The sequence below is a fragment of the Dipodomys spectabilis genome, unplaced genomic scaffold (genome assembly GCF_019054845.1).
Source record: "Dipodomys spectabilis isolate Male_0828 unplaced genomic scaffold, ASM1905484v1 ptg000098l, whole genome shotgun sequence".
Taxonomy (NCBI): Eukaryota; Metazoa; Chordata; class Mammalia; order Rodentia; family Heteromyidae; genus Dipodomys; species Dipodomys spectabilis.
Genome location: NW_024870775.1, coordinates 4,686,314 through 4,830,492, shown reverse-complemented (window position 1 = coordinate 4,830,492; position 144,179 = coordinate 4,686,314). Strand labels below are relative to the sequence as shown.

At 39.4% G+C, this 144,179-nt stretch overlaps 3 protein-coding genes and 2 non-coding genes across 8 annotated transcripts; 2 read left to right on the top strand and 3 right to left on the bottom strand.

Annotated features, from left to right (window-relative positions):
• Positions 1-8,535: 8,535 nt before the first annotated feature.
• LOC122113655 (nuclear pore-associated protein 1-like) lies at positions 8,536-11,331 on the top strand. Its single transcript, XM_042686715.1, has one exon. It carries the CDS (start codon positions 8,536-8,538, stop codon positions 11,329-11,331), a length of 2,796 nt encoding a protein of 931 aa, XP_042542649.1.
• Positions 11,332-42,521: 31,190 nt separating this feature from the next.
• Isca1 (iron-sulfur cluster assembly 1) lies at positions 42,522-56,306 on the bottom strand. The gene is made up of 4 exons (XM_042686952.1): positions 56,121-56,306; positions 48,548-48,601; positions 46,279-46,384; positions 42,522-42,988 (listed from the first exon to the last, which is right to left on the bottom strand). The coding sequence occupies exons 1-4, from the start codon at positions 56,199-56,201 to the stop codon at positions 42,840-42,842; spliced, it is 390 nt and encodes a 129-aa protein (XP_042542886.1). The 5' UTR covers positions 56,202-56,306; the 3' UTR covers positions 42,522-42,839.
• A 3,387-nt stretch (positions 56,307-59,693) lies between these two features.
• On the bottom strand, positions 59,694-131,433 carry Tut7 (terminal uridylyl transferase 7). Of its 4 annotated transcripts, none has more exons than XM_042687035.1 (29): positions 131,240-131,433; positions 129,484-130,034; positions 122,083-122,264; positions 121,304-121,420; positions 120,655-120,832; positions 117,536-117,624; positions 112,974-113,025; positions 111,412-111,481; positions 110,912-111,038; positions 108,905-109,024; positions 104,495-104,647; positions 101,218-101,398; positions 98,794-99,872; positions 97,928-98,078; positions 94,272-94,358; positions 93,434-93,534; positions 91,016-91,073; positions 85,883-85,986; positions 83,879-83,968; positions 83,384-83,497; positions 83,132-83,209; positions 82,274-82,451; positions 77,607-77,654; positions 77,431-77,522; positions 74,797-74,912; positions 69,923-70,248; positions 66,054-66,127; positions 65,710-65,773; positions 59,694-60,729 (listed from the first exon to the last, which is right to left on the bottom strand). In XM_042687035.1, exons 2-29 carry the CDS (start codon positions 130,001-130,003, stop codon positions 60,662-60,664), a joined length of 4,617 nt encoding a protein of 1,538 aa, XP_042542969.1. In that variant the 5' UTR covers positions 130,004-130,034; positions 131,240-131,433; the 3' UTR covers positions 59,694-60,661. The 4 variants fall into 4 exon arrangements, with proteins under 4 accessions (XP_042542969.1, XP_042542970.1, XP_042542972.1 ...); XM_042687036.1 differs by lacking the exon at positions 131,240-131,433 and adding an exon at positions 130,434-130,527; XM_042687038.1 differs by lacking the exon at positions 66,054-66,127.
• On the bottom strand, positions 79,323-79,429 carry LOC122113907. The gene has a single exon (XR_006148475.1). It is a non-coding gene; the product is annotated as a U6 spliceosomal RNA (small nuclear RNA).
• On the top strand, positions 117,110-117,211 carry LOC122113917. The gene has a single exon (XR_006148482.1). It is a non-coding gene; the product is annotated as a U6 spliceosomal RNA (small nuclear RNA).
• Positions 131,434-144,179: the final 12,746 nt, after the last annotated feature.

Sequence of the window (144,179 nt, the reverse complement as noted above, 5' to 3'; positions counted from 1 at the left end):
TTGACTTACGTATGTTAAACCATCCCTGTGTCTCTGGGATGAAGCCTACCTGATCATAGTGTATTATTTTTTTTATGTGTTTCTGGATTCTGTTAGCTAGAATCTTGTTAAGGATCTTTGCATCTGTGTTCATCAAGGAGATTGGCCTGTAATTCTCCTTTTTGGTTGGGTCTTTGCCTGGTTTGGGGATGAGTGTGATATTGGCTTCGTAGAATGAGTTTGGGATAGCTCCCTCCTTCTCTGTTTCTCTGAAGAGCTTGAGGAGTATGGGTATTAGTTCTTCTTTAAAGGTCTTATAGAATTCTGCTGTGAATCCATCTGGTCCTGGGCTTTTTTTTGTTGGAAGACTTTTGATAGCTTCCTGTATCTCATTATAGGATATTGGCTTATTTAATTGGTTAACTTCTTCTTTGCTCAGTTTGGGTAACTTGTATTTCTCTAAAAATGCATCCATTTCCGCCAGATTTTCTTCCTTTAGAGAGTATAGCTTTTGAAAGTAGTCTGTTAGAATTGTTTGGATATCTTGGGTACGTGTTGTGATGTTTCCCGTGGCATCCCTAATCCTATTAATATGGGTTTCCTCTCTTCTTTTTTTAATTAATCTTGCCAACGGGCCATCAATTTTGTTTATTTTTTCAAAGAACCAGCTTTTTGTTTGGTTTATTTTGGTTATGGTTTTCTGATTTTCTAATTGGTTAATCTCTGCTCTCAATTTGGTTATCTGGCTTCGTCTAGTAGCTTTAGGTCCCATTTTTTCTTGTTTTTCTAGCTGTTTTAGTTGCAACATGAGATTATTTACTTGGTCTGTCTCCATTCTCTTGATGTGGGCACTGAGGGCAATAAATTTGCCCCTCAGGACTGCTTTTGCTGTGTCCCACAAGTTTCTTTGTGAGGTGTTTTCATTTTCATTGAGTTCTAGGAAATGCTTTATTTCTTCTCTGATCTCTTCTGTTACCCAGGCCTTGTTAAGGAGTGTGCTGTTCAATTTCCATGTATTAGAGAAATTTCTGCGGTATGCTTTGTTATTGAGAGCTAGCTTGATTCCACTGTGGTCAGATAGGATACAGGGGATTATGTCGATCCCTTTGTATTTGCTTAAGTTCCTTGAATGAACTATGATATGGTCTATTTTGGAGAAAGTTCCATGAGCTGCTGAGAAGAATGTGTACTGTGTTGTTTTAGGGTGAAATACTCGGTAGATGTCAGTTAATTCCGCTTGAAGTATGGCCTCACTTAATTCGGTAGCTTCTTTGCCAATCCTCTGGTTGGTAGACCTGTCCTTTGGTGAGAGTGGCGTGTTAAAGTCTCCTAGTATTATCGTATTGGGATCTATTTTATTCTGTAAGTTTGAGAGCATTTGTTTAACATATCTGGGTGCACCGATATTTGGGGCATATAAGTTGATGATGGTTATATCCTCCTCTTGGATTGTTCCCTTTATTAATATGTAATGTCCGTCCTTGTCTTTCTGTACTGATTTTAATGAAAAGTTTATTTTGTCAGATATCAGGATAGCTACACCTGCTTTCTTATTGGGGGAATTTGATTGGTAGATCCTTTTCCACCCCTTCACTCTGAGTTTGTTTGTATGTTTGGCTGAGAGGTGGGTCTCCTGAAGGCAACAGATGGATGGGTCTTGTTTTCTGATCCAGTCCTCAGTTCGTTTTCTTTTAATTGGCGAATTCAGCCCATTTATATTAAGAGAAAGTATAGAGAGATGCATTGTTGTCCCTGCCATTCCGTTTTCCTAAGTTTTTCTTCTTTCCTTTCCTCCTGTGCTTGCTCAGTTAGACTTTGAGTAATGCCTGTTTGGGGCAGGTCCCAGTTCCTGGTTGCTTTCTTCAGGTTGTGTCCCCCCTCTTAGAATTCTTTGTAATGCTGGCTTAATGTTTATGTATTCATTTAGTTTTTCTTTGCTATTAAAAGTTTTCAGTTCTCCATCGAATGTGAATGCTAGCTTTGCCGGGTATATCAGTCTGGGTTGGCAGTTATTGGCTCTCAGGGCTCGTATGGTGCTTTCCCAGGCTTTTCTTGCATTCATTGTTTGTGTGGAGAGATCTGCAGTGATTCTAATTTTTTTCCCGTTGTAGTATAGCTCCTTCTTCATTTTTGCTGCATGCAGGATTGTTTCCTTATTATTCAGATCCATCATTGTTACTATTATGTGCCTAGAAGTGTTTCTCCTGGGATCTTGCTTGTTGGGTGTTCGATAAGCTTTTGTGATGTAGTTAAGATGGTCGTTTTTGAGGTGGGGAAAATTTTCATTGACTATCTTGTTAAATAGGTGTTGCATTCCCTTGCTCTGGAATTCCTCACCTTCGTCCACTCCGATTATGCGAAGGTTAAATTTTTTAGCATTATCTGCTTGCTCTTGAATTTCCCTTTGGTTTAATTTGAGTGATTTTTCCATATCTGTCACTTTTTGGTCCAGTTGGTGTATTCTGTCTTCTGTATCTGACACTCTACCTTCCATTTCATTCACTCTGTTGACCGTGGCTTCTATTGTGGTTTGCATGATGGAAATGGATCCCTTTATGGATTCAATGTTGGTTCTCAGAGTACTGATCTCACCTCTCAATGAGGTGATATCAGTATGCATTACCTCTAATTTGGCGTTTATCTCACTTCTTACTGAGGTTTGTGCAGCTTCTATTTTTGCATCCAATTTTTGTTTGATATCCTGTATATCTTTTGATAGTTCATCCTTGTGCTCTTTCAATTTCTGATCCATTTCTCGCTTTATTTCTTGAGTCATTGCCTCCAGCAACCCTTGGATGTAGTTTTTGTCTTCCATTCCTGCTTTGCTCCCACTGGGGCTCTCCCCTGCGTGGCTGCTGGCTTTTGAGGTGAGCTTGCTGTCCTGGGTAGTGGTAAACCTTGTGATTTTTCTCTGTGATTTTCGCATGGGGGTTCAGGAGACTGCTCTTCAATCTTGTTTTGGTGTGTCTGTCTTTGCTTGGTTGCTGATTCTCTATTGGTAGAGAGAGTCTGTGTCTGATCTGGATTCTGTTGGGAGCCTATTTCCAGCTGCTATTCACTTAGGATTCTCAGCTCTCTGCTGTAGCAATTCCCGCCTTTGGAAGGGTTGAGCAGCCTAGACTGCTTGTGTTTGCTCCTGCGGGTGCTCTTGGGAAGATCAGATGCTCTGGATGCACTCTCCCAAATACTGGAGTCTGCTATGGGCTCCTGATGTGTTTTTGTTTGTTTTGGGCTGGTTGTGGGCTTGAACTCTAGGTTTGGGTGCTGTCCCTCAGCTCTTCAGCTCAGGGCTGGCACCCTACCATTTGAGCCACAGCCCCACTTCTGACCCTTTTTGCTTTGTTCAGGCGCCGGTCCCCTGGCCTGGTTCCGGCCCCAGCCTGGAGCGCGCTCGTTAGGCCTGTGCTAATGTGTATACCACCTTGGTTATGCAGCCTGGAGGACACAGTTCAAATTTCTTCTACTGTTGGTAGTCTTGACCCAGGGGCACTGTTCCTGGCTTGAGCATTTAAGCTCCCTTCCCGGGGCGCTCTTGCTCTGGCCTGGCCAGCAGAGTGTGCTCCACCGGCTGGTGGGGCTCTCGAACAGTTCCCAGTTTTAGTGGGTCCTGTGGTCCGGGTGTTGGGGTAGGGAGTCTAGGTCAGGGTCTGGGGATTCCCTCCAGCTCTGGTCTCCCTTGATGGATTCCCTGTCCCCTGATGGGTACTCACCCTGTAGGTCGTCAGTTGTTGTTGCAGTCCGTCAGTTGTTGTTGCAGTCCGAGTTCAGTTGGGGTGGTTGCGGGCTGGGTTGGGCGGCCCCCCGCCGGGTCGTTGCGATCGCGACAGGTCCCTTTGTGGCGCTGCTGGTGCCGGGCGGCTTTGGCGGGATGGAGCCTCTCCGCTCCGGTGGAGAGTGATGGGTGGGGTGGGATCCTCCTGGAGACTCCCGGCTGGTAGGTTTCTCTGTTCCTGGCGATCCGCTGTTCTGCAATCCGGTACCTGGTGATCTGCAAGCAGCCCCCTGTGTCTCTGTGGCTCCGGCAGCCCCTGCCGGGCCGGCTGGCCGGCGGCTTGGCGCACTGCCGCGCAGCCAGTAAAGGTTGGGGGAGGGGTCTTCGCTCTTCTCTGTTCTGAAATTCTTCTTTTCCTCTCTTTCTTTTTTTGTTATTTTCCACCTCTGGTTTTTCTCTGAGTGTTCGTCTTTTTGTTGTTGTCGGTCTCTTGGGGAGATTAAAGGTTGGAACTCGAACTCTCTTTTTGGTTGGAGAGAGCTGTGGCGTTTCCCTACTGCCCCGTCGCCATCTTGAGAACTCTTCCACACTGGTTATTTTTGTGACCAGGTCTCAATGTTTGCTTGGGCTCACCTGTAGCTGGACTTCATCTACCTAATTTATACTTCTTGTCATAGCAGGGATGAGGAGCTATGACATTTTTATTTTTATTTTATTTATTTATTTTTGGGTCCGGTCATGGGGCCTGAACTCTGGGCCTGGGCGCTGTCCCTCAGCTCTTCAGCTCAAGGCTAACACTCTACCTCTTGAGCCATAGCGCCACTTCCGGCTTTTTTCTTTTTGCTTATGTGGTGCTGAGGAATCGAACCCAGGGCCTCAGGCATGCAAGGCAAGCGCTCTACCACTGAGCCACATTCCCAGCCCGCAGGAGTTATGACATTAATAGACTAATTGCCAAGTGTGGTAGTGCATGTCTGTAATCCCATCAATGTGAGAGAAAGAACTAGGAGCATCACAGTGTGAGGTCAGAACTTATTTTAAAAATAAACTATAAAAACAAAAAAGGGCTGGGTACTGGTGGCTGTAATCCTAGTTACTCAAGAGGCTGAGATCTGAGGATAACAGTTCAAAGCCAGCTTGGTCAGGAAAATCTATGAGATTCTTACCTCCAATTAACTACCAGAAAACTAGAAGTGGTGCTATGGCTAAGTGGTAAAGTGTGTGCCTTGACTTGAAGAGCTGAGGGACTGTGCTCAGTCCCAGAGTTCAAGCCCCATGACTGACAAAAAAAAAAAAAGGTCCAGCGCCCAGGCTTACTCCTGTAATCCTACTTGGGAGGCAGCAGTCGTGGGGCTTGAACTCTGGGCCTGGGTGCTGTCCCTCAGCTCTTCAGCTCAAGGCTAGCGCTTTACCACTTGAGCCACAGTGCCACTTCTGGTTTTCTGGTGGTTTACTGGAGATAAGGGTTTCAGAGACTTTCCTGCCTGGGCTGGCTTTGAACCACTATCCTCAGATCTCAGCCTCCTGAGTAGCTAGGATTACAGGCGTGAACCACTGGTGCCGGGCTCCATGAAACTCTTATCTCCAATTAATCACAAAAAAGGCAAAGTGGTTCTGTAGTGCAAGTGGTAGCATGCTAGCCTTGAGCAAAGCAGAGCTCAGGGATAGTGCCCAAGCCAGAATTACAGCCTCAGGAACAGAAAAAAAAAAAAAATGCAAGGCACAAAGTGGCACATGCCTAATGTGCTAGCTACATGGGAGGCTGAGTATGGAAGGTTTCTATTCCAAGGCAGCCCAAGTGGGCATGAGAACACACACCTGTCATTCCAGCTATGACAGGAAGTATAAAATAGGTGGATGCAGTCCAGCTGCAGGCAAGCCTGGGCAAACACTGAGACCTCATCATAGTGGATGGTGTTTTGAGACAGTTGTATATGTGTGTTTTATTGACAATTTTTATTTATTTATTTTTATTTTTTGGGTCTGGTTGTGGGGCCTGAACTCTGGGCCTGGGCGCTGTCCCTCAGCTCTTCAGCTCAAGGCTAGCGCTCTACCACTTGAGCCACAGTGCCACTTCCGGCTTTTTTCTTTTTGCTTATGTGGTGCTCAGGAATCGAACCCAGGGCTTCATGTATGCAAGGCAAGCGCTCTGCCACTGAGCCAACTTCCCAGCCCTTGACAATTTTTATAACTATGTTCATCAAGGAAAATATTCTGTAATTTCCTTTTTCTGTGTGTCTATATAAATTTTGAGTATCAGGATATGTTCCTAGAATGTGTTCTTTGCATTTCACTGCATATGTGAGGGAGTCGTTTCAGGAATACCCATGTTATATTTTTTAAAGTCTATTAAAGTTTGTTGGTGAATATAACCTGTCTTGAAACTCTTCTTTGTTGGGAGACTATTACTGCTCAATCTCATTGCTTGCTATTGATCTATTTAAAGACATATCTTCTTATTTCAATTTTGATAGGTCAAATGAATTAAAAATGCATCATTTCCCACATATTCCCATTTATTAGTATGTAAGTTTAAAATATTTCCTAATGATACTTTGAATTTTATAGGTATTTATTGTGATACTTCATTTTTCGTATCTAATTTTATTGATTTAGATCTTTTCTTTTTTGCTGTTTCACTAGGAATTTACCATCTTCATTTCAAAAACTGACATTTTGTTTTATTCATTCTTTGTGTGTGTGTGTATATATGTATATATATATATATATATATATATGGGTTTTTGGTTTTTTTTTGGTCCGTCATTGGGCTTGAACACTGGGTCTGAGTGCTGTCCCTCAGCTCTTCAACTTAAGGCTAGTGCTCTACCACTTGAGCCATGGTGCACTTCTGGTTTTCTGAGTGTTTTATTGGAGAATAAGAATCTTACGCACTTCCCTGCTTTGGCTGGCTTTGAACTGAGATCCTCAGATCTCTGCCTCCTGAGTAGCTAGAATTACAAGCATGAGCCATCAGCCACCAGTATATTGTTAAGTATCCATTTAATTCATTTCTGTCCTAAATACTACTGCTTTCATCTATTACTTTTGGGGTTGCTGTGTATGTGTGAGTGTGTATCACATCAGTGGTAGTTTGTATGGCATCTGGGCTTTTCCATGACTTGGCTATGGTAAATTGTGTTAGGTGTTTTTCATCGTTCTGGCTGGTACCAGGCCATATTGGCTGGGAAAGACCTGGGAAAGAGTGTCTGGGCCTGGGTTAGGCCTTATCTAGGGAGAGAAAGGTGTGGCCACATCAAATTCAGATGTGACCTCAGTAGATGCATAGTCAGTCTGGTGAGTGAAGAAGAAGCGGTGTCCCAACTTCCCCCAGAGCCCTCTAGAGAGAAATGGCCAAGCCCCCAAAACCAAGTGTCTTGGCTTCAGAGGTGACCGGCCTTTCAGCTAAAGGCTGTAGGAGCTCACTGGTGTGGCGCCACATCTGGACAGACTGAGCAACAGAGAACCGTAGAGAGTAGTTTTACTCACCAGAGTAGAGAGGTGGTGTTGACATGGATGTGAAGGCCAGCAATGGTATCGATGCGCTGTGTCTGCAGCAGACAGGTGGGTTTGCCAAAGGACGAGGCCGTCAGAACTGTGGGTATTCCTCAGAGCAAAAAAGGGAAAAAAGAAAACAAAAAAACCAAAAAAAAAAAAAAAACGGAGAGGAATCCCACCTATCCTGACTTGAAGCCCTTCCCGGGTTTAGGCACCATTCAGGTTAGGTTTTTAAAAAGAGATGGCCGAATAAGAATCACACCATGCATGTGGTATCAGGTAAGAGGTAGGTTTATTCATGGTTCTGGCTGGCACCGGCCATCTTGGCCCTCCACGAGACTAGGAAAGGCCTGGAAAAGACCTGGAAAAGAGTGCATCTGGGCCTGGGCTAGGCCTTACCTAGGGTATGGTCGGAGAAAGGTCTGGCCACATCAAATTCAGATGTGACCTCAGCAGATGCAGATGTGACCTCTTCCAGGTGTGCCAGTTGCCTAGGTAACGCAGGTACTGGGTGGAGACTTTTCTGTGAGGAGGGTGGAGTCTGCTCGCCATCCAGGAGCGGACCTTACACATTGTGTTGCAATGAATATTAGTGTACATGTACGATTTTTATACTGACTTACATTCTTTTGGATAAATGTCCCAAAGAGGGGTTGTTGGATCATAGGGTTTTTTTTTTTTTTTTAATATTTTTGAGGAATCTCCATAATGGTTTCCATAGTGGTTGTACTAATTTACATTATTACCAACAGTGTATTAGAGCTTCTTTTCCCACTCTTTATTTTTGTTGTTGTTGTCGGTCGTGGGGCCTGAACTCTGGGCCCGGGCGCTGTCCCTCAGCTCTTCAGCTCAAGGCTAGCGCTCTACCACTTGAGCCACAGCACCACTTCCGGTTTTCTGGTGGTTCATTGGAGATAAGGGTCTGGCAGGGCTGGGCTCCCGTGGCTCCCGCCTGTAATCCTAACTCCTCAGGAGGCTGAGATCTGAGGACCGCGGTTCAAAGCCAGCCTGGGCAGGAAAGTCCTTAAAACTCTGATGTCCAATAAGCCACACAGAAAACCGGAAGTGGCGCTGTGGCTCAAGCGGTAGAGCGCTAGCCTTGAGCTGAAGAGCTGAGGGACAGTGTCCAGAGTTCAAACCGCGTGACCAAACAGTCTGGCTTTCCGCGTGTTGTGAATGAAGGCGTCACGCGGCCGCAGCCCGCATGCGCACTGCGGTGGCCCCTGCCGGGTGACGTCACAAAGGGCCCAGCCGGGCCGGGCGTCCTCAGCGACCAGAGGAGAAGGAAGCGGGCGGCCCTCGCGGTTTCTCCTCGCCTTTGCTGAGTATTCGCCGCATGCGCCATCATGCGACACTTCCGCGCTCGGCCTCGGGGCGGGCCTCGCTGCCCAGCCCTCGCCAGGCGGCTTTCGAGGGCAGGCCCTGAGCCTGCCGGCTGGCCGGGGCCTAGGACGGCCCAGCCCGACCTCAGGCTGCTGCTGTCTTCGGCGCGTCGCCGCCGGGCCCCGCAGCGGCGCGGCCCCGGGCCCGAGGCCGCAGACTGCACTCCGGGCAAAGGCCCTGCGGCGTCTCGGGAGGACTCCACCCCGAGAGCGGGGCCTGCGCTGCCAGGTGGACACTCGGGGGCGGGGACCGCCCGCAGGAGCGCGGGCACCCCGTCTTGTTGGCGGAGATCCTCGCTGCTCGTGTCTGCACCCAAGCCGCCTGCTCAGGCCGGGGAGCCGAAGACTCCAGCCCATCCGCATCGCCCTCACTGCCAGGACCCGGAAGCCTGGGGCCCAGAATGCCCCTACAGGAAGATCCGAATGCAGGGAGAGCCCACGGGACAGGCCAAAGAGCAGGGGGATCGCCCGAGCCTGGCAGACGACGCGCCAGACCCTCCTGTGAGGATCAGGAGAACCTTCGCTCTCCAGGGAAGCTGTTCTCGTCCCCAGCAGCGAGTTCTTCCCGAAGAGGACAGAGAGGCTTGTGCGCCTCCTACGAGCACCTCATGTCACGGCCGTGACATGCCCAGCTCGCAAAGCTCCGCCATGGACGGCGAGAGCCGCCTCCCCATCTGCTCAGACGCCCAGGAGCCAGGGAAGGAGGTGGAGGCTGACAAGCCCACAGCTAGTCCCCCAGCAAACCACGCTCCCCCAAAGACACCTGCTCGGACAGCCGCCAAGAGGAAAACATCCCTGACATCGGATCTTCCCCTGCCACTACCACTGCCCCGGCCTGTACCCTGGGGTCGAGGTGAGCTCCCCCCACCCGCAAAACTTCCTTGTATTGAAATGCAGAGAGACAGGGGCATTAGTGAGATCAGTCTGTCTCCTAAGAGAAAAAACTGTAAGGCAAAAGCCTTGGAGGGTAGACCAGAGGCAGTGACACATGGCAGTGCCACCGTGTCTGCCTCTTCTGTTTGCCCACCTGATGCGGGGACCGGTGTCCCCCGCTCCCTGCCTACTTGCACTGCAGACATTGCAGCTCTTCCCAGCACTGGGAATGCCACTGGGGCCCACAGCGTGAAAACAGACTCATCAAATCCTAAAGAGGGACTGACCCCTAAAATCCCCCGTGGCTGTTTATCTGCCCCTACTGACTCTGCTCCTCATAATACCCCTGCTGCTAATTTGGGGGTTCGAAAGGGTGAGAATGAACACCATCCTCTTGGATCAAAAGCTACAACCCCCTCTACTTCTGGCTTCCCCAAACCACCTCCCCCTGAATGTTTGCCTCTCTCTTCCCCTGTCCCTATGAGTGTGGATTCCCCTCTTCCCGTCTCTACCTACCCTCCCGTGGTCCCAAAATGTATGCCATGTTTGACCACTGAAACCACCACAGTTTTTGTCACACTTGCCCCCAGGGTATCTTCTCGTGTGGCCACTCGAATGGCTACACATGATGATATTGTTGACATGGATACAACACCACCTTCAGAGGCAGTAATTTTTACATCTCCTCTAGTTTCCAGCAACAACTCCTATCCATCTCCCCAGGCCCCCTGTAGCCGGCAGCAGGGGCACATTCTGAGTGGGCCAGTACCTACCATCCCACCTACACCCCACCCCTATCCATTCCCCCAGGTCCCCTACATCCTGTGCCAGGGGCATCTTCCAAATGGACCAGTCCCCACAAACCTCCCTCCACCCCAACCTTATCCTTTTCCTCCCATCCCGTGTAGCCTGGACCAGGGACAGCTGATGATGGGGCCAGTTCCCACTAACCCACCTCTGCCTATGGTCCCCTATCAACACTTTGTGCCTCAGAACTTCCCTTCGTCCACCAATGTCATCCCTAATGTGCCGCAGCACAGTGTGCCTATTCCCCTGTCTGCAGTTCCTTCTGTCCCTTCCAACATGGGCTCAGTCACTGTCCCTGTTTCTGGAGGCAATGCTTCCTCACCAGCTAAATCACCCACGGATGATGATAGTGCTATGGATACAACACCACCTTCACAGGCATCAATTTTTCAATCTCCTGTCTCAATGAACAACCATCCTGCATTGAACCAGATGCCTCCTGCTTCTAATAACCAGCCACATAGTGGCATAATTTCTACCATGCAAGGACCTGCTAATTCAAGTGTTCAGCCCCAACTTACGCAAGGACTAAACTACAATATTGGAAATCTTTCCAATATAAGAGCCATCCCTCAGCCCACATTGGGAGTCTCTAATGGACAATGTAACAATGGTTGTTTTCGGAGTGTCCCAGCACTCATAACACCAGCTAATGGCCTAACTGCTCCTCCAGTGCAACTACCCAGACATACCACCATGCAATCCATCACATCATCATCCTCTGCAGTGAACCCTACTGCTCTTCCAGTGCAACTACCCAGACATACTACCATGCAATCCATCACATCATCATCCTCTGCAGTGAACCCTGCAGTCATCACCCCACAAGCCTCTTCTACAAACTCTCAGAGTGCTGTGTACACTGCCACACCTACAACGGATAGCATGAAAATCCCCATGTTGACAGGTGGTGGTGACACGAATTCACCAATTCACCAGGCCCCCCCTGGCACAGCAGCTGTCATGGGCAATAGAGTTTCATCAAATCCAGGACACTCGCGGTTTGGCACATCCTCCAGCGGTTCACATTCGGATGCTAGAGATTCACATGTCAACCGCAGGCGTAGATTACAAATGTAGAGGCATCTGACTTTCCCACAGGACTCATTGGATTCCTTCTCTTCTCCTTACATGGACAAAACATGGCCTCATCTCTACACAGTGTGATGGACACATCAGGAGGTTCCACTGGACAGTATAAAAGGACTGTGTGTGACCCACCGGTGCCCCTGCCTGGCTTGTGGACCCTAACTTGAGCGATCAGCCAGTTTTCAGAAGCCATACAACTAGCAACAAGATAAATTTCTTTTTTCTATAGTTTATTTCAACATCCCTTATATTTCTCCAGTTAAATATAGAAAAACCCAAATGTTCATTTAAAAAGTAAAAGCTAAATGACTTTGATGTAATTGATTTGTCACTCTTCCTTTGGGGGATTATATCAGACATTAGCGCTTCCATACAAATGAAATGCATAGGTTTGAGTATGAGTCAGAATAGTGAAGCTTCCATATAATATAGAAGAGAAAGGAAATAGACATAGAATCAGAGCTATAAAGTGAATATAAAAGAGAATATTTAAAAAAAAGTTTGGATTCCTGAATTAGAGAGTTGCAAGGGAATTTGTTCCTTATACCTGTGAACATGCACATATATTCTTGCATGCTCCAGGAACTACCTTTTTTTGAGGGAGGAATTTGAACTCATGGAGACTCATGCTTGCTATGCTCAATTTGTTGGCTGGTGGTCTATCACTTGAGCCATGCTTCCAGTGTTCAGTAAAAAGCTCTACTTTTTACTTATTAATTAGAGTTGGAATATCTTTAACTGCCTCGCCTGGCTGTGAAGTATGATCCTTTGGATCCTGGCCTCTCAAATAGAGAGGATTACAAGCATGAGCCTCTTGTATCCAGCTTACAGGGATTTTTCAGTTACTCCCCATTGTCTTCACTTGTTTGGATGACATTAGTTTCAGATCTTAAAAAGACTCCGATGAACCGGGAGCTGGTGGCTCACGCCTGTAATCCTAGCTACTCAGGAGGCTGAGATCTGAGGATCGTGGTTCAAAGCCAGCCCGGGCAGGAAAGACTGTGAGACTCCTAGCTCCAATAAACCACCAGAAAACCGGAAGTGGCGCTGTAGCTCAAGTGGTAGAGCGCTCGCCTTGAGCTGAAGAGCTAAGGGATAGCGCCCAGGCCCAGAGTTCAAGCCCCATGACCGACCGAAAAAACAAAAACAAAAACAAAAAAACTCAGATGTTCCATTACCAGCACATGCACACAAAATATCGGATCCCAATTATCCCATCAGGAGTCTGTATCTGGAACCAAACCAGTGGATAGGCAACAATTAGGAAGGAAATCTTTGCAAATAGTTGGAGCAAATCCATCTCGTTAACTGCTATTAACACGGTTAAAATAGACACACTCCTTTGTAGCAGGCACAGTGATAGCAAAGAAAATGATACAAATTTTAAAGGAGGAGCAAATAATGCCAATATAATAATGCAGGTTTTAAAGATAAGTTGGGAAATAAGGAAACATGGCTGATTTAGGAGAGAGAGCTATTTAGGTTTCAAAATCAGTTTGGGGACAAGAGTGTATGTATGGCTGTATAGTTGTAAGAAAAATAGAAACATTTTGGCATTGAAAGAAAAAATGTTTTAACATATTGGGTGCTTACAAAATCTTTAGTGATTTCAGACACCTAAAGAGAAGGTTGTTACTGGGCTATGTCTTCCCCCTTGCTTTTGTGAGTAAAGGAGTTTGGAAAACATGGCATGCTCAGTAGTTCTCCTTCCTTTCCTCCACATTCCTTGAAGTACTTTGGTGGAATCCAATAAACCCCACTTTGCTGGCAGGTAGCTGTGAGCATCTGAGATACCTCAGGCTCCCAGGCCCTGTTATGTGAGGCTTGAGGCTGAGTTGCCTGCAGAAGACATCGCACAGTGACAGAATGCAAAGAGCTACATGGATTAGAAAATCTTGATTTTCTAGAACCATGTATACAGAGCAAAATCCATTGAAGGCCCAGAGGTGCAAGTAGGTTTTAAAATTCTGGAGGTTGAAGCTCAGAAGAGAGCCAGGCATGGTGGCTCAAGCCTTTAATACTAGCCATTTGGGAAGATGAGATTGAAGGATTCGGGTTCAAGGCCAGCGTGGGATTGTAAGTACAGAAGACTCCATCTTAACAATGGCTGGGTATGGTGGCGCATGCCTATTATCCCAAGTTACGGGGAAAGCACAATGTCTGGGCACAGTGGCATTTTCCAGTGACAAAAGGAAGCACAAATAGGAGGATCACAATCCAGTTCCGACATAAAGTGAGACCATATCTCAAAATTAACCAATTCAAACTAATAAGCTATTTAATAAAATAATGACCAGGAAGTAGAAACACTTGGAAGGTTGGGATGAGAAGGGAGTTAAATGAATGGAGGGAGAAAGGGAAATTTAAAAAATTTAGCTAGGCGCCAGTGGCTCATGCCTGTAATTCTAGCTACTCAGTAGGCTGAGATCTGAGGATCATGATTCAAAGCCAGCCTGGGCAGGAAAGTCTGTGAGACCCTTATCTCCAATAAACCACTAGAAAATCGGAAGTGGCTCAAGCGGTAGAGCGCTTGCCTTGAGCTGAAGAGCTGAGGGACAGCGCTCAAGCCCAGAGTTTAAGCCCCACGACCGGACCCCCCCCCCCAAAAAATTAAAAAATTTATAATTACTCCAAGAAGGTGCAGCAGGCATGATGTAAGTGGTACTTGTTCAGTAAGTGTGAGGTCTGAGTTGAATCTCCAATGCTAGAATTAAGAAAGAGAGAAAATCAGAGATGGAGACAGAGACAAAAACTGGAAACAAAAAGAAGCAGAAGCAGAAGAAAAAGAGAAAAGGAAATTAAAGGAAAGGAAGGAAAAGAAAACAGAAAACGGCCTTAAAAATGGGTTTAGGATAGATTAAACTTAAGGGTGTTTAGAATGAAAGGGAATCATTCAAAAATACCCATATTCCATGACAAATTTCTCCCAGAGCCTCATTTTCCCTTTTATTCTTCATTTTTTTCTAATATATTTTCATCATATTTGAATCCATAGTTGTAGCAGCAATGAATCTCTAAAATGGCTTGCAAAAGTACTTTTGGAGAAATTTTGGAAGGCCTGATTGAACCTCAGCATGATTCCACACTTGTTCTCTGTATTTCCTGTTGACCTATAGTTGAAATCACGTAGCCTAACCTAATGTACCTGCCCATGTCAGTTGCTCAGTCAACACAAACCCAGAGGCCTTCTCCCAGGAGCTGCAGAAGGGGGAGCAGTGGGGCTACACAGAAGGCAGACAGGCAGAGGGAGGGGACTAAGGCAAGTGACTGTTTTGCTTTAGTTTTTCACTGCCTTTGTCTAGTCTAGTAATTCTGAATATTAAAAACTAATATGCATAGAAACTTTGACTCTGTGTTGTTCCTCAGCAAGATATATCATGGAAACAAGAGAAGAGAGCAAAGGAGGAAGAGGAGGAAGGAACAGAGAGGCGAGTCAAAGAGGAAGAAGGAAAAGGAGGAGGAGAAAATGGAGGGTGAATGGAAGTAAGAAAGGGGAAGAAAAGAAGGAAGAAAAAAAGAGGGGGAGGAAGGAAGGAAAAAGTATCCCTTTTAAAAGCTGTAAGAAATAATGGAGCTTCAGATTTCATTGAATCCCTTCAATGAATACCATGAGACATGGCTAAAATAGACAGAAAATGTTGAACACATTTCAATATAAGAATTCTAGCCAGTTCTCTCTGATTAGCACAGTGATTTAGCTCAGCTAACATTTTGCTTTCTATGTGAAGAAAAATGAAAAAGTATTTTGTTTAACCACAGTGGGGACAAAGCTAGGGAGCAAAGAATAATTGATCACCTTTAAGTTTCTGAGACTCTCCAAAGACATTCCAAAAGCTGAAAACCTTCTCAGAAAGAAGCCAGTTTGGCATTGTGTCATAAGTGAAGCATTGTAAGGAGCACTTATTCTGTATACTGCAGCTATTTTGAATAAGGCAAAAGGATTCTGATAAAACATATTTTGCAGGGGCTGGGAAGGTGGCTCAGTGGTAGAGCGCTTGCCTTGCATGCATGAGGCCCTGGGTTTGATTCCTCAGCATCACATAAGCAAAAAGAAAAAAGCCAAAAGTGGCGCTGTGGCTCAAGTGGTAGAGTGCTAGCCTTGAGCTGAAGAGCTGAGGGACAGCGCCCAGGCCCAGAGTTCAGGCCCCATGACTTGGACCCAAAAAAATCCAAACAAACAAAACATATTTTGCTGTTTTATCTTGAGGGCCAAGAAGTGTTTCTCTGTACTACATCCTCTGAGAGTTTCTGAGAATCTGAAGATTTCATATAACAGGTTACTACACTCTGCTGGCATTTTTCTAGAAGAGAACCGAGCTGTTTATTTGTGAGACTATCAGAGGCATTGTAGGGATTTTGATGAGTGGAAGTTGTACAGTGTCAGCAGTCTATCGCTTTGAGCTTGTCCATGAAAATATTATCCAGCCAAACAGTGGTAAGAAAATCCAGAATGGAAGTCTAAGTCAGAACGCAGAACTGGGACAGTAGCAATCCTGTGAATTATGTGTAGAATCTCAAGCAATTTAAATTGTATCTTCACCTTTTTACATATTGAAAATTAGAAAATTTCTACCTCACCATCAACTCTAATTCTTTACAGACAGTTGTCATTTTTTACTGTCATTGAGAATTGGTTAGCGAATGCATCTGATATCTCTTAGCTTCACTTAGTCTACTGTCAGACTCAAGTCACCCTATTGGATTGAAATGTTATTGTAAACCTTCCCAAAGTGTGTTCTGTGTGGTCTCGTGAAGACTGAAGGTTGGAAATAACCATGGACAAGCAGTTGCACCACAAGTACATTTTGCATCTGTCTTGTAATGCCAGGGTTCCAACTCACTTTCTAACTCAGCTCATGGCTGGCCCTCTTAGTTGAGGCCCCTCCCACCCAAGTCTGGCTTTTTGCTGGTTAATTGGAAGTGGACTCTTGCAGACTTTTCTGCTGGGCTGGCTTTGAACTGTGAGGCTCCACAGCTAGTACTGTAGGAGCCACTGCTGCCTGGATTGTCCCGTATTTTCCTTTCCTCCATAGCCAACCCTGCAGGGACTTTGTGTCTGAAGCAACCATTTTCAGACTTGGATGTTGGTTCCTCAATGGTCTGTTATCTGCAAGAAGTATTTCCCATAACTAAGTGCTAGCAGAACCATTGTTTCTCTTTCCCAGAAACATTAAGAATATAAACCACATCAGTTATGTATTATCCTTAATTTGAAGTTTTTAAGATATATTTTGTCACTAATTTTTTTAAGTTATGCCTTTTGATACTAATTCTATGAAATAATGCTCCAAAGTTTTAGATAAAATTATTGTAGCTTTGTATTGTGTTTTCTCAGTCACATTTGAGACTATGACACTATCACAGAATGGTGGGCACAATATGGACAGAAAACACCGACCCCTGTGCTGATGGCTCATGCCTACAGTTCTAGCTAATCCGAAGGCTGAGATCTGAGGACGGTGGCAGGAAAGCTGATGAGACTTTTATCTCTAAATAGCTGCCAAAAAATAAATGAAACTGGAAATGGAGCTGTGGCTTAAGTAGTTAAGTGCTAACCTTAAGTGAAAAAGCTCAGGAACAGCTCCCAGGCCCTGAGTTCAAGCCCTAGGACTCTCTCTCTCTCCCTCTCTCACAAACACACACACACAAGAAAATTAAAAAAGACAACATTTAGATCTGATTCATTGTCCAGCCATTGGGAGGAATCTCTGGATTTTATTTTCTTGGGGTTTAAATCATGATGATGTAAATGTGACACGCTGTCAGTTTTCAGCCTTGAAAATATTGTAAGTTTGGGTTTGGAGGCATGGCTCAGCCAGTGAATGAAACTGTCAAGATACCAAGTTCATGTTCCAATCTCAAAAAAACAAAGGAAATATTATATGCAATGTAAAAAGTTAAGTATAAGTCACACAGGAAGTTTTATTAGACAACTACTTGCTTTCTAATATATATATATATATATATATATTTGTTTGTTTTGTTTTTTGTCGGTTGTGGGGCTTGAACTCTGGGCCTGGGCACTGTCCCTCAGCTCTTCAGCTCGAGGTGAGCGCTCTACCGCTTGAGCCACAGTGCCACTTCCGGTTTTCTGGTGGTTAATTGGAGATAAGAGTCTCAGGGACTTTCCTGACTGGGCTAGCTTTGAACCATAATCCTCGGATCTCAGCCTCCTGAGTAGCTAGAATGACAGGTGTGAGCCACTGGTGCCCAGTGCTTTCTAATATTTTATTATGTACTTTTAGGTACCTACTTTTATATTTTATTCTTAATTTTTTATAAAAAGTATTGTTGTTAGGGGTTAATATTTCATGTCAGGTGTGAGTACTATGCTTTTTGGTCAATGTCACCCCTTCCATTGTACTTCCCTATTTTCCCCCTCCCATTCCTACCCTCAAGTAACATAATTCATTTTTTATATAACATATATTTTGTATAATGACTACTTTGCTCACCTTTCCTCCCTCCATTCCTGGCCCCCCCTTTTTTTTTTCTGGGTCCGGTCGTGGGGCCTAAACTCTGGGCCTGGGCGCTGTCCCTCAGCTCTTCAGCTCAACACTAACGTTCTACCACTTGAGCCACAGCGCCACTTCCGGCTTTTTTCTTTTTGCTTATGTGGTGCTGAGGAATCAAACCCAGGGCCTCAGGCATGCAAGGCAGGCGCTCTACCTCTGAACCACCTTCCCAGCCCTCCTGGCCCCTTTTTACCCATCCTCAAAACATACTTCCACTTTCTGATATTCGTTTTGATAAATAGTACTTAAGTTGTTAACAGGAGTTATGCCTTTGGATTTCTCCCTTTAAGTATATTTTCCTTTAGTCAGTATGTGTGCAAATGCACTGAGCTCTACACAGGTTATCATGCATAGTTGTAATTTATTTTATTTTTATTTATTTTGCCAGTTGTGGGGCTTGAACTCAGGGCCTGGGCAACTGTTCCTGATCTTCTTTTGCTCAAGGCTAGCACTCTACCACTTGACCCACAACACCACTTCTGGATTTTTTTTTTTTTTTTGTCGGTTGTGGGGCTTGAACTCTGGGCCTGGGCGCTGTCCTTCAGCTCTTCAGCTCAAGGCGAGTGCTCTACTGCTGGAGCCATAGCGCCACTCCTTGTTTTCTAATGGTTTATTGGAAATAAGAGTCTCACTGACTTTCCTTGCCCGGGCTGGCTTTGAACCGTGATCCTCAGAGCTCAGCCTCCTGAGTAGCTAGGCGTGAGCCACCGGCGCCCAGCTCTGGATTTTTCTTTTTAGGTGGTACTGAAGAATGGAACCCAGGACTTCATACATGCTAGGCAAGCATTCTACCTTCCACATGTGAGAGAAATTTGATCCACTGTCTATGTATGGCTGGGGTTTGGGCAGGTTTCTCACCTTGGCCAGGCAGCTGTGGATGTCTTGCGTGAGGGGTAGGATTTTTGCCACTCAGGACTTTTTTTTCTCTGGTTGGCCATCCTTCGCTTGGGAACGACCTCACCTGCTCCAATACTGGATCAAACTTCAGATGTACAATGGGAGGAGTGGAAGTCAAGGTACAGAAAAATCTGTTGCATGGTTGATATCATTGAAAATATCCAAAAGACCCCACAGATAATGGTCCTTCTGTTAGGATTTTAAGCAGTAGAGAAGTTTGAGAAGTCAAGTTTTGGCAAGGCAGTAACCAAATGATACTCATTGTGAGCATCCCTGTTCTCTTTGCATTTGGCTTCCAGATGTACACAGCCATTCTGGTTATAATTTCTCTTAATTTTTTTTCCCAGCAGGTCCACTTAGTAAATGCAAGTTGAATTGTTTCCATTTTACTAACTGATTTAATAAATTTTTTTTTTTTTGGGTCTGGTCATGGGGCTTGAACTCTGGGCCTGGGCACTGTCCCTCAGCTCTTCAGCTCAAGGCTAGCACTCTACCACTTGAGCCACAGCGCCACTTCCAGCTTTTTTTTTCTTTTTGCTTATGTGGTGCTGAGGAATTGAACCGAGGGCCTCAGGCATGCAAGGCAAGCGCTCTACCACTGAGCCACCTTCCCAGCCCCTGATTTAATAAATTTTAAATGTTATTGTCATCTTCACACAAAATCTTGTATAAATGTCATATAAAACCTTCTATTAAAGAACTCCTGCAAAGCAATAAAAAGAGAATTTATAGGATGGCTTTGGTGGTGTACACCTGTAATTTTAATACTGAGGAAATTGAAGCAGGAGGATTGTAATCTGAGGTCAGTCTGGGTTGAAAAAGATGAGCTTTTCAAGAAATAAATAAATAGAAGGTTGATGTATATAAGGAATTGTTGATCCCTTGATCTTTGCTATATAGATGACATTCTTTTATTCCCTTCTAAGGATGTTGCTTGTAATTCTTGTGTGTGTGTGTATGTTTTAGTGCCACAAAAACTGGCAAACTCATTTCACTGAGTGTGCAGAACCTGTTAGATCGCTCTAGGGGTGCCTGGAAAGGAGAATGACCAACTTTTTAAGTAAATAAATACAAAAGAGTTGTCTTTTACATTTCTAGGCAAGCCTTTTACACAAAGATATATGACAATCTGTTTTTCTGCTGTGTTTAAACTTCAGTCTAAATCCCTGGCCTTGATAGCAATGGATACTATTTTTAAGTCTTTTAGAGAAGGGTAGGCAAGCAGAGCCTCTACCTCACATTCATTTTATTCTGCAGGCATTTATTCTGATCCATGTTGTGACTTTCAGAATCACATGGTCTTGATAGCTGGCTATGGATTTAATGGGGCAGAATAGGACAACAAGAAATACAGGCTGGTGGGCTGAGAAGGTGGCTCAGTGGTAGAGCGCTTGCCTTGCATGCCTGGGGCCCTGGGTTCATTCCTCAGCACCACATAAGCAAAAAGCCAGAAGTGGCACTGTGGCTCAAGTGGTAGAGCGCTAGCGTTGAGCTGAAGAGCTGAGGGATAGCACCCAGGCCCAGAGTTCAGGCCCCACGACCGGACCCTCCCCCCCCCCCCCCCAAAAAAAAAGAAAGAAATACAGGCTGGTCAAAAAAACAGGTAGAAATTGCCAAAAGCATTTATAATGGAAATTCAAAATAGATTTCTTGCTTGTAATCAGCACTTATATATACATCCTAGAAATATTTATCTTACTTAGCCTGAATATAGAACTCCTAAAGTGTGATTATAACATTAGATTATTAAGTGAAGTAAGCCAGACTCAAAGCAACATAGGCCCCATGATTTCCCTTATTTGCAATAATTAGTGTACATCTAGGATACTCTTAGCAGATGAGCAGAAAAGCTCAATGGCTATGTACATATGACCATATAAGATAATGCTAAGTGAAATGAACTCCAGGACATGGACACAAGAGGTTTTTCTTTGTTGTTGTTGTTTTCAATGTACTATGTGATTTCTTGTTTCTTTTGTATATTCTGCCCCCATCGTATATCCCCTGCTGTCACTGTACTTGATTTTGGTACCCTGGTATTGTATATATATTTATCTGAATTAGGGAAGACTGTGATACAAAGGACAAGGGGGAACCAAGGCTACTGCAATCTGTACAACTTGGGGGGGGGTGCTGGAGGAGAAGGGAAAGTAGGAGAAAAATGAGGGAAAGGGTAACAAGTTTGACAAGAAATGTACTTATCAGGGCTGGGAAGGTGGCTCAGTGGTAGAGCGCTTGCCTTGCATGCCTGAGGCCCTGGGTTTGATTCCTCAGCACCACATAAGCAGAAAGAAAAAGCCAGAAGTGGCGCTGTGGCTCAAGTGGTAGAGCGCTAGCGTTGAGCTGAAAAGCTGAGGAACAGCGCCCAGGCCCAGAGTTCAGGCCCCATGACCGGCAAAAAAAAAAAAGAAAAAAAGATGGAAGTGGTGCTGTGGCTCAAGTGGTAGAGCGTTCGCCTTGAGCTGAAGAGCTGAGGGACAGCGCCCAGGCCCAGAGTTCAAGCCCCATGACCGACCAAAAAAAAAAAAGAAATGTACTTATCACCTTACTTATGTAACTGTAACCCCTCTGTATACCACCTTGACAGTAAAAAAATTTGATTATGTTAAAGCTTTCTAGGGGCATTCATATAATATTTGTACAATTACATTTCAAATTCCAGAAAGGCTCTCACATGTAGCTGGGAAGACATCCTAGCTAATTTTCTGTCTTTGATTTTGCAGTTCTACGTACGGTTATTATTTGGGAGTCAGGCTATAAGTTAGGAGCAGATGTAGACAGATCCATTTATAGAGGATGAGTGGCACATCTGCCTCTCTCAATTCTTCCTGCTGAGTCTTGTGGCCTCTGGCACAGCCTTTGAATCAGGTGTTTCTCTTAATCCTATCATTGTGCTTGGTTCAGTGTATAAATGTAAAACTTGCTCTTTAGTGGAGTGAACACTAGGGCATGGATGGCTACATAAAGATTTCCTGCGACCAAAACAACTGTGTAATTGCCTTGATGGGCCTCAATCCCACTGTGAGCTGCTAGTGAGAGCGCGCGAAGGAGGGGCTTCCTCTTCACAGTGACCAGATCCTGCTATGCAGAGAAAGCCGTAGAATTGTTGAAATCTGAGTCGTGATGGGAATTATGTGACATTATACAAGGAATTTGGAGACTCTACATGAATACCACTGTATTATTGAGTCTGCTTAGTAATTTGTTATTTGACTAATAAAATTTAAATTACTAAAGTATGACATATTTCTATATTTTTAACTTCATACCCACAGTGTGTGTGTGTGTGTGTGTGTGTGTGTGTGTGTGTGTACACGAACACTTGAGCTTGCGCTTTGGTACTTTATTTATTTACTTTTTTATTTTTGGATGGTACTGAGTCTTAAACTCAGACCTGGATGCTGTCCCTTAGCTTTTTTTTGGGAGGGGGGGTACGGTCGTGGGGCCTGAACTCTGGGCCTGGGCGCTGTCCCTCAGCTCTTCAGCTCAAGGCTAGCGCTCTACCACTTGAGCCACAGTGCCACTTCCGGCTTTTTTCTTTTTGCTTATGTGGTGCTGAGGAACGAACCCAGGGCCTCATGCATGCAAGGCAAGCACTCTACCACTGAGCCACCTTCCCAGCCCCTCCCTTAGCTTTTTCACTCAAGGCTGGCTCTCTGTCATTTGAGCCACACCTCTGCTTCTGGCATTTCAGTGGTTAATTGGAGCTGAGTCATGCAGATTTTCCTGCCAGGGCTGGCTTTGAACTAGGGTCCTTAGATCTTAGTCTCCTGGGTAGTTATGCTTAGAAGCATGAGCCAACAGTGCTCAGACTACATCCCTACATTTTAAACACTTATCAGAGTTTTAAGTATGAATTACTGTTATGGAAGTCAATCTTCTCTAACTTAAGTTCACTGAAAGTTCACTGTTTTCTAAAAATACCATGACAGAAGTTTTCAGAATGTTTGAACACATCTGGGCACGATATCCCAGTCAAGTTGACAGCATAGTTAAGCATCCCATTAAAACACTGTATTCATCAACCGTGTGTGCACCTTCCTGGACTTGTTTTTGTTTTTTTTTGTTTTTTTTGTTTTTTTTTTTTATACTTCTTTACTGGTGTGTTTTTTTTTGTTTTTGTTTTTGTTTTTTATTGTAAAGCTACTATACAGAGGGTTACAGTTACATGAGTGAGGTTATGAGTACACTTCCTCTTGAACATTGTTACCCCCTCCATTGTTTTCCCCCTACCATCCCCTCCCTCCCTCCCTTCCCCGAGGTTCTTTTTTTTTTTTTTTTTTGATTGTGATTAAATGATTACATAATTTCAAAGTCACAAGTTCATTCTAACTTCCCTGGAGCAAATTGTCTACCACAGTCTGTAATATATAACAGTGTTCACATGTTATATACCATATTTGTGATCAGCAGCATGAGGATATTTAGTAGTGGTTCAACCAGATGAGCGGGAGTTCTTTGTTTCTTAAGTCCTGTTAGTTTTGTCGTATCACCTAACCTTTTGGATTTAGCATCCACTTATGAGGGAGACCATGTACCGTTTGTCTCTTCGTTCTTGGCTTACCTCGCTCAACATGATTCCTTCTAGCTCCATCCAGTTCCCTGCAAATGCCATTATTTTGTCATTTCTAATGCATAATATTCCATTGTGTATAGATACCACAATTTTTGGATCCATTCATCTGTGGTGGGGCACCTAGGTTGTTTCCATATCCTAGCTATTGCGAACAGTGCTGCAATAAACATGGAGGTGCACGTGTCCTTGTATATTGGTTCCTGTTGTTCAGGGTAGATGCCTAGAAGTGGTATGACTGGGTCGTAAGGGAGGTCAATCTTTAGCTTTCTAAGGACCCTCCAGACTGCTTTCCAAAGTGGTTGTATAAGTGTACATTCCCACCAGCAGTGTAATAGGGTTCCTCTTTCTCCACATCCCCTCCAGCATTTGTCGTTGGCTGATTTGTGGATGTGGGACATTCTGACTGGGGTAAGGTGGTATCTCAGGGTTGTCTTTATTTGCATTTCCTTCACCACCAGGGATGATGAACATTTCCTCATGTGTTTCTTTGCCATTTTTATTTCTTCATTTGAGAAGTCCCTCTTTAGTTCCCTTGCCCATTTAGTAATTGGTTTGTTAGGTTTGGGAGGGATTAGTTTCTTGAGTTCCCTGTATATACAGGATGTTAACCCCTTGTCTGATATATTGCTGGTAAATATTTTTTCCCAATTAGTTGGTTGTCTTTCTAGCTTAGTTGCGATAGATTTAGCTGTGCAGAAGCTTTTTATTTTAAGGTAGTCCCATTTGTCGAGTCTCTCTCCAACTTGTTGTGACCCTGGGACTCTGTTCAGGAAGTTCCTTCCTGTGCCTATTAGTTCAAGTGTCTCTCCTACTCTGTCCTGCAGTAGTTTCAGAGATTCAGGTTTAATGTTAAGGTCTTTAATCCATTTTGAGTTGATGTTGGTGCATGGTGATAGGCTGGGGTCCACTTTTAGTTTTCTGCATGTGGCTGCCCAGTTTTCCCAGCACCAGCGGTTGAAGAGGCTGTGTTTCTTCCATTGTATGTCTTTGGCTCCTTTGTCGAATATCAGCTGGCTGTAGGCCTGTGGATTTATATCTGGATCTTCTATTCTGTTCCATTGGTCTTCGGGTCTGTTTTTGTGCCAGTACCATGCTGTCTTTGTGATTATAGCTCTGTAGTAGAGTTTGAAGTTCGGCATGGATAGCCCTCCCATATTGTCTTTATCCCCTAGAATTGTTTTGGCTATTCTAGGTCTTTTGTTGTTCCATATAAATTTTTGGACTGTTTTCTGTATTTCAGTGATGTACGTCATTGGGATTTTAATAGGAATTGCATTGAATTTGTATATTAGTTTTGGAAGTATCACCATCTTTACTATATTAAGTCGGCCTATCCAGGAGCATGGGAGGTCTTTCCATTTCCTAGTGTCTTCTGCAATTTCTTTCTTTAACTTTTTATAGTTCTCATTAAATAGTTCTTTTACATCTTTGGTTAGGTTAATTCCTAAATATTTTATTTTTTGGGAGGTTATTGTGAATGGGGTTGCTCCCTTTATTTCCCTCTCTTCCTGTGCGTTATCAGTGTACAGGAAGGCAACTGATTTTTGTGGGTTTATTTTGTATCCTGCTATTTTGCCGAAGTGACTTATGATTTCTAAAAGTTTGGGGACGGAGTTTTTGGGATCGTGGAGGTATAGTATCATGTCGTCTGCAAAAAGGGATAGTTTCACTTCTTCTTTCCCTATGTGGATCCCTTTAATGTCTTTTTCTTGCCTTATTGCCCTGGCTAAGGGTTCTAGGACTATGTTGAAGAGGAGTGGAGACAGTGGACATCCTTGCCTTGTTCCTGTTTTTAGGAGGATTGGTTGTAGCTTTTCCCCATTAAGTATAATATTGGCTATTGGTCTGTCATAAATGGCTTTTATTGTTTTTAGAAATGTTCCTTCTATTCCTATTTTCTCCAGAGCTTTTAGCATGAATGAATGTTGAATTTTATCAAAGGCCTTTTCTGCATCTGTGGCGATAATCATGTGATTCTTGACCTTGGCTCTGTTGATATGCTGGATTACATTTATTGACTTACGTATGTTAAACCATCCCTGTGTCTCTGGGATGAAGCCTACCTGATCATAGTGTATTATTTTTTTTATGTGTTTCTGGATTCTGTTAGCTAGAATCTTGTTAAGGATCTTTGCATCTGTGTTCATCAAGGAGTTTGGCCTGTAATTCTCCTTTTTGGTTGGGTCTTTGCCTGGTTTGGGGATGAGTGTGATATTGGCTTCGTAGAATGAGTTTGGGATAGCTCCCTCCTTCTCTGTTTCTCTGAAGAGCTTGAGGAGTATGGGTATTAGTTCTTCTTTAAAGGTCTTATAGAATTCTGCTGTGAATCAATCTGGTCCTGGGCTTTTTTTTGTTGGAAGACTTTTGATAGCTTCCTGTATCTCATTATAGGATATTGGCTTATTTAATTGGTTAACTTCTTCTTTGCTCAGTTTGGGTAACTTGTATTTCTCTAAAAATGCATCCATTTCCGCCAGATTTTCTTCCTTTAGAGAGTATAGCTTTTGAAAGTAGTCTGTTAGAATTGTTTGGATATCTTGGGTACGTGTTGTGATGTTTCCCGTGGCATCCCTAATCCTACTAATATGGGTTTCCTCTCTTCTTTTTTTAATTAATCTTGCCAACGGGCCATCAATTTTGTTTATTTTTTCAAAGAACCAGCTTTTTGTTTGGTTTATTTTGGTTATGGTTTTCTGATTTTCTAATTGGTTAATCTCTGCTCTCAATTTGGTTATCTGGCTTCGTCTAGTAGCTTTAGGTCCCATTTTTTCTTGTTTTTCTAGCTGTTTTAGTTGCAACATGAGATTATTTACTTGGTCTGTCTCCATTCTCTTGATGTGGGCACTGAGGGCAATAAATTTGCCCCTCAGGACTGCTTTTGCTGTGTCCCACAAGTTTCTTTGTGAGGTGTTTTCATTTTCATTGAGTTGTAGGAAATGCTTTATTTCTTCTCTGATCTCTTCTGTTACCCAGGCCTTGTTAAGGAGTGTGCTGTTCAATTTCCATGTATTAGAGAAATTTCTGCGGTATGCTTTGTTATTGAGAGCTAGCTTGATTCCACTGTGGTCAGATAGGATACAGGGGATTATGTCGATCCCTTTGTATTTGCTTAAGTTCCTTGAATGAACTATGATATGGTCTATTTTGGAGAAAGTTCCATGAGCTGCTGAGAAGAATGTGTACTGTGTTGTTTTAGGGTGAAATACTCGGTAGATGTCAGTTAATTCCGCTTGAAGTATGGCCTCACTTAATTCGGTAGCTTCTTTGCCAATCCTGTGGTTGGTAGACCTGTCCTTTGGTGAGAGTGGCGTGTTAAAGTCTCCTAGTATTATCGTATTGGGATCTATTTTATTCTGTAAGTTTGAGAGCATTTGTTTAACATATCTGGGTGCACCGATATTTGGGGCATATAAGTTGATGATGGTTATATCCTCCTCTTGGATTGTTCCCTTTAGTAATATGTAGTGTCCGTCCTTGTCTTTCTGTACTGATTTTAATGAAAAGTTTATTTTGTCAGATATCAGGATAGCTACACCTGCTTTCTTATTGGGGGAATTTGATTGGTAGATCCTTTTCCACCCCTTCACTCTGAGTTTGTTTGTATGTTTGGCTGAGAGGTGGGTCTCCTGAAGGCAACAGATGGATGGGTCTTGTTTTCTGATCCAGTCCTCAGTTCGTTTTCTTTTAATTGGCGAATTCAGCCCATTTATATTCAGAGAAAGTATAGAGAGATGCATTGTTGTCCCTGCCATTCCGTTTTCCTAAGTTTTTCTTCTTTCCTTTCCTCCTGTGCTTGCTCAGTTAGACTTTGAGTAATGCCTGTTTGGGGCAGGTCCCAGTTCCTGGTTGCTTTCTTCAGGTTGTGTCCCCCCTCTTAGAATTCTTTGTAATGCTGGCTTAATGTTTATGTATTCATTTAGTTTTTCTTTGCTATTAAAAGTTTTCAGTTCTCCATCGAATGTGAATGCTAGCTTTGCCGGGTATATCAGTCTGGGTTGGCAGTTATTGGCTCTCAGGGCTCGTATGGTGCTTTCCCAGGCTTTTCTTGCATTCATTGTTTGTGTGGAGAGATCTGCACTGATTCTAATTTTTTTCCCGTTGTAGTATAGCTCCTTCTTCATTTTTGCTGCATGCAGGATTGTTTCCTTATTATTCAGATCCATCATTTTTACTATTATGTGCCTAGAAGTGTTTCTCTTGGGATCTTGCTTGTTGGGTGTTCGATAAGCTTTTGTGATGTAATTAAGATGGTCGTTTTTGAGGTGGGGAAAATTTTCATTGACTATCTTGTTAAATAGGTGTTGCATTCCCATGCTCTGGAATTCCTCACCTTCGTCCACTCCGATTATGCGAAGGTTAAATTTTTTAGCATTATCTGCTTGCTCTTGAATTTCCCTTTGGTTTAATTTGAGTGATTTTTCCATATCTGTCACTTTTTGGTCCAGTTGGTGTATTCTGTCTTCTGTATCTGACACTCTACCTTCCATTTCATTCACTCTGTTGACCGTGGCTTCTATTGTGGTTTGCATGGTGGAAATGGATCCCTTTATGGATTCAATGTTGGTTCTCAGAGTACTGATTACACCTCTCAATGAGGTGAGATCAGTATGCATTACCTCTAATTTGGCGTTTATCTCACTTCTTACTGAGGTTTGTGCAGCTTCTATTTTTGCATCCAACTTTTGTTTGATATCCTGTATATCTTTTGATAGTTCATCCTTGTGCTCTTTCAATTTCTGATCCATTTCTCGCTTTATTTCTTGAGTCATTGCCTCCAGCAACCCTTGGATGTAGTTTTTGTCTTCCATTCCTGCTTTGCTCCCACTGGGGCTCTCCCCTGCGTGGCTGCTGGCTTTTGAGGTGAGCTTGCTGTCCTGGGTAGTGGTAAACCTTGTGATTTTTCTCTGTGATTTTCGCATGGGGGTTCAGGAGACTGCTCTTCAATCTTGTTTTGGTGTGTCTGTCTTTGCTTGGTTGCTGATTCTGTATTGGTAGAGAGAGTCTGTGCCTGATCTGGATTCTGTTGGGAGCCTATTTCCAGCTGCTATTCTGACTTACTTAGGATTCTCAGCTCTCTGCTGTAGCAATTCCCGCCTTTGGAAGGGTTGAGCAGCCTAGACTGCTTGTGTTTGCTCCTGCGGGTGCTCTTGGGAAGATCAGATGCTCTGGATGCACTCTCCCAAATACTGGAGTCTGCTATGGGCTCCTGATGTGTTTTTGTTTGTTTGTTTTGGGCTGGTTGTGGGCTTGAACTCTAGGTTTGGGTGCTGTCCCTCAGCTCTTCAGCTCAGGGCTGGCACCCTACCATTTGAGCCACAGCCCCACTTCTGACCCTTTTTGCTTTCTTCAGGCGCCGGTCCCCTGGCCTGGTTCCGGCCCCAGCCTGGAGCGCGCTCGTTAGGCCTGTGCTAATGTGTATACCACCTAGGTTATGCAGCCTGGAGGACACAGTTCAAATTTCTTCTACTGTTGATAGTCTTGACCCAGGGGCGCTCTTGCTCTGGCCTGGCCAGCAGAGTGTGCTCCACCGGCTGGTGGAGCTCTCGAACAGTTCCCAGTTTTAGTGGGTCCTGTGGTCCGGGTGTTGGGGTAGGGAGTCTAGGTCAGGGTCTGGGGATTCCCTCCAGCTCTGGTCTCCCTTGATGGATTCCCTGTCCCCTGATGGGTACTCACCCTGTAGGTCGTCAGTTGTTGTTGCAGTCCGAGTTCAGTTGGGGTGGTTGCGGGCTGGGTTGGGCGGCCCCCCGCCGGGTCGTTGCGATTGCGATTGGGCAGGTGGTCTGCGGACAGGTCCCTTTGTGGCGCTGCTGGTGTCGGGCGGCTTTGGCGGGATGGAGCCTCTCCGCTCCGGTGGAGAGTGAGGGGTGGGGGTGGGATCCTCGTGGAGACTCCCGGCTGGTAGGTTTCTCTGTTCCCGCTGTTCTGCAATCCGGTACCTGGTGATCTGCAAGCAGCCCCCTGTGTCTCTGGGGCTCCGGCAGCCCCCGCGGGGCCGGCTGGCCGGCGGCTTGGCGCACTGCCGCGCGGCCAGTAAAGGTTGGGGGAGGGGTCTTCGCTCTTCTCTGTTCTGAAATTCTTCTTTTCCTCTCTTTCTTTTTTTGTTATTTTCCACCTCTGGTTTTTCTCTGAGTGTTCGTCTTTTTGTTGTTGTCGGTCTCTTGGGGAGATTAAACGTTGGAACTCGAACTCTCTTTTTGGTTGGAGAGAGCTGTGGCGTTTCCCTACTGCCCCGTCGCCATCTTGGTCCCTTGTTTTTGTTTTTTGCATGACAGATATAAATTGTTGCTCAGTTTCTGGAAGATTTGACCACAGGAAAATTGGCTGATTTAGTGTGAAAATGTCCAAAAGACACTGAAGTCACTTGATATGCCTCTCCTAAACATTAATTCTTTTCAGTATACTTACATTTATGGAGTGCAGAATGATTCTTTTTTTTTTTTTTTTTTTTGGGTCTGGTCATGGGGCCTGAACTCTGGGCCTGGGCACTGTCCCTCAGCTCTTCAGCTCAAGGCTAGCACTCTAACACTTGAGCCACAGTGCCACTTCCGGCTTTTTTTTTTTTTCTGCTTATGTGGTGCTGAGGAATCGAACCCAGGGCCTCATGCATGCAAGGCAAGCACTCTACCACTGAGCCACCTTCCCAGCCCCCAGAATGATTCTTATTTGAACATCATAAAAAGTTATTCAGCACACTGTCCATTTGCCAAGCAGTTTATTATAATTCAAAACTGTCAGGGAAACAAGCCAAGTCTCTTATGCTAATATCCCAGCTACCATACAAAGCAGAGATCTGGAGGATGATGGTCTGAGGCCAGTCCCAGCAAAAAAGTGTCCAAGACTCCATCTCAACCAGCACCTTGGTTCCCGGGCATGTGCGTGTCACTCTAGCTCTGCCAGAAGCACAAATAGAAGGATGGCAGTTCAAGCTAACCAGCTCATCAGTGAAAAACCCTGTTCCAAAAGTAACTGAAGGTATGACTCAAGTGGTAGAGTGACTGTCTAAGCATAAGGCCCTGAGTTCAAACCTCAGTACCATAAGAAAATCACTTATTTGAACAACAAAGTTGAAAACAATTGATAACCACCCATATGTTGCCATCCAAGATTCTATGGTTAGCATTTCAATAATTGTTTATCTCACATTTCTTCACTTATTTAACTTGCCTTTTTGGATTAAATTCCTATTTTGAAATAAGGATATTAAGAAGAACCAGGCACTGGTAGCTCATGCCTATAATCTTAGCTACTCAGAAGACTGGGATTTGGGGTTTGCAGTTAGAAGACAGCCCTAGGCTTGATTAACTACCAAAAAGCTCCTTTGGAGTAAGAAGCTACTTTGAAGACTACTTTGAAGTAGGAATTTCCAACATCAATACTTTTTCCTTAATGTGTGCATGCCAGTCATGGGGCTTGAACTCAGGGCCTATGGGCTGTCCTTGAGCTGTTTTGTTCAAGGATAGCATAGCACTCCATCACTTGAACTACAGCTCCACTCCCAGAACTCTCTTTCTGACTGTGATTCTCTCTGTTACTTTTGGATTTGGTTGGTTTCTGTATTTCTAGCGGCTTTAGTTGCACTATGGAATTTTTTTTTTTTAATCAGTCGTGGGGCCTGAACTCTGGGCCTGGGCACTGTCCCTCGGCTCTTCAGCTCAAGGCTAGCACTCTAACACTTGAGCCACAGCGCCACTTCTGTCTTTTTCTGCTTATGTGGTACTGAGGAACTGAACCTAGGGCCTCATGCATACAAAGCAAGCACTCTACCACTAAGCCACCTTCCCAGCCAAACCATGGAATTACTTGAGCTGTGTGTTTTCTTTATGTACTTGCTTAGAGCTATGTACTTTCCTCTCAATACTGTTTTTGTTGTACCTCAGAGGTTCTGGTATGATGTGTTCTCATTTTCATTGAATTGTAGGCTTTCTGAATTTAACTGTTACTTGTTCAGTGACCCACCTGTTATTCAGCAGTATGTTGTCCAGTCTTCATGTGTTTGAATGCTTTCTGCGGTGTCTTTTTCTGTTGAGATCCAGTTTAGTTGCATTGTGATCAGATGGATGCAGGGTGCTATCTCAATCCTTTTTATTTGCGTTGGCTTGTTGAGTGTTCTAGGATATAGAACTACCATGTTAGAGTCTATCAGTTTTTGTAAGTTTGAGTGTTTATTTAATGGGCACCATTGTTTGATACATATATACCGACATCTGTAATTTCTTCATTGATCTTTCTTTTTATTAATATGTAGTGATCTTCTTTGTCTCTTCTCACTGCTTTTAATGTGGGGTTTATTTTATCCAATAACAGGATGGCTTCCCTAGTAGTTTTGAATCTCTCATTTCCCTAAGCTTTGGCTGACAATTTATCAGCACATTATCCCACCTGGCTGAGGAAGTGTGTTGAACTTCTTTCTTCATGGACTGTGAACGTCTCTTCATCATGAGTTTTGTGTAGTTAGCTCATCAAATTTCCACCAAAATATCTAAATTGTTTTACAAAAGGGGAATATGCCTGAACTTAGCCAGGTCACATGGCTACAAAATGACAGAACTGTGGTTCAAAATTAGGTGTATCTGTATGTTTCCTTGCCTGCATCCTACACTACCACCAAGAGTTAGGTGTTTGTTGTGCTGACTCTAGATTTGAAACAGTTTCTAGTCTATGTCATGTCTGCCCTGAGGCTGAAATGAGTCATCAGAAGGAATAGTTCAGTTTAATATCAAAGGCTTTTGTTCTTCCCTTTCTCTCTGTCATCAGAACACGATAAGAGATTTGTTAGTATCTTGTTTTGCTTGTTGTTTGTATTTGTTTTGTGATTTGTTTTGTTTTGAAATGTTTCCTGACGAGTGAGTCCCCCAGCACTGAGAATGTTAGGGATCTCTGATGTGGTATGGGATTTTTCCCAGCCTTCTGACAACTATTTCCAATGTGAGAAAGAAATCATTCTTGCTAGTCCAGTGACTGGGAAATGCTCTGGAACAAGGAAGCACAGCAGGCTGGCCTTCTGAAATCTTTAAGGAGTAATAACCACATATTCATAACATCTTCGCATCCTGATAGGGAAGAGTGGCTCTGTACAAAACAAGAGAGCGGTTGAGTGAGGAGGCTCCTGCCACAGCCCATAACATACATGTCATGCTGATGATGCAAAATGACTACAAGCAAAGGCACCCAGTTTGTGAGTGCAGTTCCCATGAATATGAGGAAGGAGAAATGGAACTATGCTTGTTGTGGCCAAGTTTGCATAAGGCGTTTCTCTTATGCCTATAGAAAGAGCCATTTTGTCTAAAATGGTGAGCTGCTTTGTTCTAAATGAATATTAAAGCAGAAATTCAGTTACCATTGTGCAAGAAGGTAGAAGTATTACTTACCAAGTAAACATCCAGAGTCACAATATAGTAGTCTTATTGATAATTGGTGGCTTATGGAGTTCTGCTTAATTTTCTTCCACATTGATGTATTTCCCTTTGAGATTTTATCGTAATTCCTTCCTGGCCTCATCTTTCATAATACTTTACCTTGTACAAGTGTCAGGTTGACATTTCTCAGTGCAATCACTTATATTCTCCTTCTTCTTCTTCTTTTTTTTTTTTTGAAGAGGACAAGGTATTGCTATAGAGTTCAGGTTAGCCTGGAAATTGCAATCCTCTTGCCTCAGTCTCCTAAATGCCTGCATTACAAGCATATACTTCCCTGCCTTGATAAGGCCCTTAGCTCTTATAATGGTTATCTCACATACCTGAGTGTAATAGGATCATATACCTAAACATGTTCATAGGGTAATTTTAGCCTAATTAACACATTAATGAGTTTTCAGTTGTTGCAAATTTGTTTTGATTCCAAATAGACTTTTTTCTTTTCTTTTTTATGTCCCTCTCTATCTCACTGACCACAGGAGTGAGAAATTCAGAGCTGTAAGGATTACAACTCTGGCCACCAGCCAGCCCAAAATTATCCCTTGGCCCACGTATCTGAAAGCCCATACTCCTATGCTTTCCTTTAAAAACCTCTCCCCTTTATCCCTGATAAGATTGTAGCTTTTGAAATAGCGCATAGCAATTTTTCTTTTGCCTGGCAAAATGAATAAACCTTTACTTTTCTCCAAAACCCCTGCTCTTATTATTTGTGAACTGACCTTGAATTCAGATGACTTAACTTCTGGTATCAAACTGAGGGCCAATGTTGGGTTCAGGGGCTGACCTATACACTTAACCCCTGGACCCTGGGGAGATGGAGGTCTGTAGGAGTGTTCTGGGCCAAACTCTGTGATAGCCAGTTTGCAAGGAAAGGAGAACACTAGGGAACTAACTGTCCCAGCAACTGCAGGAGCCAGATTTGGCTTCAGGGATGCTTGATGTCCTGTGGATCACAGACATGGACTCTTACTGTTGTAATAACTTTGAGAAAAAAAAGAGGATCTCATTACACTTTGGCCAAGTTTAGGTGAGTTTCCTGATGTGTGCACCAAAATGCTGTCCATTTGGGGAGGTTTACTAGCCCTGTAGGGAATTCCTTTGAAATGGGAGCCACAGATTAAGCAAAACTTCAGAACCTGGAAGATTCATGTCACATTTATCATTTGTCAGAAGAGTCTCATTTGTTGGCGTTTGTTTTGGGGAACTCCCTTTTGTTTGACTACTTTGTGTTTTTATGTTATGCTTTTTATGGAAGGCATTGAAATGTCGATATCTATCTCATCTGAGGATGGGATGAATCTTGGAAGAGAGATGCACCTATAGTTATAAACCCATGGCAAAAAAATAAAAGATGAGATTTTATTGCAGCATAGGCTAGTGTGTGTGTATATTTTAGGAAATAAGGAGAAATGGTCTTCTAATGGAACTTCAAATTATTCCATAATTTTGTAGTTGTTGCCATTCTGTCAACAAGCTGGTAAATGGATGAAGCGCCATGTGTGTTTGCATTTATCTGTTGCACAACAAATAGCCTGAACTACCAGGAATTAAGTTGATGATATAAAGAATGTCAGAGCTACTGGTAAGTGATGCTAGCCATAGCTCAAAAGAAAAAGTCCAAGAAGATATAATGAATTTGAGTTATACTGAAGGCGCAACTACCCTGATCCTTTTATTGACTTCCCAGGAGGCTACTGCATGCCTTTTCCTGGGAAAATGAAGGGATAAAAGTATAACTGATCTTGGACTTTCATTATGAGTCCATGACAGGTCTGATCATTCTAAAAATGGAGAGAGTATATCATTGGTAAAGGTACCACTCTTATTGAAGGAGGGCAATTGTTTTAGACAGTGCCCCATAGGAGAAAGTATTCAAGGACAACCTACTGGTCCCAATAATCTCTTTTCAACCTGGACATTAAATTAAAAAAAATTATGTCCTACTTGCAAAATATGACTAATGAGACCCCACTGAGATTTTAGTAAATTCATAAGGCTTACAGGTCATACACAGACTGAGACTCAGAAGCCCATGAGAACCCACATGCTTCTGACATCAGAAGGATATTCCAAGGGGTACAGAGGGTGGGGGAAGATTGGTGTGAATCTTTTACAACTTGTTGACACTGTTTCTGTGGATGATACCGCTAAGGACCAAGTAGGATTAAATTAATGTCATTTCTATAGCCCTAGACAAGGGGCAACCATAAACTCCCAAAAGGAGAAAACATGGCAAGAAGCATGACCCAATTGGGGGGAATTCAATGTTCCTGCTCATAAAGAGAAAGAACATAAAGTTATAAAGAGAAACTTGCCAGAGAAATTTGAGAACAATTGATTTTCAGGAGGCTTCTATGGCCACAGACACAGATGGTGAATGATGAGCGACAAAGCTTGAGCATGAGGCTATAGAGCTGGCTACCATGAAAATATCCCTACAGGAGCCCCAGGAAAAATGGACAAAGTTAGCACTTTCTACTGGACACTGGGGCCATTTATTCAATTCTGAATTTGAAATTAATGTTATTGAGTAACACCACTGTTTCTAGGATAGGTAACAGGAAGGGCCTATGCTCTGGAATTCAAACTGTGTGAGTAATCAACTCATGACTTGTATATGTCTGACTAGTCCTTCCTGCTCCTAAGTCTACATGTGTTTATTAAATGTTCAAATCACCTTCCCATGGAAAGTAACTCTAATTACAAATACTTCCTAAAAATATTCTGTCTCTAATCAACTACTTGTGGGGCCAGGAGACTAAGATGGGTTGGATACCACTTGATGTCTACACAAAGGTCAAACTTACCTGAGTAACTCATTTCAAATCCAAATAGTAACTCATTTCAAATCCAAATTGGGACTTGTTTACTGATAGCAGCAACTTAAGGAATAATGGCAGATGACATGAAGTAGTACTTAGACCTGGTTGTAGAGATGACAGCTTTCCTGAGGAACTCTGGTCTAGAAAGCTGACCTGATTACTAGAACTAGAGCTCTACACATCTAATGGAAAAAAGTAAATATATACTGACTCAAAATATGATTTTATAGTGGCACATACCAATGAAGCTATACTGAAAGAGAGAGGACACTTTACAATGAGAACAAAAAAAAATCGAATATGCTCCTGAAATTCTGGTTCTTAATCAAGCTGTGGCTGAACCTAAGGTGGCAACTATGCATTACCCTGACTACCAATTATATATGTAATTATGTAATTATATAAAAATTATGTATTACATAATATATTAAAACATAAACACATTTATATAAGTATAAAATATATAATTATATTAAAATTTTATGATTATATGTTAAAGTATATACTATAATTATGTAATTACATAGCAATGTAATATAAATTGTATAATAAAGTTTATATATATATATATAGTTGCTCAATAGAATCAGGTTGCTGAAAAAGCAGCCAAGTGGGCTGTCAGATGTAAGTAGGTTCTTAGAGCCTTAGAACTCCTTATAGACTTAGATGTACACGAACCTCAGTATACTGAAGAATATGAAAAACAGGTCCAGGAATAGGGTTTCAATGAATGGGACAGCACTTCAAACGAGAGGGAAAGTTCTTATGAACTTATTCTTTTGCCCAAGGCACTAATTCTGCCATGAGTGAAACATGAGGGCATACATTATGGTAATGATGTATTGATTGAATTCATCTGACCTTATTTGCAGGAACTCCAGTTACAAGTGATATATCAGGTCCCTCCAAACTCTTGCTTCTATGCCCTGAATAACTCTAAGACAGAAAGAAAAGCCTCGAAAAGGGAACCTAATATATAAAAGAACATCCCTTTAAAGACTGGCAAATGAATTTCGATCAGATGCCAAAGACCACTGGAACTTTAAGTATCTGTCAGTATTATTTGCTACCTTTTCTGGGTGAGTTGAGGCTAACTATATCTGAACTGGGGAGTTATCAGAAGTGATAAAGATGTTGCTCCCACCATGAACTCAAAAGTGACACTTTTTTGTGGTAGAAGTTATCCATCAAGTAAGTAAAGTCTTAGGCATTAACTGAATGTTACATGTGTCATTGAAACCATAACCTACTGGAAAAACTGAAAACATGTTATACACTAAAAACTACAGCCCCAAATGCCCCTAGACCCCCCACTTCAATGTGACAGGGTATTGCTAATTGCTCTTCTTTGCATAGAAATAGGCTCAAATGAAATCCCTATTAAATAGTGTGAGATATCCTTTCTGGTCACCTCCACAATTGGAAACACCCCTCCAAACATTTAGGAAATGAGATGAGTACTTCTGAAAAGCTGGAAAGAATAAGGCCTTGAACAACAACTGGAAAAACATGGAAAAGCCCTTACAATGTGCTCCTGACAACTTACTCCTTTGAAGTTATCTGGAACAAGCTGTTGGTATATCACATGTGATGAAAGAATCAAGCGAGACAGAATCATTACAACTCTATTACATCAAAATACTAAAGGGAGAGCCACCATACATCAGAAACCCTAAAGACTCTTGTTCAGAAAAAGAGAATAATTATTTTTGTCTATTAATTTGCTAGTTTTTGTATCCATTGTGTAGGTTGGAAGGATAACTCACTAGTCCATAATATTCAAATTGAATTTTTCAAAGTGTTCCTTGAATACCGTACACAAGTAATGTTGAGTAATCGAATGGCTCTGAACTACATGCTGAGTAAGAAAGGGAATGTATGTTGTTATTGCTAATGTCTTATTACACCAATAGCAATACTTCTCAGGTAAAAGCTAATATAAATTAGTAGATAAGTCTACTTGGTTAAAAGAAATATAGAAATTACATCCATTTTGGATGGTCTAGATGCTGAACTAACTGGATTTCCTGGATTTCTTATGGTGTCAAATATGTATTTTCCATTTTGGTTTGACAATCATGTTGATTATAGTCTATCCTATAATCCTATGTAATTCCATTGGCTATATGCCAACTATTTCATTGAAAGATTTTCTGCACATCTTCCCTGTGCAAAACTTACTATTAAGACCTATTATCAAGATGACTGGCAAAATCTGATGGAGCCATGTGAGCTGATGCCTCACATCTGTAAATCTATGCCACTCAGGAGGCAGATGTCTAGAGAATCAAGGTTCAAATTAAGATTCAAGCCAGTCCAGGCAGGAAAGTCACTCATCTCCAATTAACCACAAAAAAGCCAGAAGTGGAACTGTGGCTCAAGTAGTAGAGTACTAGCCTTGAGCAAGAAAGCTTAGGGACAGACAGCACACTGGTCCTGAGTTCAAGTATCAGAACCAGCATGTGTGTGCATGTGCACACACACACATAATGCTAAGCAAGAGCTTGAGGTTCTGAGTTCAAGTCCCATTATTTCCCCTCCACCCCACAAATAAAGTAAAATAAAAGTTTTAAAGAGGTACATGCCTTCTATCAGGAAAAAAAAAAAACCAAAACCAAAACCCCAAACAATTCCATAATACCACTCATTTCTTCAGGAAGCAACCAGATGGTTAGAAGTGCTCATTTTTTCCAAGAAAAAGAAGCAAAACTAACACTGGAAAAATGTAATGGGAATAGACATCTAAATATGCTCACAATTTTTATCCAGTAATTTACTTTAGTAATTTACACAAGATTTTTTTGTTACTTTAAACACTTTTCTTTCTTTCCCTTTGTCCTTTTGCCATCATCATCCTTTTTGCCATCCAGGAGAACTCAAGAACGTTTTCATAGCTCCAGGCAAGGTAATCACACTCTTGTCCTCTCTTTGATCAGACCAGTGAAGGAAGAGCCAGACAGCAAAGAATACAAACACACTCTGAAGCTCAAAAGGTAATAATCAGCTCCAAAGCTACCATCCAGCCCAAAGTCACACCTCAGCTGGTAGATTTGGAAATTAGTTCAGTAATCTTAAGGCATTTTTGAGGTTGTGCACAACTGTTTGGCTGCATTTTCCTTAGTCATATACCTCTAAGTGTACTTACCCATTCCTCAATTCCTACTCCCTGGCAGCCAGGAACCTTTCTGGCCTTTTGATTTCACTACTCTGGAGTTTTCACATTGCTGACAGATTTGTTTGCCTGCACAGCAGGAAATGCCCGCATAACTTTCTTTTTCATTACAAATGGAAATCTCAGAAAAAAAAAAAACAAAAAAACATTTACATGTAGAGTGCTTTGCAGTCTATATTTTCACTCTCCTGAGGCAGGAAGTGCTTTTCTTTCTTTTTTTTTGGGTCTGGTTGTGGGGTCTGAACTCTAGGCCTGGGCGCTGTCCCTCAGCTCTTCAGCTCAAGGCTAGCGCTCTACCACTTGAGCCACAGCACCACTTCCGGCTTTTTTCTTTTTGCTTATGTGGTGCTGAGGAATCGAACCCAGGGCCTCAGGCATGCAAGGCAAGCGCTCTACCACTGAGCCACCTTCCCAGCCCCAGGAAGTGCTTTTCTGACAGTAGTATAAGAATCCACAAAGAAAATGGCCAAGTTCAGCTGCTGCCAAATCACAGGACTACACAGAAGGGGAGAAAGCCAAATTCTGCAGAACCACATCAGACAACGGTTGAGACAGCAGAGCACATAGATCCTCAGGAGTCTGTGTTATGGGACAGAAGACCATCTGAAATTCAAGAGATTAAACACAGATGGCCAGCAACTGTCAGATGACAACACAGAGATGTGCACATTCCTGTGATGACATTTGTCAGGACCAGACTGGTAGATTTTGAGGCTGCTGGTGAGAACGTTTGAGGCAGAAGCCCTGGCAATAACCTAGGTACATGATCATGGGCGTTTCTCTCTTATGAGAGCTATGTAGGGCATTTAGAACCCTTTCAAGTTTTAACTGTGCAGCAGTGCTAATATTAAGGATTTATCTCATAAAGAGTTGTGCAACTTTTCAGAATTTCTTGTAAGACTACTCATAGCACCGTGAAGTAGCAGGTGCAGGGACCCTCAGGAACATCCATGCAAAGGAACACTGTGGGGCTGCTGAGGTAGGTCTGTCCCTTGTCCACAGGGGAAAGAAGCAAGCAAACTGCTCCTGTGAAAAATGAACATGAATGGTTTGGTACCAGTAGCATATGCCTATAATCCTAGCTACTTAGGAGGCTGATATCTAATAATTGTGGTTTGAAGCTAGCTCAGTCAGACAAATATGTGCAATTCTTTATCTCGAATTAACCAACAAGAAGCCAGAATGGAGATGTGGCTCAAGTGGTAAGTAGAACACCAGCCATAAATGAAAAAAGGTAAGCAAATGCACAGCTCTGCTCCATAGTATTACCATTGATCCATTAAGCATTCTATACTGGGGATCAGATTTTTTGTGCATGTGCTGCTCCACAAGTCCTACCTCTGTTTTCAGGATTGGTGGCTATGTGGGAAGCACACAGGACATGTGTTTTTCATCACCTGTCTCTCTGGAGACATGGTTCAATCAATCCTCTGCCCCTTTTCATTGGCTACAATTTCTCAGTTCACTCAGCAATGCTGGTGGACCTTGACCTTTGATTTCACACTAGTATCATTGCGGAAAGGATCAGTGGCATCTTTTTTTTTTTTGGTCATGGGGCTTGAACTCTGGGCTTGGGCGCTGTCCCTCAGCTCTTCAGCTCAAGGCAAGTGCTCTACCTCTTGAGCCACAGTGCCACTTCTGGTTTTCTGGTGGTTTATTGGAGATAAGAGTCTCACAGACTTTCCTGCCCGGGCTGGCTTTGAACTGTGATCCTCAGATCTCAGCCTCCTGAGTAGCTAGGATTACAGGTGTGAGCCACCTGCGCCCAGCTTCAGTTGTATCTTTAAATCCAAAATTTTAAGACTTTCCAGATTATCATGTATGGACTTTCAAGGTGTAGACCAAGGTCTCCACAGCTCTGGTCTCTTAATGATGCCGGAGTCTTGAGGGAAGGCAGGGGTAGCAACAGTCCTGGGACTGGTAACTCCAGCCAGCATTGGTGATCCAATGGGGCCCAGGAGGGAATGAGAGGGGAAGGCTTCACTCAGAATTCTCTTGCTCTGTAATTGTTTCTCTGAAGTCCAGTCCTGAACCTTAAAAGAAAGTCTAGCCACTCTTCCCTGATGCTCTCCCTCCAAACATGCAGCTTCTCTTCCTCACTCAGAACTCCTTCAAAGGTTGCTAAGTGGGTCAGAGACCACCTTGAAAATGATGGAGCCAGGTGCAGTTTTTAGTTGCAAAAACAAGACTTTCTTGAGCTATGTGAAGAGTCCTTCAAAAAGTCTCATGAAAGGGCTGGGAAGGTGGCTCAGTGGTAGAGCGCTTGCCTTGCATGCATGAGGCCCTGGGTTTGATTCCTCAGCACCACATAAGCAAAAAGAAAAAAGCCGCAAGTGGTGCTGAGACTTAAGTGGTAGAGCGCTAGCCTTGAGCTGAATTGCTGAGGGACAGCGTCCAGGCCCAGAGTTCAGGCCCCACGATCGGACGCCCCCTCCCCCGCGCCCCCCCCCCCCAAAAAAAAAAAGTCTCATAAAAACGGCTACAAGTTCAGAGCACCCAACTTGAAGGAATAGCCCCTACCCACCTCCAGGTTGTTCCTGAACATGATCTCCCACCCCTACCTTTAATCTTTAAAATGTTAGGAAGTTTGAAAGAAGTTACAGAAAAGTGTATATTGGAAGAATCTATTTATATAAAATATTCAGAATACATCAACTGAAAGATGCAAGCTGGACGTGTTGACACACACCTGTAATCCCAGCTCTTAGGAAATTGAGGCTGGATGATTCACAGTTGGAAGATCAGCCTGCACTATGTAGTCAGATCTTGTAACAATGCCTTCAAGTCCCCAAAATTTAGCAACTGAAGTTAGAAATAGGAAAAAAAAATTATATGGAATTTTAAGAGAGATCTCCTTGTTCTGCTTCTCAAATTCTAGTACAATTCAAAAGTACTTCTGGGCTGCTATTTAAATAAGAACTATTGTTTCTAAGTTCTGAAACACCAAGATGGCAATTCACATAAAAGGGTTTTCCATAGTCAAATTACAAGCTCTCTCAAAATGTTGGTTACACGAGGAAGCCAAATCAGCATTTACATCACTAATTATTCAGAATGCAGAGCACATGTCATGTGTAAGGAAGAGATGGGAACAGAACTGTTATCCCCTAGCTTGTAGAGTAACTGGACAAAAGCCTAGTACACACAAAAGGCGTCAGGTTGAAAGCTTTAAAAGACCCCCAGTGACAATGATCAAAGTCAGCTTGAGATTCAGTCTGCATTAAAAATGGTTTCAAAAAGCTAGCTCCTGCCCCTAAGAGCCTCCTGAAGTTCAATCCCAGGTCTGGGGGAGGGAGGAGGGGAGGAGGATAAACCTGTGGGGACATGGATATGAAGTAGCAGGGTCACAATCAGAGAATCAGGCTTATGATCAAAATACTTTGGATATTGTCTCAAAAAAAATGGTTTCAAGAGTCTTCACCCTTGACACCATCACTTAAAAATATTTTGCTCTGTACTTTAAGGAAATCTTTGCCTGGTATCATTGCATGATATACAAATGAAGCAGCTCACAAGGAAATTTTCAATGAAAGGGCATATAAAGGTCACACCAAATTTGGGTATGAAAAGACATTATTATCAGCAGTCAATACTCCCTGATTCTGAATTTAAGAGCCACCAAATGGTTGGAAAAAAATGGCATGGCAAATGCACATTCAAGCCATTTAATAGGGATCTAAGGCAAGAACTGATGGCTCACACCTATAATATTAGCCTCCCAGGAGTTTGCGTTCCAGAGTGTTGGCTCCAAGCTGGTGTAGGTAGAAAAGTCCGTGAGATTCCATCTTCAAAATATTTAGCAAAATCAACTTTAATGAAACTAGTTTCAAACAAAGGATTTAAGAGAGTTGAGGCAGGGCAGGATATTTTACTATACAGAACAGAAAAACAATTCAGCAAGCACTGGTTTCTTAATTCTGTCCACTACAGAGGGTATAAATATCATATCTTCTGGATTCTAGCCAGTCAGCTTCATTTTGAAAATGCATCACTTTATTTCCCCAATAATGCAGCCACACATCATAGACCTGACACAGGACAGTCACATGATTTCTTCAGCAACTTTCAAGGTTTCCTGGAGTTTACAGCCAGAATCCTAATGTTTCAAATATTAAAACTTTCTCCACAGCCACAAGTTCCTTTGATGTTTGGGTTATTGAAGACAAACTCACTGGATAACTTGTCTTCAACATAGTCCATTTCTGTTCCTAAAAGTGTTAGTTGTGCTTTCTTTTCGATGAATACTCTGACTCCTTTGGAAAAGGAAAAGATGAGTCATAAAAAGCCTGAAGCCTCCGGAATTTGCCTATTCAAGGCATAAGTGAATTTACTAAATAATCAACAATTCAATCAAACAATTCAACTGAACGGGTTTCATCATTTGGGAGTAATTAGGCACCTAATTTTCTGTCAGCACCTTCTGTTCCTACAGTTGTCAAAATTGAGTATATTAATGCAGACAGTTTTACATAAGTAAATTCCCTAACAACTGTGCAAAACCACAATTTACCTTTCCCTCTTTCCCTATACTTCATTCATTTTTTTTTCAACTTGCAACATGAAGAAAATGTGTAGCTTCTCAATAATCGTTTTGTAAAGACAGAACCAGTAAGATTTATAGAAACTTTGTAGTGGACATTTTAATAAGACCATATAATAAACTATGGATACTACAGAATTATCCATACAATAATTTTAATAAGTTCCCATAAGTAGACTATATATCAGTAGACTATATATCATAGTTATAAGTTGAATAATAATATTATTATTATTTTATTTTTTGCTGGTAGTGGGGCTTGAACTATGGGCCTAGGTGCTGTCCCTCAGCTGAAGATCAGCTCAAGGCTAGCACTTTACCACTTGAGCCATGGTACCACTTCCAGTTTTCTTGGAGATAAGAGTCTCACGGATTTTCCTGCCCAGGCTGGCTTTGAACTGCGATCCTCAGATCTCAGCCTCCTCAGTAGCTAGGATTACAGGAGTGAGCCACTGATGCTGGGTGAATATATGATATTCTCTAGATAGTTTGACACCTGGGCAGATACAATCAAGTTTTTCTTCTAAGAAACTGGGCCTTAAATGGAGCATGTTCTCTCTGGTATGTGGTAGTTAGATCTAAAGCACAGTGGGATATGACAAATTATACAAAATTCTTGATACATACAGGGAAAGAGGAGAGAATCACAAAGGTGCAATACCCAAGTGCCTCTTCATATGTATATAAAATCATATACATACTGAAACAAACTCCAAAGATATGGAAACAAAGGATTTTTTTCTTTTTCTGAGGATTCTGTATTCTTTACCTTTTATACAGTATATTCACATGTGGGAGGGTAGTGGGAGGGCACAGAATCTGAGAAAAAAAGGGTGAATAAGTGCAGCAGTGAAGTGCACCGAACACTGATGAAAGTCAACTATACAACTTGTGGGTAGAGATGGGAGGGAAGGAATGGGAGAGAAAGGAACTGTACTTAATATTTGATGCATGTAAATGTAACCCCTCCCTTTTTTTTTTTTGGTCGGTTGTGGGGCTTGAACTCTGGGCCTGGGCACTGTACCTCAGCTCTTCAGCTCAAGGCTAATGCTCTACCACTTGAGCTATAGCGCCACTTCCGGTTTTCTGGTGGTTTATTGGAGCTAGAAGTCTTACGGTCTCTCCTGCCTGGGCTGGCTTTGAACTGCGATCCTCAGATCTCAGCCTCCTGAGTAGCTAGGATTACAGGCGTGAGCCACCAGTGCCCGGCTAATGTAACCCCTTTTTATACCACCTCTATAAGAACAATAAATTAAAGAAAAAAGAAATTGAGTCTTATGTAAATATAAACTATAAATAATTACAGGGTTTCTCTTTGGTAAGACAAAAAGGTCTATATTTTAAATTTGTCTTAAAAGTAACATGCTAAATATATTTTTGCATGTGTGTGTGTGTGTGAGTGTGAGTGTGTGTATCCATGAGCAAGCATGTGCCCCTATCCATCTTGGGGTTTGAACTCAGGGTATGGGAGCTATCCCTGAATCTTTTGCAAAAGGCTAGTGTTCTACCACTTGAGCCATAGCTCCACTTCCACATTTTTGGTAGTTAATTGAAGATACACGTTTCACAGACTTTCCTGCCTAGGCTGGCTTCGAACTAGGATCCTCAGATCTCAGCCTCCTGAGCAGCTAGGATTTCAGGCCTCAGCCACTGGTGCTGGCTGTTAAATATATCTTTACTTGTTAAGTCACTCTCATTCAACAATCTTACTTTAGAATTCATGACTTAATGTGAGTGTGCGTGGCTCATGCCTATTATTCTAGCTATTCAGGAGGCTGACATCTGAGGACCAAGGTTTGAAGCCAGCCCAGGCAGAAAAGTCCGTAAGACTCATCTCTAATTAACCAGCAAAACCCCAAAAGTAGAAATGTGGCTCAAGTGGTAGAGAAATAAATTCTTGTTACGTTTCTAGTGACAGTACTAGGGCTTAAACTCAGGGTTTTGTGCTCTTCACTTTTTCATTCAAGGCTAGCATTCTACCTCTGAAATTCAGAGGATGGTAGTTTCATAGCAGCCCAGATAAAAAAAAGTCTGTGAGACTCCAATTCCAAAATAACCAGCAAAAAGCTGGACTGGAGGCGTGTTGCTCAAGTGGTAAAACACCAGTCAAGCAAGCAAGCCTTGAGGCCCGGAGGCACACAAGAACTACCAAAACAAAAACAATCTAAATCCACTTTTTAGTTTCCCAGAGGAAGAATGCATGTATCCAAATGCACATGATTACTATGGAAAACACTAGTAACAACTAAGTTCTCCTCACACTGTAGCATTATTTAACTTGTCTTAAATCAGTATTACAAGATCACTGGGTACAGAGAGGGAAGTCAAACTCAATTTAGAAACAATGAATTAAGTAATTTAAAACAATTATTGTTTGTTGTCAAATAACTAAAAACTTTAGTAAAAATAAATTATTTAAATACATGAGTCGTTGGTATTGCCTATGTGATATATATGTAAAACTGCTGCTCCACACAAAATGGTTAGATTGTTTTTGAAATGTTATGATCATAAAACCTTTCTCAGATTGGGCACAGTGGTACCCACCTATAATCCCAGAAAGCTAAAACAGGAGAACTGCACATTGAGCTAGATAACAAGATCTTGCCACAAACCAACCAGCTTTTTAGACAAAATGATGACTTTTCAGAGTTGAAACAAATGAACAATTTATCTAATAACATCATTGTAGGAGAACAGCCACTTGAGAAAAGTGATTGCATTTGAGTTTTAAGGAGGCTCCTTCTCACTGTGTGACCTTGGGCAAACTATTTAACCTCTCCTTATCTCAGTTTATCAGAAAAAATGGATCACATGGTATCTACCCTCCCTTGATAGCTTCATATAAACCAGATAATATAGAAAAGTTCATTAAAAACCACCAGTCACATAGTAAGTACTATTGATGTAATTCCTACTTCTATTATCAGTCTCTCATTATGCACAAGGCTAAAATTTTCAGTAAAACTAAGTGCCCAGAACAAGTCTGTAAAAAACTCTCACCATCTTGAACAACCTCTTCATCAGAATCTCCTCTTGTCTTTGTATATTCTAGAGTATAAGAAAGGCCATTACAGCCTCTGGTTCGGACACCAACTTTCACACCTACCTGAAATAGAATTAAAAATATAAAGTTAGTAGTACAGATTAAACAGTTATACTAATAAAAACTTTGGTTATTTACCACTACTATTCATTCTCTTATAAGCTAAAAGAGAAACATTAAGACTTCCAGTTATAAATGTCCCTTTGGGAAGCATAAATGCAACAGGGAACAATCATCTTAAATATGTATGCAATCATTCACAAAGTGGCATCCAAAAAAACACAATGAAAATAATATGGAAACAATACAGAGGAAAAATCCTACATCATTAGTAGCTTCATAAAATAGCTTTATATTATTTTCCTTTTTTCCCCAATCCTAGTCACATAATCTAAATATTGTTTTTATTAAGACAAAAATATGCATCCTATACCTTTAATAATTATCACTTGCAAATAATGTCCATATCACACTCCACTGTATAATAATTACCTTTTTTCATGGCTTGAAAATAAAAACCAAGGCCTTGTACATAGTAGGCAAAGTGCTCTCCACTGAACTACAATCTCAACCATAACTTTCTTCATTATTAGATACCTACCAGTAAACACTTAAGTTGGAATTGACATGATTAGCATAAAAAACTTAAATTAAAAAAATCAAGCCTACCACCACCAGTGACCAAGATCTGAGGATACCAGTTTGAAGCTAGCTGAGGAGATAAAATCCAAGACTCATCTCCAATTATGAGCAAAAAGCTAAAAGTGGAGGTGTGGCTCAAGAGTACTGTGTAAGCCTTGGACAAAAAGAAAGGAAGAAAGGAAGGAAGGAAGGAAGGAAGGAAGGAAAGAAAGAAGGAAGGAAGAAAAAAAGAAAGAAAGAAAGAATCCAAGCAAGAGTGCAAGCCCCAGCATATGAAAAAACAAAAAAGAAAAGAAAAGCAATCACGTTTTTGTTACAGGAGTTTTCGGATACAAGGTTTCAATATTTAGATGTTACTGGCTTTGAAACCATGATCCTCCTGCTTCAGGCTCTCAAGTGCTAAGACTGCAAGTATGTGCCATCAGATCCAGCTACTTGCTTGAAAAGGAAAAGGTATCTGATAACAGAGGTATCTTTTGTAAATTTAGACTTCTCATTCTGTAAGATGTTATCTGGATAAATTCCTTAGGGTTCCCTAAGGTTCACACAGGTCTTCCTTGGCTTCTATGAAAAAGCTTTAATGCTAAGGCAGACTTATGTCATCAGTCAAAATCAAAGATAAAAAAGAATACAGATGTAAGATGTTTTAAAAGTGAACCTGGCATGTAGCTTAGCGGTAACTTGCTTAGTATATTTAAGGCCTGGGTTTAATTCCCAGCATCATAACCACCATCAGAATAAATGAATGAATGAATGAAGTCTTTTGATTTCATGCTTTAACTATTAATTACTTGAAGTGATTAAAAACATCCTAAGAACTACTAGCCATGCGCTATGATTAAGATAATACAAATACCCCTAACAACAGTTCCATATCCAGGAACAGATCTTGCATGAATACACTAAGTCATGTTTACGATCTGGCAAACAATGGGCATAGCACACCTACTCACTAAAGTAATAAGTTGTTGAATAATTGTGTCCCAGTAGTAAAGAAAAACAATCCAAACAAGTTCCAACCCAAGGAATGGTAAAAGGAATTAACCCATTCAATGGAATATACAAGTCTTCTTTATTTGGAATAAAATCAAAACGTAACTACAGCATATATGACAGATGTAAGAATAACAAATATCACTTAGACCAGTCTTTCCCACTCAGGGAGACATTTTTGGTTGTCACAATTTATGTATGTGCTATGGCCAGAAATGCTATGAAATATCCTATAGCTACCCAATGACACCAATCATGAGGAGGCTGAGAAATCCTGGGGTCACCATATCAAATGTACAGACTGTTCTCTGGAAGGACATTAGGAAGCTGTTTCTTAAAAGACAAATGACAACACAAAAAGTCTAAGGTTGAGAATAACTTTTTAAAAATTGAATACCCCTTTCTGTATTATTTGAATTTTTAAAAAATCTTGAGTTGGGGTAGGAGTATGCAAGCATAAGGCCTTGGGATCAATTCTAACACAACAAATGAAAGGAACCCTAATGAATGAAAATATAGTGTTAACCCAAAATAAACATATTGCCAAACAACTTTAAATATTTTTCTAACTATGAAATAGGCTTTACTTACATGTTCAGGCTTATCTTTAAGAAGCTGTTTTATCTTGTTTACTGCTGAAGGTGTCTGAAAAAGTAAATGTTTTCAGTTTAAAAACATGCAAGTGGCTCATACCTGAAATCCTATCTACTCAGGAGGCTGAGATCTGAGGATCATGGCTCAAAGCCAGCCTGGGCAGGAAAGTCTGAGAGACCCTTTTTTTTTTTTCTTTTTGTCGGTCGTAGTGCTTGGGCTTGGGTGCTGTCCCTGTGCTCTGCATGGCGAGCGCTCTACCGCTTGAGCCACAGTGCCACTTCCAGTTTTCTAGTGGTTTATTGGAGATAAGAGTCTCTCGGACTTTCCTGCCTGGGTTGGCTTTGAACCATGATCCTCAGATCTCAGCCTCCCGAGTAGCTAGGATTACAGGCGTGAGCCACCAGCGCCTGGCTGAGAGACTCTTATCTCCAATTAACCACCAGAAAACCAGAAGTGGTGCTGTGGCTAAAGTGGTAGAGCATTCACTTTTTGCTGAAGAACTCAGGAACAGTGCCCAGGCCCAGAGTTCAAGCCTCATGACCAACAAAAAAACAAAAAAACTTAAATTTTCAAAGCAACAGACTTATTAGTCTTTAAGATTATTCAAGGTTATTTTTAGGAAAATCATGTGACAAATTGGTTCCATTTTTGCCAGGGCAAACTAAGGGATTTTACACACAGATGAGTTCTATTTAATGAATAAAAACATTTCAATTTGTCAAAATATTTGCTACTGGCATCATTTTAATTGTGATGACCAGTCTAAGTTAGCTGTCTGTTACACTTTTTTTTTTTTTTTGTTAGTCCTGGGACTAGGGCTCTACCACTTGAGCCATACCTCTACTTCTCGGTTTTTGGTGGTTAATTTTGGAGAAGAGTCTCACTGATTTTGCTGCCTGGGCTGCCTTTGAACTGCAATCTTCAAACCTCAACCTCTTGAGTAGTCAGGATGACAAATGTGAGCCATTGATGCCCAAAGTTTTATTCTCTCATTGTATCATCACAAATTCATTTTTCCTGAGAATAAGCTATTTTATATATGTACTTATTGTGTGCTCAGTAACAAGCATACTGTCAGACATGGAAGGCTCACAAATAGATAATGAATGGATCAAGTATCTCAATGGAAAAGCCAACCTTCAGGTGTTTTTCCTGTTGTTTTCTAGATATAAACACGTATTTACTGTATTTTTCAATACCAGTCCCACTAAACCTTCAGATTCAGTGTGAATCAAACTAACATCTGTGAACAGAAGTCAATAAAACTAGTCAGTAACGGAAATAAAAGTGTTATTTCCTAGGAAGAATGCAGTTGAAAGGAGCCCAGTGCTCCTACCTGAGAGAAAAATGCCCCAGGATGTTCTGTAGAAGAAAACAGGCTGGGCCAGCCCTGGGTTATTCTATGATGTATAGAACTACAGCTTTAAGGATGTGCTGAGCTTTGACTGACTACTTTGTAAACCAATAATTTTAATCTAAGCCCCAAACAAGGAAATATCTGAGTAACTTTTGATGTAAACTCCCTCACCTGGTACACATGGACTAATCATCATACCATTTGGTAAGGATCAACATGTGACAAACTCAACTCTGTTACTAGGACTTCATACTCTGCTTGATGTGACCTATTCAAATTTCCATCTTGATCCAGAGTAAGCTCATATCTCTGTTCTGTAATTTCAATTGGCAGAATTTCAATTCATAATACATAGTGACTGTGTATTATGACACCATCTAGCTCTAACTGGTGAATTAACAGTTTTGAACTTGACAAAGCTTGTGAATTTGTTATTCAATAAATTCTGACATTAAAGACCAAGATAGTATATCCATTTATGTTTCTGCCATACCTCAAAAATGTGAGAAATAAGCATGTTCAAGAAACCTGTGTGTTCCTACCTCCTTGGGGAGCTTCTGGAAACAGGCTACTGGAGCCTTACTACAACACTTTCTAAGTATGCCCATAGGGCAATTACTTCAAGCAGCTTTTCTAATTCCTACTTCCTTACTGTGAAATAATGATAATCATCTTTCCCCCTCAGGATTCTTGTGAAGATTAAATACTCAAATTGAGGAAAAAGCATTTAGAATAGTGTCAGGCACTTCACTTAGCTATATCTCAAAGACAGAGTACATCAGAATGAAAAAAATGAACTTCCTAGTTTCTATTGACAATGCTGTGCTGGTCCTCCACTTTTTTGTATGAACATCACTGGCTTTTGAAATCCTGAAATTTGAATGTTATGACTTCTGATCTAGCAGTAAACTAGTCAGAACTTAGCCTGTTCTCAAGAAGCAGATCCCATAGCCCTAGAGTGTGTTCTCGCCTCTGTCTGGATAGAGGCTTGATGATCTTGACCAGATCATGTTTAAACACAGTGTGGACCCAACTTAGATGGGTCATAAAACTAACTGAATAGGTTAAAACAAGCATTAAAAAAAAAAAGGAAAATACTGCTGGGTGCCAGTGGCTCACATCTGTAATCATAGTTACACAGGTACAGTCTGCTGGGGAGTGTTTCATGAATAATCAATAACAACCAGGAATAAAGGTAGCAATCAAATGGAAGATAGCATTTTAATTTTTATTTGTAAATTTTCAGGGTATACTTTCTATGTGGATGCTGAAGAAATTAACCTACTGTCAAATAAAGATTTGACATGTTAAAAACGAAAAAGATACTCCCATAAAGAATACCACTGGAGGGCTGGGAAGGTGGCTCAGTGGTAGAGCGCTTGCCTTGCATGCCTGAGGCCCTGGGTTCGATTCCTCAGCACCACATAAGCAAAAAGAAAAAAGTCGGAAGTAGCACTGTGGCTCAAGTGGTAGAGCGCTAGCCTTGAGCTGAAGAGCTGAGGTACAGCGTCCAGACCCAGAGTTCCGGCCCCACGACCGGACCCAAAAAAAAAAAAAAAAAAAAAAAAAGAATACCACTGGAGGGCTGGGAAGGTGGCTCAGTGGTAGAGAGCTTGCCTTGCATGCCTGAGGCCCTGGGTTCGATTCCTCAGCACCACATAAGCAAAAAGAAAAAAAAGCCAGAAATGGCGCTGTGGCTCAAGTGGTAGAGAGCTACCCTTGAGCTGAAGAGCTGAGGTACAGCGCCCAGGCCCAGAGTTCAGGCCTCACGACCGGACCCTCCCCCCCCCCCCAAAAAAAAAATACCACTGGAATTAAAATCTGATGCATGTATAATCTTTGTTTAATGTGAGCAGGTCAAAAGAGTATGCTCTAAAGGAAACAAATGAGTTCTCTCCCTGTTTGGCCACATATTTTTATCTCCGAGCGATCTTTTAAATTACCCAGTTGGTTTTCCAAGATAATTTATTTTCTTCTTTGCTCAACTTCCAGTAGAAATCAAACAGCTAAGTGCCTGCAATTTCAACTACTTGAGAAAATGAGAAAGTTTAGCATGGCAACACAGTCACCATCTCAAATAAAATTTTGAGATGGAAACAGTTGAATACAGTAGATACAGGATACAAAGAAAGTTCCTTTATTCTCTCTCCCCAAAATCTCTCCAGAATTTGATGTACAATTAAAGATCCATCAACGTATGTGATTTAATCTAAGAATATAAGAATCTTAAATTTACTACATTATGACTTTTAATCTACTTGTAAGTCACCAAAACAGGTATAAAGTGAGAGAACATCCTTAAAACATCCTGACCTTTTTTTTTTTTTTTTTTTTTGGGGTCCGGTTGTGGGGCCTGAACTCTGGGCCTGGGCGCTGTCCCTGAGCTCTTCAGCTCAAGGCTAGTGCTCTACCACTTGAGCCACAGCGCCACTTCTGGCTTTTTTTCTTTTTGCTTATGTGGTGCTGAGGAATTGAACCCAGGGCCTCGGGGATGCAAGGCAAGCGCTCTACCACTGAGCCATCTTCCCAGCCCATATGAGAACTATTTTATAGTAACATATATTTACCCATTGCCAAGTGGTTTCTATTCCTTGTAGGATAAATTTTCATACTCAACATTACACTTCTTTAATTCTTCAATTCTATTTGTTGTTGTACAGGGAAAACAAACTTAAAATCCAAAGCTGATTCTATGACTTCTAAAATAACAAACATGTTTATATCTATGTATTTTGATTTAGTGATAAATTTGACATTTTAATGTTTAAGGATGGCAGGTAAATGCCAACGAATGAATAAGATATTGCTGGCATTATGGTGTCATAATGCTTTTGTATTTCCCTATTTCTATGTAAATATATATTAAATTTACATGTGTATATCTAAGTGTATATCTTACAACCTTTTTGTTTTTTTTGGTTGGTAGTGGGGCCTGAACTCTGGGACTGTCCCTGAGCTCGTCAGCTCAAGTCTATCACTCTACCACTTGAGCCACAGTACCACTTTTAACTTTTTCTGTTTATGTGGTACTGAAATTGAACCCAGGGCCTCATGCATGCAAGGCAATCACTCTACCAGTGAGCCACCTCCAGACCCTATATCGAACAACTTTTTAAGACTCCAATTAAAAGCCGGGCGCCAGTGGCTCATGCCTGTAATCCTAGCTACTCAGAAGGCAGAGATCTAGGGATCACGGTTCAAAGCCAGCCCGGGCAGGAAAAGTCTGTGAGACTCTTACCTCTAATAAACCACTCAGAAAACTGGAAGTGGCACTGTGCTCACGTGGTAGAACGTTAGCCTTGAGCTAAAGAGCTGAGGGAGAGCACCCAGGCCCAGAGTTCAAGCCCACGACCAACAAAAAAAGAAAAAAAAAGAAAAAGAAAAAAAAAGACTCCAATTAAAAAAAAACCTAAAACCTCATTTAATAATTTCTCATTTAATACATGACAATAAATATTTGCTATCTACAAGCTTCTAGGTGTCATTCTGATAACTCATAATTTAGGGATTAAAGATTAAATATTTGCACAGAATCAAAAGAATGAAAAGTTACCATTTACAATAAGTATACTTAAAATTTCACCAACAGGAAAAGCACTTAACCATTCTCTCTCAGGATACTATCCAAATTTTATTTTCTTGTGTTGAATCTAGCCTTGATCATATTAACCATGTTCCCAAAGTTTTGTGTAACAATTCCTAAACTCCCATTATGTAAAAATCTTAGTTCATTCCTATTACAAAGGACTTCTAGTCCTAGTCTAATTCAAAGTTCCTTATTAAACAGTTTTTTTTCTCAGCCTTTCTCAACCAGATTCTACTAGGAAATTAAACCTGAAGGAACTATTTCTATGGAATGAATCGTCTTCTCTCCAGGAGTCAAATGTCCACTGGTTGGGCACCATCCCTCCCTCACAGAACTTTGGTTGTGTTTTATGCAGTATGGGTAATCTCTAATCCTAAATTAGGCTTGAACCAATTCTATCTTGAAGAATGATGGACATAAAGGTGTCTTTCAGCTGAGCAGTATTTATTCTTCATGTTTTTAAACTGTATCTTACTCTGGGCAATACAAATTCAATTTGTCAGTTCCTGTATATTTGAGGAAATTGAGAGTGGCATCGTCCTCCTGATGCTTCTGGCAGGTGTCCAAGGGTACTCACATTGATGTAGTGGGTGGGAGCCTTGGAACATTCTATCAAGAAGCCATATCTTAAAGGTTTCATGGGCAGCCCATCAGTTGTCTAAACTGTTCCCCCAGTGGCAATTCAGAAAACTTCCTCAGATTATCTTAGGTTAAAACAAGATAATTTGGTGCTGACACCACCAAATTATGTTTTCATGTCTATATATCAAGTAGTATTTACCTTTTCTTATCAATTTTTATCTCTACTTTTGCTTGCTCATATCTGTCCTACTCATTAGGCCTATGATCAACCCACTGTTTGCATTTGATGAAACAAGTTGGGGTTAAAAAAATCTTTGCAGAACACTTGAGAACAAAGCACACAGTAATACTTGTCATGAGATGAGGGTACATGTCCTAAAATCAAGATGAATACTACCTTACCAACATAGACCACAGTGGAAAGTAGCACTTACATGCTTTTTCTCTCCCACTGGTGCCATGGAAAATCACAAGAAGAGTCTAGAGTCAGTCATAATACTAAGAAAGTTAATTCAGACAATAATCCCTTGCAGTGGAGCCGGGCAACATGGAACTTTTCTTGGAGGTGGACAATTGATTTTGTGATAATATGAAGCAGAAAGGAGTAAAGGCAAGAAGGACTATGTCTGAGAAAAAGAGGACGTGTTATTTATTCCTCCTAAGAGATGGCAACCTTTTTACTATAGTTATATCCTCCTGTAAGGTGAGAACCTTTTGAAACACAGAATGTCTGGTTTGAAAACTTTCTGTTGAAGTAGGAATAGAGAGGAACAGAATGACTCAAATTCTGAAAGCGCAGGTAATATGCCAAATAGAGATGGACACTAGAAAAGGGAACAAAACTGTCCCTGAACCCTTTGCTTTTTTTCTGAATCTATCATTGCCATTGGAGGAATTCTGAATCTTGAGTAATTTTTACTAAAACTAAAAATGCAACACAAAGTCTAAATTGTATTCGCTAGTTCTTAAGTTTTGGATACTTGTAGATTTCACGACATACCTTCCAGAGGTAATTATAGGCTTGCAAGCACAGTAAAGATATATGATATACAACAGAGATAACCTTGAGAGTCTAAATCATTGATCTATAAAAATGAATCTCTCACCTGACCATGACGTTCCTCTGTTTTGCTTCCACTAATGTTCTGGCAATTGATCTTCTTGTGATATTACATGGAAGAGGTGCCTTTATTTAACCATCAGATTCCCCAGTCTCTAGGCAAGTGCTTGCACAAAAACCATCGGATTCCTTAGTCTCTAAGCAAATGCTTAACTAAGAAAGGTGTGATCCTAAGCTTGCCTACTGTAGTGAAATGTAGTAGAACTACATAAAAGTGATCGAATTTATTGCTATTCAAGTGAATCCTCAGAAACGGGTAATTCTTTGATGTGAATTTCCCCTCGACTAATAAAAGATGACAGAGGACTAAGTATGCTCAAGAATTTTGTTTCTGGTCGGTTTGAGTTTGACCTTTCTCCCAGAAAACGCTGTGCCCTTGGCCTGAAGATCTTCATCCCCTGTCCTTTGCAAGACCCAGGTTGTACAAAGGGCACACATAGTGTTTTCAAAGGCCTGGACACTGAGGACACCGGAAGTAAGCCTGCGTGTGGCCTAGCGGGGTTCTCAGCTGGGAGAGGCTTCCAGAACGTTCACCCTCCCCACACAGCCCGGGGGTAGGACTTCTGGGGCATCGTCCTGCCATCCCCCCCAACCCTGCACCTCAGAACTCTGAGGAGACGTCAGGCCTCGGAGGCCTCGGCGCTGCCCTCCAGCTGACACCGCTTCCCCTCCCCCCGGGGGTGGGGTGCGCGGGGCCGCCGCGCAGGGCCTGTCGGGAATTGTAGTCCCGGGCGCCTGCTAGGCGGCTCCGCCCGGAGCTTGTTTACCAGTCGGAGAGGGACTGGGAAGTGGGGACGCGGCGGCTGCGGAACGAGCCCGTGTTTCCACGGGTTGGCGCCCCAGCCGCCGGTTCCCGGCCAGCGACCTATCCACAGTAGGGCAAGGGCCCATGTCACGGGCCCGGCCGCACTCCGTGTGCACTCACCAGAGTGAGGGCGGCTCGAGTGGGCTGCAGCTTCCTCTTGCTCACAGCACGAACAGTAGCCCGGACTAACGAGGCCGACATCTTCGCCGTCCCGCGGTCCCGGCGTCCCGGCACCTCGGGCCGAGCTCAGACCCTGCAGGCTCTCTCCATGGACACAGCAGGCGCACTGACGCCACAACCTCCTGCGCACGTACCCCATGCGCCGCCCCTTGCCGCCCATCCGCTGCCGCCATTGGGCGGGCCGCGTGAGTGACGCGCGGGCTCGGGCCTCCCTCCCAGCGGGGCGCGCAGTTGGCGGACCGTGCGCGGCGAGGCCCGTGGGTTCCGACCCCCGGCGGGCGCCGGAGCGGCGGAGGAAGCCGGGCCGTCACGGGCTGCCTCGCGGCCCGGAGGAAGACAGCTGAGGGCTAGCGATGGGCAACAAAACCCTGCCGGGCCGTCGTGCGGCCCCGTCGCCTGCTTCAGCGCTCCGATCAGCCAGCAGTGGCGGCCCATTGACTGGCATTCACTCCCGTTTGGGGTCCCGCTAGGGCGCTTCGGGGCGCGGCACCGCGAAGGGAGCTGCGGGATGGTGACTCGGAACGTCTCCGTTCCGGCAGCACTGCGAATCACCACATTTAATGAGTACGGACTGAGGTTGACACGGCCGTCACCTCGTCCTGGCTGCTCAGGGGCATAAGCTTTGCCTCTTAACATTCTTGAGCACCAGCGGGCTGTCTTCTATTAGAAATGCAGCCGTTAACACAGGGCAGGTGACATTCCTATGGAAAGGCTAGAAATGAAGGTTAAAATGGCAGAAAGGGCGCTGCAGAGCAGTGCTGAGTAGTATCTTTGCTCAGTGTTTTGTTATAGAATGAACTATTACGTAAAATAAAAGGCGGGGAGTGGGCTATAAGCATGTTTTAAATGAATGATACAGTGCTTGTGGCGGGAAATGTGAAGCCCTGGAGAGAAAAAGACAAAACAAAACCAAAAACACCAGAGACTGCTTTTTATTTAAACCCTTATACTTACATGTTACAACAGATGGCTGCCTAATTTTGGAAAATATATTATGCTGTTATGACGTTTAAACTCAGATCTCTTAGTTCACTGCAATAGATGCTATTTAAAAAAAAAATCTACTTTTAAATTCCCTGTGTCAGGATCCAATCTTTAATAGTCTTTCCTATGCTTAATTCACTTGGTTAGCTGTTTGGCCCATAAGCACTGAGTCACCATCTGTTAGCAAATCAGACTTAGGTACAGTCCTTTGAAAGTGACACAGGGCCTGTAAACAACTAGGTACTTGGGGGCAAGCTTTCATGTTTATCTCACCAGAACAGCTGTCCAGGGGTGCAGAAATGAGGTGGGTGTGGGAAACACTGAGCTTTGCAAGCTATAACCACTTTTAGGTCTCTACATACGTTCATTTAAAGTAAACAGTTAATGCCGTATCAAAAATGCTTCATAGTTCTGGAGGTTTCAAAACCTGCTTACTTAGGACAATCTCACTCCATCATTTTGACTCTGCAAGGGTACTGGTGATTTCCATTTGACAGGAAAATGGAACTGCCCAGTCAGGGGTCTTGCACTATAGCTGGCAAACTGGCATGGCCAGGCACTGCCAAAATATAGAGTCCTACTTTTGAAAAGTGTGCAGTGTTGTGGAATCACAGTTGACCAAACATGACTGACTTTGTTCAAAGAAACGGTTCTGAGCACTTTGAAGTTATATAGGTTGAGGAGCTGTGAAACTGTCTTTTCAACTTAACTGTAAATGTGTGTCTGTGTGTGAACCCCACTAACTGACTTGTTTAACCAGGATTTTATTGCACCTGGTAAACATGTGTTTTCTTTAAAATAGAAGCTACCTGTGAAGCAAAAATAGACTAGTTTTCTATAAAAGTATAAAAATTGTTTTTAAATTTTGACATTGCTGATACTGTCAATACTGGGCAAGAGATTTTGAAAGTGTAGAATATGTCTTAGAGACCGCTGTTTAAAATATGGACTTAATTTTGTAATTTTGTTTGTTCTTAACAGAACTGTGGTTGTGGGCACTTAATGGCACTTCTTAAGACAGCCTGCAGTATTTGTAAGATAGTTTCATTCACCCTGAGAACTGGAATCTGGAGGGAGTATATGCACCTGCACCCTAACTGCCCAGAGAAAGGCTGTGTCCAGGATCCCAGCAGACAAGGGCAACCTATTGTTTATGTCTGCTGGAAAACACTGCTTATTGTCTCACAGATCCTGTATGAGGAATCTGAAACCAGAAATCTGAAATTGTTGCATATACAGGTATGTGCAGAAGGCTAAGACAGGAGGATCACAAATTCAAGCTAAGCCAAAGCTACACATTGAGTTTTAGTCCAGCACAGGTTTCAAAGGTAGTCCCTACCTCAAAACAAAACAAAACAAAACAACCTACCAAACAAAAACAACCCTAAAACCACACTCACCAAACAAACAACCCCAATGCATTAAGCAAATCTACTACAGGAATCAGAAGAAAACGCAGATAACTGTAACATCCTAAAAAGGCAAGAAAGTACAGAAGATCCCCAATAAAGAAAATGTAGGTGTGTAAACTCAAAAGAATAAAAGCAAAAGGGTAAGTTTAAGAAAATTATTAATAAAATGACAACATTCACAAAAGAATTAGAAATACCAACACGATGGTGGCATTAAAAATCAAGCTAGTCATGTGCACATTAAATTTGTTTTTCTAGCACAATGAAAAGATGTGGGGTACTGAGGAAAAACAAAAATTATCACAAACTAAATCACACTTTCTTCAAATTTTAAAACAATGAGGAAGATTCACTTTTTTTTCATTTGCTAGACAGACATATTTCTAAATGGAGGCAATTTAGTTTCTTAGTTCTAGGGCTGAGTAAAAAATACAGAAACATTAAAACCTACAAAGGGGCTGGGAAGGTGGCTCAGTGGTAGAGTGCTTGCCTTGCATGCATGAGGCCCTGGTTTCAATTCCTCAGCACCACATAAGCAGAAAAAGCCAGAAGTGGCGCTGTGGCTCAAGTGGCAGCGTGCTTGCCTTGAGCAGAAGAGCTGAGGGACAGTGCCCAGGCCCAGAGTTCAAGCCCCATGACCAAACAAACAAACAAAAAAACCTACAAAGAAAAATCAGGCTTGTCTCCTAATTATCTTCTGCTACAATTCCAGAAGACAACAAAATAACTTTTCAAGGAAAGGGTGACCAGAATTATAAGTCTCATTACTTCCATGAGGGAGGCTCTGAAAAATGCCAGCAGCAGCTGAGGAAAGTCGCAGAGAATAGGGTCAGTCCATATTGTGCAATTCATGGTTTTGTGTTCAAACTGTGACAATCACTAATTTTATTTTTCAACATAACTTTCACAGGGAACACTTTGCATCCCTTCAATTGGTGTCTTTTCTACTTGCTTTCCTGGTGCCTGGCTGAGGCAGATTATAAAACAATATGGCTAATCACATGTCAAAGAGAACCTCCTATTAGACTAAGGATAAAATCTTCACTGTTCTAACCTTCTTCATTTATATTCCTAATAAAATTTAAGACTCTCATTACAAAGTAAATGTAGATAAAACTACTGGTTGAAAGTTTGATTTTATTTCAAAATGATAAATAAACCGAGGCATAGTTCTGATCATGTAGTATTTCAGAAAAGCTTGTGGAAGTTAAGAGAAACAGTTCCAAGAGGGCTCTAGTTAAGACCCAGAATGATACCAACCTAGTTATGATTGGCAGAGATGGCCTCTATTTTCATCAGAAGTTTTGAAAAGCTCTCCACCTTAATTTCTGAATATTATAAAAAGTAAAAAGCACTTTTTTATTCTATCATTTTTCTCTTGAAAATGCTTTTTACTGGCAAACAGGACTACTTATTTTCCTGACTTCATTTTTTTATGAGTATAGTAGAGTTCTATGTCAATTGACTTACAATTAGCAAGAGAAACATCCAGAGATGTCTCTGTGGCAGTGGGCCCCACTTAGGGTGCACAGAGATACACATTTGTGTTGCCACCATTTCTACAAAGAGAATAAAATCATTTACAGATCTTAAGTACAGCAGTAGCAGTTCACATATAGTTCATATGTTTCCATACAAGGATTCAGTAAACAACAATAAATATAACTTCCCCTCTTCAAAACAAAACAACAAAAAAAGGGATTCATAGGGGAAATAAAAGGTTGATTTACTTGGAATTTATCAGCACACCCTTTTTAGTATGCTTTGAAAAAATTTAAAACATTGTGAAGCTGTATTCATTGAATACTAGCCTGTAGTTACATTTTTTCTTTTAACTTGGCATAAGTACATACATCTTGGCTTTCTATTAAAATCTGTAAATCTCTGGGGATTGATGGTAGGTGAGATTATATTAAAATTTTTTTCCTCATTAACAATTTCATTAAATTAAAAAAAAATCCAACATTTCCCTTGAATGTTAAGTTGAAGCCTGATCTACGCTGCTAAGTCCTGTGAAATGAACCTAATTTTCCATGTGGATAGGGATGCCTGAGTGGCCATTTAGAGTGCTGCATTTTCCTTCCCTCATGATTCCTGCTGGGTCCTCTTCGCGGAGGCTTTTCCCTGAGTCATGTATTTACTGGAAAGGCTACCTAGAGGAGAAAATGAAACAAAACAAAACCCAATGTAAATGAAACAAGCCTTAGTCTATCAAAACAACCACAAAATTCCTTTATAATTATTTATAGAAACTTGCCACTCTAAAAATAGTCACTTGTTCTAAATAAAGTAGGAAGATTTTAAAAAGCACATTGTATATGATTAAACTATGCTTACTCATGCCTCTTTTTTTTTTTTTCTTTTTCTCTTTGTCGGTTGTGGGGCTTGAACTCTGGGCCTGGGCGCTGTCCCTCAGCTTTTCACCTTAAGGCGAGCGCTCTACTGCTTGAGCCACAGCGCCACTTCCGTTTTTTTGGTGGTTTATTGGAGATAAGAGTCTCACGGACTTTTCCTGCCCGGGCTGGCTATGAACCTCGATCCTCAGATCTTAGCCTCCTGAGTAGCTAGGATTACAGGCGTGAGCCACCAGTGTGCAGCTCTTACTTATGCCTTTCTAAATTCAGACAAGTTGCTAGAGTGATATTGTTCTAAATATATCTAAATGTTCACTATTACTACGTTGATGTGGAGGACTGAGGAACCTAACTTTGTTAAACCCTTCTTTGTATAGATCAGTGTCCTTATTTGCAACCTAGCAGACAGAATAAATTACAGAGAGCTCATGGCCAAGAATAAGTATTACCCATCATTATTATGCAGTTATGAAGCTTTAAATGGTAAAAGTATAGAACTTATCGGTATAAAGGAAAAAAAAATTATTATACTTACAAGTAAAGGACAGGAATGAGGATTACTAATTAAACCATATCACAGGGTAGTTACAATTACAGAGTGTGAATAAATTGTTCAACAACACAGAAGTTATATAGTGAAAGTTAAATTACATTTCAAACCAATGGAGGGGGCTACTCAATAACTAGTGTTATGTTAAATATTAAATTTGTGATGGGGAGAAAGTTCTTTCTTCAAACCATACCATACCTTACTTATTTTCAAGTAATTTTCTGGTTAAATGTTAAGTATAAACATTCAAAATGTAAGCAGTAGTAATTATCTATAAAATTGTGATAATTATTTCCTAAGCACATAACTAAAGGACTCCTAATCAACAGATAACTAAGAAAAACATAAACAATATAGGAGAGAGGAAAAATGGCATGAATGTATGTAAAATGTACTTAGCATTACCAGAGTTAAGAAAAAGCAAATGAGACCAACACTAAAATATTTCCAGTCATTGGAGTTGTGAAAATTAAAAATTTTTCAAGTTAAGGAGTTCTAAGGATATATGGCAATAACTCACATAAATGCTGGTGAGAGCTACAATTGTGCAGGCCAGTAACAGGGCAATTTGATAGTATCTTACCCACATGTCCACATGTTATCACCAATAAAATCTCACATGTGTTCAGTACAAGAGGAGTCTCTCCCTTCAGTACAAGAAGAGGCCTTATAACAGAAAATAACCAGACAAAACTTAAATGCTCATGTATTGGTTAGTGGAAATATAAAATACCTTGTATTCTGATGGCAGAATACTGTAAAAATAATTTATAGGTAAAACATACATACAAACTTAAAATTTTTGGTAATTAGAAATGAAAAAGGTTGTAGAATATTATATTCAATAACATGCCATAAAATCTAGCATACGTATTTACATATGTATATAACATATACATATACACACAGAGAACATGCTTCTGAGTACTCTGAGGGATTCAGGGGAGAAAGCAAAAGAAAGATGCAACTATGCATGAAGATGGCATTAAGTATCTCAAAGAAAGCTACTGGTCAATAGGAGGTTATGGGGAGAGACAAAGAAAGCAGTAGAGACTGCTATTCTTTTTAAAATACAATATATACACTATGAAATACCATAGTTAAACCCTTTGGTGCAACTGATACCCACTAAATAAAGAATGACAGGAAAGTAAAACAGGCTGTTATGGGAGTAAATACTAAAGGGAAGGGGTAGGACTAATGAAACTGATGCAGAAGGATGAATAAGATGGAAGTAGTTTATTTGAATGTACAAAAATACAACAAACCAGTAGAAATTGTTCTAAGAAGGGAGAGGAGAAATGAGGAAAAGAAATAAGAGAGTTTGAATTTGATTGGGATGTATTATATACATGTTTGGAAATGTCACAATAAACTCTTCCTTGAGTATAATTAATGTATTCTAATCTACAACATACTTGAAGAGATTAATTTATTGCAAAGGGTAAAATTTTGCCAATTACAAATCTTTTGCTTTGGTATAAAGTAGCATATATTATAATTAGTTTTTGCCTGTAGTAAATTAGTGATGCTTTATGGTAGAGTTCTACTTTCAAGACCAATGCTGGTACCTTACAGATTTGACAATACTCAGAAATAATGTTAAGTGCAATCACTGCCCCCGTGAGCCTTTTTTTTTGTCATTAGTGGGGCTTGAACTCGGCCTGGGAGCTGTCCCTCAGCTCTTCAGCTCAAGGCAAACTCACTACCACTTGAGACACAGCGCCACTTCTGGTTTTCTCGTGGTTTATTGGAGATAAGAGTCTCATGGTCTTTCTTGCCCTGGCTGGCTTTGAACCATGATCCTCAGATCTCAGCCTCCTGAGTAGCTAGGATTACAGGCGTGAGCCACTGGCGCCCAGTTCGAGCCTTTCTTTTTTTTTGGAGTTTGGTCGTGGGGCCTGAACTCTGGGCCTGGGAGCTGTCCCTCAGTTCTTCAGCTCAAGGCTAGCGCTCTACCACTTGAGCCACAGCGCCACTTCCGGCTTTTTTCTTTTTGCTTATGTGGTGCTGAGGAATCGAACCCAGGGCCTCTGGCATGCAAGACAAGCGTTTTACCACTGAGTCACCTTCCCAGCCCTTGGTGCTTATCTTTGAAGTACTGTTCCAAGTGCCTTTCATAAATTTTCTAATATTCATACCCGTTACGTATTACCCTCTTTTTATAGTTGAGGAAATGAAATGAAGACAGGTGCCTGGTAAAGAGGTTTCTCAACATCCCAAAGCCAGAACTCACACTCCTATAATTTGATTATAGCACTGATGTTCTTAAACACTGATCCCTTTATGTGCTATCCAATGAAAATATTTGGCAATATTTGCTCAGGGCCAAATATGTAAAAACATTGTTTTTGGTATCTCTTTTGATTTTCAAAGTCTCAGAGGATCTATGGGAAAAAAATCTTTCACTAGTGATATCTGTTTCCTTTCCTCCGGTAAAGTCACTCCTACACTTTACTGGATTGTGAGTTAGCTTCCATTTCTTCTCCTAATCAATCAACCTTCCTCTAGGTAGGCTCTACCACCTAAAGGATCCTGGATCTGGGGGGGTCACTCAGCAGAACTCTTACTAACTTTATGTAGCCCACTGAGAACTATTAAAAACATTCCTAACAAATACTTGCCCTGATGTTTTAAGGTGAGGGAACCACTTAGGATTGGGGTTAGGGTTAAGACTTCAATTACTCCTTTCTTATCTTTCATGTACATCATTTTCCTTTTGAGTCTGACCTACACACCAATCTCAACCCTCATGTCTTTCAATTTTGAACTGCAAAGAAATTCTGTGTTATTTTAATATTTCCTTAGTCATTAAAACAAAAGAACACCATATTTTAAATGCCTAGCTCCATTTAGATCATGACATATACTTGAGAAAATTAAGCTTGGTATTGACAAATCTAAATCTGAAGAAATTCAAAGTAGAGATAAAGTAGAGATAAGAGCTCTGAAGCATTCTGAGTCTCCCAAGGTGCAATAACATGAATCCATGGGCTAGAAAAATATTCAACATCCCTAGTGGGTAACTAACAGCTATCTTAAACCTGTGATTGTAAAACTGACTTCAAATTCTTCCCACAAATCTTCTGTCTTCCTCACTAACACAGACCTTTGTTCTTTCAAATACCATAGTGTCATCCAACTCATTTCATCTCATACTTTAACCCAATTCATCAGCAGATCTTGTTGGTGCTACCTTCAGAATACACAGAACCTAATATTACCAATTCTCACCACCTCTATCATCTCTACCCAAGTCTAAATTACTTTTTCTTGAAGTGATGTGGCAGTCTCTTATAGTTTCTTAATCTCCACCCTAGTCTTCATACAGCAGCCATAGCTTATCTTTTAAAACAGATGTCACTTATCACTCCTAGGCTCAAGGCGCTCAGCTTTTCATCTCATTTAGAGAAAAATATTCCAATCCCTCAACTGCTGAAAGGAGCTTCAGAATCCAGATCCATCCACTCTGTGATACAGACTCCTAACTCTCCCTCCCCGTCTCACAACATTCTTGCCAGAGGGCCTTAGTAATGTGGGGGAACAAGAACGGTTTTTCAGTCTGCACATAATGGTCTAACTCCTATTTCCTCATGGTCTATCTGTTTCTTTTGATTGTTTGCTTCTCCTTCCCAATCCCTGCTTTCTATTGTTTTAGTCATCTTCTGCCACACGACTGCTCCTTTTTAATACTTGTTTATGATTTATCTTTATTGTATAATAAAAATAATAAATGAGAGAAGGGGCTTTGCCAATTCACTGCAATTTATCCAGTGCTGAGGCTAGTCAAAAAGGGGAGGGGCGATCAATATATACAGTGAAAGATTAATACATGAAATAGCTGAGAGGTAAAGAATGGAGTTCAGACTCTTTCCTTACTTTAGAGCATGGCAAACAATCTCCAGGCAAGCACATTGCTTGCAAGACAGCAGAAATTTCAAAGCAAAAACCAAAAGTATACGACAGATGTACAGAGATAAGGATATAGTTCTTACTCAGGATCACGTGGGACACCTGAAAACAGCATAGGCCTGGGCTTATGTACTGAAGAGTCAGACTTAGGAAATGAAGATGGAGTAGGGGATTGTTTTTTTTAAAGGTCCCCAGATGTCCCATTTCTGTTTAAATGATTTGTCAAAGAAAAAGTCTCAAAGGCATGTGGTAAATTTTGCAGAAATAGAGTAACACATATTTGGTTTTGGTTCTCATTGTTTTTAAAAACCACATACCTGACTGGGGACTCAAAAATATAGATGTTTTTTGTTTCGTTTTGTCTTCATGTAAAAGCACTACCTAAAAAATGAAACAAGACTAGTTTACAAAATCAAAAGAAAGAGCATTCATTGGAAACAGCCTCAAAATGGAAACCAAAGAGAGGTGAAAGAAGGCACATGAGCAGCAAGATTTTCAATTAGTTGGAAAGACACCAAGGCCCAGCAAGCCTCACCACACAGTACAATCCAAGGCACTGCAGGAGGGACAAGTGAGAGTTAGAAGGAAGGAGCATTCTAGGAATGCTGGTTGAATAATCAGAACAGACAGACTACCTTCTTAATTTTTAAGCTTTGTTTACCTGACCAAATGTACCAGGTGATGTCAAAGGGGTAGACGAAGGGGGTCCAAACACACAATCTGACTTAGACACACCTAAGAAAGAAAGCAGCACTTTTTGTTTCTACTTTAAAAAGAAAGAATGGCTTTGTCTTCAAACTTTCTCAGAAAGATTTTCTGGAGATGTGACAGAACCCCCACTCAGTATACTGTGTGGATGAAACAACACATTTGAAAAAATGAGAAGGAATGCCATAAACGTTTGAACAGGAAGAAGCTGGATATTTTTCACTGCTATCAAAGGGAACTCTCTTCTCTCTTCTTGTCTCACTTTTATGACGTGATGACTTTATTATTACAATATAGAAGAAACAAGGTTTCTAGCTGAGGGCTTTCCCTCAGGTTTGTTAATCCTTCTGCTTCAAGGATGGTCCATTTCATTTCTGTGCCTAGTTAGGCTGAGAATAATTGCCCTGCATTCATAAACACCTTAAAACTTGCTCCTACAAAGAAGAAATACATCAAAGTTGAAAAAACCTCACTGTTTGGTTATACTGAGGAATACTTGGATCGATGACTACCTCTTATTTTACAGATCTCAACTTCTGATAAACAGTAGGCTACAAAAAATAATTTTGGTAAAATTATCTAAAATCTTATCTAAAACTGTTTATTTTCCTCTCTTATAAACTGAGAATATTAACACCACTAGATTTAATGGGCCTATTAAATGACATTATACATTTAATGGAGTGAAAATAGTGCTTGATACGTAATAAATGTTCAGTGAATGTTAATGCTTCATTATTTTAATTTCCTTATGTTTTCCTCTTACAAAAGAAAAGAATTTATCTTAGTGTGAGCAAAGTTTTGAATTCCTTATGGATGGGCAATAATTTAGCCTATTTGAGGTAATCAAAGCTATACCATTCATACTCATTTCAGCTCAATTTAAAAACTAATGGTCTAAATATTTTTTTAATCCAGTAGTATTTATTTAATAAAATATCTTAGACAAATAACATTCATAAAATTCTGACATCCTTTACTTGAACTCCCCAGAATAAATGTTATTTTATAATTGAATTTTCCCTCAGAACTTTGAAAAATATTTAGTTTTGTTTTTTTTCTAACTTAAATTTTATTGTAAAGTGATATACAGAGGGGTTAGTTACATAAATCAGGTAATGAGCACATTTCTCTTTCAACAGAAAGATTTTCTTCCACTTTTCCTCTCCTGGCTCCCTACCCCCTCAAGTTGTAAGGATCATTTCCAACATAGTGTCTAGTGAGTGTCAGTAATGAATTGGTTCACCCTTTGTTCCATCATTTCTGATTCTCCTTCTCCTCCCCAAATTAATAAACATATATAAGACAAAGGGTACAGAAATAAAAAACAGTGACATCAGGGAATAAACCAAGGGGGGAAAAAAGAAAGAAAAAAGAAGTAACAGAAACAGTACAAAAAATTTTAAATAATCACTTTCATAAAACCCTTTAAAAAATAAATATAGGAGATCTGAAACTCTGTCTTAAAATTTAAGATACACTGTATTACTGAATATGATAGAATAAAGTGGAAGAGCAGTACAGTGATCCCTCACCTGCTGTGGGAGTACCTTCCGGAGTACCCTGCCGTAGTGAAAATCTGTGAAGTAGCAGTGTTACATAGTTGTCCCTTGCTATATCATGGTTCACTTATTGAGATGTTGCGGATTTTCACCTATTGGGGGGCAGGGGATTGGGGGTCCTCTGGAATGTAACTGCCATACTAGGTGAGGGATCACTATTTACATATTGTTAAAAAAAAAACTCACGATATAGTGAAGCTGCAATAGGTGAACTGCAATATAGTAAGGGATAATTATATTACTGTTCCAAAGACTAGGACCTAGCATATTTAAAAAATTTACTATTAGTGACCTGGCACCAGTGGCTCACACTTCTAATCCTAGGTTGAGATTTGAGGACAGTGGTGTGAAGCTAGCCCAGGCTGAAAAGTCCTTGTGAAACTCTTATCTCCAATTAAAATACTCAAAAATCAGAAGTAGAACTGTGACTCAAAACGGTAGAGCACAAGCCTTGAGCAAAAATTGCTTAAGAATACTGCCCAGGCCCTGAGTTCTGAATTCAAGCCCTGTAACCAACTCAAAAATATATATTATTTTTTAGTTTATAAAGGTATTAAAGTATTTTAAAAGTATAAAGCAGTCTTGTTCTAATTCTGCAGATAAACATACACAATTAAGAATAAAAACAATCAAATTTTATCCACTAGCACAGGTTTCCCCTGAATTGCAAAGTGAGAGTATATATAAATTGCTTTAAAATCATTATTTATTATACACGCTCAAGGTATACTTTCAAGGCTAGCGCTCTACCACTTGAGCCACAGCGCCACTTCCGGCTTTTTTCTTTTTGCTTATGTGGTGCTGAGGAATCGAACCCAGGGCCTCAGGCATGCAAGGCAAGCGCTCTACCACTGAGCCACCTTCCCAGCCCCGCTTATTGTTTTTTTAAATTATTATTATTATTTGTCAGTCATGGGGCTTGAACTCTGGGCCTGGGTGCTGTCCCTCAGGTCTTCAGCTGAAGGCTAGCATTCTACCACTTGAGCCACAGTACCACTTCTGGCTTTTTTCTGCTTATGTGGTGCTGAGGAATCGAACCCAGGGCCTCATGTATGCAAGGCAAGCACTCTACCACTGAGCCACCTTCCAAGCCCCAGGTATACTTATTTTTAAGAGTCTGGAGAGAGCTGGATGTGGTGGTACACTTCTGTAATCCCAGCCCTTGGGAGACAGACTTGGTAGGACTGTTACTAGAGGCCATCCTGGGAAAAACATTATTGAGGCCTTAACTAAAACATAAACTACAAGTGAACAGACTGGTAGCACAGTTCAACTGACAGCAACTTGTCTAGCAAAGGAAAGATTGTAAGTTTAATTCCCAGCACTCCCCACAAATAAGGTATATACATGGAAATGGACACACAATGAATTCAGCCACCAACTCAAAGGGGCAAGATTTATGGGTGATCTGTTTTTTTATGTGAGAAGATTTCATTATGTTGCCCAGGTTGGTCTCAAATTCTAGGGTTTAAATGTTCTTCCTGTATCAGCCTCCCAAATAAGTGCATACCATTACACCTATCACAGATACGTGCATGATTGTAAATGGATGACTACTACTTTTATTTCCTCCTAAAGATGGCCATGTTAACTTGTAAGCGCTAAAGATAAAATCCTCCATAATTCTCCTCTACAAGTATAACCTTAACAGTGAAGCATATTTCCTTCTATTCCTTTTTCAATGCATGTACCTAAAGACATATAAACAAAATAATGTGTGGCTAACCTATATACAGTATGGTGTCTTGAGATAATTTTGGCTACTGCCTCAGGAAACCTCTAACCTGAGCTTGTTTTATAAATTCTGGGGATGACCAAACTTTCACTTAATATCTTAGAAAAACCCATCACATTACTTTATTAAGACTAAATCTTAGGAACATGTATTTAAGATCTGAAGAAGAAGAAAAAAAAAGACCTGAAGAAGATAAAAAAGGTCATTAGTACACTAATGTCTGGCAGTCTGTGCCTCTAGTTATGCTTTTTGCTAGTTAAGTAAAAATATCCATGTTGGCTCTGAACCTTGATCCTAAGATCTCAGCTTCTTAAGTAGCTAGGGTCATATAGGGTTACAGATAGGAGTGTGCTACTGGTACCCAGTGAAATTTTGCTTTCTTAAAACACAACTTATTTCTTAAAAAAATTATACACGTGTGTGTATACAAATATGTGTGTGTGTGTATATATATATATAAATAAAATGGAAAGAATTCTAAAAATAATTTTTTTCCCTTGACATCTTAGTATAAGCATCACTTACCTGAAGAGCCTTTAAACTGTGGGCATTCCTTTTTAATGTGCCCTTCTCTTCCACAAATAAAACAACGTTTTTCTCTTAAGTCTTTATCATCTTGTCTCTTCCATTTTTCCACTGATGGCCTGACAATCTTCTCCCTCCCAAGGTCAACAGCTGCCCTCATAGGCTTGGCTTTCTGAGCTGTGCACTGCATGAGTTTATCTTCTTTTGTTGATACCTCCCTTTCTGTGTACTTGTTTTGAATTTCTTTGTCTTCTTTGCTTCTTTTTTCTTTGTTGTCAGGGTGTCTTTGGTTTAGGGCATCTTCCTGATCACGTCGTCGTCTCACTCTATAGAAGATGTAACAATACTTGTATTAAGAAAAGTCTAAACAAAAAATATCAAGATAGCACCAGCATGTGGAGATAACCAGGAAAAGAGAGTAAACAAGGAAATAAAGGAATAAATGCTACGTTTTCCCCATTAAGAATTTATAGTCAGCCCTCAATATCCATAGGGGCTTGGTTTCAGAACCCTTTTTGGAAACCAAAATCAATGAATGATTAAGTTCTTTATATAAAAAAAGAGTATGATGTTTCCATAACCTGATACATTCTGGATTAACTACAATACTATGAAATGTAGGTAATACCTATATAAACAAGTCTGCATTGTTCAGTATACAGGTAGTATTTACTTTTCAAAATAATTTTGATTTGCAGTTGGTTCAATCCATTGATATGGAATCTGTGGATATGGAGTAACAAATGTCCCTCTGGAGTTCAAGATGTAGTTTTTGTTGTTTTCATTTTCCAAGTTACTCTAGTGCTACAAACACAGTTTCACAATTAGTATTGCTCTGGTTAAATTTCTTTTTTTATCTGATGCAATGAAACTCAAATCATCTTTGTAAGGATTTCTGGAACTGTCTTTCTGGCACATTGGCATTTCTTACTATGCAGTGGAAACTAAAGTAGGAAACTTTAAATTCATAAGGAATAATGATCAAGGGGAGATTTTATCTTCTTAAAATGTTAAAATCATTTTTACCTTACTCAATATGATTACTATTATTTGAATTAAAAAAAAACTACTAAGAAAGAACTCAATCCCTGATACCACCTGATTTTCAGTATGTTTTTAAATTGAGAATATTATTGTCCAAAAAAAATCCCATAAGTACCACCTGAAATCACACTGTATCTCTATCAAAAAATAAAACTCATTCCCTTGCCTCTGACAAACACTACCAGGAAAAAGCGAAACGCTCAAATTATATTTCTTTTTTCTTTTTTTTTTTGTTGATCATGGAAGCTTGAACTCTAGGCTTGGGCACTGCCCCTCAGCTTTCAGCTCAAGGCAAATGCTCTACCACTTGAACCACAGCAATTTCTGGTTTTCTGAGTGGTTTATTAGAGATAAGAGTCTCATGGAGTTTCCTGCCTGAGCTGGCTTTGAACCACAATCCTCAGATCTCAGCCTCCTGAGTAGCTAGGATTACAGGTGTGAGCCACCTGTGCCTGGCTATTTCTTTTTTGAAAGGTTTTTTTTTTTTTTTTAAAGAGTTAAGTCTTGTGCAAATGAAGAGTCCTATATTACAATAAATGGCCAATGAGGACAAGTTCCAATAAGTCATACCCCAGTCACTTTACATTAGATATAGTTGAGGCCCTGGTGAACTCACTTGACTATTTACTGACTAAAAAAATGAACTTCTATTGCTCTGAATAGAGAGACTCAGTTTCCTTTCTTCTCCTATTCTTGTGTAAGCAGCAAATTAGAAAGCAGGGTCATGACCAAAATGACCAGGCCTGGGAGACTGTTAACTATGCACATGAGATAATAATCCTGATCATCTTCAGCTAAAGCCATGTTTTGTTATATGTATGTATGTATGCATGCATTTTAAAAGAATTATTTGGCAGTTTAAGGTTTCTGAACTCAGCATCTTTTTACTTGAGACCTTTTTACTCCAGCCCTTTTTACTTTTTGCTACCGGAGACCCTTGGGTTAGCCATGACTTGAGATCCTCCTAAATAAACATGAACCATGCTGAACTTGTTCATGAGACAGGTTTTCAATTACCTAGGGAGTTTGTCTTTGGGTTAAGTTCTTTTATGGTGTGTGTGTGCGCCAAACTTACAACTCCATACTTCTGAATCAAGTACTCTCACTTGAACCATGCCTACTAGACACTTCTGCTTTAGTTATTTTTTAGGCAGTTCCTTGTGGTTTTACCTGGGACGGTCAGAACCAAACCAACACCTTCCCATCTTCCATATAGCTCAGATAAGGAATATATGTCACCATTTCCAGCTTATTGACTAAGGTGAGGGTCTCATTAACGTTTTGCTCAAACTGGCCTCAAACCATGATCCTTACAATTTCTGCCTCTCCAGTAGCTAGAGATACCGTCAAAATCCAAAGGACATTGCTTCACTGCCTTTACTTTCTTTTTCAAAACTAGATGGCCTTACACCATGATCCACCCATCTCTACGTACAAAATCACTGGGAGTACTTTAGCAGACCATAAGGCTTTGTGTCAATCACTTCATTTTCATGAACAAAAAGCACACCAAAAAACCCCCAAAACTTTATCTGAAATTGCTGGATTTTATACAAACTTATTTTCTCTGTTACAGTTGAACTACATTAAAAATGGGTCTGAAAAGGCTAGAAGTGTGGCTCAAGTGGTAAAGGGCATGGCAAGTATAAGGACCTGGGATTAAACTCCAGCACCAACAAGAAAAAAGAACGAAGAGGAGATATAACAATAATTTTCTCTCAACCTCTGTCATACACTGTGTTATTTGCTGTTGAAGAGGGATCAGTCCAACTGTAGGGCAAGAGACCATGCTTGAGATTTCAAGAGCTTTGTTATGTTGGTTTATTTATATAAACTGTCAAATTGCATATGGTTTATATATAATGATTTAACCCAGAAGCGTTTTCATCAGTAAATAAGAAGCCTTGCAATACTACTGAAGCACCAAAGGCTGGAGAAATTCTGAGATTCTACAACAGATTCTGAAGATTACATTATACTTGAGCATACAGTGGAGTACTGACATGTACCACTGTAAAGTTTTACTTTCTGCCAGACACCGGTGGTTCATGCCTGTAATCCTAGCTACTTAAGAGGCTAAGATCTGAGGATTGTGGCTTGAAGCCAATCCCAGCAGGAAAGTCTATGAGATTCTTATCTCCAATTAACTGCCAAAACAAAACAAAACAAAAAAACCACTGGAAGTGGCTGTGGCTCAAGTGGTAGACAGCTAGCTTTGAGGAAAAAATTGCTCAAGTCCAGAATATGTTTAAGAGAATTAGTTGCTTCTGTCACATAATCTCAGTGGAATTATTTTTATAAAATCAAACCAACTATGTATCTTGCAAATTTTAGTTTTTAGTAGATAACCTTAAAAGACTTTACAAAGCCGGGCATCAGTGGCTCAGGCCTGTAATCCTAGTTACTCAGGAGGCTGAGATCTGAGGATTGTGGTTCAAAGCCAGCTGGGGACTCTTATCTCCAATAAACCACTCAGAAAATCGGAAGTGGTGCTGTGGCTTAAGTGGTAGAGCGGTTGCCTTGAGCTGAAGAGCTGAGGAACAGTGCCCAGGCCCAGAGTTCAAGCTCTATGACCAACCAAAAAAAAAAAAAAAAAAAAAGATTTCACAAGTGCTATTGTTCAGATAAGCTGAAGTAGATTTAATAAGATACAAAAAATATTTAAATGGTCACTGCTTCTTTTTTAATTAAAAAAAAAAAATCTCAGCTTATGTTCAGGCACAGTGGTGTACACCTCTATCCCAGCTACGAGGAAGGTTAAAGCAGAAAACCCCAGTATGAAGCCACTAACAACATAGAGAGACCCTGTTTTAAAAATAAGGAAATCTGTTTTTGACAATTTTAGCTTTTTATGCATATTGTGACCTTCCCAAGTTGACCAGAAGATTATTGGTAGAACAAGCTGGGAGATTGTTATTTATGTGTGAAACAAAGAAAAATACACAGAAAACATTGTGTACAGAAGGCTTCTTTCATGTGTCCTATTTCTCAAACAGAAACATATTAATGCATACTTCAATAACATGTAAGAAATCAAATACAAAACCAAGTGCAGTGGCATAAATGTGGTTGAGAAAATGAAATTATCTTGTGGTTTAAAAAAAAATTGGATAGGCTGGGAAGTTGGCTCAGTGGTAGAGTGCTTGTCTCGCATGCATGAGGCCCTGGGTTCAATTCCTCAGCACCACATAAGCAGAAAAAAAGCCGGAAGTGGTGCTGTGGCTCAAGTGGTGGAGCGCTAGCCTTGAGCTGAAGAGCTGAGGGATAGCTCCCAGGCCGAGTTCAGACCCCATGACTGTACCCCCCCGCAAAAATTGGACAGCCAGGTGCTGGTGGCTCATGCTTGTAATCCTAGCTACTCAGGAGGCTGAGATCTGAGGATCGTGGTTCAAAGCCAGGCCAGGCAGGAAAGTCCATGAGACTCTTATCTCCAATAAACCATAATCGAAGTGGCACTGTGGCTCAAGTGGTAGAATGCTAGCCTTGAGCTAAAGAGCTGAGGGACAGCGCCCAGAGTTCAAACCCCACGGCAGACAAAAAGAAAAAAAAAAAAGACAATGAAAACAAAAATCATTGCCAGGCACCAATGGCTCACATCTGTAATACTAGCTATTCAGGAGGCTGAGATTTGTAGATTGCATGTCAAAGCCTGAGCAGAAGGAAAGTCCGAATCTCCAATTAACCACCAACTGGCCAGCAGTGTTTCTGTGGCTCCAGTGGTAGAGTCAAGGGCAGTGCCAAAGTCCTGATCTGGCACATAGTGGGGGGGTGGGGTGGGGGGGGGAGAGAGACTGGGAGGAAGAAGATGTGTTTTTGAAACGTGTGCTTACTTTCTCCTCATGGGACAGTCCTTCATAAAGTGTCCAATTTTCCCACAAATTCGGCAACATCTATCATTTGGGGCCAGTTCTCCTTCAGTTAGTACATCTGGATCAAAAAAGTACTCCTAGAGAAAAACATAAATATGTAGAAGCCTGAACTATTAATGTCAGGTTCAAAGCACATAGAAAAAAATGTAGACACTTAAGAGTGACTTTAGATCCCAATACATCCCCCATCTCAACCCTATCATGAGTATTCTTTAGAAATGTTTAGATGGTTTATTATTGAAATCCAAACCATTAAAAATATTAAGGACAGATTTCCCTAAATGTATTTTTGTTTATTTCACTCAGCTAGACAGAGTACTATGCAACCCTAACTCTAAAGGCGTAACCACACTTGAAAAAGGTACAAAGGCCTCATAAAACCAAAAGGCTAAGACCTAATGAAATGAGAAACAAAATGTTCATTGTGCAAATTTTACAGTAAGGAAAATAATTTGTTTTGCTGAGGCCTCTGAAAAGAAAAACAGTAATCAGGCTGCTAACCTCTTTGCTACTAAAACTGAAGAGTTAGGAGGGACCATGAGCACCAACATTACCTGGCAGCTCGTTGGGAGTGCAGAATTTTGGGCTCACACTCTTATCTACAATCAGGCAAACTGAACTAGTTACTCAGCCCTAGTAAAGAAGACTAGGTATCTAGCATAAACTAAGCATATGGATATAGGGAAATGCTTAATGTAACTATATAGCCATTCAGTTAAAATTCATCAAAAAAGTCTTTACTAGGGAAGCAAATGGGAAGCTATTGGTTGGAATGAACCAATACTGCTATCCATTGCACAGCAAGATAACTACTGACAACAATAATGCATCATATATTTCAAAATAACTAAGGAAGTAATGTTTCTACAAAAATTGATATATAACAATGAGAAGTACAAGTTGTCATGTTGAAAACGAGCTTTACAACGTTGGTGGGGGGGGAGGAGGGAGGATTGGGTGGGGGGGAGGCTGGGAAGGGATATGAAGGGTAAACAAAGGAGGAGGCTGCAATGCTTCATAAGAAATGTACGCATTATCCTGCCCATGTAATTGTAACCCCTCTGTACAGTATGTTCACAAAATTAAATTAAATTAAAAAAATTGATATATAAATGCGCTGAAAGTACATTCATCAGTTTTATTTAATCATTCCATATATATATATACACATGTTATATATATGTGTGCGTAAATAAAACTTCAATAGTATCTCATCGATATATATATAATTATGATTGTCAACTAAAAATAGTACTAATGAAAAGTCTTCCTTAGGTTGGACTGGCTGGGACATCCAAGTGAGAGACAGACATCTTCAGGACAGAAGTTTGTAGGAAGTCTGGGAAAAAATTCAAAGAGATCCTATCCTAAAAAAGTTGAGTATAACAGCCCATGTTTGTGATCTCTATTACATGGGTATCACATGTCTTAAGTCAGCTAGGGTATCACGTCTTAGGTCAGTTACACATTACATGGGTTGAAAAAAATCAGTCTTAGATCAGTTGGGACAAAAACTTGTGACCATGAAATGACTATAAGAAAAAGAAATAGGAGACATGGCTCAAGTAACAGAGCATCTAATGGGCAAGCATAAAGTCTTGAGTTCAAACCCTAATACAGCCAAATAACACACAAAAGTCTTTAAATTAAAAGTAACTAAGAAAGAGTAACTTTACTATGAATGAAATAGCAAAGTCTCTATTTTTTTCTCACTAAAATAACTTTTTAAGACATAATTTTGTTTTCAATGAGTTTCTTTAGGAGCTCAGGTGTCAGATACATGAAAGTGGACAGTTCACAGTATAGGCAACATAGATATTCTTCTAGTCTCATCAAGGGAATTTATTATTCTATAAAAGTAACATACAAACTCTAAGTATCTTAGATTTGCACACACTTGTGGTTAGATGAGGCTGGTATGGAGCAGAATGGTGGAACCGTAGTGCCATCCATGAAGTTATCAACAGGAACACTAACAACTTAGTAAACATAAATCTGTCTTCTCTATTGAAAAGTTACCTCAGGGGTTAAGAGTAGGAATATGGGTTTTTTGACATTGTGCTACCAAGGAAGAAAAACTACTAATTTCCCACACAAACTCCTCCTCTTGCTATTTCTCCCCATCCTCATGAATAAATTCTAACAGGGGCATTTTCTAAAATGGTCTTTAGAGACTGGGGGCACATGGCTGTAATACCCACACTTAAGAGTCTGAAACAGGAGAATTGTGAACTCGAAGCAAGCATGAGCTACACAGTGAGACCCTATCTCAAAAACCTAAAAACAAGTAACATAGCCAGCTTTATTATGGGCAGATTCACCAGGATTTCAGCCTTTTAAAAATCATTTGGGGCACTTTTTTTTTTTTTTTTTGGTTGGTCCTGGGACCTGGATTCTGGGCCTGGGCACTGTCCCTCAGCTCTTCAGCTCAAAGCTAGTTAGTGCTCTACCACTTGAGCCACAGCACCACTTCTGGCTTTTTCTGCTTATGTGGTATTGAGGAATCGAACCAGGGACTCATGCATGCAAGGCAAGCACTCTACCACTGAGCCACCTTCCTATAGCCTATTTGGGGCACTTCTAATAAATGCTTACCATTTTTGAAGGGTAGTCCTTTGGAAATCCTTTGACTGGAATTCCAAATACTCTTCTACCATTGATAAAAGCTTTCATTATAAAATTTGTCACTAGGAAGAAAAAAAAATAGGAACATATTAAATGGTCTAGAAAGAAAAAAGAAAGCATTAAAATTTATAAGCAAAGTAACTTACTTTTCCTTGATAATCCAGCTCCAAGATTATGATTCAAATCAAAGGGATCTAAGAAAATGAAAGAGTAAAAGCAAAAATCAAGAGGAAATGCCACTGTTTACCTACTTTATAATAAGTAAAAATATTAAAGAACTCTTTTAGTTTAGTTTAAAATCTGTAAAACAGCTAAGAAACAGATAATCTTAGGTATAAAAAGTTAAATGTTTTCCCAAATTATTAATCAGACAAGACACTACTGCTTTGTAGTTATACAGTATTTTACAGTTTTTTTTATTGTGAAAATACTGTACAGAGGGATTACAATTACATGGGCAAGATAATGAGTACATTTCTTATCAAGCATTATAGCCTCCTCCTTTGTTTCCCCTTCCCATCCCATCCTCCCCCGCATCGCCCCCCCACAGCCCTCCTCCCTCTTCCCCCCCCACCACCAAAGTTTGTAAAGTTCTTTTCCACATACTACTTGTACGTCTCATTGTTGCAATGGGTCCATCTGTATCCCTATTTAAACAATTTGTTTTTTGCCTTCCCCTCCACAAATTATAACAACATCAAATACAGTGAAAGCAGGGGTTATACCATGGGGGAGGGACATACAAAGCAACAAAGAAATAATCTTACAAATGTGTTAGAAACAATCAGTTCATTTCCCTAACATCAACTTATCTGACCTTTTCTGCTTGACTCAGACATATGCTAGTTATTGCAAATAAGGGAAACCATGGGACCTATGTTTCCTTGGGCCTGGCTTACTTCACTTAATATATATTTTTTCCAAGTCTTTCCATTTCCTAACAAATGGGGCAATGTCATTCTTTCTGATGGAGGCATAGAATTCCATTGTGTATATATACCACATTTTCTTGATCCATTCATTTACTGAGGGGCATTTGGGTTGGTTTCATATCTTAGCTATGGTAAATAAGGCTGCAATAAACATAGCCGTGCTGGTAGCTTTAGTGTGGTCTTGTTTGTGAACATTTGGGTAAATGCCCCAAAGTGGGATTGCTGGGTCATAGGGGAGCTCTATTTGGAGTCTTCTGAGGAACCTCCATACTACTTTCCAAAGTGGTTGAGCAAGTTTACACTCCCACCAACAATACAGTAAGGTTCCCTTCTCTCCACATCCCTTCCAGCATCTGTTGTTGTTAGAGTTCTTGATTATAGCCATTCTAACTGGGGTGAGGTGGTATCTCAATATTGTTTTGATTTGCATTTCTTTTATGGCTAGAGAGGTTGAGCATTTCTTCATGTGTCTATTGGCCATTCTTCTTTCCTCTTCAGAGAAGTTTCTCTTTAAGTCTTTAGCCCACTTATTTATTGGGCAGTTGTTTCTTTGAAGATTTGTTGTTGGGGGATTTAATTTTTTGAGTTCCAGGTATATTTTAGATATGAGACCCTTGTCTGTTGTATGGCTAGTGAAGATCTCCCAATCTGTGGGCTTTCTATTGATCTTGCTAGCTATGTCCTTTGCCATGCAGAAGCTCTGCAATTTCATGCAGTCCCATTTGTCCAACCTTTCTTTGATTTGTTTTGTTTCTGGGTCTGTATTAAGAAAATTTTGGCCTGTGCCAAGGAGACCTAGGGTTTCTCCTATTCCATCCTGTAATGTTTTCAGAGTGTCTGCTTTGACTCCGAGGTCTTTGATCCATTTGGGGTTGATTCTGGTGCAGGGTGATATATAAGGATTTAACTTTAGTTTTCTACAAGTAGTTAAAAAATATGGAAAGCTTCACGAATTTGCATATCATCCTTGTGCAGAGGCCATGCTACTCTTCTCTGTATCGTTCCAATTTTAGTATATGTGCTGCCGAAGCGAGCACAATATTTTAGTTTTATACGTTAGCTAACTGTGGAAGAAATACTGTGTAGGGAAGACACATTAACCTGATAATTCCTGATGAATGCCACTTTGGGGTATATGTAGAAGTCACAAAAACATGTACAACAATGTATCACTAAATAAATCACTAAAAGTGATTATTTGCATTCTTTTTTTTTTGTTTTTGGTATGTGTATGGGGGTGTGTAAGCACATACCTGGGGCTTGAACTCAAGGCCTGATCACTGTTGCTAAGCATTTTTGCTCAAGGCAAGCAGCTTTCTACCACCTGAGCCACATCTTTACTTCTGGCTTTTTGTTGGTTAACTGGGAGACTTTTCTGCCTGGGTGGCTGCAAACCACAATCCTCAGATGTTAGCCTCCTGAGTAGCTATGATTACAGAGATCAGCCACCAGTGCCTGGCTCTTTAGTTCATTTTCATATGTGTGTGTAGGTATTTTTGGTATTTTATTTAGTGCAGAAGATATATTCTTCAACATTAGTCATACATTTAAAACACTAGGACTACTATCAATAAAATTTCTAAACTCCAGAATAGCTGGTTATATAATCACGAATGAAGTATTTCTAGTTAACTTACTAATAATTGTCTCATCTGATAATTGAATATGAAGATAAAAATAAAAGGAAAAGCAACAGAGTTTCTATAAAACATTGAGACAACTGGAAGACCACAACAGTTTACAGCAATAAAGGAATAAAAACAAACTTCTGCATTATTTTGAGTTTTTTTGGTCAGTCATGAGGCTTGAACTCTGGGCCTGGGTGCTGTCCCTCCGCTCTTCAGCTCAAGGCGAGCACTCTACCGTTCTACCACTTGAGCCACAGCACCACTTGACTTCTTTTTTTTTTTTAAAGGAAAAAATTCTTACTATGTAGCATAGCTGCTCTGGAATGTTGGAATTATAATATGCCAAAAATACCCTCAATTCTCTCTGTTTATAACATACAGCTTCTAAAAGGTTAAACCCTAACTATAGCTAAGGGTATTATAGACTTCATTTTACAAATGTTTACAACTCCATATTTTGCCACAACTCTGTATTTTAACAATGCTAACAGGTAGAAAAAATTTATGTGAACATAGCTTAGAGTAACATGTATCATCTAGGTGTTATGTATATATTTAAAAAAACAAAATAAATCCTATTAGATCAATAAAGTATTTCCTTAGCAATTTCACTGTTCATTTTTAAAGTATGTAAGCTCAAGTTTGTCTTATTACAATGAAAAAAATCCCACAAATTCAAAACAATCATGACTCAAATGGATCCTTGAATTCAGTACAAAAAGAAAAAGCCTTAGGACTAGAAATAAGTGGCTCTATTAGAGATAAACCACTAGAAAACTGGAAGTGGAACTGTAGTTCAAGCAGTAGGGTGCTTGCTTGCTTGCTTTGAGCTGAAGAGCGGAGGGACAGCTCCCAGGCCGAGTTCAAGCCCCACAACTGACCAAAAAAAAAAAAAAAATACTGACAATACAGGTGTTAGCTCTTTCTTTTGCTTTCTTTCCACCAAGGCATAAACTACTCTAGTCCTCATATCCTCCCTAACGCCATGGGCTGAAACTTACGAAACCCTGAGGCCAAATAAATCCTTTTCTCTCTTTCAGTCAGTTTTCTCAGGTACTTTGTCAAAGCAATGATAAAACTAACTCAGCTTCTTACCTACTCAACTCACCTTCCAGGATTCACTCTTCCCTGCCCATGTAAATGCTCTCTCCCTCCCCCCCAACCCCCGACCCAGCTCCCTACCTAATGGGATCCCATAGTGCCTAATCCATCTCCATCTCTTAGAATGGCAATCCCATTCAGTCTGTTCACAGACTGCTGAAGTCTGGAAGGCAGAAGCTGTTACTATGTCTTTATTTCCCATGCCTAAACCAGGGCATGGGAACAGGTTGTTAGAGTTTTAACAATGAATTTATAAATGATATCCTAACTTCATAAATATGATGCAAAGACACTGGAAGACAGTGTGAAAATGCTATATTGTTTGTTCCAGAAACAAGGACCAAAGCTGAGCATGTAGCTTCTGTTGAGTAGACATAGGGCCCTGGATTCAATCCCCAACACAGGAAAAAATAACAATGTCCAGTTTATTGAACTTTTGGAAAAAAAGTCAATGTTTATATGTAATCATTTAAAGGTAAATGCTGCATTAACATAAAACATTGAACCTGAAAATTCATTCATTCGGGGCTGGGTACTAGGCAGGCAATCTACTACTTGAGTTATACTCCAGCCTTTATTTTCTATGCTTATTTGTAAGGAGGATTGTACTTTGTGCCTAGAATGACCTAAGCTGCAATTTTCCTACTTACATTTTCCCATGTTGATGAAGATGACAGGCACACACCCATATATTCAGCCACTGGTTGAAATATAGTCTTGCAAACTTCTTTTCAAGACTGAACTAAAAACTCTGATCTTCAACCCTCTAGTAGTTGTGATTGCAGGGTGAAGAAGCCACCATGGCCATCTGAAAACTCATCCTTGAAGGCACTCTTTAACTCTCATGTAGAATGGCCTAAAATGTCCTATTGTCTATATAAAAACTGATTTATTGCTACTGCTAATTTATTCTCCAGTAAATATGTGTCCAATCGGAGTAAAAGGTTTGTCTTGGTGAACAAAGATGTTGCCAACTGTGAGGGTTCCACAGTAGGCAGTATCCTTTTAAAGATAAAACATTTAGACAGGAAATGAAAAAGTCAGAGAAGGGTCACTAGCAGAGGCTCAATGGCTGCCCTGGAAGAGCTTTGCTAGGAGAAAAAAATATCGTCACTACAAACTCTAAACTCTACCGAAAGTTTATATTTGTACCTTCAATAACAATGTATTTTGAAGTCCATTGCTTCTTAAAAGTAGTAAGCAGACTTTTTCTCCTGATGCTAATAACATGTTCTTTAAAATCAAAATCCTCTGTATAGAAACGAAGAAGTCCCAGCCACAGCTGCCCAACAGATTCTGTATTTTTTCCATATTCTGGCCAATAGTTAGGCTGGAAACAGAAGAAAACAAGAGATATCACACTTGAGAGAAAATTGCTAAAAACAATTATTGATGTGTATCTTAGTGAGAAGATTTGGACTTATTTCTAATCAACTGAAGTTTAAATATGTAAGAATAAAAGCATATATCACTTTCATATTTTAAATTGCTATTTATATCAGTTATTCATCTCTACCCTTTTATTTGAAGATAGGAAAATGTCAGTTTTAAGTGACAAATACCGTAACATGTAAGTGGGAGAATCCAGAAGAAAATTCTAAGAGCCCTGGTGATGATGGGCCCATTAAATTTCCATAATTCAAAAACCATACAGCAAATATTTGTTCCTCTGGAATAAAGTTACTTAGCTATTCAGAATTAAAATGTTAAAGAAATTCTGGACAGACTGCCTGCAAACTCATTTGGCTTAACAGAAATATTGCCATTTCAAAAGAAATACCTAATACTTGCAGTGTAAGGGATGGAGCCCCATGCTTTAGGCACCTGCCAGACCTAAGTGCTCTGCTGTCAAGCCACATCCTCAGCTCACAAAGGAAACATCAGTAAATGATAATTTTTAAAATTAAAATAATATATAACAGACAATAATACTGTTGTTGACCCTGTACAGTATACTGCAGGTAACTTTTAGACAGTAATATAGGAAATTTTTACTTTTAAAATACATACCAGCTCATCTATTTGATCAAAAAAATAAATATTCCAGCCATCAACAAATATTTCAGGTTTCTTTTCACCTTTGTATATCTGAAATTAAATTTTGAACTATTATTGAGGGTTAAAAATTGATTGCATTGAATAAAAATCTTCTAGGAAAATATTTAAACATTTAACTACATAACCCCAAAATTTTGGAGAGAGGAGAAGGCTCAGAAATAACCCTGCTTTATAGAAGAGAAATGTAATTTCTTTAAAAAATACCTCTTGAAGGACAGGAATAACTGGTGGATTCCTCTGCTGGAGGAAATACAGCACCATAAGAGTGTATGCATATGATGATAAACTACCCCTAGATGCATCACCAATATCGCACATCTAGAAAAAGAAAACAAAGAATAACTGAAAAGTTCCCTATGGATTTTGCTAATCTTGTAGTCCTCCAATTATCATAAAAGTAAAGCAACTTATTTGAGAAACTAATGTGACAGACACTCTTATTTTCAATGGTTAAAATATTTTTACAAAATCAATTCAAACCAACCATACTAAAGCCAACAAAATAGTGGACTATTAGACATACAAATTATCCTGTAAAATTTCATAGAACCGAATTTTGGCTTCTGGAAAGGACTCCTCAAGTAGTCCTAGGAAGCACTGACATGTCTATGGTGCATTATGAAAACAGAATTATGTTGTAAATAAGGTGTGAAGATGCAATGAAACATCCTGATAAATCAAAAGAAAAAGCACACTCACCTTTGTAAATACTTTCATGGTATAGCACAAATATTTCACTCTGGGATCAATGGCTGAGTAAGCAGATAAAAGCCGTGTGTTATGAAGGGCCTGTTAAAAAGGGAAATTGTACTATAAGGCTATGAATTAGATGAAAAAAAGTTACGCTGGAAAGGTTTGCAATGTGATTATTTTAAAAAGTCATTAAGAGCCATGTGCCAGTGGCTCAACTCCTGTAATGTTAGCTACTCAGCAAGCTGAGCTCTGAAGATCTTGGTTCTAGACCAAGTAAGAAAGTCCTTAAGACTCTTAATTTACAACAAACCACCAAAAAGACAGAAATGGAGATGTTATTTAAGGGTTAGAGCACTAGCCTTAAGTGGAAAAAGCTAAGTGATAATACCCAGACTCTGAGCTTAAACCCAAATATTAGCACAAAAAAGAAACTAACAAAAGACATTTTGATTTAATTTAACCTTTTCTTTCCAAGGACAAGCTCTATTCACTTGCTAGATAATAAAATTATCTGTAGTAATATCTGACCTTATGAACTCTACTTGTGGTTTGAACATCTAGAGGAAGAGAAATTAAAATAAACAATTTGTTTTTTTTTAAGTAGACATAAGATTCCCTCTCTTCCACGTCTCCATGGCGTAATTTTAATAGAAGGTTCTTACGAGCAACAGGGATTGATCCCCTAAGAACATGAGTAAAGCAAGTGTGAGAACAAGAGAGGTGGAAGCATCTGGATTGAGCAGTGCCCATCTGTAGGTATACAAGTGTATCCAACAATACAGCCTATTCTCAAGTTATTGCAAAGTTTATGACAATCAAAACAGCTTGCTATATCATTTTATGTGAGTGCTAACATAATTAAATATTGTTTTAATATTATATATATATACACACTATATATATATATATACACACACACACACACTATATATATATATAATATAGGGTTCAAAGGAGTGTAACTCAATGCTTCACACATACTGATCAAGTACCCTTCAGCTATATCTGTAGCCAGAGTGGATACTGATATTAACTGATTTTTATCCTCAGCCTCAGAACATTACCTAGCACAAACAAGTATGCATAAATAAATGTTGAAACATTGAGTGAAATAAACTACATATATCATTTAAATTATGCTTTTATTCAAAAAACTTTTTTAAAAAAGCCTTCAGTTGAGGGCTGACTTTATATATATATATATATATATATATATATATATATATATATATATATATATATATGCTGATATCTCACACCTATAATCCTAAGCACTCAGAAAGCTGACCTCTAGAGGATGTAGGTTTGAAGCTAGCCTAAGTAGAAAAGTCAAACAGATTCTATTGCTAATTAGCCAGTAAAAAGCAGGGCTGGAGGCTCAAGTTGTAGAGTGCTAACTGTGAGTTAGCAAGGCAAGTAAGTGTCCTTGAGTTCAAGCCCCAGCACTGGCAAAAATAAAACAAAACAAAATGAATACACATACATACACATATACCACATTGAGGTTTGTATTCAAGGCTTCTCACTTGCTAGGCAGGAACTCTGCCACTTGAGTCACACTTCCAGCTTTTTTGCTCTAGTTATTTGTTAAACAGAGTATTGATTTTGGCCTAAGTGGGGCCTGGACTGTGATCCTCCTATTTATGCTTTCTGCTGTAGCTAGGGTAACAGTTATGAACTGCCATACCCTGGCCTGGAACTACAGTCTTCCTGTTCTGACTCCAGAGTAGCTAGAATAAGACATGAGACACAGGTGATCAGAAATGTGTGTGTGTATTTGTGTGTAATCTTCTCTTCCTTTCTCTTTTACAAACCTTGTCTTAAAAGATTTGACTTCATAAATGACATTCATTCCCCTTAATCTTCCCAAAGAGGAACCTAAAGAAGACTTTGGCATGGTGGTACATAACTATAATTTCAGCACTTTGGAGGGAACTGAAAAGTCGATGCCAGTGGAGTCTATATGGTCATATCTTGACCATACAAACAAAAACAATGCAAAACTCTTACCAATGTGTTATACAAACTGATATCCACTTCCAGACCACTTCTCAAGTGAAAGAACTTCACAATTGGCACTTTTGCTGTTGTAATAGGTAAGATGTTTCTTAATCCTAGGTTGGAAATAAAGACAGTAAGATTAAATACAGTAATTGTGAATAACAATTCTTATACGCCAATTTAAAATAATATACTCTAATTTTGGCTTGTTTTACTCTGCTTATTAGTGCCATCATTTGAAAAACTTCTATGAAACACATTGAAATTTGAATCAAAAGAATAATAAAAGGCGGCAAATGGTCCTCCAGAACATATATGTGAGTATAGGATAATTATTTGACAAATACCAGAACAGATGAAGCTAATATAGACTATGAACATGTGAGTCCTACTCACTCTCTCCATGTGACCATATGTAATCTGGAGAAAAGTCTACACATTCTCAATACAGAAGTTACTCAACAAGGCTCTTGAAATTACAAAGGTTATAAAGGAATAAATTTTGACAGAGAAGAAGGAAATTATCAGAGCGAGGCTTTGAAAAAAATATAAAACCAGCAAAGTTGTGATAATTGTATACAAAGATTTTTAGATACTGTTAAGGGCCCTTCCATGGAATTGTGTAGGCTGTAGTATAGAATTGAAAGAATGCAATAAGAGGGATAAGAGGTGGAGAAAGACTCAAATAGAGAACCTACATATCCTCTGAGAACTATCCTAGAACACGAATATCAAGGCATAAGTCGGGAAGAATCACTGGCCACATCTACTTAAGCAATATCCTGGCAGTGGACAGACTGGAGACACAGAAATGGATCACTTACAAAAAACATCTGGGACTGAACTTTCATGTAACAGGAATGCCAGATATGAAGCAAGACATGCTGTAGAGACCTATACTGGATGGGAGGAGGGGATACAAGTACAGGAGAGCTATTAACAGTTAAGAGCTACTATTTTCTGAGCACCTACTGTATGACAGGGTTATTTTAAGGTACTCTACACACATTTGTCCTAAGATGTATCATTCTTACCTTATTAAAGAGGAAACAGAGGCTTACAGAAATTCACTTAGGAATACACAGTTGGTAAATTGGGAAACCAGAATTCAAGTGAGTCAAGACTGACTCCAAACTTCTATTGAACTGATTATAGCTCAGCTAAGAATCATTTCACTGATTCTGATGATTTATGGATATAAACTGTCCACAAACTACAGAAAGGACTCAGAAGGTAGGGCAGGTAGTGATGGTAGTTGAAGCAAAAAGGAAGTGGAAAACAAGAAACAAGTTCATCTGAGCTATCAGTTTCTTCTGAGAGAGTAGTGATGTCAGGAAGTCAGATACATTTTGATCACATATGTAATCTGGGAAAAGAATATAAATAATAGAAATGTTTCACTGGGCGTCAGTGGCTCACGCCTGTAATCCTAGCTACTCAGGAGGCTGAGATCTGAGGATGGTGGTTCAAAGCCAGCCTGGTCACAAAGTCTGTGACTCTTATCTCCAATAAACAACTCAGAAAACCAGAAGTAGCGCTGTGGCTCAAGCAGTAGAGTGCTCACCTTGAGCTGAAGAGCTGAGGGACAGCACTCAAGCCCCAAGTTCAAGCCCCATGACCAACAAAAATAAGTAAATAAAATAGAAATGTTTTAAGAATATGATCTGTGTAAGACATACAGTAAATTTAGCTTAAAAGGGTTGGGAATAGGAGCAAAGAAGCTCATATTTAGCACATATTTAGGATATGCTAGGACCAACACTTGAATGTATGGTCTTTTTAAAATCTCAAATGATAGTGCTGTTATTTCCACCAGGAAGATGAGGTATCACATGTTAACAAGTGATGCTCTGCGATCACACAGGTAGAAAGTGGGTAGTCAAAATTTAAAGCCCGAGAATAAGATTTTAGAACTTCCATCAACTGTTTTGCTGTACTGCCTTAAAATGAGATGTTTTTCTTTCTCTTTCAATTAGAAATTTGAAACTATTGACCATAATTAGTACATACAATCTGTTCTCTATAATTTATTTTCAGCACATCATCCTGGTTTCATTTTGTAATTTCAAAGATTTCCTTTATGTCTTGAATTTCTACCCTCTTCCTTCAATTTTTCAACTTTTCTCAAATGATTTTTATTGTATTCTTGTTTTTGATCTCAGTATCTGTCTCCTAACTCATTCTAACATACACAGAATTTCTTTCAGTACAAAAATTTACTTGGCTGGGGTGCTGGTGGCTCATGCCTGAAATCTGAGTTAGTTAAAAGCCTAGTAGAAGCAGAAAAGTTTGTGTGACTCCATCTCCAATTAGCCAGCAAAATGCTGGACAGAAGGAGCAGTTCATGTGATGACTGCCAGGCACAAGAAAACTGAATGAGCCTGAAACCCTCAATTCAAGCCCAGAATTGGTAAAACAACAACAACAACAAACTCCAATTTGATTGACAACTGCATACATTTCTAATTGCTTGTTGGAAGATACCATGTAAGCCCCTCCCACAGAAGTGTTCACTGCAAACATTCATATTTCCTAAGTGCTAAGACATCACCTGGAACCCTTTCTTCACATTCTAGGTACCAAGTTAGTTCCCCCCCCCCCCCCCCCCCACCCCCCACACTTCTGGAATCACTTTTGGAGAGATTTTCTATCCTGTCACCCAGATTACACCTTCCTTAAGAGAGATTACAAAGTTGCCTTAAAAAAGGTAGTATCTTGGGCTGGAAAGGTGACTCAGTGGTAGATTGCTTGCCTCGCTATGCATGAGGCCCTGGGTTCGATTCCTCAGCACCACATAAGCAGAAAAAGCCGGAAGAGGTGTTATGGCACAAGTGGTACAGTGCTTGCCGTAAGCTGAAGAGCTGAGGGACAGTACCCAGGCCCAGAGTTTAAGCAGACTCCCCACTTCCCCACCCCCCCAAAAGAAGGCAGGTGCTGGAATTTTGCTATTCAGTGTATACTGTGCTGGAAAACGACCTGTGTAACTGGTGGGCTGCGACAGGAGTGGGAAAGTGAAGAAAGGGGGATAGCCTTGTCCAAAACAAAAATGTACTCATTACCTGACTTCTGAAATGGCAATCCCTCTGTACAACACCCAAGTAAGAGCAAATTATATTAAGAAAAAAGGTAGTATCTTACCTATACTGGATGTTTCATGGGGAAAAAATATGGGTCCCAAATATATAGAGCTTTTACCTAATTCCTACAAGTTTTTACTTTAAACTCCTCTCCGAATGTAATTCTCATGCTCACATCTACGTAATTTTGAAAAGACTCCTGTTCCTACCCTCTTCAAAGAATTGTCATCATTGTCTGAGCGTGTAACACATCTAGCTCATGAATTATGCAAGCAACAATTTCTCCCACTATCTCTCAAAAATTTTTAAGGTATATATATATATATACATATATATATATACATATATGTATATATACTCACTCATTATATACATATACACTATATATGCTATATACACATAGCATATATACTCACTGTATATACTACACTATATATATATATATATATACACACACACACACACACACACACACACACATATACACTACATTCTCACTAAATATACTCACTATAAGTACTCACTATATTACATTGGTATATAGTTTATGGGATAATTTTACATCTCTTAAAACTTAATTCTCGGGGCTGGGAAGATGGCTCAGTGGTAGAGCGCTTGCCTTGCATGCCTGAGGCCCTGGGTTCGATTCCTCAGCACCACATAAGCAAAAAGAAAAAAGCCGGAGTGGCGCTGTGGCTCAAGTGGTAGAGCGCTAGCCTTGAGCTGAAGAGCTGAGGGACAGCGCCCAGGCCCAGAGTTCAGGCTCCACGTCCGGACCAAAAAAAAAAACAAAAAAAACAAAAACTTAATTCTCTTAAGTTGTCAGAAGAAAGGCAGAGATTTTGTGTTTGTCATCTAACAGACAACTGAGCACCTAATTAGCACTCAGTTAAATGTCTTTAATGATATTAAGTTTAAACACAACCTTCTGTTATTAATTTTTATACTATTTAACCTGAATTTCACCATTATTAGTCATTTCTTTTTCTTTTCTCTCCCTCCTTTTTTTTTTTTTTTTTTCCAGTTGTGGGGCCTGAACTCAGTTTTCTTGTGCCTGGCAGTCATCACATGAACGGCTCCTTCTGTCCAGCATTTTGCTGGCTAATTGGAGATGGAGTCACACAAACTTCTTCTGCTTCTACTGGGCTTTTAACTAACTCAGATTTCAGGCATGAGCCACCAGCACCCCGGCCAAGTAAATTTTTGCACTGAAAGAAATTCTGTGCATGTTAGAATGAGTTAGGAAACAGATACTGAGATCAAAAACAAGAATACGCAGACCATTTTGTATTCAACTTCATGCTCACCACATTAAATTAAATAACATTTAAAAGATTTCACTGTTAACAAAATCCAAAGCTGCCTTTTGACAGTAAAAAAATGGTATTTCAGTTTTGTACCAACTTATAGAATATATAATTTTATAGTTGTAAATACTTTAGAAATAACCCAGTTCAATTTTCTTGAATTTCAGTAGAAAAGAGATCAAACAAAATTAAGTGATTTGGTCATAATTATACGCCCTGGTGAACAATGTATGTTAAATACATTGTCAGACAAAGGGAATGTATTTATCAACACACAGACTTTTGATTAATACAATGCCTTATCAACAGGTAGGCTTTAAATTATATAATGCCAGTAATGTAAAATTATTCTCCAGGTTTCTTGCCTGTCTGGTATATGGACTATCTGGAAATAAAACACCTAGACAATAACACACACACAAATTTTCACTAATTCCTCAACCACACCAAGTTGATTTTATTTAATTTTTATTTTCAATACTAGAGTTAAACTTTTGAAGTCCTACACATGCTAGGCAGTTGTTCTAGCCACACCTCCAGCCCCATACAAAGTTATTTAATGACACTAATATTGCAAATATTCTACAAGTAAGCCACAATTAACTACAAAAATATGCAAAAAAAAAATAGCTGAGCACGGCCGCATATACCAATAACAACTACTTGGAAGATTGAGGTAGGAGGATTACAAGTTCAAGATAAGCCTAGGATACACAACATCCTCAAACAAAGAAACAAAAATCAAAAAATATATATACCTGAATGTTTTCTGAGGACTCTTGCCAATTCTTCAATAGTTCTCACACAGTCCAACCCCTACAATAAAGATGGCACAAACTACTGAATCAAAGTTAGAATATGGGTTCCTAAACTGTTCTAAATTTACATTACACTCACAAATAATAAAATTTAAAGTTCTGAAATAAAATTTTAAATTAATATTTTAAAATTTAAAATCATGTACTCTATATATACAATATACATGCATATGACATTGAAAATACTGAAAATTGGAAAAATTCTGTAAATATATAATTTCCATATGTGTGTGTGTGTGTGTGTGTGTGTGTGTGTGTGTGTGTGTTTTCTCTTTCAGAAGAATATCAGAGGCAGTTTTCACAGGAAATATCTGAAGGTTATGAAAACTGCCAAATATTCTATAAACTCATCATTTTTGGAAGTATAACAACAAACAGCCCACAAATGAAGAATTTCCAGAATGGTCTGTGAACTGTGGATGAAGATCATCGTTCTTTTGCTATGTATGTGCAGAAGATATGTGGAATGGTGGGGGGGAGGCTCGGTGCCCCATTTTATTCATTAACAGTTGATGTCTTTCTTGCTGAATATAGTATTTCACCATAGGCCTAGCTGGAATTATAATGAACAAATAAAACCATATAGCAACTATAAATAATGTCTTAAATAAATCATATGTAGAATAAAAACCCTTTTTTCTCTATATATATTTTCATTGTAAAAATACTGTAGAGAGGGGTTACAGTTACATGAGTAATGAGTACATTTCCTATTGAGCATTGTTACCTCTTCCTTTGTTAAAAACCCTTTTGATGGTTATACACATCACAGAACACACTTTAATTTTTTCTTAGGAATTCCCTAAAAAAAAATCTATAACCACATGAAAAAAGTTCATAAAAATACATAAGCAAGGTTTTATCTACCATAGAAAACAACGGTAAATTCTCAGTAGGATTCACATTATTCACCAAATTCTGGGTAGATCACTTTTGGATATTTTCCAAATCAGAAATGCAGACTCAAAACTAAAGCATAGGCCAGGCATTGGTAGTTCATGCCTGTAATCCTAGCTACTTAGGAGGCAGAGAGCTGAGGAACGTGGTTCAAAGCCAGTCCAGGCAGGAAAGTCCGTGAGACACTTATCTCCAATTAACCACTAGAAAACCAGAAGTGGTGCTGTGGCTCATGTGGTAGAGCACTGGACTTGAGCTGAAGAGCTGAGGGATAGTGCCCAGACTCAGAGTTCAAGCCCCATGAAGGAAAACAACAACAGCAAAACTAAAACATAAAAGGCTCTTGAAATCTATAGCAGCAGCACTCGTTTTGATATACAGCATTTGGACTACTGCTGAAAATACTAAAAGAGAGCTGGGATGTAGCTCAGGAGTACACAAAAATAGAAAGAAAAAAAAAAGAGGTGGGAGGAAACCAAGGGGGGTAGGTAGGATTCAGCACTTCTCAAGGTTACCTGTATACGGACTTTATGCTTTATAATGCCTTCATACATATTAGAACCTGACAGAATTGTTCCTTTTTGTGGGTCATTGACTTCTGTTACAACTACTATAGCTTGCAGTCATAGAGGGACAAGAACCATATACAATACATAAAGGAAAGAGCATGACTGTTCTAATAAAGCAGTATTTACAAAACCAGACTGTGCCAAGAACCATGGTTTGCTCTTGCTATCCACAACCCAAGTTAATACGCACAAAAATCTGAAGCAAGAGGATCAGAAAATATCTTTATTTTATATTGATGATGTGAAGTTTGTCTCAAATTCAGTTTTTTTTATGTTTACTTTCTATTTTATATTTATTTATTTTTTTTGTCTGGGTCTGGGCCCTATCCCTCAGCTCTTTAGCTCAAAGTGAGTGCTTTACCCCTTGAGTCACAGCGACACTTCCTATTTTCTGAGTGGTTTATTGAAGATGAAAGTCTTATGGTATTTCCTGCCCAGGCTGGCTTTGAATTGCGATCCTCAGATCTCAGCCTCCTGAGAAGATAGGATTACAGGCATGAGCTACCATGCCTGGCTTTCTACTTTTAAGGGTTTTTTTTTTTTTGCTTTGTTTTGTCAGTAGTGGAGCTTGAACTCTGGGCCTGGGCTTTGTCCCTCAGCTCTTCAGCTCAAGGCGAGCACTCTACCACTTGAGCCAAAGCGCCATTTCTGGTTTTCTGGTGGTTTATTGGAGATCCGAGTCTCTTTCCTGCCTGGGCTGACTTTGAATCATGATCCTCAGATCTCAGCCTCCTGAGTAGCTAGGATTTCAGGCATGAGCCACCAGTGCCCGGCTTTCTAAGTTTTTTAATGTACCCAAGTATGTCAGGCTCTTGATTAAATGGAAAATAGCAAGCAGTGTGGGCCAAATCACAGTAACACAGCAAATGAAAGTTTTATATGGTTACTGTACCTCAGCAGTTTCATGTCCATTAATTGTCATACAGACATCAAGGTCACTCTGTTTGAAACCAAATCCATTTTTAGAGGAGCCAAACAAACTCAGTTTAGTTCCTGTTGTAGATATAAAGTATTAATTATATTGAAATAACACAATAATGACTCAAAAGTAACCAGTTATAAACTATCTGGTCTGATAGTTGAGTTTTCTCACTAGGTAACCATTGATTCTAGATTATGTATTTTTCTCTCAAAGTTTATATTCAAATACAAGCTAAATATGACATTAAACACTACCAGTTCCACTTTATTCTAAAATTCAAGATATTTCAAGAAATATTTGGGTCTCAATGTTTAGTAATTTAAGATTGTGGTTTTCTAAATGAATATATAGCTTAAATATTAGGAATTTTAACAATCATTCAAAATGAAATTCACCTGTGGTATCTGTTGTGCTCAACGTCCTAGCATGTTAACGTGTTTTCTTAAACAGCGATTTGATAGATCAAAGTTTATTCTTGGTAGCATCACAAAACAAAGTTTTGATCCGATAATCATCTTAAGGTTGTTACTGTCAAAATTAATGTTCTTCTAATACATATAATAATGGGCCAGACACCAGTGGCTCACACCTATAATTGTACTCAATAGGCTGAAATCTGGGATTGTCACTGAGCTAGCCACGAGACTCATATTTCTAAGTAACCAGCAAAAAGCCATACTGCAGGCTAGTGATTTAAGTAGCAGTATACCAGCAGCTCTGAGTGAAAAAGCTGAGAAAAAACGACTTTGAATTTAAGGCCCATTAGCAGCACAATGAATAAACTAGTTATTTTTTTAAAGCTACTTACCTGGAAAATCCTGCTTTATGAAACTTTCTAAATTTTGCCGAATATGCTCACGAGCCTGATCTTCTAAAACAGTTGGAGAAAAATCCTCTGTTTAAGATAGACAAGTTGAAGAAAAGGAAAAAAAAGCCAAACTATTATTTGTTTGAAAAAGATGAAAAATGCTTTTTAAAAAATAAAACTTACAATCTCCAAAATGAATAAAAAAATCTTCAGAAATATGTTAAAATGACAACTTACAGAATGGGAGGTCTCTGTTAGCTATATATCTAATAGGAGTCTACTATAACTAAAATATACAAGGAGCTCAAAAAACTAAACCCCCAAAGAATCAATAAACTAATTACTAAATGGGCAAGTACTAAACAGACACTTCAGAAGCAGAAGTAAAAATGGCCAATAAATAAAATACATAAAGAAATGGTCAACATCTCTGGACATAAAGGAAATGCAAATCATAACAACGACATTCCATCTCATTCCAGTAAGAATGTCCATCATCAAGAATACAAATAACAAATGTGAGGATGTAAGAAGAAAAACAACCTTATTATGCTATTGGTGGGAATGTAAACTAGGAAAACCACTAAGGAAGGCAATATAGAGATTCCTCAAAAAACAAAAAATAGAATGATCCAGTGATACCACTCCTGACTTTTATCTAAAAGATTGCCAAGTCAGACTATAATAGACACCTGCATACCTATGTTCACCACTGCACTATTCACTATAGCCAAGTTATAGAAACAGACCAGATGCCCTACAATTGAACAATAAATAGATCAAGAAAATGAACTCTAGGAGATGGAAACAAGAAGTTTTTTTCTTTGTTATCTTTTTATCTTGTTTGTTTATGTATCTGTCTTTGGGAGGGAAAGGGGAGACACAAAAATGGAGGAAAAAAAGGGTTATTAACAAAGGCAGCAGTGGTATTCACTAGACACTATGTTGAAAATGAACTATACAATTTGTAGGTGGGAATAGGAAGGGAAAATTGGGAGAGAAAAATAAGAGCCAACATTGTCCAAAAAGAAACATACTCTTTTTTTTTTGGGTCCGGTCGTGGGGCCTGAACTCTGGGCGTGGGCACTGTCCCTCAGCTCTTCAGCTCAAGGCTTGCGTTCTACCACTTGAGCCACAGCACCACTTCTGGCTTTTTTTTCTTTTTGCTCATGTATGCAAGGCAAGTGCTCTACCACTGAACCACCTTCCCAGCCTCAAGAAACATACTCTTTACCTGACTTATGAAACTATAACTTCTCTGTACATTATCTTTCTAATAACAATTTAAAAAAAGATTAAGAAATATAGATATATACAATGGTATTATTCATTCATCAGGAAGAATAATACAATGTCATTGCAGGAAAATAGATGAACTGGGAAAAATTATGCTTAGTAAAGTCAGGCTCAGAGAGATAAAGGGCACATTTTTTTTTTTCATATATAAAACTATATATAGGTCTGTAACACATATCCACCAACAAATTGATAAAAGTATGATATACACAATAGAAGATTCCAATAGTGTAATTCCTTTGTACAATTAACATATGGTGCTTATATGTAAATATCTATGATCAAACTGACTAAAGTATAGTATACAACAGGGCAGATTTTAATAGTATAACTTATTTGAACAACTAACAATTTAACAAAATGGATACTACTAAGCAGAAACATGTATTGTTTGAGGGACATGGGAGTTAGAGAAGGAAGATGGACAAATGGGAGAGAGGAATGGTGGCAAATACAGTAATAATATTTAACGATATATGTGAAAATGGACTAAGATACTTGAGAGGATGTATTGGTGAAGATTGATGGAAGGAATGACTCAAACCAAGATGCACTATACACATAAACCAATATGTTGAACTGAAACCTCTTTATAGAATTACTTAAAAGTGTAACACAGTATGTTCACAAATAAAAAAAAAAAAGTAACAAAGAAGTTCTTAATATTTTTAAAACAAAAAGTTTTGGGCCTTCTTAGCAGAGATCATTAGCAATATAAAATAAATACTGACTTAAAAAAAATTTTATCACTGGGCATTGGTAGCTCATGCCTGTAATCCTAGCTGTGGGGCACATGGGCAGCAAAGATGGCACTGAGAGGAAGTTGAGTGGGCAATTAAAATCTGATTGGATAAAGCTTAGGCTCATGATAGGTTGACAGTGATTGGTTGGTTCCTTTTCCTGCCCTTTTATGCTGCCCGGTTTTTCACTTTAAAAGGTGCATGCTGTGTGGTAATAAAGGAGTTCTTGCTTGACTTGACTCCCTGCTGCGTCGGATTGTCTCCAGGGATAAGGGAGCTGGGAAAGGGCAAGCCATGCACTTACCTTTCCTCGACCCCGTCAGTCTTCCACAGGATAGACAAAGACCCAACACCTAGCTACTCAGGAGAGATCTAACGATCATGGTTCAAAGCCAGCCCTGGCAGGAAAGTCCCTGAGACTCCTATCTCTAATTAACCACCAGAAAACTGGGAGTGGTGCTGTGGCTCAAGTGGTAGAGTGCTCACCTTGAGCTGAAGAGCTCAGGGAAAGTACCCAGGACTAGAGTTCAAACCCCACGCCTCTTTCCTTCTGCCCCCAAATACTATCAAGAACTTCAATTGGAATGGAAACTAATCATTAAGTCAACACTTCGGCGCATACAAGCACTGATAAATCACAGCACAGTGATACTGAAATTTCCATAACCCAATCTCACTAATAGGTAGATTATCCAAACAAAACATCAAGAAGAAAATCTCAAAAATAAATGTCACTGTAGGGCAAATATATTTTTAAGAGACACCTGCAGTTTCTCCCCTAGCAGTTCCACAACACACATTCTTCTCAGCAGCACAAGAAACTTTCTCCAAAATAGACGGTCGTGGCACATAAAACAAATCTTAGTGAATAGATCTCAAGGGAGATTTACTTCCAATAAGAGAAGCGAGGAGTATGAGTTACTTCCTATTAGCCTGGGAATACTGCTTGTGCTACTAAATGTATCTAGAAAAACATTTCAAGGAATACAAGGTAGAAAATGGGAGACGTAAGAGGAACTGGGATGCTGCTCAGTGGTAGATCACACTGAATGTGTATAAGGCCCTTAGTTTGATTCCCAATACTAGAGTAAACATTAAAAGAAAGAGTAGGGGATGGCTCTAGTTCAGTGCTTGACTAGCAACTATGAGGTGCTGAGTTCAAATCCAATATGGCCAAGAAATAGAGTGGGGGGGGGTTATTTTCTTAAAAGATACTCTCTTCTTTCCTCCCTTTCTTTAATATGTATTGTGTCTCAACTAGGACAAACAAGACAAAGAATACAACGAGATACATTGGAGAATTAATAAATGTCTAGAGTATTAACACAACACCTATTCTCTGAAGACTTCAAATAAATAATTTACTCAAATAAAAAACTTACTGTAGGGCTGGGAAGATGGCTCAGTGGTAGAGCGCTTGCCTTGCATGCATGAGGCCCTGGATTCGATTCCTCAGCACCACATAAGCAAAAAGAAAAAAGCCAGAAGTGGTGCTGTGGCTCAAGTGGTAGAGCACTAGCCTTGAGTTGAATTGCTGAGGGACAGCGCCCAGGCCCAGAGTTTAGGCCCCACGACCGGACCCAAAAACAAAAACAAAAACAAAAACCAAAAAAAACTTACTGTAACACTGAATGCAAACTTGATCCAAGATATTTGAAAACTTGGGTGTTAGTGGTGGCAAGGGTTCCAGCTGGATTCTTTTGAAGTCTTCTGGACAGTCCTTTTTTAGATGACCTTCTCGTTTGCATAAGCTGCAAACGACTGTAGGAGACTAAGAATACAGCAAAGCAAAACAAGATGGTAAATTAAACAGCATATTTATGGGGGATATGTAATCTATTTTTTTTTTTTCTGGTCATGTGCTTTGAACTCAGGGCCTGGTACTCTCCCTGAGTCTCTCTATGCTCAAGGCTAGAGCTCTAGCACTTGAGCCACAGCGTCACTTCCTGTAATCTATTTTTTAAGACACATTTTGAAAAGAAATGAAATGTAATGTGCAACCATTCCAAATGATTCGAGATGGGGATATACTTATGATATCCTCAAGAGAAAAGGATAGTTACTGTCACTATTCCCTTCCTCCTATGCAGATTTCCATGAGTATTAAAAGGGGGAGGGGTGATCATATTAGGAAAAAATTCAGATTAGTTAGAAATAGAAAAAACAGGAAAAAGCCTATTCTAGTATAAGTTGATATTATAGTCATTAAAATTATTATTTTTTTGTTGGTCGTGGGGCTTGAACTCTGGGCCTGGGCGCTGACCCTTAGCTCTGCAGCAAAAGGCGAGCACTCTACTACTTGAACCACAGTATCACTTCCGGTTTTCTGGTGATTAATTGGAGATCAGAGTCTCATGGACTTTTCCTGCCCGGGCTGGCTTTGAACCATGATCCTCAGATCTCAGCCTCCTGAGTAGTTAGGATTACAGGCATGAGCCACTGGCACCCAGGCCATTAAAATGTCTCCTCCTAGTGGCAATGGTTACCTTGCCTTTGGTGAAGATAAGTTTACTAAATTCATAGAAGAAATCAGACAGATCCACAGATGAACTTTCCTCACATATATTTTCTTCTCTGAGACTTATGTTATTAAGCTCTATGAGTAGAGTTCCATCTACATGCTTTCCACAGTCTTTTAAATCTTCATATTTAGAAGGATCAAGTAATTCATCATCCTCTTCAGATAAAGCATCCTCATCTCCTGATCCAGTATAGGTGTTGTCTAGCTCATCTTCATTGCCAATGCCATCACCTTCTTCTTTTGGGTTAATGATGAGTCTAGGTTCCTCTGACTCCTCCTCTTCCTCTTCTTCATTAAAGTGAATGATTTCTGATGCCTGGCCTTGGACTGAAGGGTCAAAGTGGTTTATAAAGTCTTCTCGATCATTGGTACTTTTTATATGCTTTCTATCAAAATCAGCATTGTCATCTAAAGGAAACAATCCACCCCCTTCTTCAGTTTTAAGATTTTCAATGTCTTCTAAATCCCAATCTGTCTCACAATTATGTGTGCTATTGCAAGCTAAAAGATCTCCATGCTTGTTACTGCATAAATTTTGATCATTGGTAGTCAACAGATGTTTGCCTGTCCTTCTGATTTTCTTTCTTTCATTTTTACTTCCTGTTTTTTGATGGTGTTTTGTGACTTTCTCATTATTGACATCTGTCTGCTTAAGGCCTGAGTTTTCCAAGTGGACACTGAACTGTACATTTTCTTTGTTATTCACTGGTGGGCTTTTAAAGTTTTCAGTAGTCTCTTTTAGAGTAAGTGGCTGTGCCTTACAAGTGTTTGAAGTTGAAATGGTAGTAGCACCAGGACCTTGAGCCAAATCTGAGTTTTTGAGCTTATCATCTTTCGCTTGGATATCTGGATCATGATTTGTTGTTTCTGTAGAATGTTCTGAAATGCATGTATTAGGGCTTAGAGGCTTTGGAAGGCTGGATTTTGTAACTTTGTGTGGAAGAGCAAAATATTTATATGTTGTCCTTAAACAATGAAGTATATATTGAAACACAGGTTGATTATTTAGAGTTCTTGCCACATTTCTTTTAACAGAGTAGGGATCTGTAATGAGAAAGATTCACCACATCATATATATGTACTTCATGCTTTATACCTTAATCTATTAATAGTACAAAAGCAGACAACAAATAAACAACAGTAAAATTTAACACACATCTTATGCTTTTAAAAATGAGGATGATGGGCAGGGAACAAGAAGATTCAGTTTAGGACCAAAACCACCAATGCTTTCTTAACATAGGCTCTATGAAGAGAACCCATACTGTTTATTACCAGGACCCCTTCCATATTTCGCTCTATAACTGAGGAGGTGGGAATAACTTCATGAATGTGGCTCTCACACCTTGGGGAAATCAGGTCTTTCTGACAGGCTTCCTGCTGAGTGCTCTGCTCCCCACTCAGCCAGGCCTGCGGTGTCACGCTTACCTCCACTCTTCTGACCTGGAAAGCCCCATCACTGAATTGCTTGGCCTGAGTTTCAGGGGTGAGAGGGAGACACCGGGAGGAGACACCACTTCTCTCAATCTTTTTTCCTCCCCTAGAACTCCAGCAGGTTAGGCAATTGGCCAGAAGAGCTGAGCCAGAGAAACTGCAGGGGAGGGTTTAAAAACGTGAGATCCCCATGACTGCATAAGGAATTGATGCAAAATGCAAAAAAAACCAAAACCAAAACCAAAACCAAAAAACCCTCTCTAGTGCAACATAAAGCTTGAAAAAAAATCAAGCAAAAAAAAAATTCTTTTTTTCATTTAGGAGGTCCTTTGAAATATCAAAAGGAAGAAAAGTAAGGTTTCTAGAGGTATTTCAAACATCTGAATTTGCAAGGCTGAGAAGAACTACAGTCCACTTATTGACATTTATAGTATAGTGGTTTCAGTTAAACAGACGTCACTAAAGGGAGTGGTTATGAGTAAGTTACTTCCAATTTCAAAGACAACTATCTGATCCCTCTACTGAAAAGTAATCCAACTAAGAAAATCATTTTTTCATGACAAAAGTTATTTTCATTATCTTTGCAAAACTAAACAGCAACAGCAACCTATAGAATGATGAATTTAGAAATACAAAAGTGAGGACAGTAAAGAGGAAAGGAACACTCACAAACAGCTGAGGAAAAGGCTTTTTAACTTGCTAAGAAATTTACAAAGGACTCAGCTAATCATTATTCCAGCTGCATAATAATTATTTCATTGTGGAACTTAAAAAACAAGAGTGAACATTCTGGTCTCTTGGAATGACCCAATGTAACACAAAGAAGATTGTAATATTTAATTCACCTTTAAAATAGGTCTATCTTAGGAACTGAAAAGAGACTGAAATGAAAAGCATGCTGTCAGACTGGCACCTCTTAAAAAGTGAAGGGGGTGGATTAAACAGCTTGAGATACCTTCAATAGCAATTCTTTTTTTGGGCCAATCCTTTGATTCCCGAGATATAGATTCTTTGACACGAATACTTATTACTAAATCAGCCAAATTAAATTCTAAAGCATAGAACCGCAGCAATTCCACCCAGAGCTGCCCAACTGGCACTGAAGGCTGATGTTTTGTATCAAACATTAATGGCACCTATAAACAGCAAAGAGAAACACGAGTTATTTCAAATGCTGGCTCAACCTAAAAAAAATGAAAGATCATTCAAACAAAAATTTAAAAAACTTAGCAAAGACATAAATTTGACAATCAATCCTGATAAATCAAATGCTATATTCTATTTTGCTTGCAGTTAAATAATATCACTTCAATTACAGTCTTTGCTAAAATCTAGACATTATCACAGGAACTGGAAGATCCATTTTACCTAACCAGAGAGCATATTTGGTTTTGAAGTCATAGTAACAGGTAGAGCAGCCCCTGCATAGGTTGCTAATGTGCTCAGCATGGACCTCTTTCTGTTACTGCTGCTAAAGCACAACGTTACAGGTGCAGATAGAAATCCAGAAAAGGACAGTAGCTAAAGGCATAGAGAAAAGGGAGAAAAATTCTTCTCATAGCCCAGATAGCCTATATCACCACACTAAATCTGTTAGTGGTCACTAGTTTTAAAGTAAAAAACAAAACAAAACAAAAAACTGTTTTTACAGTCACAGACTTTTGACAAATTTAAGCACACTTGGTATATTGAAAAGCACTCAAATTCCAATAGAAATTCTGCCACTCCAGAGCTCTTAATTGCTCTGCAACTCAGCACATTCATGGATAGTGCATCACAGTGGCTTTTGAATTGGGATAAGCTTAGTTTTGAAACCCAAACTCTACCAAGTTCTAGCTGTGTATGATCTTCATCAAGGTCTATAACCTGTCTAAGACTTAGCTTCCTCATCTGACAGACGGGGATAATAGTACCCACCTCATAGGGTTGTTGGGAGGACTGAGTGAGATAGTATCTGTAAAGTGCTTAGCACAGTGCCTGGCACACAATGTTCAAAAAATGGTCGCTATCATTATCTGCAGAGTAGGGATGATACCACCTATAACACAGGATAGTTATGAGGATTAAATGAGAAACAAGGGAAAGCATCTGGCAGACGTGGTTGCTCTCTGTACTTTTTCAGTTAGTTTTTTTTTTAAGTAAAAGAAATTCAAAATATCATTGAAACACAAGGTCACAACTATAAGATGCTCTTAGAGGTAATCTAGTTCAACTCCCATATGTTACAAGAGAAGAAACTAAAGCCCCAAGAGTTTTTGTGGCTTGTCAGTAGATTGTACTGCTTGCTGGTGGAAGAATAAAATCTGATTCCAGCCAGTGCTTTGTTATGACACATGCAACTTTTACAATGTCTAAAACTCACATAATTTCAGTAGTGGCAACATAATGAAATCTCTCCAAATAGCATTAAAAGAAAACATTAAATGGACCTTTTCTTCACATTATTCCTATAATTTGTACTGAAAGAAAGTTTAAGACAAATTTGTCTCCAATCATACTTTCTCACATCACATTTCAAATAAGTGGTATAGTATTTCATTAATTAGTAAATCTCAATTAGAATTCTTCTGTCAATTCAGAAGTGATGAAAATGGAAGTTGTCTAGGTCCCAAACAGTACAGTTGAGGACATAAAGAAAACCTCCAGGAATTAGATCTTTATTAAATTTCATCTCTTTATACACAGCCCTTTTCAGCTTTACAGAAGATATTTTTAAGCATCTCACTGAAATGACTTGAAAATACTAGAACATGGAACTTTATATAAAAGACATTTTAAATGTGTAAACGACCAGCACTCAACTACTAGCACTCAAACTGGCTTTTAAAAGTAGAGAACATTTCCTTTTTGAATAAATTAAGAACAGAAGCTAACATTTACTGAGTGCTCATTGAGTGCTTGGCACTGAGTTAAACATTCTATAAATCAATGACCTATGAGGGAGTACCAATATTATCCCCATTTGTAGGGAGGAAACTGGGACCCATAAAAATTAAGTAACTTGCCCAAGGACACACAGCTAGGAAGTGGGAGAGCTGGGATAAAAATTCAGACAGTCTGGACTGGATCGTCAAATAGAAAACCTAAGTGGGGCTGTTATAATGGAAAACAAGATGATGTAGCACCTCTCCCTTCTTCCCCTAATACTTAAAGATTCTAGAAAATGCTACTGGAGCATCTATGATTTACCACTGTCTTTCATTTTAGGCATGAATAAACCGTGGACAAGTACATGACTTTGTCAAAGTAGAGCTATAATTAAAATAGTTGTCTCATAAGTGTTTTGTGGCAGTTGTTGATACTTTACTCCAAAGGGTTAAGAGAAGGTCATGAAGTTTTAGATCATTCACCAATGAGACAGTGTCTTAGAAGTAGTAGTAGTATAAAATTACATGGAACAAATTTTCGCTTGAAATTGCAATGGCAATTTATGTGCAAATAACTCTGCACTCCCAACAATATGGGAACAGTACATTTAATCATGTATTTGTTTACTGCTATTTTAATAATGTGGTTAACGTTCTATATACTTAAACCAAATAATACCATGTAAGGCCTAAGCTCTTTTCAGAATATATAAGGATTTATTTACCATTCAATTCTTAATAAGTTTCCATATGCAGAAGAAATCATATCAATAAATGGATTTAATTATCTAAATTTTTAAAAAACATTTTCTCACTACTTTTCTTTGGAAAGTACTAAATCAACTAGGGAATGGAATAGTAATGAAATAGCATGGAGGGTCTTCAAAAAATTAAACATTACTGTATGATCTAGCTACTGCTAGGTATGTGCCTAAAGAATCAAAGTGAACTTCCTATAGAGATAACATATCCATATTTATCACCTTATGCCATTCACAATAGCTAAATTATGGAATCACTACCCTAGGTACCCATAAAGGGATGAACTGATAAAGAAATACATGGTATCATATAAATACAATGGAGTTTAATTTAGCTATAAAGAATGAAATATTTTGCTGGCAGGAAAATGAACAGAACTGGTATCATCATGTTAAGTGAAATAAGTCAGTTTCATAAGGACAAATTTAGGGGAAGAGAAAAAACACCACAGTAAAAGGAGGGCTTGGGATATGACAGAAGAAGTAAAAAAAATAGTTAAAAGATAGTTAAACACTGAAGTAGGAAGACTAATCAACACATAAATTCCACATCTGACAAATGAAATAAAGCACCAACAGTATAATTAGAAATGAGAAAGCAGACCTGTCCCCTCTTAACTGGCATTTCTTTCGGTGTCTCTTCTTTTGCTGTGTTTATGTCCCCTGTAGCATTATCAGTATATTCCCAGACCACGAAGTCATTCTCAATGTCTTTAAGATTGAAATTGCCTAGTTTGTTTAATGAAAATCCTTCAATCTAGGAAAAATTGCATAAATGTTATTACAGGGTACATGCATTTTGTGGCAATTATAGCACATTAAAATCACTTGAAGGAATGAAAGGCTAATATATTCATAATGTATAAATTATGAATGCAAATAAATAAGACATCATTTATAGAATATCTGAGATAAATAAAGGATATTTTTGTAGAAAATAAGACTATATCTGGTTTAGAGCAGTTCTTTAAAGCTTCAGTTCCTATATTCAGTCCCCAAACACTTTTTTTTTTGTCAGTAATGGGGCTTGAACTCTGGGCCTGGGCACTGTCCCTGCGCTCTTCAGCTCAAGGTGAGTGCTTGAGCCACAGCGCCACTTCCCGTTTTCTAGTGGTTTATTAGAGATAAGAGTCTCATGGACTTTCCTGCCTGGGCTGGCTTTCAACCGTTACCTTCAGATCTCAGCCTCCCTCTGAGTAGCTAGGATTACAGGCATGAGCCACTGGCGCCTGGCCACACATGGTTTAACAGTCTAATTTTGGAATATTCTATCATTATTACCTCAAATACTTTCCTCTTTTTTTTTTTTTTCATATTTCAGCTACCCACTCATTACAACCTTGAGTAACTGCCCTACAATTCTTAGATATTTTCTTTTTTGCCATATACCTTTTTTCTCTTTCTATGAAATTCATGTAAATAGGCTTTATGCATTAATGTTTTATGTTCACTAAAACTTAGTAGTTTGTAGTTGTAGACTTCAGGAGGCTAAAAATTCTCTGATGTCCTTATTTTCAACTCACAGGTTGACTATGCCTTTAGTTAGAGACTACTTTTATAAGTTCTGGGACAGTTTACCATTGTGATTCTACTATATAGAAGCCTTGCTGATAGGATGTTTTTAGAAAAGGGAACACCTTTAGAGATTAGGTCTGTCCTTTAGAGAATCTGTGCTCTAAGACTATGACTCCTTGAAGTACTTCTTAGCTCTTCTCTGCCCATCTGGTCCCCTGCTTAGATGAGGAGGTTGGAGGGTACATGCATATTATTAATCCCCTAGGTGGATGGATTAAACCACAGGATTTAATAAGTATTTCCTGAGGGAAGGCTTTTATTAAAAGAATGCTCAAGACCTGTAGGATTTTTTTTTCTACATTTTGTCTCACCAAGCTAGAAGTTTTCTCCAATTCTTGACCTCAAAACATAGTAGAATTTCTAGAAGGAAGTTTCACAAAAGTTTAGGGGATTTCTGCCCTCCCCCCCATAAATTGTTTGTTTTTTTTTTTGTAAAAATTGATGTTTAAATTTTTTTCAAAACTTAACTAATGAAATTATATTTAGAATACTTTCACTATTTGCACATCATCTGTTATGTAACATATCTTTAATATATGCTAATAAAGGTAAGTAAATAAGTGAGTAAATGAAAATATTGTACATCATCTTCATAATGCAAGATGATGACAGTAACCATCTAATGAAGAAGATTCCTATCTCTTGACACTCAGGCAAAAGAATTATTCCATATGGTAAGCCCTGGTTAGGTCCCAATCAAAGAACAGCTGATTTTCAATAGGTATTTTTAATTTAACCATTGTATGACTTTTTCACAATTAAATAATAAATTTAACAATAATAATAATAAAAATAATAATAATATTTGAAGTGTGTTACACCTGAGAAAAAGTTATCTTCAAAATTTTCACAAGTGTTATTCTGGGAAGGCAAAAGTGGCCACCAGCTCAAACCTTCCTAACTTCACTCACTTCAGGGAGCAGACTACTGAATTGAAGTAGGTGTTAACTTTTCACCTTGTCAAACTATTCCTCCAGCAATCTGTCAACTACGTCTTTATATATTTCTACTCTTATAAGGCTCTACCCCGGTGGAAAGATTTAGGGCTTCTGATCTTTCAGCTACGGATTACTGTATTAGCCTGCTCCCTAGTTACTGAGGCAGCAGCTAGACCTTAAATGTCTGATGCATCTATAAAAAGTGTGGTTTTAGTTGATTTGGCTTTTTCTTGTGAGGGCAAGTGTGAAGACTTCCATGATCCTTCCACGTTACACTTAATCTGGTTCAGGAGGTAAGGGAAACGTGCTGGGCTTTTATACATTAATAATGGTCTAGTTCTTTGTACACTTTCTTTTATTTTACCTCCTATTAAGTTCAGGTAGCTCTCTCTAGGCCTATGAATAAAGAGGAATGATCTTCCTATCAGTTAGCTTCAGGGCAAATCAGATAAAAGTAACTATCAATCCTTGGTTCCAAGTTTTGACTCTCCACCAAAGTTTGTCTTGGTTTAGTCCCCAGAACATGATTTTATATTCTGTCTAACTTATTAGCTGATATTTGAGAAGAATCCCTTGGTTTGGAGTTTACATCTCTATAATGTAAGTGGATATTGAGACAATTTTGTTATTATTACTGTTGTTTGGTGGTATTTGGGTTTGAACTCAGTCAGTGTTAATGCTTCCTAGCCAAGCATTCTACCCCTTGAATATTTTTTTCCTACCTTATAGGAAAAGCTTTGTATGCATGATCTCATTTGAGCTTCAGAAAAACCTAGAGGCTTAGAGATCAACTAGCTCAAAGTCAAGTGGCAAACAAAACTTAGATGAACACTGCTCTAGGACTAATAAACTTTAAAGCTACTCATTTTTCTACCATTTGGCCAAAAGTATGAATAACTATTTGCTAGGGATTTGTTTATATAATACATAGATCTGCTAAATAACATCAACTAAAAAAAAAACTAGTAAAATACTATTGTTGGAGGTAAAAGGTTATGAAAAGACAGGGTTAAACTAAGTTAATATTCAAAACACACCAAATAAAAAAAGACCCACAACATGTTCTGACCAATTTAAATCATATCAGGTCTAATGCGATAACTTTACCTTCAGGCCTTTACATGCTAAATTAGTGCTCTCCCCTGAGTATTCACTGAGGCTCTCACATCCTGCTCAGGCTCATGTCTCAGCCATGATCTGACTTCTTTAGGCTTCTCTTAGTTGCTGGGACCACAGGAAGAAGCCACTATGTTCAGCTTCCCTCCACTGAAATAGAGTCTTACAGATGTTTCTGTGTGGGCTACCCTGGAAGAGCAATTCTCCTTCTTTTACTTCCCATATATATTTTGGTATGAGAGATATGAACCACTAATACCAGAAAATTTCTTTTGGAGACAAGGTCTCACTACATAGCCCAGACTTTGAACTTAAAATTCTCCTCCTACAGTGTCCTGTGTTTTAGGATTACAGGCATGCACCACCAAGTCAAGATTAGAATCTTCTAAAAGGAGGATAACATCCTTTTGACTTTTTGGATTGCTTGCTTTTAAATCTTTTTATTAGGCCTTTTTTGTGGGCCTTGAACTCAGGGCCTGGGCACTGTTCCTGAGCATTTTTGCTGAAGGCTAGGGCTTTACCACTTTGAGCCACAGCTCTACTTTGGGTGTTCTGGTGGTTAATTGAAGCTAAACTCTCTGGCCTGGTGGCTTCAAACTGTGATCCTCAGATCTGTCTGCTGAATAGTTAGAATTACAAGGATAAGACATCAGCGCCCGGTCTTTTTAAAATCTTACTTGAACAAATCAACTCAACTTTAATTTATCTAGAATTAACAGTAGTTTTCTATGCTGAAGTATAATTCATCTTAAAGATAGTATCAAATTATTGCCCAAGAAGCAAATATTTATCTCTATATCTTCCAGAATAAATTATAATCTCTGTCTTGTTTTTACTTATTATGGGACATAAAAAGTAAATAAACAGATATAACAAAGTGATGTGGTCTTAGCTTTTTACAAGGCTGAGGCAGAGAAATCACTTGAGCACATGAATTTGAGGCATCAAAGGCAATATAGTCTTCCTGTTCAATAATTAATAATTTACAGTGAATCAAATGATTCCTTCATTCTAAAGACATAAACATTTAGCTATCAAATTAGAAAGCTTAAACAAAGAATAACTCAATAAATTTAAGACAAGTTCAGTCTTTTGTCTGAACCCCCTCAAGTCCACAGAAGACTATACCACAGAAAGTTAATTTCTCCCTAATGGGGTATAAGGCAGCATCTTGTAATTAAAATATTAATATTTCAGCAATGGAAAATTTGAATATTTATGCCAGTAACAGAAATAAATCTATTTTAGTTCTATTCAAGTTTTTAAATTTTGTGATTATGCACAAACATCTGTAATAAAATCTATAGATAAAATAAAATCTACACACCTAAGAGTAGATTTATAATAAAATCACTATCAAATATATAAGGAAAGATGTTTCATACCCATGATCCTAGATATACTGGCAAAAGAGGTTCTTTCCTTTGTTGAAGGAAAAAAATGACCATCAAGGCAAATACATATGGTGGAAGGCCTCCTTCTTCTGGTTGGTCTATACTGCAAAGCTAGAAATGAGACAAAAGAACATCAGTATTCTTTTTGTAGCAAATTGAACAATTTGTCCCAAATCTGAAACATGAAGTTATAGATGGCTGTAGTAAGTCTGATGTCAGCCTGGGATATAATGACCCTATCTCAGGTGAAGAGAGAGAGAGAGAGAGAGAGAGAGAGAGAGAGAGAGAGAGAGAGAGAGGCTATAAAGTGTATTATAAAAGCTTTACTGATTAAGATATGAGTATCAAAAGACAGTAATAGTTTCTTGATTCTTCTAAACAAAACAGCATGATTGGAGGCTATAAATCAGAATGCTTGGCTAACTTGGGACCTGGGTAGCATTCCCATCCCTGTCCCCAACCACAGCAGTATAACAAAATAAACAACTATAAAAGTTCCTTAAAGTTTTGCAGCAAACACACATTGTGATTTTGAATGACAGTTTTAGTTTCAAATATGTAATCTTGTTGACAGAACTTATTTGGGGAAGGCCCTAAAGTATTGTTTGCTATTTGGTTTTTAAAAATATCTATAATAAATCCACTCAATTGGTTAAAACATACAGTTAACTTCAAAATAATCCTGAAAATTATGAATTGGTTCATCATAAGCCAAATCTTTTTTCACTGTAAGTCATTTTATAGCCATGCAAATGTACCATTTGGTATGAAGGAATTTAGACAGAATGTGAGCAAATTCATGCTATTTCTGATGGAAACATGTATAGTCCATCTAGTGATAAAGGAAAGGGTTTTCAATTTAATCAATATTTTTTGTTAGTCTTTCAGTGTTGACTATTAGACCTAGAGCTTAGGCACATGCTAGAAGAATTCTATACCATTGAACTGAGAGTTTTCAATGAATGGCATATTGTAGGGCTGAGGGTATGACTCAACTTTCTCAGCATGCATGAGATCATGGTTCTAGGTTCAATCACCAGTACTACAAAACAACAATCAACAAACTGGGAAATAATTCACTTAGTTAAGAGTCAACAAACTGGGGAATAATTCATTTAGTTAAAAGTGGAGCATCTTCTACTCACCCTGAAAACTTTTATATCTATTAATATTACTATATCATAATCAGTAAAGCTTTTATAAGGTACTTTATAGAGTCTCTCTCTTTTTTCTGAGACAGAGTCATTGTATTGCAGTTGGCATCAAATTCACTATAGCCAAGGCTAAATCCGCCTGCTTTCAAAGTTCTGGATTATGGACATGCACTACCATGTCTAGCTAATTTCATAATCAGATATGGACTTATATTTTGTAGTAACAGTAAATGCTCTTAAGATTTACTGGAGCATTTTAACTGGGATAGCTTAAAACTTTATGGAAATGAAAGTAAGGCCAGACAATATCTTTCTTTTTTTCCGAGTCTCTTAGTATATTGTTGGGAAATATGTGAGAAGTTCTATTTCAAACGTCATGTATTTAACATATACTTTGGAAATTACTGGGCGACATCCTTTGGTATATGACCCAAAATTGATTTTTTTCTTTTTTTTTTGGTGTGAGGGAGAGGGGTTGGCACTGGCACTTAAATTCAGAACCTACTGCTAGCTCAGCCTTGTACCTCATAGCTAGCACTCTACCACTTAAGCCATGTCGCCCCCAGTTCTTCTAAACTTATTCTTAGTATTTTAAAAATGTTTTATCTTTTGTGTTACAGTGAAACAGAAAGCCTGAATTCTTTTGTATTTGTTAGTTACTAACCAAAATTCACATGCTTTTTTACTAGATGCCTATAAATAGGCATCAGATCATACAAAATTAACCTAGTAATAATTAACCTAGTAATATTAACCTAGTAAAAATATTAACCTAGTAATAATGAAAGCATAGCAGTTATGCACACCTAGAATGTATTCATACATAAAAAGAACTCAAACCTACCTTTGCCCAGTATCTAAAGGCAATAACCAAAGGAAGTAGCTTTGGTTCCAGTTTTCTAAGAGTAGTTAGGTGCTTTGTTGTCAAACAAGCATTTTCATTTCCTGCACTCACTTTACAAAGAAGACCACTGGTAGGAGTAAGGATAAAGATGGAAAACAAAAAAAGGAAGAAAAAGGTGTTACATAGGTATAATAGCAACAAATAGAAAAATTACACTGACAATAAATACCTTTCCAGTTTTTTCACTTAAATTCAAATGAAAGCATAACTCGTCTCATGTTTGTAAAAGTTTTTTGATTTCCTTTTAACTATTTTTATCCTTTTTAAAATAAAAGATATCCTCCATATTGCAGAAAACCATAAGGAAAAATGTTTGCAGAAATTATAACAGACAACCATATTAACAGCTTACAGTTTTAGAAGCTGGGTGTTAAGATTTAGCAAAGTACCTGTGCTTTTTACAAATTGATAGTTAATAAACAATTAAAAGAAACTAAGACCTTTGCTTTTCTCTGCATACCACCACAGGCACTCTAGCATGGAAATCTGCATCAACATCAATAAAGCAGTCTGAGGAAAGAAGAGAAAAATATTAAATAGGTTAATTAAAGCTTTGTTTATAGCTGAGCTACACATGAAGTATGAGTGCCTGTTGTAGCTTATCTGTTCAGCCTTTTGGAAGAACACTACTAAAAGTGTTTAAAGCCAGCCTAAGTTATATAACACCCTGCCTCCACACCAAAAAAAATGTAAATGTATTCATTTTAAATCCTTATTTTGCAAAGCTAATGTCTGATTAAAAATGACTACATCAGCCAGATGCCAGTGATTCACTCTTAGAAACCTAGCTACTCAAGGAGGCTGAGGTCAGAATATCAGAGTTCAAACACACACAAAGTTCACAAGACTTTAGAAAAAGTCCACAAGACTCCATCATCTAAATAACCATATAAAAGCAGAACTGGGTACATGGCTAAAGTGGCAAAGCATAGGCTGAACAAGTGAAATGCCCTAAGGTCAAATCCCAGTATCAGTACAAACAGAAAAGAAAATGAAAAAAAAAGTGACTACATTATTGGATCGCAATAATTAAATGTTATGTGGATAATGTAATTAAAATATGAAGATCTAGAACCAAAACGGATACCAAAACTACTAGAATGATTAGTGTTGAAATATGTGTTGACTGATATATAAGACAAAATGCTTAAATGTTTTACTCAACCAAAAAGGACAGTAATGCCTAATTTAAGAGATAAGACAGTCTGATGAGGCAAAAAGAAAATCTCATTCAGACTGGAGCTGGAAAGTATATTGGACAAAACAGTCGATAGAATGTCCATGAGAATTTCTTGATAGTTCATTAATCAGGTTTGGGTCACACCTATTTACCATTTGTAATGTACTGATTTAGACCACTGAAAAAAGCAGATTATCTTTTAGCTTTAACCTTAAAGAGTAATTCCATACACTGGATTTCTTACATTCTGGGACTCAGGTATTCTTTATAAACCATCAAGCTAAAAGCTTGATTCTTTATATTACTCAGGTATTCTATTTTTAATTCTTCCTCTTTTTTCTTTGGGGGGAAGGGGTCCGTCGTGGGGCCTGAACTCTGGGCCTGGGTGCTGTCCCTCAGCTCTTCAGCTCAAGGCTAGCGCTCTACCACTTGAGCACCACTTCTGGCCTTTTCTCTTTATGTGGTGCTGAGGAATCAAACCTAGGGCCTCATGCATCCAAGGCAAGCACTCTACCACTGAGCCACCTTCCCAGCCCTACTCAGGTATTCTTTATTACCATCAATCTAAAAGTTTGCTTTGAAATGATTACTCAAGAATAATTCAAAGAACTATTACTTAATAACTAGTCAACTAGTGATAACTAGTTTATTCATAGAAGTAGTTAAGAAGATAATCTAGTTGATAATTCATTGCATTTGCCTTGAATATTATCTATAAAAACAATTTTTAAAACATGTCTAATTTTCAGATTTTAATAATAAGATAATTTAGAGACAAGGAAAAATCTTTAATAGCAAAGTATGCAAAGAATTTAGCCTTACCACTATTCTTTAAACATTCTTGTACAAGTAAGAGGACATCTGGTTGAGACATCTAGGAAATAAATGAATGAATACATGAAATAACCCCTAAATATTTTGATTTTGCTGGTATAATATACAGCCAGAAGCTACTCAAATGGCTTTTCAAATTAGAAATACATGTTGCTACTACAGTAATGAAATGAATCATTATGCTGTATGTATACAATATTCAAAAGAAGACAGATGAGCATCAAATGAGTGTGAATGTGGGCAAGAGACCCACCTCATAATTTACTCCTGATGAGTTAATTCTCCAGGTTGGTATCTCTCAACAAATCTAAAAGTGGAAGTTTTCACACTGCTAATAATATTACCTCTCACTCTGCAAGCCTATTGTAATTGCTAACTTAATGGTCTAACTTCATTATTTCTTCAGTTTTTCTCCAATCCTTGTTCCACAATGGAATCAAAATCATTTAAAATTTTGCACTGGACCCTAAAACTCTCAATGACTCACTACCTTAGCCTTAGTAAAATTCTTAGCATAATCTGTAAAATCTTGCATGTTGAACCCAGGCTTACTTTTCCAGTCTAATTTACTTCAAAGAGGCCTTCATGACTGCTAAATCTCAGACCAGAACTTGCTTTCAGGTATAGCTCTCCTTATAATTAATAAGTGTGGCAATGCTGGCTCCAGCTTTCTGGCAGTCATGCTTTTCTGCTGCCTTCTTCTGATTGGAGGTTGGTAATCTTGCAAACACAATTGGAGTAAACACCAGCCAGCTGCAGCCTTTAGCTACCCAGACTCAAGCCTGAAATCCTAGCTACTCAAGAGGCTGAGTTATAAGCCAGCCTATGCAGACAAATCTGAAAGATTCTTATCTTCAATTAACCAGAAAAAAAGCCAGAAATGGAGATTTGCTGCACAACTCTTTTCCCTTGCTGAAAGAAAATGATACTCTGAATGTGCAATGTCCTATGAAATGCCACAATATCAAAATAGATGCTAATAGCCGACCTTCTCAAAGTGTCTTTGATGATCTGCTCATCTTACACTTGCTCTTCAATTTTTGAATGTGAACACGTACTTTCTCTCCTGGGTTCAGATAGTTGTAGACTTGGTCTAATTTGGGGACTCTAAGGAATAGTCTTCATTCTGTGTATGCTGTTTTTTTTTTTTTTGGCTAGTTCTGGGGCTTGAATTCTGGGCCTGCATGCAGTCCCTCGGCTCCTTTTGCTCAAGGCTAGCATTCTACCACTTGATCCACAGTGCCACTTCTGGCTTTTTCTGTGATTAATTGGAGATAAGAGTCTCACAGACTTTCCTACTCAGGCTGGCTTTGAATCACCATCCTCAGATCTCAGCCTCCAGAGTACTAGGATTACAGGAATGAGCCACCAGCTCCTGCTTGTGTATACTACTTCTAAACTTGGTTTCCTTGATTAAAAAAATGTTGAGAAAACCAGTGAAGATGTTTATAATACTTTAAGATCTATTCAGAAAAAAAGTAAACAGATGATAAAAGCTGCTAGTTAGCTTGGCTTCTTGAACAAGTTGAAAGATAACCAAATTATCTGAGAAACAGGTCATGCAGGATTTTTTTTTTTTTTCATGCAGGATTTTTCATACTGATTTTTCTTTTGTTTTAAGAAAGTATATCTTTGTGTAACCCAGGCTTTTCTTCTTCAAATTCTCTATCTTCCCAATTTATCTGGGATTATAGGTTGGTACCACCACACATAGCTTACATTGTTTTATACATAAATTATCAGTTAACTTTGTCTACTTGTAACTACTTAAGCAATATGAATTTCAGTCCTGGAATATATATGTGAATATGTAAGTGTATATATACGCACACACATACATAATTTGGAAGATGTATATTAAAAGACATAGTATGATCTTCCCACTTCATTCTTCATCTTCCCAACTGTAACTGATTTTCATTTCTTATATGTACTTCTAGAGTTACTTTATGAGTAACCAAACAAATACAAATAAAAGTTTTTGGGCTGGTAATGTGGCTTAGTGGGAGAGTGCTTGCCTACTGTGCATGAAGCCCTGGGTTCAATTTCTTAGTACCAAATAAACAGAAAAAGCCAGAAGTAGTGCTGTGGCTCAAGTGCTAGCCTTGAGCAAAAGAAGCTCAGGGACAGCACCTGGGCTCTTAGTTTAAGCCCCAGGATTGGCAAAAGAAAAGTTTCTTAGTCTTTCTCTCTTTGCAAAAAAAGAAAATGACAAAAAAATAAGCACTGTAAACACTTCATCTTTTTGAAGTTAAATACTTCTTGGACATCTTTCCATTAAATCACTGTTCTTTACCACAGGAAGAAAAAGGGAATAGAGTATGATTATAAAAATAAATAATCTTGGGGGCTGGGAAGGTGGCTCAGTGGTAGAGCACTTGCCTTGCATGCATGAGGCCCTGGGTTTGATTCCTCAGCACCACATAAGCAGAAAAAAAAAGCCGGAAGTGGCACTGTGGCTCAAGTGGTAGAGTGCTAGCCTTGAGCTGAGAGCTGAGGGACAGCGCCCAGGCCCAGAGTTCAGGCCCCATGACCGGACCCCCCAAAAAAATAAAAAATAAATAATCTTTATGAGAAAAGACTAAAAACTTTTTGAATTAAAAAACAAAACAAAACAGAATAATGAGCCAGCCACTGGTGGCTCATGCCTGTAATCCTAGCTACTCAGGAAGCTGAGATCTGAGGATCACAATCCAAAGTCCAGGCAGGAAAGTTCATGAATCTCTTACCTCCAATAAACAACTCAGAAAAAGCTGGAAGTGGCACTGTGGCTTAAGTGTAGAGCACTAGCCTTGAGCAAATGCAGCTTAGTGACAGTTCCCAGACCCAGAGTTCAAGCCCCAGGACAGGCAAAAAAAAAAAAAAAGTTTAAATTTACGGGAGTCACGGGGCTGGGAAGGTGGCTCAGTGGTAGAACGCTTGCCTTGCATGCATGAGGCCCTGGGTTCGATTCCTCAGTACCACATAAGCAAAAAAAGAAAAAAGCCAGAAGTGTCGCTATGGCTCAAGTGGTAGAGCGCTAGCCTTGAGCTGAAGAGCTGAGGGACAGCGTCCAGGCCCAGAGTTCAGGCCCCACGACTGGAGCCCCCCCAACCCCCAAAAAAAATTTTTATGGGGGTCATAAATAATTTTTGCTGTTTTGAAATTTTTTTGAATCAGATTAGTAAAAATATTTGACCTGAACAGAGCTTTTTTTTTTCTCTTTTGCTGGTTTTTGGTTGCTAGTTTATATGTCTTTGGGAGTACAAGGGGAGGCACCGAAATGGAGGAACAAAGGGTGAACAAATGCAGCAATGGTACTCACTGGACACGATGTTAAAAATGAACTTTACAACTTATGGGTGGGGGGATGAGAGGGAAGGGGTGACAAGTGTCCAAAAAAAAAATACTCTTTACCTGACTTAAGTAACTGTAACCCCTCTAGTAACAATAAAACTTTGTTTAAAGAAAAAGAAAAAATTTCATAAAACTATTTGTAAAAAGAAGCCAATAAATGAATATACCCTATATTCATCAAAAAAGTTTAATGTCTTGTAAAAAATAATGATGTCATGGAAAACTTATCTTCTTTACTAGCTATGAGAGTTCTGTCAAAGAGGAGGTATATCAATGTTGTCCTTCAGAATCCAATAGAGTACCTACCATGCAACAAGGATTTAGTAAACATTTGGTAAATGAATGAATGGTTCAAAATTAAAACAACTGCTATGGTTGGTAAATCATTGATCAGAATTTAAAATTAGAATAATAAAAAAACTGGGCTGAAGGTGTAGCTCAAGTGATAATGAGCTTACCTAGCAAGTATGAGGCTGAGTTCAAGCATTAATACAGCCAAAGGATAAAAAATAATCAGAGTAAAAAATTACTGATTGGCTGATCAGGTAGCTACAGCAGTCAGGTATAGTAGGGAATTACATGCTATGAAACAGACATTTTGGGGTGGAACTTTGGAATCTGCATTTTCACAAGTAGCTAAAATGACTGTGGAAACCACCAGTGAGTAAATGGACAAACATACTTAAGTTCTTTGAGTTTTAAAATTCTGACTCATCCATATCTTTCTGAATGATGTGTAAGACAGAAATCCTGGCTAGGTATAGCTATTTAAAAGCATAATGATTAGTGTTCCCTTTGGAAGCACTTACTAAACTGGGAACAATAAGAGAAAATCAGCATGGCTTGTATGCAAGAATGACATTTCAATTTGTAAAGCATCCCTTATGTAAAATAAAAGCACAATAATTCGACTGGATGTAGTGGTACATGCTTACAATCCCAGCAGAGACAAGAGGTTCCCTATCCAAGGTCAGCTTCAGGAAAAAAGCAAGACACTATTTGAAAAACAACAAAAGCATAAAAAGAATTGGGGATGTAGCTTAAGCTGAGAGTGTGTCTCTAGAATCAAAAGGCTTTTAATTCAAAGCCTAGAATTACCAAAAAGGAAAAGCATAAGTATTCTTATTAAACATGGTATATAAAAGAGGAAACTCAAGAGCTAATTACACTTTTAAATCATAAATATCTACAAATCTATACTGTTTTATACTTACAGTAGCTGGAAATTCAATGTCAATGTTGACATCTGAATTTTTGAAACCCAGTCGGCTACAGGAAGACCCATATAATCTGAGAGAACAATCTAAAAATAAATATATACAAGTCATAAAGTAAAATTTCTCAGAATATATATAATAAAACACTTCTCTTACAGAAATAGGATCAAGGGAAAACTACATACACAGCAAAACTGTATGAAAGGTAGCTATTGCTACTCCTTCAATTTTATATAACGGAGAAGGCTGTACTACTAATAATAGTCAAGCTTGTCAAGTCAGTTATAAAACATGTTAAGTATTTCTACATTATTATGCTCACATTTTTTTGCAGAAAACTCAAGTGGTAGTCATTTTGGAGGGAAACATGAAAGTTAAGCCAAACCTGGTGGTGCATGAGTGTAATCTTAGCACTAGTGAGGCTAAGATAGGAGGATCCTGAGTTCAAGGCCAGCCTGGGCTACAAAATGAATTCAAAGTCAGTCTAGACTATAGAGCAAATCACAGCCTCACAAACAACAAAAAAAAGGTAAGTTGACAAAGGTTCATTTCATGTTTAGAAACCTTATAATTTATACAACTATTGCAACAATCAATTTTTAGAAAGCACACATAGGTATTGCTTATACTAAAGAATATGTCTCAGTAATCAGTAATAAAAATTACCTTTCAACATAAAGTTAACTTTAAAATAAATATTTTTGAGACAGGATATTGTTGTGTACTTCAGGCTGGCCTCAAACTACTTCTGAGTAGTTAGAGTAGTAATTAAAGATGATTGCCACCATACCTTGTAAAGTTGATTTTAAAATATGAACAACTCGATTGTAAATAACATCCCCTTTGCAAAAATAATTATGATATAACTAATTTAACTTAACATGGTAGGGAGTAGGAATCTCCTCTTCAATAAATGATATATGCACATATATTTATCAATATAGTATTTCTATATAGCATTGCCAATGATCTACATTTATTATTATTATTATATTATTTTTGTTGGTTGTGGTGGTTGATCTCTGGGCCTGGGCTGTCCCTGAGCTCTTCAGCTCAAGGCTAGCACTCTACCACTTGAGCCAAAGTGCCACTTCAGGTTTTCTGGTGGTTAATTGGAGATAAGTCTCATGGACTTTCCTGCCGGGGCTGCCTTGAACCACAGTCCTCAGATCTCAGGCTCCTGAATAGCTAGGATTACAGATGTGAGCCACTGGTGCCCAGCTTGGTTTACTATTATTATATCAAAATAACTTTTCTCATCAGGGGACGCAACAGATTTAAGATTTGCTGATTCATATGATTTATTTAGGTTAAAAAGATGCTTTGGATTTAACTCTTTTTTTTTCTAATAAAGAAATAATATTTCTGCCCTCATATGTGTGTGTGTATGTATACATACATATATATTTATATATATAAAACGAATACTATATTCATGATCTTTCAAGAATTATAAGGTGATACTTTAAAGTAAATTATATCAACCCAGACTAAATCAAAATGATGAAAAGTCTTCTAAAACTGTTGTCCATGGCTCCCTAGATACTTCTTTTTTTGTTTTGTTTTGTTTTGAGTCCGGTTGTGGGGCCTGAACTCTGGGCCTGGGCGCTATCCCTCAGCTCTTCAGCTCAAGGCTAGCGCTTTACCACTTGAGCCACAGTGCCACTTCCGGCTTTTTTCTTTTTGCTTATGTGGTACTGAGGAATCAAACCAGGGCCTCAGGCATGCAAGGCAAGCACTCTACCACTGAGCCACCTTCCCAGCCCTCCCTAGATACTTCTGATGCACAGTATCAGGCTAAGTTATTACCATTATTTACCTAGATAGCAATGGCCAATGGGTTTTAGGTGAAGTTGGCTGCTGTGCAGGTCTAACAACTGTTGTGTAAGGTACTAACTACATTTGATCTTAACTGTCTTTTAGTGTAGCTTTAATTTTATTTTGTGTAATGATACCCATCTAAACTGTATCTCTCATATCCACATCAAAATGTACTACTAAACTAGCCTGTAATTCATACAAGAAGAAAGTAATATCAGATAAATATTACAATGCGGTTTAGGAAATAAATTACAACAGAAATGGCAAATACATGGATAAGTCCCAGTGGTTGCTGACTATTAAAAACAACTTACAAATTAGATACAACAACCAACTATAGTAGCAGCAAGGTTTACAGCAGAAAGCAGGTTATATGGAGCCCAGGTAATTATAGTCCTTTGTTAGAGGAGTGTGTGTTCAGGAGTAAAATTATAAAAACTGATCAATACTAATTGTAACAACAATCATAATGAGGTCTGTAATTTTGTAGTAAAAAGTATTTCTGAAATTTTATCTCAATTACCAAAAATTTATTTGATGCCTACTATAGTTCTTTTATATATTAAACAAATCTGCTGGTGAAGACACTCAGTGATATAAGCTCCAGCTCTGTGCTGGGAGAATCTGTGATCACCACACCATGGACAATAAATGTGGGAAATCACTAACTGGACTTCAAGGATTCTGTCCTAGGGAGGCACACCATTTATCATCATACCCAGTTGATCAAAGTGCGCCACAGAAAAATTCAAACGGCCATAGAAATTTATTATATACATATGTGTCATATATATGTATATATAAAATACACACATATATTTGGGCAATAGCAAAGTTTAAACTCAGAGCTTCACATCATCTTTTTTCTTTTTTTGGTTTTGCTTTTTCAGAGTTTTATTTCACTTCATTTTATTTCAATTTTTGGCCCACCAACTTCATACCAAAGATCTAAGTTCAAAATAATCAGAAGACACACATAAATTGGAAAATAAATTTGCCAGTATATGAAAGGCATTCCAAATTACATACAATTTTTTTCAGAGTTCAATGTAGGTATGAAATTCTTTTAAGTCTATTCAAATAAAACATGTTTTACACATGTAACTGGAAAATAACTCCAGAATACTTCTCTTTATGTAATTAAAAGATACTGTGCCAATTTCAGTAGGCAGAAAGGTAACAACACACACACATACACACAGAGTCTTACAGCCACAGTACCCCAACAAATTTTTGATTAGTGAATGCTATTTGAAATAAGACATTCTTTAAGAGGAAAGAAATCTACACAATACCTGGTAATTTGTGGTGGAATACCTTTCCCATCGTACTTTTAATCTCTATCCTCTGTTCCAAGTTCTCATTGTGTAACCCAAACTCCTGCACCACTTTTTCAATGGCAATGCCAACTGAATTTATCTGGGAGGGTGTTGGTGGGGGTAACGTAGTAAGCAACTCTTCCTCTTGTTTTTCCTTTTAAGACAAATGTTAAGATTAAAAAATGACTTCAAACATAGTTTTAGATTCTATCTTTCAGTAAGACAATACCCTACAAAATGTTAGTACACTTTTCTTGGCCTGTCTTAGCTCTATTAAATTTTCATCCTATCAAACACACACACCGTATGTACTGAATAGCAACAGTAGAGAGTAGGCAGGAACATGGATACAGCAGAAGAACACTAAAATAGAAATGATAAACTGATTCTTTGCTTTGCCATGGACACAAAGACATTTACTCAGGTCCAAGAAATCGCTTTCTACATACAACCTGGAACTATACTTAAGGAAATTTATTAGACTGTCCAGCAAACTTAATTGACCAGTAGAATTTGGGCTAAAAGAAAGCAATAAAATATTAAAGTTATTAATATATCTCTATAGAAGAGACCTATAAAGGTAACAGATAGGTAAAAACATTTGCTTGGGTCACATCAAACTCACCTTAATATTCTTCTTATGCCTCTTCTCTTTGATATGCTTATGGGCAAATGCAATGGATTCAATCAAAACATCACAGAGCTTACAGGTGTACTTTGCTGTAGGGCAATTCCGTGGTCGCTACAGTTTGAAAATATTGATAAAGAGATATATCTCCAAACATAAAAATTAGTCAGAAAAAAAAAAGATTTTCCCTTTACTTTTAAAAGTGTTATTTCAATACTGTCTTGGGCCATTACTATCCTAACATTTTTATTTTATTTTTTGTATGTTTTTTATTGTAAAAATACTGTACAGAGGGGTTACAGTTACATGAGCAAGGTAATGAGTACATTTCCTATCTAGCATTATTGCCTCCTCCTTTGTTTTTCCCCTACCATCCCTTCCCTCCCACCTCTACAACTACCTGCCACCCCCAAAGTTGTAAAGTTCGTTTTCAGCATAGTGTCTTGTGCATCTCATTGCTACAATGGGTCAACCTGTATCCCTATTTAAGCATTTTGTTTTTTTCTTCCCCTCCCTGCAGTAGAGAAGAGTATATACAAGATGCAGGGCACAGACATCAAATACAATGAAAACAGGGGTTATACCATGGGAGACAGTCATTTTTATTTAAGCATAATAGCAATTTTTACTATTAAACCATAAAAACTTTCAACTTGTAGTACTTAAACACTGATAACAAAAATGAATACTCCATTCACTAAGGCAGGCATTTCCAATTACTACCATAGTTTGAAAATCTGGATTTTAACTAGCAAATGTATGCATGAAGATGTTACCCTTTTCAGCCTGTCAATGCAGTCCCTCTTTAATCGTTCCTCAGCTTGCTGTAAGCCTAGTAGCTCCTTTGTTGAAAGTACAGACTCGTCAATCACAGGACCTTCCAACTCTCCATCCTGCTCATTTTCCTCATTTCTAGTCCTTCGTGGCTTCCTAGGTCTGGGCCGCTGCTTCTTGTTTTCTTAAGTTAGGGAAAAATATTGTTGACAAACACTGAATATCACTACTGAATAAAAAACAGAACTTATATATATATTAAAGCACATGATAAAATAAATGACTTCTGACCACACAACAAAAGGGCAAGTAGCTCTCCATGGATAAAGGCTTGGATATTCCATAAGCACATTATCTGGATATAGCATTCACAGAAATCATCTTACTTAAAAAGAATTCTATCTTGATAATACAATTTGATTTCAAGTCTTAATGGTATGCTTTTGAGTGTACTAGTAAAAGTTATCCTGAGACCAAGTGTATCTGTAATTAGAATGTACTGAATTTATAATGTATATGTGTGTGTGTGTGTGTGTTCATTTTAGTATACCTGTAAGAACATGATATTCTAAGAAAACCATTAATATTTACTTTTTTTTTTTTGTCGGTTGTAGGGTCTGAACTCTGGGCCTGGGCGCTGTCCCTCAGCTCTTCAGCTCAAGGCTAGCACTCTACCACTTGAGGCACAGCACCACTTCCAGCTTTTTCTGCTTATTTGGTGCTGAGGAATGGAACCCAGGGCCTCAAGCATGCAAGGCAAGCGCTTTACCACTGAGCCACCTTCCCAGCCCCTCATTTTTTTTTTTAACTGAAGGATCTAAATAGAGTAAAATAGACAATACCATACATCTTTGGAAAATTTAGCAATCAGCCACATCCCAACATGGCATGGTAAGAATACGTTTAAGTTACAAATGAAGCCTTCAATAACACATAATTGAGTTTCTCTTGTTAACAGCAAAAACCCACGGCAACATTTTATTTACTGAGGACAACTATTTCCCATTATTTTTACTTTCATTTTAGCTTTTTTAATGTTTTAGACTAACCAGCATAATGGGTGTAAAAAAAAAAAATAGGTGGGGAAAAAAAGCAACTGGTCATTGAAATAAACACTTGTCTAAGTGTGAGTTCAGTTGTTTATAAACTCTTAAGTAGTCTTTAGATGACTAAATGAATCTTTTCTTTTACACTTCCAAATTTTTATCCTCTGAAACAGATGACTAAAATTCAACTATAAAAAATGTTTTAAATAGCTTTGATGACTTCTGTCTTCTATGAAGTTATGGAAAATGAAGCTATTAGTTATACACATCACTAAAAGATTCATTTCCCAAATTAAAAATTTTAATGATTAGTTTTCCAAGGTTTGCTAATTGGTGTACTAGTCATGACATTCCCTGAAAAGCTGACAGAGGAAATGCCTAATGTAGGGCATTTTAGCAGGCTTTTATTTCTAAGTAAATACAATTTTTAGCAAACCTTTGAAAACTAATCATGAAATTTTTTAACTTGGGAAATGCCTCAACCTCCCAAGTGCTGAGATTAGAGGTGTGTACCACCATGCTGCTGTTGTAGTTTGCTTCCTAATTAGTCCCAGCCTAATCTATCTTGGTCTGAACTAAATTTTGAGTGAACATTACTTTTAGATGCTACTATTCTCATGTAATTTGCTTATCTTTCTCAAAATAAACATGACTTCAGTGTGCATAACAGAAGTTTCTTTCTTTTTTTTTTTGTTGGTCGTGGGGTTTGAACGCTGGGCCTAAGCGCTGTCCCTCAGCTCTTCAGCTCAAGGCTAGCGATCTACCACTTGAGCTACAGTGCCACTTCCATTTTTTCTGGTGGTTTATTGGAGATAAGAGTTTCACGGACTTTCTTGCCCGGGCTGGCTTTGAACCACGATTCTCAGATCTCAGCCTCCTGAGTAGCTAGGATTGCAGGCATGAGCCACCAGCGCCTAGCTAACAGAAGTTTCTTATACCACCACAAATTAGAGATGCATACTAAAATGTACAATATCAAAAAAAAATGTACAATATCCTTTGGAAAAGTCTGTCATTTTGCCAACAGACTGCTAAATAACCAAGTTCCTTCTCCAGTCTCTCTTCACTCTTGGTTATAAGGCTTTACAATGTAAAGTATTCGTTGTCATTTTCTAGAGTAACTGTTCTCTCCCTATGAACCCCAAAATTGGCTGGCTGTGGTAGCCATGGCTATAATCCTAATATTGCAGAGGCAAAGGCAGGAGGATCTCTGAATTCAGGCCAGTCTGGCCAACATGGTTGAAACACTTTTTTGGGGGGGAGGGTAGGAGAAGGGGAAAGGAAAAGAAGCAAAACTCAATAATGTATAGAACACGTCAAAATACAATTATTTGACACTAATAAAAATATGGGAAATAAAGCAAAATGACAATGATTAACTTCTGTTTATGTTTATACAGAGACGGGAATGATGTTAAATAATAGCAGCAGTTATTACTAATCTATGATTTGACAGATATATAGTGAACACTTTATGTATTCAGCCTCATTTAATCCCTACAGTAATCCTGACATGGATGCTAATAACCCCACTGTCCAGATGGGACAAGAATTAGTAAACTTATCAAAGGTAGGGGCCAAGTCAAAATAGAGATTTGAAATATGGACTTAAAATATGGGCTTATTCTCAAACTCATCTTCTATCTCACAATATGGAAACTGAAAAGAAATTACTACATCCCTTCCAGAGGCACACCCATGTACACCTAGGATAGACCAGAACTGGCAATATAACATCCTAAACTGGTTGCACAGGCCCTACAGCCATAAACTGTCAAAAAGAAATCACATTGAAAGGACTCTTAGAAGGCCAAACTGTGTATTGCTGAAAAATTTCCATAATCACTTAGAGGAAAACTATCTGGCACCTGCCAAATTTATTTCAATATAAGTTTTCTCTATATTCAGTTTTCTAAAGTTTCCTATTTTTATTTGCATATGGAATAGTATCCCCTCACAAAGGACATGTGTATTTGAGTGGATATTTTCCAGCTAAGATCATTAATGGCATTACCCCCAATATGTTAAATTGGCAATCTAGGATACTTGAGGGTGAGGTAGGGGCAGTACGGCAAAACAGAAAAACAGGCAGTGTTTAAGGTGAAAAAAGCATCTCAAACATGGTTTTCATTGCATCTTCCCACAGTCGTAAAACTTACTTATAAAGCCACAATTTTGATTTAAGGGCATTTCAGTTCCTTTAAAAGGATACTTTTAAGGATTTCTAAATGCAGTACAATGTTTACAAATTGAAGTAAATTTCTCTCTACAGTAACATTGTATAACAGCTTTATTTTTTAATACAGATTTTCAAGGGATAGAAGCTGAAGAGGCCTTCCTTTAGTTAACTATGAAGGCACACACCTGGATTTCATATAAAGAAAACATGAGTGCCTTTGATAAGACAAGGAAAGTGTGTCCTTTTCAAAAATACTTAAGCAACTCCCTTGTTATTCCTAAAACCAAACAAGAATACATAAGAGGTAAAAGTAATTTATATACATACGTGTATGAAAATATAATGAAACTCATCAAAAGCTGTTTAAAAAGTGAGAAAAGTATAAAGAGTAATTGAGAGGATACAGTTGATCAAAGTACACTATATGCAACTATGGAAATATTGCAATGAAACTTCTTTAGTACAGTTACTATACCAATGTTATATATGTTATATATATATATATCATATATATATATATTCTGTCTCTACAAACATATGTACTCTACAAATCTCTATTTTTAAAATGCTTTTCATGCTTTTTTCCTAAAAAATTCAACTATGGGTAATTAAATTAATGGTAATTAATATACTTATGAACACGAATATAAAGATACACAGAAACTTTTAAAAACAAACACACAAATCATAAGCCCAGAAATTACCAACAAATACTTAGTTTCCCTTTCATGATTCCAGGCCCAGGGAGGCTGAGTTAATGATCAGGGGAACAGACTCCATGATTTCATTTCTTTCTTTTCTTTTTTCTTTTTTTTTATCGGTTGTGGGGTTGGAACTCTGGGGCTGGGCGCCGTCCCTCAGCTCTTCAGCTCAAGGCTAGCACTCTACCACTGGAGCCACAGCACCGCTTCCAGCCTTTTCTGTGGTGTTGAGGAATTGAACCCAAGGCCTCATGCATGTAAGGCAAGCACTCGACCACTAAGCCTTCCCAGCCCGCTGATTTCATTTCTGATTTCACTTCTACTTCCCCTTTTAATATTCTATATAAACAAATTTCAATAAATTCAACCTCTCCAAATTGTATGCCTAATTTGTAGAATTATTATTCTACCTTTGATAGAACACCACAGTGCTCCATCAGAAAATTCCTTCAAGTTCTTCCTAAAGATTTATAAGGCTAAGATCCAATCCTTCCCTATTAATTCCTTTATAACATTTTATTCTGTTCTTACTACTTGATAGAAGCAGTAACTCTTAATTCCCCTCAAGAAAAAATTGTAAGCTGGATACCAGTGGCTCACAGCTATAATCCTAGCTATCCAGTAGGCTGAGATCTGAATACTGAAGTCCAATGCCAGCAGAGGCAGAGAAGTCCCTGTGAGACTCTTATCTCCAATAAACCACTCAAAAACCAGAAGTGGCGCTGTGGTTCAAGTGGTAGAGCACTAGCTTTGAGCACAAAGAGGTGCAGGGACAGTGCCCAGGCCCTCAGTTCAAGCCCCACAACTGACAAAACCAAACCAAACAAAAATAACATCAATTAACTCCCTTCCCTCCATTTCATGTCAATAAGTTCTGGAGATTTTGTTTTTTGTTTTTGTTTTATATCCAGCCAGAATCTTACTATATAACTCAGGATGGTCTTACTCTGGATCTTCCTGCCTCCTCCTCAATACTACCCCCGTCTCCATAATGCTGGATTTACAAGCAGCACAGATTCAGCTTTGAGATTTTTTTTTGGTGGGGGGGTCCGTTTCGGGGCTTGAACTCTGGGCTTGGGCGCTGTCCCTGTGCTCTTGAGCTCAAGGTGGGCACTCTACCGCTTGAGCCATAGTGCCACTTCCAGTTTTCTAGTGGTTTATTGGAGATTAGAGTCTCACGGAGTTTCCTGCCCGGGCTGGCTTTGAGCCGTGATCCTCAGATCTCAGCCTCCTGAGTAGCTAGGATTACAGGAGTGAGCCATCAGCACCTGGCTTTTGATATGTTTTTTTGACAAAAAGGATCAACTCCCTTAAAGCATTCTGTATCCATGGATCACAAATTCATACACAAGACACAAATATAAACTGGCCACTGAGATAGTATGCCAGAAAAAAAGTCTCTGTAAACCTAGAGAGTATCTATATTGCCTGAATGTTTTTTGTTTTTTTTGGTTGGTTGTGGGGCCTGAACTCTGGGCATAGGCACTGTCCTTCAGCTCTTCAGCTCAAGGCTAGTGCTGTACCACTTGAGCCACAGCACCACCTTTTTCTGTTTATGTGGTGCTGAGGATTTGAACCCAGGGCCTCATGCATGCAAGGCAAACACTCTACCACTGAGCCATCTTCCCAGCCCGTCTGAATGTATTTAAATGTAAACATTTGCAATCTATTCTATATAAAGAAGTTTTTTTTTTTTTTTTAGTCCGGTCGTGGGGCCTGAACTCTGGGCCTGGGCGCTGTCCTTCAGCTCTTCAGCTCAAGGCTAGTGCTCTACCACTTGAGCCACAGCGCCACTTCTGGCTTTTTTCTTTATGTGGTGCTGAGGAATCGAACCCAGGGCCTCAAGCATGCAAGGCAAGCGCTCTACCACTGAGCCACCTTCCCAGCCCCTATAAAGAAGTTTTTAGCCAACAAAACTGTTTTCTAGTTTTCATACTCTGATTTCCCTTTTCCTATCCAATTTGTCTTTATTACATCTCAGAAAATATACCATTAAAAAATAACCTTCGTCTTAAGAAATCATTGCTATATTGAAAACGTCTACTTTGTACCTTTTAGCAAAATATATAAATCACTTTAAGTCAGTTATTAAAAAGCATGTGAAGTCACTTAGAAACGGACTTTCATTTTACTGAAAGTAAATAGCAAAGCTTCTCTCTGTATTCTAAATTTCCAAATTCATGTTTCGCAACTTCTTGTTATGCTAAGCTTCCCTCCATGTCCAGGTCTGTACAAATTTGGCAACCACTCTACAACTGAACTACATAACTTCAGCTTCGTTTTGTTCTGTTTAGTTTTGAGAAAGGGTCTAGATAGGTCTAGAATGGTCTAGCTTAGACTGGACTGGAAATACTGGACTCAAGTGACCCTCCCTGCCTCAGGGACTAATCCTGGGAATATATAGGCACATACTTTACTCATCTCTTGAAAAAACAAAAACTTAAATTATTCTGCTCTAGAGAAGATACATCATCCAAAACATATCCAGGTATGAAAAATATACACATCTACATTGTGGTTTTGCATCAAATAAGTTTTTAAGTTTTATATTCTATCACTTACATTATGGAAACATTAAATACAAAATTTAGGAAATAACACACACAGTACTTAAAAATTACTGTACAGCCTCTAAGGGTTATATAACCACCCTCTTCCACAAAAGTATGTTCACTAAAGTATAATGAGACTCACCATACCAAAGTACAAATTTTTTTGAGAAAAGGCTTCAAGTTTCAGTATATAGATCAAGCTGGCCTACAACCTATCTCAGTCTCCCAAGGGTTAAAGAGGCATGTGTCATCATGCCTAAATTAAATTTTTTTTGGTTTTTTTTTTTTTTTGCAGTACTCAGGACAGATGATCTATCCTTTGAGGAATGGTCTCACCCTTGTTTGAGCTAGAATTCTTCAGATGGAATCTCCAGGAATTTTATTTTATTTTTTTTGCTGAAGATGAGTCTTAGACCTCAATTCCTACCTACATCTCCCTCTTAGCAGGAATTAAAAACATGAACTACCATGCAGGGTTGTTAAAATAAATATTTGAAGTAACAAGTAGATAAAATGTGTTGAAGTTTGCCCAAAGGGTAATCTTAAAAAAAATTTTTGGGGGGGGGGGAGGGGGGAGAGGGGATTGTGGGGCTTAAACTCTGGGCCTGGGTGCTGTCCCTGAGCTCTTCAGCTCAAGGCTAGCACTCTACCACTTGAGCCATAGTGCCACTTCCTGTTTTCTCTGTTGATTAATTGAAGATAACAGTTGCATGGACTTTCCTGCTCTGGCTGGCTTTGAACCACGAACCTCAGATCTCAGTCTCCTGAGTAGTTAAGGTTACAGGCATGAGCCACCAGTGCCTGGATAATTACTTTAAACACAAGGTTCATTGCTGAAAATAATAAAACCTGTTTGGATAAAAAAAAAAAAAAAGATTTTGTTATCTCTGGCTTAGGGGTAACCTGATGAATTGGAACACATTACCAGGACTTCCTGCTTCCAATTCTGACATGGTGTCTAGGCTTGTTAAGTCTTTATGAAACAGTGGTCTTACAGTTCTGCAGCTTCTTCCTTCTTGCCACCTGTAACGTTCATCACTTTCTTGAAAGGAGTCTTTTCTTGGTCGGCTCATGATAGGAATTCTGGGTCCAATTTTGAATTCCCTCCAACTGTCTGAATTACCAGTAAGTTCATCGGACAGCCACCTTTTACTTTGGTCTTTGTGGTTGTCATTCATCCAAGCAGGTTGACTGTAAATTGGGTTTTTAAATGCATATGGATTGCTGGAAACAGCATATGGTCCTTTTCTAGGGGTATTCCCATAGTTCCCAGGTGTTATCTTTTTTTTTGGAAGGCTCTTTTCCATTTTACTGCTATGGCCTTTAGCATAATCATCCATTATTAAATAATCTTGTTGGGGATGACCCCTTCTGAAATCTTCATCATCAATAGTTCCTCGGTCCTTAGTGCGTTTCACAAAGTAAGATTTTGTTGCATCTCCCATGGTCTTGTACTTCAATTTTCTTACTTTGCACCTGAAAGAAGATAATTTAAGAAAACAAGGTATAACACAGAACACACACAAAATAGTACATTTACCATATGAATTAAAAAAGAACATGCTTTAAGAAACTGTTTTTGTTTTTCAGGCAGATACGAGGGCTTCAATTTAGGGTCTGGCAGCTGTCCTGGGAGCTTTTTCCACTCAAGGCTGGCACTCTACCACTTGAGCCATAGATCTACTTCCACTTTTTTGCTTTTTCAAAGCCAGCTGCCTAAGCTGGCTTTGAACCAAACCCTCAGTTTTCAACCTCCTCCTTCCTGAGTAGCTAGTTTCCTGTTTTTTAAATAAAATTTCTATCATGTCCCTAATAGTATATGGCTCTAGAAGTCACAAAACTTATTCCTGTAATGACATGAAAATTAGTACTTACTATTTAGCATCAAGATTAAATCTGTGAATGAGAAGCTTCTATAATCTGGACAACTGTAGGGCAGTATTTTACTCAGACCAAGCTTTTAAATCTATGCAGTGTAGTGTAACGAAAGCGTTCCCTTCCAAGTAAACATTCTGAGCCGATTACTGTTACAAAACGTGCAAAACAGTTTTCCTTAAGAAGCTGGCTATTACTTTCGAGTGCTACACAGGGAGGTAATCGAAACTTTTAGGTGAACTGACTACATTTCCGCTCAACTCCAGTTCGCTTTCGCTTTTCCAAACAACCAGCTCCAGTCGCTTGGGCTCGCGACCCCGAGAGACAGCACTCAATTCAAAAGGGGCTGGGTTTCCAACCAAGGAACCGCTCCGGCTAAACCATCCCATCTCTCACTCTCCAGCCCCAAACGCGTTCAGTTTGGTCACAAACAGCAATTCACAGTAAAACGACACTTCTTTTCGAGACTCGTTCGATTGCCCCACCCCTGGCCGGCCTCAGTTTCCACCCTTGGCGATCCGAGGCGAAGATGAGGTGTCCCCGGCTCTCCTGGCCACGAAAGCTGCCACAGTAGGGACCAGGAAGCAGGAAGTGACCTGCCACCTCCAAGGGGTTCCGGGGTTCCCCAATAGGCGAAGGAGCCGAGGCTGGTGCCTCTACCCAAATCCCTTCTTCAGCCCCTGCAGAGCCTGACATAAAGTAAGGACGCGGACTCGAACCCGGAAGGTCAGTCTCCGCCGGCCTTGGGGGTTCCGGGGTCACTGACTGGGACGCGGAGGCCAGTGGGGGATGGAGAGCCAACGTACCTCCGAGGGCAGGCCCGATCTCTGACTCGGGCGACCAGGAAACCCACCGGAGCCCCAGCCCGGCGGCGAGTCTGTGAGGGAGGCAGGGAGAAGGCGTTCCGAAGCGCTCACACCACCTCCGCCGAGGTCCCCCGCCTCTTCCTGTCCCGGCTGGGCTCTCTCTCCGTGTTTTCCTTCAGCCCCACTTCCGGCGCTCAGAGCTGTCTCATTGTGCGCGATTGGGAGCCCGCGGTGCCCCCGCCCCCGCGTTCCGCCGCGCACGCCGGAAACGCGCGCCGCTCCCGGAGGGCTACGCGCTGCTCCGCCACGCCCACCGCGCTCCAGGCCCCGCCCTCTGCGCTCTCGGGCCCGCCTTCCGCCCTCCCGGCCCCTCCCCGTGCCCCCTTTAGTCCCTCCCCTCCCCTCCCTTTCCCCCGCCCCTCAGAGCTCCCAGGCCCTGGAGCTTGGTTCTCTTGGATGCGTGGGTCTTGTCCTTACTTCGGCGTGCCTTGGGTGACACTGTGGACTTGAGTAGCTCCCTGCGCGGGAGAGTGGAGCAGGTTGCCCAGAGGCGACCCGCTTTGACTTCTGGAGTACGGGTTGCCTTGTAGGGAAACAGCCAGGCTCTGTCACACAGGAGTGTGACCTAACCTTTTCTTTAGACCTTGCTTGCCACCCGTTTAAACGAAGTTGCAATGTGGTCAAAGGAAGGATTCAGCTTGCTTGCTTGCTTTCCAGATTGTGTGAAAGTTGGTTTCACTTGGAAGAAAAGTTGCATGGGATTGGAATTGTTGCTCTTGTAACCCAAGCTGGCTGAGCCCCTTGTTTTGGCCCTTCTAGTAACCCTGCATCACCACCCTGCTTGGTTGGTGGTTTGTTGTTGTTGCTGTTTGTTGCTTGTCCTGGGGCTTGAACTCCGGGCCTGGCACTCTGTCCCTGAGCTTCTTTTGCTCAAGGCTAGCGCTCTATCATTTGAACCACAGCTCCACTTTTGGGTTTATCTGAAGTGTTTATTAGAGTAAGAGTCTCATGGACTTTCCTGCCCTGGCTGGCTTTAAACTGTGATCCTCACATCTCAGCCTCCAGAGTAGCTTGGATTACAGGCATGAGCCACCAGCACCCGGGTGCTGGTTGTTTCGACTGGACAATGTTGACCTCCTTGCTATCAGTGATGTCCTAAATGTGTTTAAGCCAAACAGTAAAACTAGGGCCTATTAGGGAAATAGTATTGTTTTTATACCTCAGCTTTTCTATAGCATATTAGTTTAAATCCAAGTCAGAAGTGGTGGCAGCTGGACTCGGAAGTTGGTAGAATGCTTGCCTCACAAGCATGAGGCCCTGGGTTCGGTTCCTCAGCACCACATAAGCAGAAAAAAGCCGGAAGTTGCGCCGTGGTTCAAGTGGTAGAGCGCTAGCCTTGAGCTGAAGAGCTGAGGGGCAGCGCCCAGGCCCAGAGTTCAGGCCCCACGACCGGACCCCCCCCCCCCCCAAAAAAAAGGGTGGTGGCAGCTGCCTGTAAATCCTGTTTCTGGGAGACTGAGGCCAGAGAGCAAAAGTTCAAAGATTCCAACTCAAATACAAAATAAAAACAAAAGGGCTAGAAAGCACAGCTCACATGGTAGCGCTCTTGCCTACCATATGCCAGGCCCTAGATTTAATTCTGTGGGCAAATCTTTTGATAAAACACAAAAAGTACTGGCTATTGCTAGACATTTTTTTAAAAAGAGCTTTGCTCATTTAATCTTTACAACAGCATCAGAAAGAAAATACAATTATCTTCATCTTTAAGATGGGGAAAATTTAGCCTTTCAAGAAAAAGTAAATCGCAGACTGAAATCCAAAACCTTGGGTTTAGTCAGGAATTATGTATTTATTAGGTGGCTACACTAAAATGAATTAAAATACATTCTTACAACTTTGGTTTACTCCCTTACATAGATGTCTGGTTCTGAAAATTCATTAGCCTACAACTAATAATCAGTTTTGACAGGTAGACAGTAGCCTTTAACATAGAGTTTAAGGGGAGGGTGTGGTGATACCTGATTATGTTTATTATACCTAAGCAGTGGCGTCACCACACCCAGGTGAGTAATTCCTGTAGCAAAAAACTGGTTTAGGTAAGCCAGCCTCTACTTTCTAGAATCCTAGAATAGATTCAAAGCATATATCATTTAAAAATATTATTTTCATTTTTCAGTGTGTTTCCCAGAGTCTTTTCATATTTTAAATTGTCTACTTTAAAAATTTATCATGAGAATATAGTACTAATCAAAAGACACTGACAAAATATACCTGTTTTTGTCCCTATTATACTGCAATGGAAATTTAAGTTTGTCTTGGAACTCCTTACAACCCAGTTGAAAAATCTGAATTTTCTTTGGATATTCTTGGAAGGAATAATGAATTGTTCACAATAATGTTTGTAGTGATTGCTTCCTGTTCTATACATAATTTCCAATATCTTGGAATAGAGATGTGGTTGTTATGTGCTTTAGAGACCTCTGTACTGCTAAAGGACATTGATACTGCTCTGTGAATACAAAGACTTCCATCTGATCCAGAAGTTTGATACTGTAGTATATTTTGACTGGTCAACCTTTAACCTAGTGTCCTTTTTCCTGTGGGGCCAATGCATCAGAAATACAAACAACTTGCCCTTGGCTGGACAGCAGCAATACAGCCAAGCCAATGGTAATTAACTCCATCAAGTTACAAGCCATGGCAGTGGTCAGAAAGTCATTGCACTCTGGACATAATTACTTTCTTTTCCTGGATATAAGAAGAGGCTGTATAATTTGCTAACACTGGATAAAAAGCATTGGAGGAAAAACTAGAATATTGTGTGTGTGTGTGTGTGTGTGTGCGCGCGCATGTGTGTGTGTGTGTGTGTCTGTGTGTGTCTGTGTGCACGCGTGTGCATGAGTGCTTTTTTTTTGGTGTTGGTTTTGTTGTGTTGCCATAGCTTCTACCTTTGTCCTCCCACAATGGGTTCTTAACACAATAGCCAGAAAGTTAGGCTCCTGTTAAACTTATGCTACCACTTAAACAAGACTACATGCAATGTCACACTTGTACAGATAACTGAAGCACTTAAGAATAGTGTGAAATATACTTAGCCTTTGTCCTAGTTTCTTATTGTCTTTTGTTTTGTTTTGTTTTCAGATAGAATTTCTAGTTGTAGACTTAAAGAGAGACTCCTCTGAAAAGGAAATAAAAATGGCAAATAGACATATGAAGAAATGTTCAATAACTCTGGCCATAAAAGAAATGCAAATCAAAACAACATTGAGATTCCACCTCACCCCAGTTAGAATGACTATAATTAAGAAACCTAATAATAAAAGATGCTGGAGGTCATGTGACCAAAAGGGAAAAAAAGCCACTATACTGTTGGTGGGAGTGTAAACTTGTTCAACCACTCTGGAAAGCAGTATGGTGGTTCCTCAAAAGACTAAACACAGAGCTCCCCTATGACCCAGCAATCCCACTTCTGGGCATTTACACAAACAAGACCATACTAAAGCTACCAGCACAACTATGTTCATTGCAGTATTATTTACTATAGCTAAGATATGGAATCAACCCAGATGCTCTTCAGTGCATGAATGTATAAAAAAATGTGGTGTATGTATATACACAATGGAATTCTATACTTCCATCAGAAAGAATGATACCACCTCATTTGTAAGGAAATGGAAAGACTTGGAAAAAATCATATTAAGGAAAGTAAGCCAGACCCAAAGAAACATAGGCTCCCTGGTCTCCCTCATTTGTAATAATTAGTATATGGCTAGGACAGTCCTAGCAGATGAGCAGAATAGCGCAACAGTTATGTACATATGACCATATAAAATGATGCTAAGTGAAATGAACTCCAGGACATGGACACAAGAGGTTTTTCTTTGTTGTTGTTGTTTTTTAATGTACTATGTGATTTCTTTTTTCTTTTGTGTTTTTTCCCCTATGGTTTAGCCCCTGTTGTCACTGTATTTGATGTTGGTACCCTGCATATTATATATATGTTTATCTGAATTAGGAAGGGAAGAGAAGGGGAACATCAAAATGGTGAGACAAAGGGCAAAGGGCAAACCAATGCAATAGTGATATTCACAATCGGAAATGAATTATAAAACTTGGAGGAGAGGTTGGGGGTGGGAAAGTGGGAAAAAAAATGAGGGTGGGGGTAAACAAGTTTAACAAGAAATGTACTTACTACCTTATGTATGTAACTGTAACCCTCTGTACATCACCATGACAATAAAAAATTCTTATTAAACAAAAAGCTTCTAAGAGATTGTTTTCTAACACATGAGTGTATATTGATAAGACCAGAAGTCACTAGAAAGATCCAGATAAGAGGATCCATCTACTTCTGAGAATGGGAAAGGGTGTTAGAGATCAAGAGATACACAAACTTCAACCACAAAATCAGATGAACCCATAAGTAAATTCATGTTTCATGCCCATGGCATGTTCCATGCCATGCCCCCTGTTACTTATCCTATATATACTCCCCTTTTAATTTAGCTGTCCTAATCATCTGTATCCTTCATGATAAACCAGTAAATGTATCTCTCCAAGTTCTCTTACCCATCCTGACAAATCAATTGAAGGAAGGAGACATGAGAATCCTGTGTGTAGCATGTAGGTGATTTAGACCTATGATTGGCATCTGAGTGGGCACAGTTTTTTTTTTTTTATTTTTGGGTCCAGTCGTGGGGCCTGAACTCTGGGCCTGGGCACTGTCTCTCAACTCTTCAGCTCAAGGCTAGCACTCTACCACTTGAGCCACAGCGCCACTTCCGGCTTTTTTCTTTTTGCTTATGTGGTGCTGGGGAATCGAACCCAGGGCCTCATGCATGCAAGGCAAGTGCTCTACCACTGAGCCACCTTCCTAGCCCCATGAGTGGGCACAGTTTTATGGGGGTAACTCCTCCATCTGTGAGATCTATTGTCTCCACGTAGATGGTGTCAGAATTAAACTGAATTATATCACCAAATTGGCACCTGCTATAAAACAGCTTTGTTCCTGGAAGACCTCATGTCATAGAAGAGTTCTGTGTAGAGTGTGAAGAAGCCCCACTCACTCTACTGTGTCTTCACCAACTTTTCAATTCATCTATCAAACCAGCAAATCTGCCTCAGGAATTGGTTTGCTGGTTGGTCCTATGTCATTTCAGGACATTTTCCCTCTTCCCTGTCAATCTACTCTAAGGCAGCAATATCAATGCAGCCTACTCTGATGACACATTTACAGAATGAGCTAGGACTTTGTGATTTATGATGATCTCAGTCTCTCTCTCCCCCCTCTCTTTGTGTACTCATTTATATGTGTCTGTATGCCAGGGTATGGGTGCTGTCCCTTAGCTTTTTTGTTCAAGGCTGGTGCTCTGCCACTTTAGCCATCACTATTGGTTTTAGGGTTGTTAACTAGAGATGTGTCTTAGGGTCTTTTCTGCATAAGCTGACTTTGAACCACAGGTTAAAATAATAGATACTCAGGGAGATCATTTGCAGCTGCCTTTTCTTTGAGACATTAAAAAAAAAAACTACAAACTCTAACAGTAAAGAGACAGAAAATTGAAAGACATTAAGAGACAACAGAAGCCCTAAAATCAACTATGGTTCCTGTGTTTTGAGTAGGCCTAGATTACATCTCCACATTTTAAAGTAGTAAATAGCAGCCCAAACCACTGTCTAAAATTTATGGTGTATTCCCTTAGCTCAGAAAATATAAAGGCCACAGATAAAAGCCATCAGATTGAGTCCTTTATGCCCATTTCTTGTACAGGAAGCAAGAAATGTTTCTCCATTTTTTGATTTCCCTATCCTGTTGTACTAAAATAACTTTTTGCTAAAACTTTCATGTTAGAGGACTTTTTGTAAAACGTCTTGAATTTTTTTCACATGTGAATCTCTGCTTCCTGAATTTTGCATGAAAAATGGAAAGCAGAGGGAAGACTCTCACCTCACCCTTCATCTACTGATAGCCTTCTCCTCTTATTTATTTATTTATTTTGGGCTAGGGTCTTCTATGTTACCTAGGTGGCTTTCTTACTCATAGGTCCAAGTGATTTTCCGAGTCTCAACCTGCAAAATTTGTACCTGGCGGATTCTTCTTTTTTATTAAGATATAATTGCACTCTTACAAAGACCTACTATTACCCTAGAATTGGGAATGGACTTAGAAAGCTTCAGTCTATCCCTCCCTTTCTTGCCTAGAATTTTCAACATTCTTATAATGGCGCATTGTTTTGTTGATTTGTTCCTTTTGAGTCAGAGTCTTGCTATTTAGTCCGACTTCAGATCTTCCTGCCTTAGCTTCTTAAATGCTGAGATTATAGACGTACCATCACATGAGGATAATGGCTTCTCTCTCCCCCTGAATCCCCATGTGAAAATCACAGAGAAAAATTACAAGGTTTATCAACACTCAGGATAGCAAGCTACCCCCAGAAGCTAGCAGCCACCCAGGGGAGAGCCCCAGTGGGAGAAAAGCAGGAATGGAAGACAAAAGCTACATCCAAGAGATGCTGGAGGCAATGACTCAAGAATTAAAGTGAGAAATAGATGAGAAATTTAAAGAACACAGGGACGAGCTATTGAAAGAGCTGCAGGATCTCAAACAGGAGGTGCATGCAAAAATAGAGGCAGTACACACCTCACTAAGAGGTGAGATTAGTACAAAAATAGAGGCAGTACACATCTCACTAAGAGAACCAACATCGAATCTATAAATGAGGCCATTTCTTCCATGCAAACCACAATGGAAACCATAGTTAACAGAGTGAAAGAAATGGAATTTAGAGTGTCAGATACAGAAGACAGAATATACCAACTGGACCAAAAAGTCACAGATATGGAAAAATCACTTAAATTATGCCAAAGGGAAATCCAAGAGCAAGTGGATGGTGCCAAGAAATTTAACCTTCGTATAATTGGAGTGGACAAAGGTGAGGAATATCAAAGCAAGGGAATGCAACACCTATTCAACAAGATTATCAATGAAAATTTCCCCCATCTTAAAAAAGAACATCTTACCTACATAACAGAAGCATATAGAACATCTAACAAGCAGGATCCCAGGAGAAACACTTCTAGGCACATTATAGTAAAAATGATAGATCTGAATAATAAGGAAACAATCTTGCATGCAGCAAAAATGAAGAAGGAGCTATACTACAATGGGAAAAAAATGAGAATCACTGCAGATCTCTCCACACAGACCCTGAATGCAAGAAAGGCCTGGGAAAGTACCATCTGAGCCCTGAGAACCAATAACTGCCAGCCCAGACTGATATACCCAGCAAAACTAGCATTCACATTCGATGGAGAAATGAAAATTTTTAATAGCAAAGAAAAACTAAATGAAGTCATAAAAAATAAGGCAGCATTACAAAGAATACTAAGAGGGGGAACACAACCTGAAGAAAGCAACCAGGAACAGGGACCCGCACCACACAGGTATTAATAGAAGTCTAACTTAGTAAGCACAGGAGGAAACGAAAGAAGAAAAACTTAGGAAAATAGGGAATGGCAGGGACCACAATGCATCTCTCTATAATAATCTCAAATATTAATTGACTTAATTCACCAATCAAAAGAAAAAGAACTGCAGATTGGATCAGAAAACATGATCCATCCATCTGTTGCCTTCAGGAGACCCACCACTCAGCCAAACATACAAACAAACTCAGAGTGAAGGGTTAGAAAAGGGTTAGAAAGCAGGAGTAGCAATCCTGATATCTGACAAAATAAACTTTTCATTAAAATCAATACAAAAAGACAAGCAAGGATACTACATATTAATACAGGGAACAACCCAAGAGGAGGATATTACCATTATTGACTTATACTCCCCAGACATTGGAGCACCCAAATATGTTAAGCAAATACTCTCAAACTTACAGAATAAAATAGATCAAAATATGATAATATTAGGAGATTTAATAACCCACTCTCACCAAAGGACATGTCTACCAACCAGAGGATTGGCAAAGAAGCTACCAAATTAAGTGAGGCCATACTTCAAGCGGAACTAACTGACATCTACCGAGTATTTCACCCTAAAACACAGTACACATTCTTCTTAGCAGCTCATGGAACTTTCTCCAAAATAGACTATATCATAGTTCATGCAAGGAACTTAAGCAAATACAAGGGGATTGACATAATCACCTGTATCCTATCCTAACCCAGTGGAATCAACCCCCCCCCCCAAATAAAATATTTAGGAATTAACCTAACCAAAAATGTAAAAGAACTATTGAACCAAAACGACAAAAACTTAAAGAAAGAAATTACAGAAGACACTAGGAAATGAAAAGACCTTCCATACTCTTGGATAGGCAGACAATATAGTGAAAATGGCAATACTGTCAAAATTACTATACAAATTCAATGCAATTCCTATTAAAATCCCAATGACGTACATTTCTGAAATACAGAAAACAGTCCAAAAATTCATATGGAACAACAAAAGACCTAGAATAGCCAAAACAATTCTAGGCAAAAAAGACAACATGGGAGGGATCTTGATCCCGGACTTCAAACTCTACTATAGAGCCATATTGACAAAGACAGCATGGTACTGGCACAAAAACAGACCCAAAGACCAATGGAATAGAATAGAAGATCCAGAAATAAAACCACACACCTACTGTCAGCTGATATTTGACAAAGGAGCCAAAGACGTACAGTGGAAGAAACACAGCCTGGGAGGCCACCTGCAGAAAACTAAAAGTGGACCCCAGCCTATCACCATGCACCAACATCAACTCAAAATGGATTAAAGACCTTAACATCAAACCAGAAGCTCTGAAACTTACTTCAGGACAGTGTTGGAGAGACACTTGAACTTATAGGCACAGGCAGGAACTTCCTGAACAGAGTCCCAGGGTCACAACAAATTGGAGATAGACTTGACAAATGGGACTACCTTAAAATAAAAAGTTTCTGCACAGCTAAATCTATAGCAACCAAGGCAGAAAGACAACCAACTAACTGGGAAAAAAATATTTACCAGCAATATATCAGACAAGGGGCTAATATCCAGTATATATAGGGAATTCAAGAACCTAATCCCTCCCAAACCTAATAAACCAATTACTAAATAGGCAAGGGAACTAAAGAGAGACTTCTCAGAAGAAGAGATAAAAATGGCAAAGAAACACATGAGGAAATGTTCATCATCCCTGGGTGTGAAGGAAATGCAAATAAAGACAACCCTGAGATATCACCTTACCCCAGTCAGAATGTCCCACATCCTAAAGTCAGCCAATGACAAATGCTGGAGGGGATGCAGAGAAAGAGGAACCTATTACACTGCTGGTGGGAATGTACACTTATACAATCACTTTGGAAAGCAGTCTGGAGGGTCCTCAGAAAGCTAAATATTGACCTCCCTTATGACCTAGTCATACCACTTCTAGGCATTATCCTGAACAACAGGAACCAGTATACAAGGACACATGTACCTCCATGTTTATTGCAGCACTGTTCACAATAGCCAGGATATGGAAACAACCCAATGTCCCACCACAGATGAATGGATCCAAAAATTGTGGTATCTATACACAATGGATTATGAAGCCATTAGAAAGGACAAAATAATGGCATTTGCAGGGAAATGGATGGAGCTAGAAGAAATCATGTTGAGCAAGGTAAGCCATGAGCAAAGAGACAAATGGCACATGGTCTCCCTGATAAGTGGATGTTAAATCCAAAATGTAAGGTGATACAACAAAATTAGCAAGACTTAAGAAGCAAAGGACTTCCACTCATCTGGTCAATCACTACTAAATAACGCTGCTGATCACATATATGGTATATATGTGCACACTGGAGGGAAACAAGGAGGACGACACAGAACTAGAGAGAATCAGGGAAAAACATACATCAGCGGGACCCATCAGCCGTACTGGATATTGACCAAAATGTACTGAGCAACTCAATGGCAGTGATGGGAGAGAGGGAACAAGTGGGAAAGAGGGAACAGCTGATGCAAAGCTCATAGAACTCATAAATGTTATAGACCATGATAGACAATTTGCCACATGATAGTTAGAATGTGTTTGTGACTTTAACTAAGCATCACTATCCCACAATACTGGGAAATTTGGGAAATTATGTAATCACTTAATCACAATAAAGAATTTGAAAAAAATAGTCGCAGCCAGAACAGTAAAATAAGATGCATGTTTCAGAAGAAAAAACAAATTTCAGAAGAAACAATGGTGAGCAGAGAACAGAGAAAAGAACTGTTGTTCTTTGTCTTGTACTGTTGGAGAGGTGAGATTCTGCTGCCTCTCTAATCTTCCCAGTTAAGTTAAATATTGCAGAAAGCCATGGCTTTAGTGAATTCATCTGCACAAGATTCTGACAGACTAGGCCCAAGGTCAAAACAGAGTGATCCACACTAATGTGCTAGTCATAAATGGAAACAAATCTGTTTTTCTAACCATAGGGTAAATCAGAATGAAAAATATAACAGCCAAATTTCCCAAACAGGTCGGTTCCTATGGGCAAATTAGCACGACAGTAAAGGTTCCCTATTCCCTAATCCTTCTGAGAGAGAGAGAGAGAGAGAGGGAGGGAGGGAGGTAGCCTAAGTAACCATCAGTTCAATTTTCCTGTTGTTTTGTCCCCTTCTTTACAAAGAAAGCAATTTTGAAATGAACATGGGAACACTTTTCTATTTTGTGGAATGAGCTTTTGCCTGATTCTAGAGTAAATATGAAGCCAATTAAGTTCATTAATTGTTGTGGTTTTACATCAGCCTGTCTTTGCCTTGGCGGTATCTGTTGCCAAGGCTCACATTGTGCTCTTGGCTCAGTGCAGTTCCTGTGGGTTACTCCTGTTGACTTGGACCAACCCTTCACTGGCTGTATTGCGCATCACACTTGAACTTCCACATAATTGTAAACATTAGTCCTGTGCCCTGGATGTGGCAATTTTCTGACTTTCTTTCTTTCTTCCTTCTTTGGGACCATGAAGAGTCCAGAAACCCTAGATCCCTTCCAAAAACATACAGAATCTTAAGTATGCCGTAAATTGCCAGTTTCTATTTCCTTTGATTCACTATGACCTGCTATTATTTTTACAAGCTGAAATCATCCAACTTTTTTTTTGTTGGACTTTGAACTCATGACTTTGAACTCAGGACTTTAATTTTCTCTGCTGGCTTGTTCTCTTTACAAGCACCTCCATGAAGAACAGGATTTACCTAAGAACATTTTGTGACAAAAGACAAAATGCTCCTCAAACTTTATCATCTTATGGAGTTTTAAAGGTTCTAAAACCAGGTTCTAAAAGCCTGCTTTCAAGACATGTGTTTTTCTCTGGAAACTGACCGTTCACCTCCCAATTTTTTCTTAGATCTTACTGCCATGTTTTTCAAACTGACACCATGGGAAATCACCCTCTCATCTTCACACTCACCAAATACACCCCTTGACTTCTGTCTGGCTGACCAGAGCCTTGTTCCCAGAGATTTCCCAGGGGCAGAATTCTCCAGAGGCTTTTGTGCATTCAGTGGTCAGGAAGCTGAGTGCCTTCTGGTCCCCAGAACTATTCCTGTAGACTTAAGAGAATTAGGAGCAGAGAGTGAGAAAGGTATGGACATTTACAAGTCATAGTTCTCCCATTGCTGGATAAATTTGGAATAATCATGAGGCTTTCAGACTCCTAAACTATATTCATGTTTGTTTGTTTATGCTGGGACTTAAACTTAGGGCCTCCAGCTATTATTTAGTTTTTCACTGAAGGCTGACACTCTACTTGAGCCACCATGTCTGGCCCTGCAGGTTAATTGGAGATTTGTCTCCCCAGACTGGCTTTGAAGTGAGATCCTAAAATCTCAACCTTCTGAGTAGCTAAGATTGCAGGAATGATCCACAGGCATAGGACTCATATTCATATTTATAGACCCAACCCCCAAAATAACTAGAATGCTACTGCCTTACACCTGATAGGCTAGATAGAGGCTATTCTCAAGCACCTGAGCATCATGCTGGGATGATAATTTTAAAAGGCAACTTTAGATTTTAAATGCTAATTTAAAAAGCAACTCTAGAGTGTTTTTTTCCCCTGTTTTCATTCAGAGTATTGCTATGTAGTCCAGGCTGGTTTTGAACTGTTGTCCTCCAGCCTCTGCCTCTCAAGTGCTGGAATTGAAGCCATATGATAACAAGCCTGGTGAAGGAAATTATTAAAAATTAAATGATTGTGAAAGTGATGTTCCTTGATTGAATTGCAAAACACTAATGTAATAGAAATAGACATTACAATATACTTGTACCTGAACTTTCAGCTTAATTTCACTTTATTAGTCAGCCTGTTTTTACTTTGTATACTTTTTTAAAAGAAAAGTTTAACACATATTCTGTTGTTTTTTACATTTTTACTTTCTCATTGGTTTTTCTCTCCTTCACTCAAGCCAGGAAACTCAAGAACACCCTTTCAGCTCCAGACAAAGTCATAATGATGCTCTCCTTATATCTACTACCACGGGAGTGAAGGAACAGCTAGAGATACAACTCTGGAGACTAATGATACGTACAAATAAGCTGGTGCAAGAGTACAATCTGGCCCAAGACATGCCTCTTAACATCTAGATTGGGAAGTCCAGACTCCCACTTCAAAATCTGTCCTCCTAATTGACAGAAAGCACATAAAGTGGAATACATGAAGAGGTCAGAGTTAGATATAGTCTCCAAGAACAGGACCTACTTCCTCTAAGACCTACCTTCTAGCTTTCACAATCTCCCAATAATATCATCATATTACAAATCTACCAAAGGATTAATCCTTCAATTGGTTAGAGTGCTCATGTTTATTCATCTCTCGGATTGCCATCACAGGTATACTAAGAAGTATGTCTAATTTCATAGTTAAATCATTTCCAATCAATATTAACCATCAATGGGCTGGGAAGGTGGCTCAGTGGTAGAGCGCTTGCTTT

Bases quoted from the DNA above. Each gene is read 5' to 3' on its own strand.
- Isca1 (XM_042686952.1), bottom strand. From the start codon at position 56,201: ATGTCGGCCTCGTTAGTCCGGGCTACTGTTCGTGCTGTGAGCAAGAGG. The intron at 48,602-56,120 runs GTGAGTGCACAC...TTACTTTTTCAG, and splicing joins CTCGAGCCGCCCTCACTCTG to ACACCTTCAGCAGTAAACAA. The intron at 42,989-46,278 runs GTGAGAGTTTTT...CCTTTTCCAAAG, and splicing joins TGAAGAGGTTGTTCAAGATG to GAGTCAGAGTATTCATCGAA.
- Tut7 (XM_042687035.1), bottom strand. From the start codon at position 130,003: ATGGGAGATGCAACAAAATCTTACTTTGTGAAACGCACTAAGGACCGA. The intron at 117,625-120,654 runs GTATTGTGTAGA...ATTTATTTTTAG, and splicing joins ATTCCACCACAAATTACCAG to ATTGTTCTCTCAGATTATAT. The intron at 113,026-117,535 runs GTAAGTATAAAA...TTTATTTCCTAG, and splicing joins ACATTGAATTTCCAGCTACT to ATGTCTCAACCAGATGTCCT.
- LOC122113655 (XM_042686715.1), top strand. From the start codon at position 8,536: ATGCGACACTTCCGCGCTCGGCCTCGGGGCGGGCCTCGCTGCCCAGCC.